Source organism: Dendronephthya gigantea, unplaced genomic scaffold, assembly GCF_004324835.1.
Source record: "Dendronephthya gigantea isolate DGI-Jeju-01 unplaced genomic scaffold, DenGig_1.0 000014F, whole genome shotgun sequence".
NCBI lineage: Eukaryota > Metazoa > Cnidaria > Anthozoa > Malacalcyonacea > Nephtheidae > Dendronephthya > Dendronephthya gigantea.
This window is the reverse complement of record NW_021163024.1, coordinates 776,027-900,357: the sequence shown is the minus strand read 5'-3', so window position 1 is coordinate 900,357 and position 124,331 is coordinate 776,027. Positions and strand designations below refer to the sequence as shown.

At 35.1% G+C, this 124,331-nt stretch overlaps 3 protein-coding genes across 6 annotated transcripts; 2 read left to right on the top strand and 1 right to left on the bottom strand.

Moving 5' to 3' along the window:
- Window positions 1–2,956: 2,956 nt before the first annotated feature.
- On the top strand, window positions 2,957–88,704 carry LOC114519717 (fibrillin-2-like). Its single transcript, XM_028539886.1, has 55 exons — window positions 2,957–3,141; window positions 5,370–5,442; window positions 5,985–6,090; window positions 6,382–6,608; window positions 26,686–26,808; window positions 26,949–27,071; window positions 27,373–27,495; window positions 27,640–27,762; window positions 27,916–28,038; window positions 28,355–28,477; window positions 28,622–28,744; window positions 28,897–29,019; window positions 29,335–29,457; window positions 29,602–29,724; window positions 29,877–29,999; window positions 30,317–30,439; window positions 30,584–30,706; window positions 30,859–30,981; window positions 31,299–31,421; window positions 31,566–31,688; window positions 31,841–31,963; window positions 32,281–32,403; window positions 34,505–34,627; window positions 34,780–34,902; window positions 35,218–35,340; window positions 35,653–35,775; window positions 35,918–36,040; window positions 36,193–36,320; window positions 36,371–36,383; window positions 36,628–36,750; window positions 36,895–37,017; window positions 37,170–37,292; window positions 37,609–37,731; window positions 37,876–37,998; window positions 38,431–38,553; window positions 38,698–38,820; window positions 39,424–39,546; window positions 39,691–39,813; window positions 40,409–40,531; window positions 78,294–78,416; window positions 78,551–78,673; window positions 78,813–78,935; window positions 79,098–79,220; window positions 79,353–79,475; window positions 79,811–79,933; window positions 80,171–80,293; window positions 80,570–80,686; window positions 80,851–80,988; window positions 81,512–81,627; window positions 82,246–82,313; window positions 83,148–83,344; window positions 83,569–83,700; window positions 84,129–84,143; window positions 86,408–86,516; window positions 87,699–88,704. Exons 1-55 carry the CDS (start codon window positions 3,115–3,117, stop codon window positions 87,811–87,813), a joined length of 6,501 nt encoding a protein of 2,166 aa, XP_028395687.1. The 5' UTR covers window positions 2,957–3,114; the 3' UTR covers window positions 87,814–88,704.
- LOC114519692 lies at window positions 43,268–56,193 on the top strand. Its single transcript, XM_028539867.1, has 8 exons — window positions 43,268–43,286; window positions 43,426–43,479; window positions 46,134–46,201; window positions 46,922–47,121; window positions 48,037–48,171; window positions 51,483–51,497; window positions 52,454–52,565; window positions 54,682–56,193. Exons 2-8 carry the CDS (start codon window positions 43,471–43,473, stop codon window positions 54,791–54,793), a joined length of 651 nt encoding a protein of 216 aa, XP_028395668.1. The 5' UTR covers window positions 43,268–43,286; window positions 43,426–43,470; the 3' UTR covers window positions 54,794–56,193.
- A 9,679-nt stretch (window positions 88,705–98,383) lies between the features above and the next one.
- On the bottom strand, window positions 98,384–124,107 carry LOC114519842 (fibrillin-2-like). 4 transcript variants are annotated; one of them, XM_028540021.1, is made up of 23 exons: window positions 123,972–124,107; window positions 114,786–114,858; window positions 113,015–113,123; window positions 112,564–112,799; window positions 112,094–112,114; window positions 111,662–111,784; window positions 111,237–111,359; window positions 110,742–110,864; window positions 109,635–109,749; window positions 109,181–109,416; window positions 108,711–108,731; window positions 108,278–108,400; window positions 107,852–107,974; window positions 107,357–107,479; window positions 106,254–106,368; window positions 105,800–106,035; window positions 104,268–104,390; window positions 103,799–103,921; window positions 103,124–103,241; window positions 102,670–102,905; window positions 100,741–100,755; window positions 99,302–99,431; window positions 98,384–98,769 (listed from the first exon to the last, which is right to left on the bottom strand). In XM_028540021.1, the coding sequence occupies exons 2-23, from the start codon at window positions 114,856–114,858 to the stop codon at window positions 98,682–98,684; spliced, it is 2,733 nt and encodes a 910-aa protein (XP_028395822.1). In that variant the 5' UTR covers window positions 123,972–124,107; the 3' UTR covers window positions 98,384–98,681. The 4 variants fall into 4 exon arrangements, with proteins under 4 accessions (XP_028395822.1, XP_028395821.1, XP_028395825.1 ...); XM_028540020.1 differs by lacking the exon at window positions 123,972–124,107 and adding an exon at window positions 120,725–121,150; XM_028540024.1 differs by lacking the exons at window positions 108,711–108,731; window positions 123,972–124,107 and adding an exon at window positions 120,725–121,149.
- Between the last annotated feature and the right edge of the window lie 224 nt (window positions 124,108–124,331).

The window sequence follows — 124,331 nt, the reverse complement described above, 5'->3', positions numbered from 1 at the left end:
TCGGTATTTACTTCAGTTTAGTTTCCAGAAAAGCAGTTTATAAATAGGAATTTCGTTTCCTCCTACTGCTCTCCCCCCCCCCCCATTTCTATCTCTTTGTTTATAGATAGTGGGAAAGATTTATTAAGTCATTAAATAATAGCTTCATTCCGGAAACACGATATGTGGTTAATTAAGTTGCATATCCCGCTTAGCCGAGATTAAACCAAGCTTGAGATGACTTTGGGTAATGAAATGAGCAAATAACATGATTCTGGCAGTAATATAGTCATCCTGACAATAGCATGTGCTTGTATGGTTTCCTAAAGACTTATTTCAATACCTAAAAGTCGTCTCACTCTTCGTTAAATGACAGCTAGCTCCTTAGATCAATTGAATTATTTTCCGACAGACAAAGCATTTTTCGCACCAGTGACATGAGAAAAAGGAGACCCTGGTGCTTAGGACAAGTAGAACCTGGCTTAATAGAGACTATAATAGTTTTCATTTCTGAAAATGAAATAATATATGAAGTAGCTTGAAACTTGGAGCTAATTAAAAGATGGCGGAAATTAGAGGAGTAGTTATGAAAGGTAATTTTCAATCCTACGTTCGCAGCGAAATATTTTTTTCATAATTGAAACAGGAGTTATGGTCCTTCGAACCTCGGATATTCAGAAGAATATAAAAAGGAAATAAAGTTTTTTATTACAATTTTTTTCCTGTATCTAACTTATGTGGCACTATATATTTTTTCACTACATTTTCAATGAATATGAATTTTCCCCTTAGCTTTTGAGTAAATTTTGCTTTTATACCTATTACCTATAAATATTGTACTTGCGTAAAATTTTGCTTTTACCTTACACGGTGTTTAGACAATTGTTATTACTTTATTTTTTGGCCAGTATTCCTAGCATGGGGAATTCAAAATTTAATCTCATTCTACTTTTAGAAATTATTCAAAGTTCTCGAAATGTAAGTGTAAGAAACGCCATGGAGTCTACTAAAGACAAAAGTTGTGTAGTTGCCAAGTTTACATCTCTAAATAAGGATTTGAATTGAAAGTTGCAAGAAAAATCGCGGCACTGTGTAGGAGGGTTAAATTTAACCTGCTTTTGAACAACCGGCCCTGGTTTTCATATAACATGCAATAATTAAGGCCCGTTTCACACCATATTCAGTTTTATATGAGCGAAACATTAATCAAAGAAATAGATAATGAGGCATTTCCGTTTATTATTGATTGTCCTTGATGTATTCGGCATGTCAAAAACAGCGTATGAAACAGACGTGACTCGTCATAATTCGTCGCAATTCACTGATATGTTATAATTTGTTGTAATTCGGTTTTCATATGTCAGATTTCGCATATAAACGAATTACGACAGTTGGATTATACGACGAAATGTAACAAATGAAACTTAAATCGTGTACATGAACAAGCAATAAGATTTTTGCACTGCTATAACAGCGTAATATTTAGGGCGATGAACACTCTTTGTTCTCAAGCCACTTCAGCATTCCTAATCGTAATTATAGCTAATATTTGTAATAATTATCATTTCAACTCGATTTATTCAGCTATTCGTAAAACAACAAATATTTATATCATATTCTTAAATCACAGAAGTATGATGAATTTCATAGGCATTTAAAACCTTTTTGCAAATAGTGTTTGTCTTTTTTTCCATTTTGGATCCAACCTGTAAGGCGGAGCAAACGCGTCACAATAACATTCGAAAATGAATAATTTTCTATAGATGTTTTTAGAGAATTGACAACCTCCTGTGGCCTATCTACATAAAATAGCTTTAAAGTATTCAAAATATTATCTTGTCATAACTTTGTCTCTTCAGATGTATTGAATGCTATAATTGAATATACCAAGCTATATCGTGGAGGAATGGTCAATGCGGTAAAAGTTATTTAAAAGTATCTATTCTTCAGCAAGGTAAATATTATGATTACTGTTGTATATTTTATGGTGGTATAATGAGAATACAGTCTAGTTTAATTATACCAGCAAATCTTCCGCATTTGATCTGTATTGTGGGGAAAATAAGACCCATTAACCATGTTTAAATTACTGTAGTCAATACGTGTTAGTCGATACGAAAGACCGTTGTTAACTCTTGAAAGCAAGTCTGATGATTTCGCTGTGTTGTTTGTTTCGTCTCGACGATAAGCGTCGACGTAAACAAACGTGATAAATTTTCGAACACTTTAATTTAAAATAAAAGATTCAAAGCAAATCAAAGTCTCCTCTAAACATGAATTCTTTCGTCAAATATTGTACCCTATTGCTCAAATATTGTACTCTATTGCTGTCTGTTATTTTCATAATTGATCAGTGATATCTCATATGCCATAACAAACTATATTTTCGAAGGAGTTACAATGAACTCTACATAATTATAAACTATAAAGACAAATCTCCATTTGGTCGTTATGGCTACCTTCCGGAAACACGATATGTGGGTAATCAAGTTGAATATCGCGGTTAGCCGAGATTAATACTCGAGGTAGCTACCATTTTCCGGACGTTCTGTTTACACAAGGTTATCTTAGCAAGTATTTACCCTATGAATACTCAGAAGGTTTCATTTGAAAGCTTAAAGTATGATCTTTCATCTGATGTATTTGTTTTTGCAATTCATAACTATCCCCGTCCGGATTGAACATAATCCCAAATTACATGCGACCGCATCGTTAAAAATTGCGAAGAACAGCCACGCGTTTGGCTGAAAATCAACTAAAATACGTCGTCTGAATGATTTCTACCGGTAAAATCAATTTCCGGGGCATGTTGTTTCCTAGGATACACATAATATCAAAACATACAGCCCGAAAGACGCCCGAAAGACGCCCGAAGGAGATTTCCGCCCGACCGAGTGTTTGTGCAAATTCCCACATTTAAGGAAAAATATGTACTTCTGGCGTATGATATTTAGTACAAATATAGAGCAGGATTTTATAAACAAAATGGTGGGCGAACCGTCGCTTTTGGCTGAAAAGAAACGAAGCTACAACGCTACAAAGATAAGGCATTGCATCATACTTTCCACAATGCATCTTTGAGATTGAGTGAGACATTTGTTTGTTGAAATATCGCGATAACTCGCCTAAAACGCGATGAAAATTTACGAAATCAATACAAAAGTAAGATTATGATATTTACTATTCAGTCGTAGAATTTTCATGTCCCAAGTATTCGTTTTGCCCAAGTTTTTAAATTTTGAATTCACCCGTCCTCGGGGACCGATATTAAAGTAACATGATTCTGGCAGTAATGTAGTCATCCTAACAATAGCATGTGCTAGTATGGTTTCCTAAAGACTTATTTCAATACCTCAAAGTCGTCTCACTCTTCGTTGTGTGACGGCTAGCTCCTTAAATCAATTGAATTATTTTCCGACAGACAAAGCATTTTTCGCACCAATGACATGAGATAAAGGAGACCCAGGTGCTTAGGACAAGTAGGAACCTACCTGGCTTAATAGATAGACTATAATAGTTTACATTTCTGAAAATTAAATAATATATGACGTAGCTAGGAACTTGGAAATAAAAGATGGTCGAAATTATACAGGAGTAGCAATGAAAGGTCATTTTCAATCCTACGTTCCTAGCGAAATATTTTTCGTAATTTAAACGGGAGTTATGGTCCTTCGAATTTCGGATTTTTAAAAAAATAAAAAAGGGAAATAAAGTTTCTTATGGTAATTATTTTGATTTCTAAGATTAAAAATACGGGGAGTTTGTCGCGAACGTTGTGTTCAATAGATCACGTTGACGTTGAAACGACATAGAAAAGTATGCGTGGCGAGAAGCTTGTAATAAGGCATAGCAGTAAAAATAAATTAACATTTGAGAGAAAATTGATTATGGCGACAGCCTTTTGTCACTAATGTTGTAGCCTGCATGGCAGGTGGTCCCTAAATTAGGGCAAGGCAAGGACGGCGAAACAGTGCCTGCCATGCCGGGTTTGGCTATGTTTTTTGTCAACCGCCCATTTTTAGTCCCAGCGCATTTAGCTAATCGACAAACAGTTAATATTATAATAACAAAACTGTAATAACTAATAACTGGGATATACACTTGTGGTCAAAAAGAACTGCTCAAAACAAGTTAAAATGCTCTCAAATTAACTTAACTGTCCCACTAACAATATATACGAGTAAATATAGATTAGATTACATGCTAAGCTATATGAAATATTAATATTTTGACTATGTGCACACGGTAACGTTTTCGAGCGTTTTCATTTTCGTTTTCACGCCAAAACGGTTTCAAACACCGTCAATTTACAATAGAAGTTGAAGCTAATTTAACATATTAAGCATATTTTCCCTTGGATCGTGTGGACAGGGCGTCAAATCGATAAACTGGATAAAAACGATTTTGAAAACGCTCGAAAACGACGCTCGTGTGCACATAGTCTTTGTTGACCGTCCTTTGGCGCTATAATTGATGACGGCCTTACACCGGCGTGGCATACTTTCTGTTAAGGTGGTAATCTTCACGGTCAAAAGAAATTCATCCTATGGACAGTCTTCACAGCAACCCATAAATCATGGACGCTTTATGAATTAATTCCTCTCTTGCACTATCCTTTTGACATTTTCCCACAGATTTTCAATAGGGTTAAGGTCTTTTGACTGTGCAGGCCAATCCATTTCTGTCACAGCCTCTTCCTGCAACCATTGTTTGACTATATCTTGGAAGTGTGGCAGGTTGCATTACATTATTGAAATATTGTTTGGAATAAGAGAATTATACAAAATGCCAATGAAGCTCTCTCCTATACTCGCTTCTTTTTTATGAAATTGTATCTAAACCGTTCTTTTTCAGTGCATTTTAGCCAAAAATAAAAACCTGTGAAACCTTGTGAAACCTTGCAAAAGTGTGTTTTCATTGACCTATTAAACCTTATTTATAGTACTTCTAAATTAGGCATCCTTCTTATAATAGGCCCAATTAAATCTGTAAGTTTGTTGCTTTTAATCCAAGCAGTTGTAGAACGGTGAATAGTGCTATTCAACTTTCGTAAAGATGTAAACCCTCCCCCCTGAGGTAGTCATTTTGAAATTCGTAATTGTTGATCCTTACATACATTCTGTTGCCCCGTTCATCCATAGGTAGCCCGATAAAGATTTGAAATAGTAAAATTTGCTCCAGTCGCGCTATTATTGCTTTTTCATGCGACCTCTATGACGTCACAGAACTCACAGCGAAACTGCAGTCAAGCGCAACTGAAGAAAATTTGACTATTTTGAATATTTGCTGAAATTCCTATGGTTCATCGCTTGCGAATACAGTACATTCAATGATTATTTCTGTTCCTCTGCTCCACGAATAAAATTTTAAATTATAACCAACATCCTTAGATGCAGTTATGGCAGTCGATATACTTGCATATCTTTGTATGTGCTCTGGAAATTGTGTCATCAACAGGACAAGGTGAGAATTAAACAATACTTAGACCTGTTTACACTAGCTATACCGGATTAGCATGATCATGAGCCCACGCCATCAAAAATTGCTCTGAAAGAAATTTTACCCCCCAAAGTATGAAATTAAAAGCCTGATCCAACCAAGTGTGGAATGACATACGTTCATCCGACCCATATCCGAAAGCTCTGTTCACAGGATCAATTTTTTTGCATCCAATCCACTCTTGACGTATGAAATATAGTCGGTTGTTGATAAGGCAGTACAGCATTGGCTTCAATGGGTTTGCTGTTATTTTACACTACAAGGCATCAAACTATAAAACATCCGTCAGAAGTGAATTTGATCCCACAAAGTTGGATCTTGAACATAGTTTATACAGCATAAAGTATGGTATGCAAAAAACAAGCCAATTTCCGCTAAAAAACAAAACTTTCCTTCAAGAATGCAGTCTGCGGAGTTAATTTTAGACCTTTAAATGACTTTTATTTTGTAGTTTTAACTAATATATAATTATTGTAAGTAACCCAAATATAAATTGATGAATACAGTTAGGTTTGGATTCAAAAGTTCAACCTACACCGTTGGTGAGGCAGATGGTAAATTGCAAGTTTGTCTTAATGTTAGCAATTTTGATGGGACTTCTTTTTCAGGAACGTGAGTAAATTTTCTTTATATTTATATGCACATCCGGATAGCGGACGGAATACTTTGCAATTGAATCATCCATGCAATATTGTTAAAAATTTTATACAATTTATTTCTCTCTTTTTCACTCTCGTACTGTAATTTCAAAGTGAACAGTCCTCTTTCTCAACATCTTTGATCTTTAGATGAAAAATATCAGTTTTGATGACAATAATTAATAAATCGATAAATCTGTACAACAAAGATATGCGGCTAATTTTGTGTCTATCGGGTTAATGTGTGTATCATAAATATTTTAAGATTAACGTTCAGAAATGGCACTGCAACAAGCGGAGAAGATTATTCAGATGATGAGAAATCTGTTGGAATACAAAGTTTTATTCAAAAAACTGATTGCGAAAATATTGATATAATTGATGATAACAGTTATGAAGGCAGCGAAAATTTTACAGTTGTTTTGATGTTAAATGACCCCAACGTTCAAATTACTATTGGCGAAGCGACAGTGACTATCACAGATAATGAAGGTAATGATTTGAGATGTATTTTCTATATAAATTATTATAGTTACTGACATTTTTTTAGTGTGCAACGCAAGTGCAGATAGCACAGCATTTCTTTATTTGTTTACTTTATTAATTCATGAAAATAAAGTCTCGTACATCGCCATTCGTCGGCACTATTTTCATCGGTTCGTATTGATGAGTAAAATGCTGTGTCTATTTAAAAAAAAATATTTACTTAATTGATCACTCATAATGGATCGTAGAACATCGCCGATGAATCACGACATACTGTATGAGAACTAGGCCTAAGTCTTTAATTCTCATCATTTTCGTAATGGCTGCAAAGGATAAACATTCGCAATACTTTCTTCAGTCAGCAATGTCTCAAAAATTTCTCAGGCTCCAAACAAGCTCGAAATTTCATAGTACATTAAAAATTAAATTTAATCTTCTTTAAGAAAAAGTATATAAGTGACATATCATTTTCATGTAGCCCTTTTATATCCCCGATAAAGGCGAAAGCTATATAGTATGTGATAAATTATATTTTTACCTTTGAAACTTGGATGCAGTTCCTACTACATTTCGGTTCAAAAATTCCATTTACACTGTTGGGTGAGGAAGATGGTACCGTGAGGGTTACCTTTTTATTAGCAATTATCAAGAAAACTTTTTAGAAGCGTGTTTAGATTTCGAATTAATTGCTCTGAAATTAATTGAATTAATTGAAAAAATTAATTGCTCGCATTAATTGAAAATGAACAAATATTGCAGGCTCTAAATTTTATTCTATTTTACATTAAAAAAAAATTTAAACTGTTTGATGAGAAATCTGCAGCGGCAAAAATTTTCATATTGGCTGATATTAAAACCAATCGCATTTACCGGTGAATATGATACGCGAACATCATGCAAGACTACGCGCTGTGTTGTTTTCACTACCTTGCCGTAGCCAACTTCAAAGAGATAATATACCGCATTCTCAACGAGAGACTTGCAAAAAAACACCAAAGATTTAAAATAATTTTAAAAAAATACGTGCGATATTAATTTTGGATGCCTAGATTATCATTTTATTAAATCATTTTATTACTAAAGAAGCCAAGATTTCGTGTATGAATCGTTTTATACTTATAGGAAAACGTAATATAACAAAAAAAATCAAAATTCATATGTGACAATAGCAATTCATATTATGAAATTTATTTCCTACACGTGAACGTAAAATTTCATATGATATTTAAAAAAATTCATATGTTAAAATCCAAAATTTGACCAATGAAACAAAAATTTCATATGTGAAAGCAAAATTTCATATGTGAAACTAGCATCATAATAATTTACTTTTTACATGTGAAATAAACGTCATACACAATTGAATTTTTCATCGGAGAAGCCAAAAATTTTATGTATGAATTGTTTTTTTACACAGGAAAATTATTTTTAAAAAAAATAAAATTCATATATGAAAGTCACTTTTCTTATGTGAAAATCAAATTTCATATATGAAGTCTTTAATTTCATATATGAAAATGATCATTTCATATATGAAACTCCATTTCATAATGAATGTTATGTGAAATTTTTGTAAGGGGATTTTTACGCTAGCCATTTCACACTACGCTAGCCATTTCACATCACGGTGGACCATTTCACACTGGTACCTGCTAGCCTGTGCTAGACCGTTTCACATTACCAATTTACGCTAGACCATTTCACATTATGCGAGACCATTTCACGTTATGCCAGCCATTTAACATTAATCTAGATGACTTCACATTGCGCTATACCATTTCACATTACGCTAGACCATTTCACATCACGCTAGACCATTTCACATTGCGCTAGACCATTTCACATTATGCTAGACCATTTCACATTATGCTATACCATTTCACATTACGCGCGACCATTTCATATTACGCTAGACCATTTCACATTGCGCTAGCCCATTTCACATTATGCTAGACCATTTCACCTTACGCGCGACCATTTCATATTACGCTAGACCATTTCAAATTGCGCTAGACCATTTCACATTATGCTAGACCATTTCACATTATGCTATACCATTTCACATTGCGTGCTACCATTTCATATTACGCTAGACCATTTCACATTATTTCATATTACGCTTGGCATTTCACATTGCGCTAGACCATTTCATATTACGCTAGGCATTTCACATTATGCTAGAACATTTCATATTACGCTAGCCATTTCACATTTCGCTAGACCATTTCACATTGCGCGCTACCATTTCATATTACGCGAGACCATTTCACATTGCGCTAGAACATTTCATATTACGCTAGGCATTTCACATTATGCTAGAACATTTCATATTACGCTAGCCATTTCACATTTCGCTAGACCATTTCACATTACCCTAGACCATTTCACATTACGCTAGACCATTTCACATTATGCTAGACCATTTCACATTATGCTGGACCATTTCACATTACGCTAGACCATTTCACATTACACTAGACCAATTCACATTACTGAAAATCATTTCACATCACGCTAGACCATTTCACATTACGCCATAGGAAGCCCAAACAAATGAGTTGAAGTCAATAAAAATCCGTAAAACACTTGAGATATGTGTTAAAATGAATTAAAGTGTGTAATTTTCTACAAAACTACTGTTAGAACCATGTATGTAGCGTGCTCCAGTGGCGCTGCCATTTGACTATGCAACTAGCGACGTAACTTACTACATATTAGTGGGACGGATGGAACCTCTCGCCTCAATTTTCAACATAATGACAAATTAAAACACAAATTACTATAGTAAAACGCCACGTCGCATGCTAAATGCCTACCATAGGTTTAAGTTGAATAATCAAACTATACTTTCATAATAAAAATAATGCTAAATTCAAAGGAAAGCGCAGGAAAAACGTACACAAATTTTGTAAATTGGCCGCAATTTTCGTGAATACAAGCGGGATGTAAGTGCTTACCCAAAATGGCAGCGGCAGAGAAATCTGATTGGTCGATCATTCTTTGCTTACCTTTCTCGACCAATCTGATTAATTGGACGATCATACTTTGTTTACTTTTCTCGACCAATCAGATTCTTCTCCCGCTGCCATTTTTGGTAGGTACTTACATCCCGCTTGTATTCACGAAAATTTCGGCCAATTTACAAAATTTGTTTATGTTTTTCCAGCGCTTTCCTTTGAATTCAACATTATTTTATTTTTTTATTAGGCATTTAGCAGTCGATGGGCCATTTTACAATAGTAATTTGTTTTTTAATTTGTCGACATGTTAGGCGAGAGTTTCCATCCTTCTCAATAATATAGTAAGTTACGTCGCTAGTTGCATAGTCAAATGGCAGCGCCACTGGAGCACGCTACATACATTCAGGAGAACTCTCCTGACGAAGGCCCTCAGGTCGAAACGTCAAGAATTTTTTTTTCTATTTTGGCAGTTGTTATACCTATGCCTGCCCATCTGTAGCAATATTCAATAACATTATATTTATTTTATTTAATGAATATTTTTACTGATAAATCTAAATTTATTCAATTTAATACGCGAATATTCATTCAATTCAATACGCGAATATTCATTCAATTCAATACGCGAATATTCATTCAATTCAATACGCGAATATTCATTCAATTTAATACGCGAATATTCATTCAATTTAATACGCGAATATTCATTCAATTCAATGCGCGAATATTCATTCAATTTAATACGCGAATATTCATTCAATTTAACACGCGAATATTCATTCAATTTAATACGCAAATATTCATTCAATTCAATACGCGAATATTCATTCAATTTAACACGCGAATATTCATTCAATTTAATACGCAAATATTCATTCAATTTAATACACGAATATTCATTCCTTCAAATGTGGCGAACTGTAACTATAACGTAATCAGTGAACTCTAAACCCTCTGTGTCTAAACGATAACCTGGCCGCTATCTTTGAAACCAGCACTGATGGCCGCCCAGTGTGCGCCCGCCATGAAGGCCAAGAGTTGAAATTACACTACGAAAACAACGCCGGTTTTTATACACAAATCCATCTCATCTGAGCATGAATAAAAGCTTAAAATAAGCATTGACACTTCGACTTTACCAAAAAACAATTTTGATGAACGTGAAAAGGTGCAAGCCTATTCTTTTTGTTAGATGAAGACGAAGTTTTTCTTCGGCCCGTTTAAATTCTTCAAATATTTCAACTACAAAGCTGGTACCTCGCCGGTTTTTACAGTAGGATCACTAAGATGATGCGGATTACTTAGGTCTATCCAAAGAGGGTAAATTCGTTGTTCAAAGTCGAAGTGGTTAGATGAAAAATGTACTTTTATGGCAATTTTTTGCCAAAAAATACGATTTCCGGGGAATTTTTCACTCTCCCCAGTACGGTGGCCCACAGCGGCCACGGCAAAAAAATGAGGAAACGAGGCGCAGAATTTTTTTATGGCGGCCCAGAAGGGTCACGGCAAAACTTTCAGGAAACATCACAGCATATATTTTGGGGGAACACAAAAAAGTTTTTTAGTTAAACGTTCGTCGCAAACTATTTTTTGTCAAACCTATGGAGAAAAAAAAACATTCAACTGCAATATCTGTGTCATAGCATTATGGTAAAACGCGGACTGGACTATAGATTAATAAAACACGGACTGGAATCGATAAAATTTCTTGTTAATTTTATAATTATTAACACAACAAGAGATTTAAAAAGTCGTATCCCAAAGTTTTGGAAAGGAAGCGTAGAGCCTTGATATCCCGTAGAGTATTATACAATTACTTAATGGTTTCTGTGTTTGGATGATCTGATCCAAACACTTGGGAATGTTGCTCGAGTTAAGAAAAGCTCGCAAAACACTCGCCGAAAGTAATTGTTTTATAAAATAACAAACCATAATAATTTAAATTTGTTTTTAAATTCCCGCGAAATTTCCGTGTTTGGATGGCCTGATCCAAACACGGGCTTCAACCAATCAGAACACGCGTTATATACATGTTATTTTATAATGATAGATCTCTTACACGAATATATATTATGTCGATAGCAAGTCGGTATAGCATAATATATATTCGTGTAAGAGATCTATTAATACATAAACAACAGACCGTCGTTTCTTCCTAGCCTCTTAGCTCTATTAATGGAAGAAACCTTCCAAATTATATTTGTGTTGAATTGAATGCTCGTAATTCATAACATAAGATGATAAATTGCGTAGATTCTGAAAGTTAATTGCTCGATTTTTACGCCCGGAATGTTTTGAAGCAATGCTCGTCGCTCGTCGTTTCTTTACATCGTGAATAATGTTCAAGGCTCTACGCTTCCTTTCCAAAACTTTGGGATACGACTTTTTAAATCTCTTGTTGTGTTAATAATTATAAAATTAACAAGAAATTTTATCGATTCCAGTCCGTGTTTTACTAATCTATAGTCCAGTCCGCGTTTTACCATAATGCTATGACACAGATATTGCAGTTGAATGTTTTTTTTTCTCCATAGGTTTGACAAAAAATAGTTTGCGACGATCGTTTAACTAAAAAACTTTTTTGTGTTCCCCCAAAATATATGCTGTGATGTTTCCTGTAAGTTTTGCCGTGACCCTTCTGGGCCTCCATAAAAATTCTGCGCCTCGTTTCCTCATTTTTTTGCCGTGGCCGCTGTGGGCCACCGTACCCCAGTTCTTTAAAGGCGTGTTTTGCTCACGCGGGACCCGCCTTAATCAGCAAATTAGATTCAAATCTACGGTGGCCCACATGTGTCACACGCAAACAAAAAGCTACGGCACAAAAGCAAAAGCTACGGCACAAAAGCAAAACTCGCGGCACAAAAGCAAAAGCTCACGGCACAAAAGCAAAAGCTCACGGCACAAAAGCAAAAGCTCACGGCACAAAAGCAATCTTTACGGGATCTTTAATTTCTTTTAACTCTTCAAAAGTTGTTTTTAAAATATTACCACGGTCCACAGAAATAAAATTGGTTTCTCCCTCCAATGGTACACTGTCATCAGTTATGTCCAAGGGTCTCCCTCTGTGAATTTTGCTTTGAAAGAATCGAAGCATCTCATTAGGTTCTGTAATGTCACTTGGAAACTCTGATATAACAGTTTGAAATCGATTTTCAAGTTCACTAGATTCTGAACTTGTTATTCCATGTGGAGCAGCTGGTGTGGAATTACCCTCGAATTCAGTAGAATTTAAACTCTTTGGTTCTGACTGTTTTTCTGTTTCTTCAACAACCACTGGCACTGTCAGTTGTTCTGTCAGTTCATCATCGGACTCTGTTGTTTCCTTCAACACAAAGTCGTAGCCATGTCTTATTCTCATATACAACAAGCCTTGTCCGGCCAATTTCTTTACAACAGCATAATTGAATTCGGTACCCTCTGCCATTCTCAACATTGAGATCTTTTTTTGAGTTTCTTTTACAAATTCAAAATCGTTTGGCCCCATTATTGTATATGTTGCTTTCAAACTTGAGAGCAGCTTTTCTCTAATGACTTTTTCACTATCGTCCTCCGACAATTCAACCATCCCCCTTTCAAGTATACTTTCTTTTTTTAAAGTCGTGTCAGTACCATGTTCATCATCATCGCTGTCATCTGATGGTTTTGCCTTTATTAACGCAAATTCTAAAGGCTTTTTATCTGTTTTCGCTTTCTTTGATTTGGGTCCCCGTGTTTGACATCCTGATGTTGATGTTGACGTAGTTGCTCTTAATCGCTCGTTCTGGTTAAGTCTCCTGTATAATCCAGCACTTGAACTTCTTTGCATCATGCATCTCGCTCGAGATAATGCTTCCGCAATCGAAGTTGTAGCAATGTTTGATGTAGAACTGGCCGAAGGCGTGTTTGTCAGGGTATTATTTATACTTGTCGCGATGTTAGAACTTGAGGTATTCATACTTTGGACGACATCTGATGCCTGCTGCATGTAAAAATCCGGCAAGACGAGATAATTTCTCACTATCCATATTTCTAAAACTACTTTCGAACTTTGAAGCAAAATCACAGAATAGTACCAATCAGAAGCATAACTCTATTGTTTTTTTCGTAAGTGATTCGTCATTATGTAATTCGTCATGCATGATCGATTATTGTAATTTTGCCTCAGTGAGCACCGTGAATAGGGTTAATCGCCCCCCTGCCGATGTCTAAAATCGGCCTATTTTCAATATTGGCAGGGGGGCGATTGCTCTATTTACGGTACTTGTTGAGTGCCGAATCTAACGAATCGCACTAACAAAAAAAACAATAGAGTAAGTTATCCGTAGGTATTGTGTGGAATTCTGTGGCAGAATTGTGGTGAATTTGCGAGAAACAATGGCGGGAAATCGTTATCCGTTCGTCCACCATTGACGTCCACTTCGTCTCAGAATATTTTAATAAACTTTATATCGCCTTTATTGATTGATTGAATCACAGGCAGCCCGGTAACTGCAGTTACGTCAAACTTTCTTATGTAAGTACTATCTTACGCGTATTGAATTGAATGAATATTCGCGTATTAAATTGAATGAATATTCGCGTATTGAATTGAATGAATATTTGCGTATTGAATTGAATGAATATTCGCGTATTGAATTGAATGAATATTCGCGTATTAAATTGAATGAATATTCGCGTATTGAATTGAATGAATATTTGCGTATTGAATTGAATGAATATTTGCGTATTGAATTGAATGAATATTCGCGTATTGAATTGAATGAATATTCGCGTATTAAATTGAATGAATATTCGCGTATTGAATTGAATGAATATTTGCGTATTGAATTGAATGAATATTTGCGTATTGAATTGAATGAATATTTGCGAATTGAATTGAATGAATATTCGCGTATTGAATTGAATGAATATTCGCGTATTGAATTGAATGAATTTAGATTTTTAAGAAAAAATATTCATTAAATAAAATAAATATGATGTTATTGAATATTGCTACAAATGGGCAGGCATATATACCACATTTGATGCTAAGTTGTTTGAAGACGCTGCCACGCTGCTCTTTGGTTATATCGCGGAACTTATTTCACATTACGGTAGACCATTTCAAATTACGCTAGACCATTTCACATTACGCTAGACCATTTCGCATGCTAGCCCATTTCACAATACAATTGGCCATTTCACATGACTGTAGCCATATAAAATTACGCTAGACCATTTCACATCATGCTAGCCATTTCACATTACGAATGGTATAAAAACTGCTTAAATAGACAAAATACTTCTCGACGTTTCGATCTGAGGACCTTCGTCAGAAGAACTCTCCTGACGAAGGCCCTCAGGTCGAATCGTGAAGAATTTTTTTTTTCTATTTTGGCAGTTGTTATACCACATTTGATGCTTTGAAGACGCTGCCACGCTGCTCTTTGGTTATGTCGCGGAACTTATTTCACATTACGGTAGACCATTTCAAATTACGCTAGACCATTTCCGCTAGACCATTTCACATGCTAGCCATTTCACATTACGCTAGACATTTAACATTATGCTAGCTATTTCACATTACGCTAGACCAATTCACATTACGCTAGACCATTTCAAATTACGCTAGACCATTTCATATTATGCTAGACCATTTCAAATTACGCTAGGCCATTTCACATTATGCTAGACCATTTGACATTACGCTAGACATTTCACATTATGCTAGCTATTTCACATTACGCTAGACCAATTCACATTACGCTAGACCATTTCAAATCCACCTTTCCGACGGTCAAACACTTATCAAAACACGTGATCAAATGACAAAAATTCGGACAAACACATGGTCGGACATACTATAGTTTATATGGAGTGTCAGGATCACATAATTCACATTGCGTTTTAAAGCTCTTTATATGTCTCAAAATGTAGAGGAAATACGATTTCGGCCGTTTCTTATCTTACAATAGTGTTGTCTAACGCTCACGATTCGAAAATGGTTAGCAAAATGACATTGAACGAGATAAAAACATACCTTCGCGAACGCGGTGTTTATAGCGTCACTTAAAACCTGCGTTGGTAAATATTGCAATACACAACAATAATAACTCCAAATAAAGTAAGCATTTTCATTCAACGTTTCGACTTTATTTAGTCATCATCAGGAATGATTAATTTACATGTGCATGCGTTGTATATACTATATGTAATCACTCGCCATCCGTCATCAAAAACCGGAGCTTAATCATGGCACAAAAGCATCCAAAGAACTATCGGTTTTCTCTTGAACAATATAACATATAGTATACACTATATTATACAACGCATGCACATGTAAATTAATCATTCTTGATGATGACTAAATATAGATAAAGTCGAAACGTTGAATGAAAATGCTTACTTTATTCGGAGTTATTATTGTTGTGTATTGCAATATTTACCAACGCAGGTTTTAAGTGACGCTATAAACACCGCGCTCGCGAAGGTATGTTTTTAGCTCGTTCAATGTAATTTTGCTAACCATTTTCGAATCGTGAGAGGTAGACAGCACTATTGTAAGATAAGAAACGGCCGAAATCGTATTTCCTCTACATCTTGAGACATATAAAGAGCTTTAAAACGCAATGTGATCCTGACACTCCATATAAACTATAGTATGTCCGACCATGTGTTTGTCCGAATTTTTGTCATTTGATCACGTGTTTTTGATAAGTGTTTGACCGTCGGAAAGGTGGATTACGCTAGACCATTTCATATTTTGCTAGACCATTTCAAATTACGCTAGGTCATTTCACATTATGCTAAACCATTTCACATTACGCTAGACCATTTCATATTACGCTAAACCATTTCATATTACGCTAAACGATTTCACATTACGCTAGATCATTTCACATTACGCTAGACCATTTCACATTACGCTAGCCATTTCACATTACGCTAGACCATTTCACATTACGCTAAACCATTTCATATCACGCTAAACCATTTCACATTACGCTAAACCATTTCATATCACGCTAAACCATTTCACATTACGCTAGACCATTTCACATTACGCTAGACCATTTCACATTGCGCTAGACCATTTCAAATTACGCTAGACCATTTCACATTACGCTAGACCATTTCACATTATGCTAGACCATTTCATATTACGCTATACCATTTCACATTATGCTAGACCATTTCACATTATGCTAGACCATTTCATATTACGCTAGACCATTTCACATTACGCTAGATTATTTCACATTATAACGCTAGACCATTTCACATTACGCTAGACCATTTCACATTACGCTAATAAACCATTTCATATTACGCTAAACCATTTCATATTACGCTAAACCATTTCACAATACGCTAGATCATTTCACATTACGCTAGACCATTTCATATTACGCTAAACCATTTCATATTACGCTAAACCATTTCACATTACGCTAGATCATTTCACATTACGCTAGACCTTTTCACATTACGCTAAGCCATTTCACATTACGCTAGACCATTTCACATTACGCTAAACCATTTCATATCACGCTAAACCATTTCACATTACGCTAGACCATTTCACATTACGCTAGACCATTTCACATTACGCTAGACCATTTCACATTACGCTAGCTATTTCACATTACGCTAGACCATTTCACATTACGCTAGACCATTTCACATTACGCTAAACCATTTCACATTACGCTAAACCATTTCACATTACGCTAAACCATTTCACATTACGCTAAACCATTTCACATTACGCTAAACCATTTCACATTACGCTAAACCATTTCACATTACGCTAGACCATTTCACATTACGCTAGACCATTTCCCATTACGCTAGACCATTTCACATTACGCTAGACCATTTCCCATTACGCTAAACCATTTCACATTACGCTAAACCATTTCACATTACGCTAAACCATTTCACATTACGCTAGACCATTTCACATTACGCTAGACCATTTCCCATTACGCTAGACCATTTCACATTACGCTAGACCATTTCCCATTACGCTAGACTATTTCACATTACGCTAGCTATTTCACATTACGCTAAACCATTTCACATTACTCTAGACCATTTAACATTACGCTAGACATTTCACATTATGCTAGCTATTTAACATTATGCTAGACCATTTCAAATTACGCTAGACCATTTTATATTACGCTAGACTATCTCACATTATGCCAGACCATTTCACATTATGCTAGACCATTTCACATTACGCTAGACCATTTCATATTACGCTAGACCATTTCACATTATGCTAGACCATTTCACATTACGCTAGACCAATTCACATTATGCTAGACCAATTCACATTATGCTAGACCATTTCATATTAGCGCGTTTATACGGCATTTTTCTTTCTTGGGCTGCATGTCAAAAATTAAAGCCATGCTTTAAATGCCGAGACCACCTTTTAACGCGGTCTTGGCACGGTTAAAATTACGGGGCTTCAGACGTATTTTATGTCTGTTTACACGACAAAATTTAAACGTGGCGTGAAAAAATAGTTTGTCGTGTAAACGGGACTTTAAGCCCCGTACAGACGGGCATGTTTTCCTTGACAAGTTATCTTGACCAGTTCACTTTGCTAAACGAGCCCTTTTTATGTTGTAATATAGTTCTCTTTCATACCAGCAGGATGGTTAGGGCCGTATGGGGAGCAGCTCGAGGCTTTCACCACAAGTTTAATTTGGTTCACTGTTTATTTTATTGTTGTGCGCCCCAGACCAAGTCATTAACTCGATCAGCGCACATCAACTCAACTCACTAAAGTTCCGCGCGTGAGATTATTTAATTTACAACTATAATGCTTCATTGCATGTGCGTTGTTCGTTGTTCGTTTTGCATTGATCATTGTGCGAAGTGTTTTCGTTTCCGTTTTGTGATCATGTGCACTCTCGGTGTGGCGGTCTGAGATTGTCATCGTGCTGAAATTGTAAATAAAGAACTGCGCATGCTCGAAATCGAGCTTGTAATCCTGGCACGCAGTAAGGCGATCTAAAATTGTTATCGCGCTGAGATTGTGGTATTAAATTTGTAAACAAAAATTCGCCAAATATTCAACATAATTTTGAAAAGTAAACACAAATACCAGGAATAACTACATGCACGTCGTATTATTACAAATTATTTACAATGCTTAAAACGTATGTATTATCTTTTTACCAATGCTGTTTATTTACAAATTGTTGAGAAAAGGATAGCAATATTTTATCTGTTGTGCTGAGATTGTTGTGGTTTATAGTTTGTTGCTGAGTTTGTTGTGCTAAGTTTGTTGTGCTAAGTTCTTTGTGCTAGTTTGTCATGCTTAGTCTGTTGTGCTCAGTTTGTTGTGCTAAGTTTGTTGTATTGAGTTTGTCATGCTGAGTTTGTTGTGCTAAGTTTGTTGTGCTAAGTTTGTTGTGCTGAGTTTGTCATGCTGAGTTTGTTGTGCTGAGTTTGTTGTGCTAAGTTTGTTGTGCTGAGTTTGTCTTGCTGAGTTTGTTGTGCTGAGTTTATTGTGCTAAGTTTGTTGTGCTAGTTTGTCATGCTTAGTCTGTTGTGCTGAGTTTGTTGTGCTAAGTTTGTTGTGCTGAGTTTGTCATGCTGAGTTTGTTGTGCTGTGCTGAGTTTGTTGTGCTAAGTTTGTTGTGCTGAGTTTGTCATGCTGAGTTTGTTGTGCTGAGTTTGTTGTGCTGAGTTTGTTGTGCTAATGCACCCTACTTTTTTTGACAAATGCCAGACAATTTTACTTGTCAATGGGGAAGCTCTGAAGCTTAATGGGTTAAGCATCATCCAACTAGAATACAAAGACTTGCAAAGTACAGAATACTATGCCAGAATCTCATTGTGTACCTGACAAAAAATGTTTGCCCACCAAATGTAAGCAAAAAAGAAGCGAGGAACATTAAAAACCAAGCTAAGACACGCTGTGGGATTCTAAAAGTAAGTCATGGTTGTCTAATGTTCATGGCTGTCTAATTTTGTCTATTATTTTCCTATGTATTATCAATTAACCCATCGAGTGGCTAATGCACCCCAGTGCGCCCTACTTATTTTGTTTTACTTGTCTAACGCCTGATGATTTTACTCGTCAGTGGGGAAGCTCTGGAGCTTAATTAATGGGTTAAACACTGTCTTAATTGCACACACTATTTATAAAAGATTTAGTATAAGTGGCCCAGTGTAATAATATTGTCCCTATTTACATTTTTTATATACAATTCCTAAAGACTATTTACAGTTCTTACAAGTGAAAGGAGTTTTTTTGTTGACATTCCTTGGAATTCTTTGGCAGCCTCGGTGAAACCAATCTTTGCATTTTTCACACTCGACCATGAATATGCCTTTGGTGTACGGTTGTCGGCAGTGACAGAACACACGGATATGTTTTTGGTGTTGTCCTCGAGTTACTGATTCAGGAAATAGAGTTAGATTGTCCTGCTGGTAGCATGTGGACAAGTGACCTCGCATCATCTCTTGTTTCCAGGTGCAATCTTGTGGTGAAATGCCATAGCACAAACTAATAGCAACTGCAATTGCAAATAGTCCACAGTCGCTGGATCCTCTTTGCTTCTGCTTGTCTGCCCACTGCAGAGTCACATGCTTTGACTTTAGCATCAACATGTAAGCAATTTGCTTTAAAAATTTGGTTTTGCATGATGGACTTATATCCTCATACAAAGAGTCATAAATAGTGATTGTATCTTTAGGGCAGCCAATATTACTAACAGTTATCCAATGATTGTTATGAACATTGAGAATCTGTACAAAAACCTCTTCATGGGAGTACCTATAGACTCACAGCCCTCTGAAGCAAATACCCATTCTGCTTGCAGACCTCCAATATAAGGAAAATCAATATGTTCATCGGTCAGCCACTCTCCATTGTTAATTGTTGGTAGAATTATACCAATATCTTTTTTGAAAGGGGCAGGTTTAACAGGCAATGGTCCAAGTGCTTTCTTCACGGAAACAACAACTACATCTTGTTGTTCTTCAACTTGAACTTTTCCTGGCCCAGCAGCTCTGACCTTTGATTCTATAATTAAATAATAATAATTGTTACTTTTACCAAACAGCTACTGAGCTACATACATATCATTGGTATTGGATAAACAAGTATACCTTCTGATTCTACTGGAACCTCTTGAGCTGGATGGTCATCTACTTGTGGCATCTGGTCTTCAGAAGCAGCAGAGGTTGATTTGTGAAAATCACTTGACATGTGTGGCTTTATTTGTTCATAAGACACTTTGACCTTCAGAACTTCAGAGAGAGATGCGCTGGTGATTGTCTATTTCAACAATCCTGTAAAAGTTGTACATTTTATAAGCATAATTTCTGTCATATAAGAAATCTTGCACTTTCTTACAGTAAACAAATATCTTTTTTGACTAAAACTACTGCGAGTATGGAAGTACTAGTTCACTATTGCTTAATCGTATAGTACTGTACCTGTATGGACCAGTCCATATAGCGTCTAGCTTGCCACCACACACGACCACATTTTTCATCACCTTGCGGAGGACAAGGTCCCAAACTGAGTGCTGAAAAACCTTGACCCCTTTTCTTTTCTCTTTGCAAAATCTTTCCGCTGCTTTTCCTGGGCTTTTTCTCAACATTAGCTTGGATCCCTTAATATAATTTTAATTTTCATATTATTTTTTAATATTGTAATTATGGTACTACTGCACTATTATTACTCTCCAGGCAGTGGAAGTACCTGGGAGTTATTTTATTATGTTTGTTTCATAAAATGGAACCAACAGCACTACCTGTTTGTCAATGCTGCTCATCATTTCTTCTCTGTCAAACATCATTTCTTCCAGGGCTTCATGAGAAGGCGTCTCCAAATTGAGGCTTAAATCACAATCTTCTACTACCTCTTCCATCTGCAATTTAAAGACATATTACTAAAATACAATATATGTACATATATCACAAACAAATATAGCAATAAAATAGTCGTATTTGTTTGTCAAAACATATTTATATCCATCATCACTTAAGTAACAATGAATTTGGGATGGCGTCCAAATCTATTTGAATTTGGGATGGCGTCCAAACATCAAGAAGAATGCACTGAACTTTGTCGACCCTTGTTTCTGTGTCCGTATTGAAAATGCAACATCTTCCAAAAAGTCATCCCAATTGTTTTGGTGCTCATTTACTAATTTGGCAAGACGTACTTTGAGGGTTTGTTGGTCCGTTCATCAAGACCATTCGTCTGAGGATGGTACGCACTAGTGACAGAACGATTGATGCCAAACTTTTTGCAAACCTCTGCATTCACCTAATAAAAGGTTAAAATATATTGAGCTTGTGTGAAGATGGTTATTGATCAATTAATGCTCCATGGTATGCCATTATAAATCAAAGCTAAATAAATATATGTGTTTACCTTTGCCAGAATTTCCCGTCCTTGGTCAGACAGAAGGCTGCAAGGAGCACCCCATCTAGAAACATAAGAAAAAAATCTTCGTCCAAATAATAAATTTAGGGTTTTTAAACATGTTAGTTTTTACTTTACCTGCAAACAAATGTTTTTATACTCTGTGCAATTCCAGCAGCTGCTTTTTCCTTTAATGGATAGAAGTCCACAAACTTTTTGTAGTAGTCCGTGAATGTCAAAACATATATCCATTATCAGTGGTGGGCAGAGGTCCTATAAATTTAAATATAGGAAATATAGAAATATACATGTACATTTGTGGGTTAACGACAGACATTGTTAAATTTTGTGCTTTACATATTAAGCATCAGAGCTTCCCCATTGACAAGTAAAATCGTCTTTTGTTTGTCAAAACAAAGAGTAGAGCGCATTGCCAGTTAATGGGTTAAGAACCTATATGAAGCCTTACCTATTAGGTCCATCCCAACCAGTTCCAAAGCCTTGTTCACTTTAATTGGCTTGAGTTCAGGTGCTTGGGTTTTCAACTTCTCAAACCGTTGACAGCGATCACAGGATTTACACTAACAATGAAATGCACTATGATTATTAAACATTATGGTATGGTATATGTTTTTTACTGTTTTTGACATCACTTTTTTTTTTTATTTTTTTAATAACTTAAAGCCAATATTATATATAATATGGGATATGCCTTAAAAGATTAAGGTTGAAGTCTAGTAAATAAACAAGATTATTAATAGTTACACTTACATATTCAACAACATCCTCTGTCATGCCATTCCACAAATGAAACTGTGATATTTTTGCCAAAGTATTATTTATCTCACTGTGCCCACCCATTGGATTAGAGTGGTATTGGTAGAGAATTTCTGATATTTCTTCAACTTCAGTGATGACTTTTTGCCACATATTTTTCTTTGCACCAACATATCCTAACTCCTTCTCTGTATGAAAAAGAAATATGATTTTGCTAATTGCTGTTCGATATAGAACATTGGAATAAAAATTATTGGTTAAATTGTAGAACACCAATGCAAATTGTAACCTTACACCTAATAGTCACTTGAAATAGTTGACAATAGAATCAACCAAGACATTCAAGATATTAACCCATTAAGTGGCAGAGCTTCCCCACTGACGAGTAAAATCATCAGGCGTTAGACAAGTGAAACAAAATAAGTAGGGCGCACTGGGGTGCATTGCCACTCGATGAGTTAATTGATAATACATAGGAAAATAATAGACAAAATTAGACAGCCATGAACATTAGACAACCATGACTTACTTTTAGAATCCCACTGGTGTGTCTTAGCTTGGTTTTTAATGTTCCTCGCTTCTTTTTTGCTTACATTTGGTGGGCAAACATTTGTTGTCAGGTACACAATGAGATTCTGGCATAGTATTCTGTACTTCGCAAGTCTTTCTTCTCTAGTTGAATGATGCTTAGCCATTTGCGGATGATTTCCATCATTACCAACTGCTGCAGAATCATCATTACCAACTGCTGCAGAATCTGACAACTCATGTTCTACCAAAATATCTTTGCCAATGCCATTTACTTCTTCTGGAGCTGCAGTCTCATTGGCTGAAGTTGCGACCACTTTAGTTGCAGTAGCCATGATTATCGCACAACCTAGAGCAACGAAGTAATTCAAATAAAAATAAATATATCATTGCCAAATGTAACTAGCATGAAGTCTTGAATTTAATTTGCCTCTCATAATTATAGCTGAAAATTGAATTATATAGTAGTAATTATATAGTAGTATTTATATAGTAGTATTTACACACTACTCTAGACGAACAGTGTATAACTTAAACAAGTTGTGTGCTCATCAGAGTGATCTGACATTTAGACCAGATCAGATCGATGAAACATTAACATTTCGTAATGCCCTACACTACTGCCAGTATCAGATTTACTTGCCAAGTTCTAGTGTGTATACTTAGTCTAAGATGTGAATCCAAAGCGAAATCCTGTCGATTTATTATTATGAATATGGCCTTGCACAGTTTTTTACACGTGCTCTGTATGTCAAGCAAAAATATCACAACGCTTCTTGAAGAGCTTATATCTACCAAATTTTTAAACTTTAGAAGCCCTTACCTTCAATATGTTGATGGTCACTGGATAGTTACTTGTAAAAAATCACCAGTTGTTTCAAAATATCAAAAAATTATTGAGATTTAGATCGGCTGCTTTCTTGCTGTGTTTACGAACGGAGAATTATGCAGAATGTTGCAATCTCAGCACGGCAACATTTCGGCACACAAGACCGCGGTCGCATACTGCTAATGCGCATGTGCAGAACAATTTCAGCACGGAACAATCTCAGACCGCCACACCGGAACACCGCGGAAAAACGTCTGCGCACGCGTCAATTCTGCCTGTAAATGAGATTAAAATTAATTAAAAAGCGGTTCCGAACGTTTCCGAAGGCTAAAAATGGCAGCAAAAAGGAGTGATTTCATTCGTGTCTTCAAATCCATATTTCGAGGGCATAAATAAACATTGCATGATAGAAACTAAGAGAAAAAACGTCCAGAGAGTCCTAGAAGTGGCATCCTACAAAAACACCTGTAAAAGGTGACTGTTAACAATTTTTTTGTCTCAAACATTTTGTTTATCAAATAAGCAAAGACAGTTTCCGAACTTTTAATTGAGACACGTTTTATTAAAAAAAACATGTCGCCAGATACGAGACGTTTGCGTGTTCTCAATGATTGAAAATTAAGATGTATTTTACAATTTAAATACATTAGAAAGCTTAACTTTCCGCGGGTTTTCTTAACTTTTAGGTTTAAACTTTGTTTTCGAAAAATATTCTAAAGCCACCCCGTAAAAAAAGGAAAATTTACCGTGAATTCCAGTTCGTTCGATACTCTAAATGCTAGAAGGCTTTTAATTTATGTTCTGTCTGGCCGTCTTGTATATTTTTGCCTTTTCTTAACTTATATTTTATCAAAAAATGGGCATGTTTTGTTCCAAAAGTTGATATTTACATTTACCATCATATTTTGATATTTCGGCGCGTGCAAAGATATTTTTCCGCGGTGTTCCACACCGGTTCTTCTCTTGCCTACGTATAAATATCATTATATTACAACTTGCTGGTGTGTATTCCGAACAAGTTTTCTTTCCCGAGTTTTATTTGCTGGGGTGTGGGCCCCAAAAATTTGACAAATTTTTCTTGGAAAGTTTTATGACGCTATACAGTGTGTATAAAAAAAATTCGAATGCAACTTTGACAGGCTGCTGTGTATAAAATACTAAAGTAAACGATATAATTTTTATATGGCAAGAAAGATTAGCTTATTCAGTTTGCGATTATACCGTTCTTATATCGACACGACCAAAACTGGCCGAGTTATCGTCTTTTAAAATTTGTTGCTCGAAATCAAATTTTTCCGCCGATTGGAATTCGAAGTGAGACCTCCAGACAAAAGTAAATGCAAATTTAATCAATAAATGATCGTTATTCCGTGCTTAATTGAGGCATTTTGTTCTTCAAAGCTATCGTTGAACATTGAATAAGCAGAATTTGTGCGATAAATTTGCATTTTAGTTTTCAAGTAATTTAGACTTTAAAGCCCTTTAGGACTAACTTTCAATAAAACAAACTTCCAATTCCCATCAGCGGAAATTTGTGATTTTTATGAACTTTTTTTGTCAAACCAGTACTCCTTCACTTTTCAACTAAATGACACGTACAACGTGTCATTTAAAAGAGAAACAAATGAACTTTACAATGGTGTAAAAATCAACCAAATTTGTCAAATATATTTTCCATTATTACACGCAAAATTTCGATTCGAATTTTTTTGAGACACCCTGTATATGTCGAGTATATTTTACGAAAAAATGATGAATATACAACCGAATGCCTAATGTCTCTTGATTAAATGCACAAACCAATATATTTTTATGCTAACTTAACATATATCTTCTTTTTAGCAGTTATACATATCAATAATATAGATATTTCAATAGAAATGAAATGGCACAAAAATATAATTAAAGTGCCTAATAAATGCTTAAAGAATTTTTAAAAATTAACTAATTAAAATGCTACATTTCACATGAATTTTTGTATAATTACTGACATTTTTGTATAGATGCAGATATAATAATAAAGTCCATTGATTTCTTTATTTTCACTTTTGATTCACGAAAATATTGCAAAATTCCAGAATTTTCAAGGAAATTTGAATACCTTTATTAAACAAAAAATCTTTATTCTCCCGTTCAATATTCTTGTGAGATATCGAAGAATGTAGTGCAGGTTCTGACAATTGCAATTACAGTGCCTAATGGTAACAATACACATGTTACAATGCCTACTGTAACAATACTGATGATTCTTTGAATTGTACATGCATGTAATAACGCCTACTCCCGAAATGGGACAGACTTCCAAGGTTGGCTGTACGTAAATTTTAATCTCCTGGTTCCTTTTTCAAACATATATAAATTACAACGCTCTAGCGTTTGTTATCAATTTATTCAGATATCGATTACTGTGCTGCCAGTTCTCAAAATTGCCATGTAAACGCTTACTGTAACAATACTGATGGATCTTTCTCTACGAATGTATATGCACTGTTTTAAAACCTCCATTGTAATGACTGCTTGAAAAAACTGAGTTTTTTTCTATGCCACTTACAAAATATCAGAATTATTAGGAATATATAAACACTATAAATACAAAAAAATCCTAATCCTTAATTGAATATTTTTCAGATTTTGACGAATGCATTGCAAAATCTCATAATTGCCATCAGAACGCCTACTGCAGTAATACTGATGGTTCTTTCAATTGTTCATGCATGAGCGGCTACTTCGGAAATGGAACTGACTGTGAAGGTTAGCCGTACGTAAATATTAGAGACGATATAATTCTAACTTCGAACACTTCAAAACTTTGAAGAAATTTTAATCACTTTGTTGATTTTTAAAACAGATATAAATTACTACGCTCTAACTTTCGTTAATATTTCATTCAGATATCGATGAATGTGACGCGACTTCTCATAATTGCCATGACAATGCATACTGTAACAATACTAATGGATTTTTCAATTGTACATGTAAAAAAGGCTACTCAGGAAACGGAACTGACTGCAGAGGTTTGCCGAAAAAATTTCATGAATTACTGCAATTGAATCTATATTTCTAATTTTTTTGCTCGAAAGTCGATGTAACAAAATGAAAATATTTAATTAGAATATTTCGCTCTATAGGCAGAATTTTTAGTATAAACTTTCTAATGCACATATCTCTACGAATGTTATGCATGCGTTCACAACCTCCATTGTAATGCTTGCTAACGAAAACGGAGTTTCTTTCGGCAAAATATCAGAATTAAGAGGAAAAAATTAACACCATAATCATAAAAAATCCTAACCCTATCGTTTAATATTTTTTTAGATATCGACGAATGCTTTGCAAAATCTCATAATTGCCATCACAACGCCTACTGCAATAATACTGATGGTTCTTTCAATTGTTCATGCAAGAGCGGCTACTTCGGAGATGGAACTGACTGTGAAGGTTAGCCGTACGTAAATACTAGAGACGATATAATTCTAAATTCGAACACTTCAAAACTTTGAAGAAATTTTAATTATCCTGCTCATTTTTCAAAGAGATATAAATATATAACTACGCGCTAACTTTTGTTATTATTTCGTTCAGATATCGATGAATGTGGTGTGAGTTCTCATAATTGCCATGACAATGCATACTGTAACAATATTAATGGATCTTTCACTTGTACATGTAAAAATGGCTACTCCGGAAATGGAATTGACTGTGGAGGTTGGTCGTTTAAATATTAAATTTCTCTATTCTGTTAGTAAGAGAAACAGAAGGTTCCATCCCAAGAAAAAATCGATATTTTTAAGAAAATTTAAGTTGTAGAGGTAATAACAAGTTTTTCCTATACATTCCTTAAATTTTTAATCCATTCAGATATCGATGAATGTGGCACGGCTTCTCATAATTGTCATTACAACGCCTACTGTAACAATACTGATGGATCTTTCAATTGTACATGCAAAAAAGGCTACTCAGAAAACGGAACAGAATGTCGAGGTTTGCCGTCAAATATGTCATAAATTACTTCAATTGAATCTATATTTCTAATTATCTGGGCTCAAATTAAGTCGTTCATAGAAAATGAAAATTTTGAATTAGAACATTTCGCTCTTATTGGCATAATATTTTGCATAAACTTTCTCATGCACATATCTCTACGAATGTTATGCATTGTTTCACCATTTCAATTGTAATAACTGCTTGAAAAAACTGAGTTCTCTTCAATGGCACTAGCAAAATATCAGAATTATTGGGAATATATGAACACTATAATTATAAAAAAATCCTAATCCTTAATTAAATATTTTTTCAGATATCGACGAATGCATTGAAAAATCTCATAAATGCCATCCTAACGCCTACTGCACTAATACCGATGGTTCTTTCAATTGTTCATGCAAAAGCGGCTACTTGGGAAATGGAACTGTCTGTGAAGGTTAGCCGTATGTAAATATTAGAGACGATGTAATTCTAACTTTGCACATTTCAAAACTTTGAAGAAATTTTAATTATCCTGTTCATTTTTCAAAGAGATATATGTATATTACTACGCTCTAACTTTTGTTAATATTTCATTCAGATATCGATGAATGTGGTGTGAGTTCTCATAATTGCCATGACAATGCATACTGTAACAATACTAATGGATCTTTCAATTGTACATGTAAAAATGGCTACTCAGGAAATGGAACAGACTGTAGAGGTTGGTAGTTGAAATATTAAATTTCTCTATTCTATTAATAAGAGAAACAGAAGGTTCCATCGCAAGAAAAAATCGGTATTTTTAGGAAAATTTCAATTCTAGAGGTAATAACAAGTTTTTCTAATAAATTTCCTAATTTTTAATCCATTCAGATATCGATGAATGTGGCACGGCTTCTCATAATTGTCATTACAACGCCTACTGTAACAATACTGATGGATCTTTCAATTGTACATGTAAAAAAGGCTACTCAGGAAACGGAACAGACTGCCGAGGTTTGCCGTAAATATTTCATAAATTACTTCAATCGAATCTATATTTCTAATGATCAGGACAAAAATTAAGTCGATCAAAGGAAATGAAAATTTTAATTAGGATATTGCGCTCTTATATAGGCAGAATATTTTGTATGAAATTTCTCTTTCACCTATCTCTACGAATGTTTATGCACTGTTTTACAACCTTCATTTTAATGCATGATTGAAAAACTGAATTTTTTCGATGACACTTGGAAAATATCAGAATTATTGGGAATATATGAACACTATAATTATAAAAAAATCCTAATCCTTAATTAAATATTTTTTCAGATATCGACGAATGCATTGAAAAATCTCATAATTGCCATCATAATGCCTACTGCAATAATACCGATGGTTCTTTCAATTGTTCATGCAAAAGCGGCTACTTGGGAAATGGAACTGACTGTGAAGGTTAGCCGTATGTAAATATTAGAGACGATGTAATTCTAACTTTGCACATTTCAAAACTTTGAAGAAATTTTAATTATCCTGTTCATTTTTCAAAGAGATATGAATATATAACTACGCTCTAACTTTTGTTAATATTTCATTCAGATATCGATGAATGTGGTGTGAGTTCTCATAATTGCCATGACAATGCATACTGTAACAATACTAATGGATCTTTCAATTGTACATGTAAAAATGGCTACCTTGGAAATGGAACAGACTGTAGAGGTTGGTAGTTGAAATATTAAATTTCTCTATTCTATTAGTAAGAGAAACAGAAGGTTCCATCACAAGAAAAAATCGGTATTTTTAAGAAAATTTCAATTCTAGAGGTAATAACAAGTTTTTCTAATAAATTCCCTAATTTTTAATCCATTCAGATATCGATGAATGTGGCACGGCTTCTCATAATTGTCATTACAACGCCTACTGTAACAATACTGATGGATCTTTCAATTGTACATGTAAAAAAGGCTACTCAGGAAACGGAACAGACTGCCGAGGTTTGCCGTAAATATTTCATAAATTATTTCATTCGAATCTATATTTCTAATGATCAGGACAAAAAATTAATTCGATCAAAGGAAATGAAAATTTTTAATTAGGATATTTCGCTCTTATATAGGCAGAATATTTTGTATGAAATTTCTCTTGCACATATCTCTACGAATGTTATGCACTGTTTTACAACCTTCATTTTAATGCATGATTGAAAAACTGAATTTTTTTCGATGACACTTGGAAAATATCAGAATTATTGGGAATATATGAACACTATAATTATAAAAAAATCCTAATCCTTAATTAAATATTTTTTCAGATATCGATGAATGCATTGAAAAATCTCATAATTGCCATCATAATGCCTACTGCAATAATACCGATGGTTCTTTCAATTGTTCATGCAAAAGCGGCTACTTGGGAAATGGAACTGACTGTGAAGGTTAGCCGTATGTAAATATTAGAGACGATGTAATTCTAACTTTGCACATTTCAAAACTTTGAAGAAATTTTAATTATCCTGTTCATTTTTCAAAGAGATATGAATATATAACTACGCTCTAACTTTTGTTAATATTTCATTCAGATATCGATGAATGTGGTGTGAGTTCTCATAATTGCCATGACAATGCATACTGTAACAATACTAATGGATCTTTCAATTGTACATGTAAAAATGGCTACTCAGGAAATGGAACAGACTGTAGAGGTTGGTAGTTGAAATATTAAATTTCTCTATTCTATTAATAAGAGAAACAGAAGGTTCCATCGCAAGAAAAAATCGGTATTTTTAGGAAAATTTCAATTCTAGAGGTAATAACAAGTTTTTCTAATAAATTTCCTAATTTTTAATCCATTCAGATATCGATGAATGTGGCACGGCTTCTCATAATTGTCATTACAACGCCTACTGTAACAATACTGATGGATCTTTCAATTGTACATGTAAAAAAGGCTACTCAGGAAACGGAACAGACTGCCGAGGTTTGCCGTAAATATTTCATAAATTACTTCAATCGAATCTATATTTCTAATGATCAGGACAAAAAATTAAGTCGATCAAAGGAAATGAAAATTTTTAATTAGGATATTGCGCTCTTATATAGGCAGAATATTTTGTATGAAATTTCTCTTTCACCTATCTCTACGAATGTTTATGCACTGTTTTACAACCTTCATTTTAATGCATGATTGAAAAACTGAATTTTTTTCGATGACACTTGGAAAATATCAGAATTATTGGGAATATATGAACACTATAATTATAAAAAAATCCTAATCCTTAATTAAATATTTTTCAGATATCGACGAATGCATTGAAAAATCTCATAATTGCCATCATAATGCCTACTGCAATAATACCGATGGTTCTTTCAATTGTTCATGCAAAAGCGGCTACTTGGGAAATGGAACTGACTGTGAAGGTTAGCCGTATGTAAATATTAGAGACGATGTAATTCTAACTTTGCACATTTCAAAACTTTGAAGAAATTTTAATTATCCTGTTCATTTTTCAAAGAGATATGAATATATAACTACGCTCTAACTTTTGTTAATATTTCATTCAGATATCGTTGAATGTGGTGTGAGTTCTCATAATTGCCATGACAATGCATACTGTAACAATACTAATGGATCTTTCAATTGTACATGTAAAAATGGCTACCTTGGAAATGGAACAGACTGTAGAGGTTGGTAGTTGAAATATTAAATTTCTCTATTCTATTAGTAAGAGAAACAGAAGGTTCCATCACAAGAAAAAATCGGTATTTTTAAGAAAATTTCAATTCTAGAGGTAATAACAAGTTTTTCTAATAAATTCCCTAATTTTTAATCCATTCAGATATCGATGAATGTGGCACGGCTTCTCATAATTGTCATTACAACGCCTACTGTAACAATACTGATGGATCTTTCAATTGTACATGTAAAAAAGGCTACTCAGGAAACGGAACAGACTGCCGAGGTTTGCCGTAAATATTTCATAAATTATTTCATTCGAATCTATATTTCTAATGATCAGGACAAAAAATTAATTCGATCAAAGGAAATGAAAATTTTTAATTAGGATATTTCGCTCTTATATAGGCAGAATATTTTGTATGAAATTTCTCTTGCACATATCTCTACGAATGTTATGCACTGTTTTACAACCTTCATTTTAATGCATGATTGAAAAACTGAATTTTTTTCGATGACACTTGGAAAATATCAGAATTATTGGGAATATATGAACACTATAATTATAAAAAAATCCTAATCCTTAATTAAATATTTTTTCAGATATCGACGAATGCATTGAAAAATCTCATAATTGCCATCATAATGCCTACTGCAATAATACCGATGGTTCTTTCAATTGTTCATGCAAAAGCGGCTACTTGGGAAATGGAACTGACTGTGAAGGTTAGCCGTATGTAAATATTAGAGACGATGTAATTCTAACTTTGCACATTTCAAAACTTTGAAGAAATTTTAATTATCCTGTTCATTTTTCAAAGAGATATGAATATATAACTACGCTCTAACTTTTGTTAATATTTCATTCAGATATCGATGAATGTGGTGTGAGTTCTCATAATTGCCATGACAATGCATACTGTAACAATACTAATGGATCTTTCAATTGTACATGTAAAAATGGCTACCTTGGAAATGGAACAGACTGTAGAGGTTGGTAGTTGAAATATTAAATTTCTCTATTCTATTAGTAAGAGAAACAGAAGGTTCCATCACAAGAAAAAATCGGTATTTTTAAGAAAATTTCAATTCTAGAGGTAATAACAAGTTTTCTAATAAATTCCCTAATTTTTAATCCATTCAGATATCGATGAATGTGGCACGGCTTCTCATAATTGTCATTACAACGCCTACTGTAACAATACTGATGGATCTTTCAATTGTACATGTAAAAAAGGCTACTCAGGAAACGGAACAGACTGCCGAGGTTTGCCGTAAATATTTCATAAATTATTTCATTCGAATCTATATTTCTAATGATCAGGACAAAAAATTAATTCGATCAAAGGAAATGAAAATTTTTAATTAGGATATTTCGCTCTTATATAGGCAGAATATTTTGTATGAAATTTCTCTTGCACATATCTCTACGAATGTTATGCACTGTTTTACAACCTTCATTTTAATGCATGATTGAAAAACTGAATTTTTTTCGATGACACTTGGAAAATATCAGAATTATTGGGAATATATGAACACTATAATTATAAAAAAATCCTAATCCTTAATTAAATATTTTTTCAGATATCGACGAATGCATTGAAAAATCTCATAATTGCCATCATAATGCCTACTGCAATAATACCGATGGTTCTTTCAATTGTTCATGCAAAAGCGGCTACTTGGGAAATGGAACTGACTGTGAAGGTTAGCCGTATGTAAATATTAGAGACGATGTAATTCTAACTTTGCACATTTCAAAACTTTGAAGAAATTTTAATTATCCTGTTCATTTTTCAAAGAGATATGAATATATAACTACGCTCTAACTTTTGTTAATATTTCATTCAGATATCGATGAATGTGGTGTGAGTTCTCATAATTGCCATGACAATGCATACTGTAACAATACTAATGGATCTTTCAATTGTACATGTAAAAATGGCTACCTTGGAAATGGAACAGACTGTAGAGGTTGGTAGTTGAAATATTAAATTTCTCTATTCTATTAGTAAGAGAAACAGAAGGTTCCATCACAAGAAAAAATCGGTATTTTTAAGAAAATTTCAATTCTAGAGGTAATAACAAGTTTTTCTAATAAATTCCCTAATTTTTAATCCATTCAGATATCGATGAATGTGGCACGGCTTCTCATAATTGTCATTACAACGCCTACTGTAACAAACTGATGGATCTTTCAATTGTACATGTAAAAAAGGCTACTCAGGAAACGGAACAGACTGCCGAGGTTTGCCGTAAATATTTCATAAATTATTTCATTCGAATCTATATTTCTAATGATCAGGACAAAAAATTAATTCGATCAAAGAAAATGAAAATTTTTAATTAGGATATTTCGCTCTTATATAGGCAGAATATTTTGTATGAAATTTCTCTTGCACATATCTCTACGAATGTTATGCACTGTTTTACAACCTTCATTTTAATGCATGATTGAAAAACTGAATTTTTTTCGATGACACTTGGAAAATATCAGAATTATTGGGAATATACACTATAATTATAAAAAATCCTAATCCTTAATTAAATATTTTTTCAGATATCGACGAATGCATTGAAAAATCTCATAATTGCCATCATAATGCCTACTGCAATAATACCGATGGTTCTTTCAATTGTTCATGCAAAAGCGGCTACTTGGGAAATGGAACTGACTGTGAAGGTTAGCCGTATGTAAATATTAGAGACGATGTAATTCTAACTTTGCACATTTCAAAACTTTGAAGAAATTTTAATTATCCTGTTCATTTTTCAAAGAGATATGAATATATAACTACGCTCTAACTTTTGTTAATATTTCATTCAGATATCGATGAATGTGGTGTGAGTTCTCATAATTGCCATGACAATGCATACTGCAACAATACTGATGGATCTTTCACTTGTACATGTAAAAATGGCTACTCAGGAAATGGAACTGACTGTAGAGGTTGGTCGTTTAAATATTAAATTTCTCTATTCTAATAGTAAGAGAAACAGAAGGTTCCATCACAAGAAAAAATCGATATTTTTAAGAAAATTTCAATTTTAGAGGTAAAAACAAGTTTTTCTAATAAATTCCTAAATTTTCAATCCATTGAGATATCGATGAGTGTGTCGCGGCTTCTGATGATTGTCATAACAACGCCTACTGTAACAATACTGATGGATCTTTCAATTGTACATGTAAAAAAGGCTACTCAGGAAACGGAACAGACTGCCGAGGTTTCCGTAAATATTTCATAAATGACTTCAATCGAATCTATATTTCTAATGATCAGAACACAAAATTAAGTCGATCATAGGAAATAAAAATTTTTAATTAGAATATTTCGCTCTTATATAGGCAGAATATTTTGTATGAAATTTCTCTTCCACATATCTCTACGAATGTTATGCACTGTTTTACGCCATCATTTTAATGCATGATTGAAAAATTGAGTTTTTTTCGATGACACTTGCAAAATATCAAAATTATTGGGAATATATGAACACTATAATTATAAAAAAATCCTAATCCTTAATTAAATGTTGTTTCAGATATCGACGAATGCATTGAAAAATCTCATAATTGCCATCATAATGCCTACTGCAATAATACCGATGGATCTTTCAATTGTACATGTAAAAAAGGCTACTCAGGAAACGGAAAAAACTGCCGAGGTTTCCGTAAATATTTCATAAATGACTTCAATCGAATCTATATTTCTAATCATCAGAACACAAAATTAAGTCGATCATAGGAAATGAAAATTTTTAATTAGAATATTTCGCTCTTATATAGGCAGAATATTTTGTATGAAATTTCTCTTCCACATATCTCTACGAATGTTATGCACTGTTTTACACCATCATTTTAATTTATGATTGAAAAATTGAGTTTTTTTATGACACTTGCAAAATATCAAAATTATTGGGAATATATGAACACTATATTATAAAAAAATCCTAATCCTTAATTAAATGTTTTTTCAGATATCGACGAATGCATTGAAAAATCTCATAATTGCCATCATAATGCCTACTGCAATAATACCGATGGTTCTTTCAATTGTTCATGCAAAAGCGGCTACTTGGGAAATGGAACTGACTGCGAAGGTTAGCCGTATGTAATTATTAGAGACGATGTAATTCTAACTTTGCACAGTTCAAAACTTTGAAGAAATTTTAATTATCCTGTTCATTTTGCAAAGAGATATATGCATATAACTACGCTGTAACTTTTGTTAATTTCATTCAGATATCGATGAATGTGGTGTGAGTTCTCATAATTGCCATGACAATGCGTACTGTAACAATACTAATGGATCTTTCAATTGTACATGTAAAAATGGCTACTCAGGAAATGGAACTGACTGTAGAGGTTGGTCGTTTAAATATTAAATTTCTCTATTCTAATAGTAAGAGAAACAGAAGGTTCCATCACAAGAAAAAATCGATATTTTTAAGAAAATTTCAATTTTAGAGGTAAAAACAAGTTTTTCTAATAAATTCCTAAATTTTCAATCCATTCAGATATCGATGAGTGTGTCGCGGCTTCTGATGATTGTCATAACAACGCCTACTGTAACAATACTGATGGATCTTTCAATTGTACATGTAAAAAGGCTACTCAGGAAACGGAACAGACTGCCGAGGTTTCCGTAAATATTTCATAAATGACTTCAATCGAATCTATATTTCTAATGATCAGAACACAAAATTAAGTCGATCATAGGAAATGAAAATTTTTAATTAGAATATTTCGCTCTTATATAGGCAGAATATTTTGTATGAAATTTCTCTTCCACATATCTCTACGAATGTTATGCACTGTTTTACACCATCATTTTAATTTATGATTGAAAAATTGAGTTTTTTTATGACACTTGCAAAATATCAAAATTTTTGGGAATATATGAACACTATAATTATAAAAAAATCCTAATCCTTAATTAAATGTTTTTTCAGATATCGACGAATGCATTGAAAAATCTGATAATTGCCATCATAATGCCTACTGCAATAATACCGATGGTTCTTTCAATTGTTCATGCAAAAGCGGCTACTTGGGAAATGGAACTGACTGTGAAGGTTAGCCGTATGTAATTATTAGAGACGATGTAATTCTAACTTTGCACAGTTCAAAACTTTGAAGAAATTTTAATTATCCTGTTCATTTTGCAAAGAGATATATGCATATAACTACGCTGTAACTTTTGTTAATATTTCATTCAGATATCGATGAATGTGGTGTGAGTTCTCATAATTGCCATGACAATGCGTACTGTAACAATACTAATGGATCTTTCAATTGTACATGTAAAAATGGCTACTCAGGAAATGGAACTGACTGTAGAGGTTGGTCGTTTAAATATTAAATTTCTCTATTCTAATAGTAAGAGAAACAGAAGGTTCCATCACAAGAAAAAATCGATATTTTTAAGAAAATTTCAATTTTAGAGGTAAAAACAAGTTTTTCTAATAAAATCCTAAATTTTCAATCCATTCAGATATCGATGAGTGTGGCGCGGCCTCTCATGATTGTCATAACAACGCCTACTGTAACAATACTGATGGATCTTTCAATTGTACATGTAAAAAAGGCTACTCAGGAAACGGAAAAAACTGCCGAGGTTTCCGTAAATATTTCATAAATGACTTCAATCGAATCTATATTTCTAATGATCAGAACACAAAATTAAGTCGATCATAGGAAATGAAAATTTTTAATTAGAATATTTCGCTCTTATATAGGCAGAATATTTTCTATGAAATTTCTCTTCCACATATCTCTACGAATGTTATGCACTCTTTTACAACCTTCATTTTAATTCATGATTGAAAAATTGAGTTTTTTTCGAAGACACTTGCAAAATATCAGAATTATTGGGAATATATGAACACTATAATTATAAAAAAATCCTAATCCTTAATTAAATATTTTTTCAGATATCGACGAATGCATTGAAAAATCTCATAATTGTCATCATAATGCCTACTGCAATAATACCGATGGTTCTTTCAATTGTTCATGCAAAAGCGGCTACTTGGGAAATGGAACTGACTGTGAAGGTTAGCCGTATGTAAATATTAGAGACGATGTAATTCTAACTTTGCACAGTTCAAAACTTTGAAGAAATTTTAATTATCCTGTTCATTTTTCAAAGAGATATATGTATATAACTACGCTCTAACTTTTGTTATTATTTCATTCAGATATCGATGAATGTGGTATGAGTTCTCATAATTGCCATGACAATGCATATTGTAACAATACTAATGGATCTTTCAATTGTACATGTAAAAATGGCTACTCAGGAAATGGAACTGACTGTAGAGGTTGGTCGTTTAAATATTAAATTTCTCTATTCTATTAGTAAGAGAAACAAAAGGTTCCATCAGAAGAAAAAATTGATATTTTTAAGAAAGTTTCAATTCTAGAGGTAATAAGAAGTTTTTCTAATAAATTCCCAAATTTTTAATCCATTCTGATTTCGATAAATGTAGCGCGGATTCTCATAATTGTCATTACAACGCCTACTGTAACAATACCGATGGATCTTTCAATTGTACATGTAAAAACGGCTACTCAGGAAACGGAACTTGCACATATCTGTACGAATGTTATGCACTGTTTTACAACTTTCATTTTAATGCATGATTGAAAAACTGAGTTTTTTTCGATGACACTTGCAAATATTAGAATTATTGGGAATATATGAACACTATAATTACAAAAAAATCCTAATCCTTAATTAAATATTTTTTCAGATATCGATGAATGCATTGAAAAATCTCATAATTGTCATTACAATGCCTACTGCAATAATACCGATGGTTCTTTCAATTGTTCATGCAAAAGCGGCTACTTGGGAAATGGAACTGACTGTGAAGGTTAGCCGTATGTAAATATTAGAGACGATGTAATTCTAACTTTGCACAGTTCAAAACTTTGAAGAAATTTTAATTATCCTTTTCATTTTTCAAAGAGATATGTGTATATAACTACGCTCTAACTTTTGTTATTGTTTCATTCAGATATCGATGAATGTGGTGTGAGTCCTCATAATTGCCATGACAATGCATACTGTAACAATACTAATGGATCTTTCAATTGTACATGTAAAAATGGCTACTCAGGAAATGGAACTGACTGTAGAGGTTGGTCGTTTAAATATTAAATTTCTCTATTCTATTAGTAAGAGAAACAGAGGGTTCCATCACAAGAAAAAATCGATATTTTTAAGAATTCAAAGTTTCAATTCTAGAGGTAATAACAAGTTTTTCTAATAAATTCCCAAATTTTTTTATTCCATTCCGATATCGATAAATGTAGCGCGGATTCTCGAAATTGTCATTACAACGCCTACTGTAACAATACTGATGGATCTTTTAATTGTACATGTAAAAAAGGCTACCCAGGAAACGAAACAGACTGCCGAGGTTTGCCGTAAATATTTCATAAATTACTTCAATTGAATCTATATTTCCGGCTAATGATCAGGACACAAAATTAAGTCGATCATATGAAATGAAAATTTTTAATTAGAATATTTCGCTCTTATATAGGCAGAATATTTTGTATGAAATTTCTCTTGCACATATCTCTACGAATGTTATGCACTGTTTTACAACCTTCATTTTAATGCATGATTGAAAAACTGAGTTTTTTTCGATGACACTTGCAAAATATCAGAATTATTGGGAATATATGAACACTATAATTACAAAAAAATCCTAATCCTTAATTAAATATTTTTTCAGATATCGACGATTGCATTGAAAAATCTCATAATTGTCATCATAATGCCTACTGCAATAATACCGATGGTTCTTTCAATTGTTCATGCAAAAGCGGCTACTTGGGAAATGGAACTGACTGTGAAGGTTAGCCGTATGTAAATATTAGAGACGATGTAATTCTAACTTTGCACAATTCAAAACTTTGAAGAAATTTTAATTATCCTTTTCATTTTTCAAAGAGATATGTGTATATAACTACGCTCTAACTTTTGTTATTATTTCATTCAGATATCGATGAATGTGGTGTGAGTCCTCATAATTGCCATGACAATGCATACTGTAACAATACTAATGGATCTTTCAATTGTACATGTAAAAATGGCTACTCAGGAAATGGAACTGACTGTAGAGGTTGGTCGTTTAAATATTAAATTTCTATTCTATTAGTAAGAGAAACAGAGGGTTCCATCACAAGAAAAAATCGATATTTTTAAGAATTCAAAGTTTCAATTCTCGAGGTAATAACAAGTTTTTCTAATAAATTCCCAAATTTTTAATCCATTCCGATATCGATAAATGTAGCGCGGATTCTCATAATTGTCATTACAACGCCTACTGTAACAATACTGATGGATCTTTCAATTGTACATGTAAAAAAGGCTACCCAGGAAACGAAACAGACTGCCGAGGTTTGCCGTAAATATTTCATAAATTACTTCAATTGAATCTATATTTCTAATGATCAGGACACAAAATTAAGTCGATCATAGGAAATGAAAATTTTTAATTAGAATATTTCGCTCTTATATAGGCAGAATATTTTGTATGAAATTTCTCTTCCACATATCTGTACGAATGTTATGCACTGTTTTACAACCTTCATTTTAATGCATGATTGAAAAACTGAGTTTTTTTCGATGACACTTGCAAAATATCAGAATTATTGGGAATATATGAACACTATAATTATAAAAAAATCCTAATCCTTAATTAAATATTTTTTCAGATATCAACGAATGCATTGAAAAATCTCATAATTGCCATCATAACGCCTATTGTAACAATACCGATGGTTCTTTCAATTGTTCATGCAAAAGCGGCTACTTGGGAAATGGAACTGACTGTGAAGGTTAGCCGTATGTAATTATTAGAGACGATGTAATTCTAACTTTGCACAGTTCAAAACCTTGAAGAAATTTTATTTATCCTGTTCATTTTTCAAAGAGATATATGTATATAACTACGCTCTAACTTTTGTTATTATTTCATTCAGATATCGATGAATGTGATGTGAGTTCTCATAATTGCCATGACAATGCTTACTGTAACAATACTAATGGATCTTTCAATTGTACATGTAAAAATGGCTACTCAGGAAATGGAACTGACTGTAGAGGTTGGTCGTTGAAATATTAAATTTCTCAATTCTATTAGTAAGAGAAACAGGAGGTTCCATCAGAAGAAAAAAACGATATTTTTAAGAAAGTTTCAATTCTAGAGGTAATAACAAGTTTTTCTAATAAATTCCTAATTTTTTAATCCATTCTGATATCGATGAATGTGGCGCGGCTTCTCATAATTGTCCTTACAACGCCTACTGTATTACTTCTGATGGGTTTTTCAATTGTACATGTAAAAAAGGCTACTCAGGAAATGGAACAGACTGCCGAGGTTTGCCGTAAATATTTCATAAATTACTTCAATCGAATCTATATTTCTAATGATCAGGACACAAAATTAAGTCGATCATAGGAAATAAAAAATTTTGAATTAGAACATTTCGCTTTTATCAGCAGAATATTTTGTATCAAATTTCTTTTGCACATATCTCTACGAATTTTATGCACTGTTTTAGAACCTCCATTTTAATGCATGATTGAAAAAAATGAGTTTTTTTAGTTAGTTAGTTAGTTAATTAGTTAGTTAGTTAGTTAGTTAGTTAGTTAGTTAGTTAGTTAGTTAGTTAGTTAGTTAGTTAGTTAGTTAGTTAGTTAGTTAGTTAGTTAGTTAAAGCATTTATTTCGACACGATTGAAATTTAAGCATAGCTGATGTGGTCGTGCACTTAGTAATACATAGTTAGCATAAATGTTCTATTTTACAATTACACTATTATAATACATTACATATAATATCCTATTCTACAATAGTAATATCTTACAAGAGCTATCGCTTATGATAAGTGGTTTTTGATTACTAGTTTAAACTTTTTGAAGTCCTCTATTGCTCTTGTATTGTTATCTATTGAATTCCATAATACTGCTGCTTGATACGAAATTGGTTTCTTTAAAAAATCAGTCTTCGGTTTTGGAAGAGCAATAGTCAATTTTCTTCTTAGATTATAATTACTAGAATATTTTACAAATAATGACTGTAGTGGAATAGGGAAGTGACCATAATAGCAATTTTGTGCTAGAAATAACAATCTCGGAGAATATAACTTCTCCAGGGGTTTCCAATTTGTTTGAGCCAGGACATCCTGTGTTGGTGTTTGCAAGTTCAACTTGTAAATTACTTTGGCCGCCCGTACATGTGTACGTTCCAATTCATCAAATAGGGTTTTCCCACATGATCCCCATATTACGAGTCCGTATGTGATTGAGAGTAATATATTTTTAAAGTAAAAATCAGCTCTTGCTTAACTGGTAAAAAATAAGGAGACTTTAAAAGATTAAGTTTTTGTGCGAATGACCTAGTCAGTTCAATTACGTGAGCTTTCCACTTTAATTTACTATCTATTTCAATTCCTAAACATCTAGAAGTCTCGACTTGTTTGAGATAAGTATTTCCTAATTTAATACCCTGTAATGGCCCCACGAATTTACCTCGCCCCAGTATCATAAATTCAGTTTTGTCCAGGTGTGGTGTTAAAAAATTATTGCAACACCACTCATGTAGCTTGCATAGGACTCTAATGAGTGTTGTGGCTACAAAATCGTGAGTTTGGCCGATTACATATATGGTGGTGTCATCAGCAAATGTAAATATCACTTTCATCATCGCAGATTTCGGGCATGTCGTTACAGCAGAGAAAGAACAGAATAGGGCCAAGCACCGATCCTTGAGCAACCCCATATTTAACTGGCATGGACCGTGATTGGCACCCGTTTAATGCCGTCGTTTGGGAACGATCAGACAGGTAGTCAGCAATCTAGGACCAAAGAGCGCCAGAAATACCGAGACCCTGCAGTTTTTAAAGTAATACTGAGTGTGATATTGAGTCGAAAGCTTTTCGGAAATCGACGAACACAATGCCAACTACTTGATTATTATCGAGCGCCTTTCTCCAGTCTTCGGTCATCGTAGCCAATAACAGTTCGGTAGAGTAACCCTTTTTATAAGCCCATTGTCTACGGTTGCTAAGTTGATTTTCCGTAATACGAGTTGTAATTGTTGATTTGTAATTTTCGATGGCACTTGGAAAATATCAGAATTATTGGGAATATATGAGCCCTATAATTATAAAAAAGTCCTAATCCTTAATTAAATATTTTTTCAGATATCGACGAGTGCATTGAAAAATCTCATAATTGCCATCATAATGCCTACTGCAATAATACTGATGGTTCTTTCAATTGTTCATGCAAAAGCGGCTATTTGGGAAATGGAACTGACTGTGAAGGTTAGCCGTATGTAAATATTAGAGACGATGTTATTCTAACTTTGCACGGTTCAAAACTTTGAAGAAATTTTAATTATTTTGTTAATTTTTAAAACAGATATAAAACACTAAGCTCTAACTTTTGTTAATATTTTATTCAGATATCGATGAATGTGGTGTGAATTCTCATAATTGTCTTTTCGACGGCTACTGTAAAAATACTGATGGATCTTTCAATTGTATATGTAAAAAAGACTACCCAGTAAACGGAACAGACTGCAGAGGTTTGCCGAAAATATTTCATGAATTACTGCATATGAATCTATATTTCTAATTTTTTGGCCTCGAAAGTTGATAAAAGAACATGAAAATTTTTAATTAGAATAATTCGCATAATAATTAGAATAATTTAATATTTTTCAGATGTCGAGCAATGCATTGAAAACTTGACGAGGGCTATCGTTGAAAATGATGCCAGTAAGAAATTTCACATGTATTTTTTATGTATAGTGACCAACATTTTTTTGATGTAAAATAGAAGTCCAAATAGTGCAAAGAATTTAGTAATATGGTCACATCAAAATAAATTCTGAGCACAAGGATATAATGATTGCAAATCTTGAAAATCTCGGACTGATTTTCAACCTCTGAGCTTGAGAAAAGCTTACCTTCGCTTTTTATCAAAATGTTTTCTTTTTGAAGTACTGTATAGTTCACTAAGTTCAGGCTATCGACGAACAAATTTCGTTAATTGTTTTTTCGAAGTTTTTACCCGTCTTTCGTTTTTGTTTTTTTTAGATTTGGCTGGTTCCGTTATAGTTAGGGTAGTTATTATGAATCGTGAATATCAGCTGGGATTTAATAATCGTTCAAGCTTAGAATACACAAAAACCGCTCTGGAAATGTGTTTGACAGTACGGCAAATTCTATTTTTTTTCATTATTTCCTTTTCTTAAATGATAGATGTAGGTTGAGCAGAATCCAAGAATTATTACTCAGCGTCACCGACGGAGTTGAAAATGCGGCTAGGTTTTGTTTTGTTTTGTTTTTTTATTATTTTTCGTTATCGCAACTGTGTTTTGGCGCGAAATATACTGGTATTCGCATGCATATGTGACCGTATTTATCTACGTCACAGTTTTGTCTTCCAAGAGTTGTGGTGCACAGCTTTGGCTAATTTCCCGATGCACTATTTGATTTCGCTCGCATGATACGGCAATTTCTATGAGAGGAACAATTTTTGATGCTGTTCCATTAAATTTAGATTGAATTGGGGTAAGAATATATTTTTAAAATACATGTAAATTCTAGTCCTATTTTATTAATATCGCTGCTATATCGCCGTTTAACAAGATGTGGTGGTGTATGGGCGCGTTGACATGTCTCAGTTTGCACAGAATTGAATTCGATTTAATATAAGCGCAATACCGAAGTGTAAGACAAAGTGAACGTGCCATGCGGTTTATTTACATTTTTGAACAATTTCTATAGAGCAACATTCAACTTCTACACTTTTTAAAGTACGATGTGCTTCTGAATGTTGCGATCCAACAACATTTTAGATTTTAAGTTCGCAAGGCATCCAAACGAGTATGAATTGTATTGTTTATGTTCAGAAGCTTTTTATTGAGACTGGCACCGTGGCACGTGCACGGCACGCCGGATTTAACGCCGGAACAGGCGTCTTGTTAAGCCGAAGTTTATCGTTATCTGCATACGAAGAAGTCTATTGTTGATATATAACAATGCTATAGCACTGTGTTAGAAAAGAGAAGCGTTAAATATTTGTTCAGTCGCATTTGTGTGTTTTTTCGCATTACCGCTCGTTGGCAAATTGACGTGACGTGATAACATTGGATACCACTATTTATCGCTCGTTATGTCGTAAAATAGCCTGCATAAACTAGAAGTTCCAATAGCAAGTGCTGCCGTGCATTCACAGGCCTGGAGCAAGTAATACACTAGGACATTTGTACCGTGAACACAATTTTCATATAATTTGTACTGTGAAAACAATTTATACTGTAGTGTAATTTGTACCATGAACACAATTTAGACCTACATTTGTACTGAGAACACAATTTTCGCCAAAGAAGCGAATTGCAAGTTGGAATCGAATTCTCAATTGGCTACATAGCTTACAGAAGTTCCTTTATTTGCTGATTAAGGCCTGTTTTAGACGTCGAACTTTTCATGCGCCGAATCGAATGCAAATGAATTAAACAAAGACTTTAGCTCGTTAACATTAGGTTCGGCACATGAAAAGTTCGACGTCTAAAACAGACCTTACTAACTTTCAGGCGTGTGTGACAGCCTAATGAATATTTTGCTAATAATTAAATCCATGTTCTGAGTGGGGAAATACAATCCTTAGCTTAATCTAATCATTTCGTTTTAAGTAGTTGAGGAAGGCTGACGTAATCCTTTATAGTGTGTAAAGCTAAAAATAAACAAAATAGATACAAATTAAAACACAAAATGATTATAGTCCAGATTAGAATTAGTTATTTATAATTTGTTTACATTAAGAGATGCATGTACGTATTACATATGGATTATAAGGGCTCTATAATATGGACAACTAACACGGTAGCAATACAAATATAATTATAGTATTTATATACAAGTAGAGAAGCAAATACATTTGCCATCCGTATACAAGTATAATCTGTTTCAATGGCATTGCGGGCACGATGCTGTTCAATTATTTCTCATAACGATATAAATAATAAACAATCACTGTGATTATTTCTACCTTCTGATCAAGCTCAGATTTTTAAATTCGCATCTGTTGAATGAAAAGTCCCAAAAGTCCTCGCTAACCTCGCAGCAAAAAAATTCCACACTACGACCTCACTTGTCGGACAAACGAGACGATGTCACATATGGCTATTAGACAATAACAGGCTATGACCTCTTTTACATGAACAAGCGTCAGCGTGGTCAGTTTAATTAGTGCATAAAAAGCCTTCAAAATGAATATATTAATTGTATCAGCTGATCTGTAGTGTTTTGATTTAGCAACAGAAAGTTAGTATAGAGAATCTATTATTACTTGTCTTTTGTTACTACAAATAAGTATAAATACTATGCTATACTAACAGCGACAAAATTATTTTTATCAAATTTAGGGCATCAACATATTCAGAAGTGCGAACCTCACTTCGCAAATTGCTTCATTCTTCGTTGCAAATTTAACGTAAGTGTTTTGTTCTCATTAGCAAAAGGAAATAGAACCGTTTTAGATGACGACAGCAGTTTTTGTTTAAAAAAGAGAGCGTGAAACCCTGTGCATTGCTGATATAGATTACAAGTCATGAATTACCGGTGACCTTATTTACCGCAATTATATTGCAAAGCGTCTCGCTGAAAGATGGCGAAGCGCACTATCTCGCCAAATATAAAGAAATTCGAAATCCGATATCCAGAGACATTTTAAGCTTTGGAATAAAGCTGCTTTAAGTTGCTTTATCTTCAACTGACATTATTTACCTTTAATATTAGCTATCGGCCAGGGACTGCCTTGTATTAACTCTCTAAGGAAACCTTATGCGTTGAAACCATTCTTAGGGGCTGTTTACATGAGCCCGGTTACCTAAGACTCAACGAAGCGTGAGATGATTTTGAGTTATTAAAATGAGCAGATAACATGATCCTCGCAGTCGCATACAACTTAAAGACTTATTTTAACATCTCAAAGTCCCCTCACGCTTCGTTGAATCATGGGTAACCGGGCTCATGTAAACAGTCCCTTAATTTTCAAAATTGAATCCGCAATCTAAAAATCGGAATCCGGAATCCACCAGGTGGGAACCGGGATCTCATAACGAATTTACATTCTTTACATAGGGCGAACTGGCAGTCAGTATTGGTACAGTAATGATGCCTTGTAAATGTTTTTTTCATATTTTGAATTTAGTAATGGCTCTCTAGCTGTCGACATCGTCGTAACATTTAACGATGTAACTGGAATTACCTACGAAGATCTTCAAAGAGAATTAGCCGCAACATTGATCGTAACAAACAGCGGCACATTTCTTCCTGGCACCAACCTACAAGTCCTCAGCGCTAACACTGATCCCACTAGCATTGAATTGGCTGGTCTTTTTAAATTTGAAGGTATATCTGGTCTAGCCTCCTCCGTATGCTGGCATCTCTAATGTATTAAAATTATAATATATACCATGCCAAATATAAATTATCATCTGATTCAAGGACCTCGGATTATTACTCGATTATCACCAAAGCGGATTTTGCAAATTACGGCGAGTTATTTTGTCGACGTGATAGATGAAGAAATACGAAGATAATAGATGAAAATACTCTACCTAAAAGCACAAAAGAAGTGAAAAATTTAGGGAGGAAACTATTTCTTTGAACGCTTCAACATTATTTTGCGAAAACATTGTTTTAATTCATATTGTAAAACTGTCGAGATATTTTTTTTCGTTTGAAAAACATGTATTTCCTACAATAGACTCGTTTTTTCAAAAAATCACCTTTTTAAATATACCAAAAAAATTATTGACCTCAGGCTCGGTGATTATCGTCAAAAAACCCCTCTACTTCGTCTCGATTTTTATTGAGCGATGTTCACCTCGCCTTCAGCAAATAATTATTAAATAGCTAGCCTATATAATTTCAACATAATTTTATTACATTAGACATGCCCGTGAAAGAGGCTGTATTTTCTCTTCATTCCATCGTGTGGAATTTAATGCACTTAACCCTGCATTATATGAATATATTTAATTAACTACAGGGGGTGAGACGTTAAAATATATAGAATCCTCTTTTTGGTGGTAGATTCCATCCGGGTAAATACACGTATAAGGCAATTCTGAAAGTCAACTATTTTACGACTACATTAATTAATTAACATCGTAGTCTTTAAAGTAACTGTCTGGCTATCTCTTTAAAACAGTCTTTCTCTGTGGACCTCTTTGAAACAATCCCTCTCTGTGGCAGAGGTAGTGAACATTTTTTCTCCCAAGATTTTTCCTATAACGCGACGACTATCTCGCTATGTTTTAGATATCGATGAGTGCAAACCTGCACAAATTATTCAAGCCCCTGATTGCGGTGAAAATGCAACATGCGTCAACAGAAATCTTACTTACGATTGTATCTGTAATGAAGGCTTCGTCAAGAATGGCAGTGATTGTATTGGTGAGTAGATAAAATCACGACATTAGCAAAATATATAAGTTTTTATGCTCGTCATGATTTCTTTGTCTTTTATCTTGGCGTTCCATCCATGTATACAGTAAGCGAGTAACTTGACGCAACTCTGATCCTTAGTAACTAGAAGCGGGTGTCCGAGTCACTCGCAAGTAACGAGTAGCGATTTTACCAATTTATACGATTGCATATTTGCTCGCACTTGCATATTTGTGTTTACAATTTGGAGTATTCCAACTCTCAGCCTTCGCAATTTTCACAACCTGTACCATAATTCGTTGTAATCGAAATTTTTGCAATCCGTCTATAGGCTTTTTAGTTAGACGATTGATTGTTTTTTCGTTTAATGCCTTAAACCAGAAATACGTATGGTATAATGGTTACTGTTGTTATGATGTCTAAGCTCTAATTACATAAATCAGTAAAATCACAAACCCAAAATCTAAGTTATGGTTACTTAGAAGATAAGATCTTATTATTGAATTATTCACATCACGCTAGACCACTTCACATTACGCTAGACCATTCCACATTACGCTATACCATTTCACATTACGCTATACCATTTCACATTACGCTAGACCATTCCACATTACGCTGAACCATTCCACATTACGCTAAACCATTTCACATACGTTAAACTATTTCATATTACGCTAAACCATTTCACATTACGCTAGACCATTTCACATTACGCTAAACCATTTCACATTACGCTAAACCATTTCACATACGCTAGACCATTTCACATTACGCTAAACCATTTCACATTACGCTAGACCATTTCACATTACGCTAGACCATTTCACATTACGCTAAACCATTTCACATTACGCTAGACCATTTCACATTACGCTAAACCATTTCACATTACGCTAGACCATTTCACATTACGCTAAACCATTTCACATTACGCTAAACCATTTCACACTACGCTAGACCATTTCACATTACGCTAAACCGTTTCACATTACGCTAGACCATTTCACATTACGCTAAACCATTTCACATTACGCTAAACCATTTCACATACGCTAGACCATTTCACATTACGCTAAACCATTTCACACTACGCTATATATAGACCATTTCACATTACGCTAAACCATTTCACATTACGCTAAACCATTTCACATTACGCTAGACCATTTCACATTACGCTAAACCATTTCACATTACGCTAAACCATTTCACATTACGCTAAACCATTTCACACTACGCTAGACCATTTCACATTACGCTAAACCGTTTCACATTACGCTAGACCATTTCACATTACGCTAAACCATTTCACATTACGCTAAACCATTTCACATACGCTAGACCATTTCACATTACGCTAAACCATTTCACACTACGCTATATATAGACCATTTCACATTACGCTAGATTATTTCACATTACGCTAGACCATTTCACATTACGCTAGACCATTTCCCATTACGCTAGACCATTCCACATTACGCTAGACCATTTCACATTACGCTAGACCTTTTCACATTACGCTATACCATTCCACATTACGCTAAACCATTTCACATTACGCTAGACCATTTCACATTACGCTAGCCATTTCACATCACGCTAGACCATTTCACATTACGCTAGACCAATTCACATTACGCTAGCCATTTCACATTACGCTAGACCATTTCACATTACGCTAGACCATTTCACATTACGCTGGCTATTTCACATTACGCTAGACCATTTCACATTACGCTAGACCATTTCACATTACGCTAGACCATTTCACATTACGCTAGACCATTTCACATTACGCTAGACCATTCCACATTACGCTAGACCAGTTCACATTACGCTAGACCATTTCACATTACGCTAGACCATTCCACATTACGCTAAACCATTTCACATTACGCTAGACCATTTCACATTACGCTAGCCATTTCACATTACGCTAAATCATTTCACATTACGCTAGACCTTTTCACATTACGCTAGACCATTCCACATTACGCTAGACCATTTCACATTACGCTAGACCATTTCACTTTACGCTAGACCATTCCACATTACGCTAGACCATTTCACATTACGTTAAATCATTTCACATTACGCTAGACCATTTCACATTACGCTAGACCATTTCACATTACGCTAAACCATTTCACCATACGCTAGACCATTTCACATTACGCTAAACTATTTCAAATTACGCTAAACCATTTCACATTACGCTAGACAATTTCACATTACGCTAGACCATTTCACATTACGCTAGACCATTTCACATTACGCTAGACCATTTCACATTACGCTAAACCATTTCACATTACCCTAGACCATTTCACACGTGCTAGGCCATTTCACATTACGCTAACCATTTCACATTACCCTAGACAATTTCACATTATCTAGACCATTTCACATTACGCTAAACCATTTCACATTACCCTAGACCATTTCACACGTGACATTATCTAGACCATTTTACATTACGCTAGACCATTTCACATTACGCTAACCATTTCACATTACGCTAGCCGTTTCACAATACCCTAGACAATTTGACATTACCCAGACCATTTCACACGTGCTGGGCCATTTCACAGTGCGCTAGCCATTTTACATTACTCTATACCATTTTACATTTCAGAGTGTTTTTACTAATTTAGAATAGGCTTGACAGTTTTACATTTCAAGCAATTTTTGTGTTGATGGCCGATATTTTTTTTTACTAGTTAGTTACCATTATAATCAGGTTTTAAGCAGTTTATAGGTTTTTAAATTCAAAATTGGTTGAATCAACAATTTTAACAAATGGTTTCAATATTTTTTTTTCGGTTATTCATTTTTTACAATGTAATTCGAGCCGATATATTATTTAATAATACAAGCCATAGAACAATAATACTGTTATAGCATTATAATAATATGCAATTTTTTCTTAATCATCTGCTCCGGGTCAATTTTTATTTGGATTCCACAGATCCACATTGCAGAATATTTTTTAAAAAAATTCTATTCGATCTTTCAGATATCGACGAATGTAAAATAATTGCCATCACAATAGCTAGAGTAACAATACTGATGTTTCTTTCAATTGTTCATGCAAAAAATATTGCATTATTTGATCTACCTAAAATCATTTGGAGATATCTTATTCATTTTAATGGCAATCAAATTTGCCTTTTCAGCGTTGATTTTTGCCATTTCGTTTCAGGAAACAACTCAAACATGGCCTCTTTGTTAAGGGTTGTGATTTGGCATTTTACCCGTTGACTTTCTATCATTTTCTCACATAATTCCTAACATTTATTTTGTCTTTCTTTTAGTTGCTCCAATCTTTGGTAAGTTTTTTGATTTACCATTATTTAATTAACCTCGTGAATGCACATAATCCTGATCATTACTTTTGCCATCATAATTATGACGCAATTATAATGCGTTTTGGAAATCACCAAGAGAAAGTAGATATTACATTAATTAGATATATTGAAGATATTACTGTTTTAAATAGTCTCAAGTTTGTTTCGAAACACAATTTAATTATGAAGCTTCATGCATATTTATGGCTACAACACATTTATGATTTTATGACTACATTTACATGAAACATTCTACAAACCATGATATTATCAATGAAAAAGGGTGCCCAATGCAGTGAAAATTTGCGTAGCAGAACTCGCATGAATCTGCTATATCGCTTAGCATGTATTTTTAAAATCTGCGTTCTTGCTTCTACTATGGCATTGCGCAATTTTTGTTATTTGTTACTATCGATAAAACGTCTGGTAGTGCAATGTTTATTTAATTACTGTTGTTAAATGATTATGAGCCTCAAAAGTTTTTATTTTTCCAACGATGAAATGACGTTTCACACAAGAGAAACTTGCTAAACCTGTGGCCAAACTATGGAGTGCCTCTTAAGCCACTCAACGGGGCGTGATCTTTTCGAACTTTTCAGTTTCCAGGAGCGATTATAGATAAATTTTGTTGTTTTAAATTAATTTTGAGAATTATTAATTCGTGGGGGATCCAGTCCAACAATAGTTATCAAAATGATTTTATGCAACATATGCGCCGTATTAATTCCTCTATATATCATCCATATCTGTAAAACTCCAAAAGGACGCGTCAAATTAGAACAAGAATAAAAGAGGATTAAACAATGATGTAGAAAACCTATTCTACATCAACTTAGCAACTTAAGCTTTTTTTGTCGTAAACCGCGCTCCCGTGCAATATTTTTGATCTAGATATTTTTAAATCTCATTTTAACCAGTTTTTAAATTAATTCTTATAGGAGTCGACAAAAGTGTAGTTGAGGACGTAAAACATGTCCTAAGAGTGGTGTTGGGATGGCTTGGGCTATGTTTTGCGGTGGCGTTGGTAATTGTAATAATTACTGGTTTTAGGTAAGTTCTTAATGAGCGGTATATTAGGCAGCAAGGTGTTTGCTTAGAAAATATTGTATTTAGCAATGTGACGAAGAAAAATAAAAAAATGATATAAAAAGAGAGTAAAAAGAAAATAAGAAATATTGATTTTGCTTTGCTTGCAGTATAGGTTTTGTTTGCTAGTAATTTCTCACCCTCCAGTTCTTAAAATTAATTCTTATCGTTGTTAGTATCAACCAATTTATCGCGACACATTAATATTCTCAACATGCAAAGGATATTCTCTACAGGGTGTATCAAAAAAATGTCCCAAATGTAAAATTTCCGTTTTTCAGGATATTTTGCAGAATTTGGCAATTTTTTGTGTTCCTATAGAGATAGTTAAGACTTATCTGGTATACCTAGGCCAAGTTTAGTTTTTCATTTACAAAATTATGTTACCGGGGGGTGGTTCCTTTCCACTGATATTAAGAGGGCTTGCGCGCGAAAATGTGAAGCTGAAATTGAGATATTATTTAGCTGTCTAAAAGTAGGAAAGCTTTTTAATAAACTGTCAAAGTTTCAGGAAAAATAATGCAAACTGGGAGCAACGCGCGACCCCTAAAAGTGACAAATATTTCATTGTGCGCAGTGGATTAAATGCATGGTTGATTTTAGCGTGACCGATCTCATGCAAGGCTGTGCAAATGAATAAATTAAAGCGAGAAACTGAACAAGAAGACGAAGCGATTTAATAACAAGATTTTTATTCTTGATGTTAATCCTCAACATTTCTACCATACTTTCTAAGCAAACTGCGGCTCGTCTGAGCATGGTAAACACTGAACGCCGAACCACATTTGTCTGTCCTGTCTCAAATTATCCATTTCGTTCGAAATTCTTTCTTGCAAATCGCCTACGCTACCACCGGCAAATCTAGGCGAATGGACAGACAAATGGTTCGCTGTTCAGTGTTTAGTATGCTAAGACAAGCCGCAGTTTGCTAAGAATGAAATGGTGGACATGCTGAGGATTAACATCACGAATAAATCGCATTGTTTTTGTGTTCAGTTTCTCGCTTTAATTTATTCATTTGCCCACCTTGTATGAGATCGGTCACGCTAAAATCAACGATGCATTTAATCCACTGCGCGCAGTGAAATATTTGTCACCTTTAGGGGTCGCGCGTTGCTCCCAGTATGCATTATTTTTCCTGAAACTTTGACAGTTTATTAAAAAGCTTTCCTACTTTTAGACAGCTAAATAATATCTCAATTTCTGCTTCACATTTTCGCTCGCAAGCCCTCTTAATATCAGTGGAAAGGAACCACCCCCCCGGTAACATAATTTTGTTACTGAAAAACCAAACTTGGCCTAGGTATACCAGATAAGTCTTAACTATCTTTAGGAACACAAAAATTTGCCAAATTCTGCAAAATATCCTGAAAAACGGAATTTTTACATTTGGGACATTTTTTTTTGATACACCCTGTATATTTAAGTATCTGCATCACAAACGAAATACTATAATACTGCATGTTATTATTTTTTTTCGTCATCGCAAGTGTGTTTTGGCGCAAAATATACTAAAATTTGAAGAGCGTATGTGACTGTATTTATCTACGTCACAGTTTTGTTTCCCGAAAGTTGTGGTGCACAGCTCGAAATCTTTGGCTAATTGTCCGATGCGCGATTTGATTTCGCTTGCATGATACGGCAATTCCTCTAAGAGGAAGAAAAAACCCGTTCTTTTGTTGCTGTTCGATTGGGTTTAAATTTAATTGGGGGTAAGAATATATTCAAGGGGGGACTACCAAAATTATAAAATTTTTTTGAGGGAAGATGTTATTACAATCATGGTAAAATGCTGTTATAAAGGTGTTTTCGTGACATCTTTCTATGCTTTTATGTTTTTTTTTACGTTTGAAAAAAGCTTGCTCATTCATGATGGTTTCGTTACCATGGTAACTTGGTTGATTTTTGCTATTTTTTGGCCGCCCCATAACACGAAATTGCATGGAGTTCCTTCGACACCTTATAGTGCATATTACATGACGTTTCTTCTGTTCCTGTACAGCCACACTTGCACTTGGGTTCATAAAACAATCGTGTCCTCGTTTAAAGTTTAACAATTATTTTTTTATATTAATCTTAGGCTCTTGGAAAAAAATAAGCAATATGATTTGAAACCACGAGTGATCACTGCTCCAGCACACCGTCCCACGTTTAATAATCTTTATTATGGTAATGAAAACTATCCTTTGTGATGTAAAAGAGGAACAGACAATTTTTCTACACGTACCGTACATCCTTTGTAGCTCTAGGTATCAAGGCCTAGACTAGATTCAATAGCTATGTGTTACATATTTATATTCTCACTTTGCCGGATTTCTTTTGGACGTCGTATATTATCGAGGTAGTTTCGACCCTACTTGGAATCTGCACATTTTTACAATAATTCTTATCAATGAAGCCATGATGCAAAGGTTATTACATGTAGTCGTGCAAAATTATTTCAACCAATAGACCCTAGTTCTGCACATTACTTCACATTAGGCATCTGGACGGCAAATTAACGTGGCATAAATTTTACAAAAACGTAAATTTTGAGCAAAATACAGAAATATTATTTTACTAGTGTGGGAAAGTTTGTTTTGTTAACTGGTCTTGTCGCTATGTAAACCTACATGCACCGCTCACGTAACTATTATTTCTATTGAAGCAAGGAAACATCTGGAGAACAACTTTTAACGATTATAACGTCCGTGGAATAGGTCTATAGTAAATATTTGTCTGTAAGATTGAAATGTCCAGCAAACTATTATTTTATCAAAATATCTCAAAAGTTTATATAAGTATTTTGGCATCATTTCGCTTGTCTAACAGTAAAAAAAGTCTAAAAATGATCCTCGCACAGCGGGAGAGCGGTTGTAAAAGCCTCATTTTGTAACCGCTTGCGGGCTTTATACACATGCGCTTGTATAATCTATAGCATACACCTTTGATATTAGACATTGCAGATTGATTTGAAAAATCTGATGCCAATCCATGTTCAAATTTGCCGAGGACTTATAAGCAGTGTACTACATGGACTGGCAATTTTTATTACCAGATTCGATCAGATGCACACCTGATTTTAATTACCATTAAGCGGCCAAAATGATTAAACAAGTCATATTTTGAACTGAAGTCGGTGAAACTGCATTTCTCTTGCTAGGCATGCAGATGTAAATAACGATAAACGCGAATTGCAGATTTGTTAAAACACTCCAAGCTGAATTGCAACAGCATCGGTCTGGCCGTTTTTACCGTATAAAGGAAAGTGCCCTAAGTGATTAACTAGATTTGAGCATGCAGTTTTGGTTAAAGCATTTGCATATATGGTTGTTCACATGTGCCAAATATTTAACGAAGCGGGAGATGATTTTGAGATATTTAAAGGACACCAGCATTCAAGCATTTAGCTGTCAATGGTAACTTATATATGGCTATGGAATAAATTGGCGAGGAATGGAAGAATGCGGCTGAAGCCCGTGATCAATAGAAAATATATAATTCCATTACAAGTAGTTCCCATTGCCATCGCGAAATTTCATCAGGAAACTTGAATAAACCGGAATTACAAAAACAGCGTGACATGCACGTTTGCATTAGCAGTATCTATGTATTAAGGTTAAAAATATTTAGTTTCTTTATTGAATAAAACGATAGACTGACTTTCTATTTTGAACTTATCCGCCGTTTAAGCTAAACGGGCTTGATATAACTGGATGGACCGGGTTAGCCCGGCAAACTGGCCCGCTTTGCCGGGCTAGCCCGTTTCCTATATTATCGCAAGCAATTTTTGACGTTTCGATTACTGACATGCGAGCTTTCAGCCCGGATATGTCAACGGGGCTACTAGTCTGTCTTGCCGGGCTGAAAGTTCGTATGTAATCGTTTCAAACGGGTAAACCGGGCTGGGAATTTGTCAATACATGCACAGTGTTACACACACCCACAAACAACAATGGCTTCTCCGTTTGCTAATTTTCTTCGTATGCTAAATTTCAGCCCGGCAAAAATTACTTAAGCCCCGTTTACACAACACTGAATTTATCGGCACGGCACGGCTAAAATTGGTACCCGTACCCAATTTTTTCAGTGTTCAAAGCCCCGTTTACAGCCCCGTTTACACGATATTCAATTTATTGACACGGCACGGCTAAAATGGGTGTCCGTACCCATTTCATTTGTGCTCGGCCTTTGTTTTGGTAGCCTGAACACTAATAAAATTGGGTACGGGACCAAGTTTTATCCGTGCCGTGCCAATAAATTGAGTGTGATGTAAACGGGGCTTACTTTACAGTAAATTTATCGGAACGGCACGGCTAAAATGGGTACCCCTGCCCATTTTCACTAGTGGTCATGCTACCAAAAAAAAGGCCGGGCGCTGATGAAATGGGCACGGGTACCAATTTTAGCCGTGCCGTGCCAATAAATCGAGTGTAATGTAAACGGGGCTCAAGCCACCAAAACAAAGGCGAGCGAGATGAAATGGGCACGGGTACCTATTTTATCCGTGCCGTGCCAATAAATCGAGTGTAATGTAAACGGGGCTCAAGCCACCAAAACAAAGGCCGAGAACAGATGAAATGGGCACGGGTACCAATTTTAGCCGTGCCGTGCCAATAAATCGAGTGTAATGTAAACGGGGCTCAAGCCACCAAAACAAAGGCCGAGAACAGATGAAATGGGCACGGGTACCTATTTTATCCGTGCCGTGCCAATAAATCGAGTGTAGTGTGAACGCTTTGGTATAGTCGTTTGCTAAATTTCAGCCCGCCAGAGCGGGCTAGCCGGCCGGTACATGCAATCGGCCCCTAAATTAGGGCGGCTTCAGTTTGTCGAACTTTTCATGTGCCGAATCGAATGGAAACAAACATGTAAACTTATAAATAAAGACTTTAGCATTTTGTTCGGCACATGAAAAGTTTGACGTCTGAAGCCATTAAGCGGGCCTTAATGCATGTGCATTTTAGCCATGCCGTGTCAATATATAGATCGAGTGTTATGTAAACGGGGATAATGTTTCTTGATTAAAACTACAAACCAATACCTTGTTTATGCATGTATGCAACTTAACATACTGTATATCTGCTTATTAGCATGTATACATGCATGAAATAATATAATTATTTCAATAGAAATTAAATGGTATACAAAAATTTATTCAAATGCCTCTATGCATAATCTATTTAGATATCTTGTGTACACGCACTGTAAAAAATGAATGGTTGAAACAACCAAAAAAAAAAGGTTCTCCTGGATGCAACCAGGACAACCAATTAAAATTTGGTTATTTTATTACCAAATTCATTTTGGTTAAAATTACCAATATTAATATTGGTTGAATCTACCAATATTTAATAGGTTGATGTAACCTATATTGAATTTAATTAATGTAACCAATGTGCAATGGTTTTTTTGACCAATTATTTCAACCAATTAAAGATTGGTTAAATTATCCTGAAATTCAGAGCACTTCAAATCAAATTTTGTCAAAACACACATATATATTATAAAAGATCTAATATAATAAATAAATTATCCTAATGGTTATTTGCATACATATATACAAATTACTACATTCAAACACTTATCTTACTAGGATTCATCTATCTATACTTAAGTCATTTCCAGGTTCTCAAAGCTGCGGTAAAAAGTTTTTAACTCCAATTGGAATGTTCGTTTTTCCGTCTGTTTGTAGTAATATCTGGTCCAGAAGAAGGAACACATTCTTTGTCTACCCACCTCCATCTTTAGGGTTCTCTGCGTTGGATACATACAATGCAGTCAGCAAACACACAACAGCATTTAAGATGGAAAACTGCTTAAACTTTATTGCTACCATGCCTTCAGCCAAAAGGTCTAGTGAATGGATGTCACCAAGAGATCCAGTTAATAGCAACTTCGGGAATGTTCTTTTTTTACAATGGTCTAAATTTCAACACCACTGTCATCCTAAAATAAAATTTAAAAATTATAAAACTTTATATTCCTAAGCTTGGAAATAAAACATTTACATATGCGAAAAATCCTGGGACACAAAAGAGCAAGACCCTACACTTGACAAGCAGCCACTTGGGCATATTTTTAGTTCTTATGGAGTAACTCTTGAACTATAGTTTAATATTTACAGGGACAATTTCCCAAAATAATTGTCCAGGTCTTTCTCTGCCTCAACTGATGCAGCGGGGCAGTGTAGATGCAATGGTTTTCAATTTCTATTAAATAAGTTTGATTACAAGATTCAGCAGGCAACATAATAAATGTGATTTGCATAGTTCAACATTGTATATTATATACATATATATCTGTAGATACCTTTTTCTAGTTCGGGTGACAATCCTCTAATAGACCAATAATTGTTGGACATCTTTGTTCTTCTTCTTTTCCAGAGCAGCCAGCATTGATGGCTTCTTTGAATCAATGTTTGGGCATCTTAAACATGTGCATCGAAATGATGCTCTACACACAGAAAAAGTAAAAGTCAACAATTAGCTAAACCAAGATATGTATATAAGATATATTAACTTCCACAAATAGTTACTAACAATTACTACTTACCACATATACTCTTAACTTTCTCTGGGTCGAGTTGGGGTTTTGCATCCTTTTCTTTAAAGACATTTGAAAGTTTCCCAGGGATGGAATGAGAGCAAAGTTGTTCTTGCATCCTCGACATGCCCATAATTGCATAAACCAAATTTTGACCTTTGGTTAATATGTTTGGATATAAGAAAATCTGTAAATTTTAACAGTAAATATGAAATTTAAACATTTGACACCTTATTCATTCTTAGCATGATGCCATGATATAGCTATAGAATTTATAAATGTACTGCAAAAGCATTGACAGAAATTGTAATGGCCCTATTTATAATGATATAAATAAAAGGTATATTATATTATCTATATGATTCACCAGAAGTAGGATTTGCAGTTGTTGAGTTTTGACAGCATAAATACAATAATACTTGCCATTTCTGATTCAGCATCAGAATTTGAGGATTTCTGATTCAGCATCAGTCACAAGAATCTTGCACTTAAAGGTGATCTTGAAGCCTTGATGGAGTGAATAAAGTAATCTTTTAAATGACTCAGTGCATGGTTATATATAGAGGGCATTTCATATTTAATTAATACTAGTAGGCATGTGACAGCTAGACAAAGTTTTGAAAAAGTGTCCAGCAGCCATACAAAGTCTGATCTGAAAAAATAGTCAATATTTTAAATATAAACATATACTATATACAAACACACTCACCACTGAATTATAATACTTTAGCTGTACACATGTTGTTGTTGAAATTGTAGATAGTTGAATGGAACCTTTGATTATTTTCTTATCAACTTTAGAAATTCCACATGGCCATGACACAATTACTTCTTCCTCGCGATCACAGTCAGTATTCACAAATAATCCGGATCTCCTCGCATATTAATCCAGCGTGTTTCACCAATTTCGCATGACTACTCATTGACAAATTCAAATAACGCGTATTTTATGTTAAAATACGAAAGAAAAACTCACTAAATTCTACTATAAAACCTTGAACTGATGACAAAGAGTCAAAGACGCGCTCAAAATTTGAAAATAAAGCGTGTCGGTTATACAAGTCCCACATAACCTTGCGGTCCTTTTTGGGCAAAACGCCCGCCACCTAACCTGCGAACAGGTATATTATGAAAACAGTTTACAATAAGTGTGAAATATGTGTGATTTGTCCTTACAAAACGAGTGATTTTTGCTGAGAATTTTAACTTTAAGATTTAATATTCTTTTGGATTTGTAAATTCTATAGAATACGGCAATGGAATTCTATATAGCATAAGATCATACGAAGTCCTATAGAATATTCTATAGCCATAGGATTTAGAATGTGCTATAGCATTCTAGCATATTCTATTGGATTCAATAGAACATAGAACCAGAGGTCTACAAATATACCCCATTGACCACAAAGATTAATTGGTCAATTTAACCAAATTTTATTTGTTGCTACTAAATATATTTGGTTGTTTTTACCAATATGAGCTTTCATATCCATTTTACCAATTTTTTATTGGTTATTTCTACCATTTTAATTTGGTTTTAACCAATTTAATTGGTTGAAACAACCATTTTATATGGTTGCAACCTTTTTTTTTGGTCATTTCAACCATTCAGTTTTTACAGTGCGATAAAGCCCGCGGTGCATAAAAAAGACAAGTCCATTGAGAGCCAAGTGGGATTAAGGCATTTCAATAGTGATTATTCAAGCAGGAATAATTTTTCTAAAGATGTTTTTATGCGTAAATACCTCATGCGGTTTATCTGCAAATCTTTATATGGTTTCTTCAGCAGTAAATGCCGAACTGTCATGCAATAATACACCGTATTACTGGGTTCCGACACCACGAATCCACGTTATCAGAGGATCATATGCAATCAGTGAAAATCACTCCTTTTTATACAGTGAGGTTCGTACATTATGTTGTGCCTGATTAAGATTTTTTGCAGGTCTGTTATGATATAACGATACTAGCAGTATATCCCTGTTTACACTATTAGGCCGTATTCTGTGGCCGATTATCGTTCAGTTTCGTTGCCCCCCTTCGGGCACTACTTGAAAACACGATAGAAAATTAGGATAAATTATAGAAAGTCTAAATTCACTTGTTTTCACCTTCACAAACCTGCAGTTTTCGAGCATTTCATCTTCGAAAAATCAGTAAATTTGCATGTTTTGCAATACACCGACGCCATTTTGATTCAGGAAATGTATTGGATACTTGGTGTAATATACGACATATATTGCAGATTCAGCAGTTTTATACCAGGATTTAAATGAAGTTTCCAGCATTTTTGCGGGGCAAGCAGGTTTCAACAAGGAAGCTTTGAGTCAAGTTTTACGAGGTTTTTCACAAATTTTCATAGTTTTTCTAAACTAAATTAGTCAGAGAACAGACAAAATTAATCGGAAAAACATCCGACATTTTGTGATTTTTTTATAGCATTCTGCTCTTGGAATTTACAAATAAATAAGAACAACTTTATTTACACGCATCAAAATAATCCACGAGCGTTTTCTTTCTAGTCAATTTATATAAATAATTACTACACAATTCTTTTAATCTGGGAAAATCTGGAGCGTGTTCTCCCTCCCATGCTGCAGCAACGCTTTTACAGGTTAAAAGCCAACGCTTCTCTTTCTTCTTAGAATTGAATTGTGGTAATTCTTCCATTGCTGATCTTTCTTTCTTTGACCCGAAAAGAAAACACATAACAAATTGGCAGACAACAAAGTCTGGAATTTTGCAAATAAGAAAAGAACGCATTATCCTACAACCTTACTACCCCATACACTGATGCTACTCTCCTTATAATAAACTAACTTGCTATAGTTAAAACTATATAATACAGAAACAACATACTGCGTATCTTAAATCAATTTCAACCAAATAAAATTGTGGGAGAATTACAAGAGCCTTATGATTTCAAAACACAAATGAAACGTTGAACTCAACCCTTTTAATCGGACAGCTAATACCACAACTCATCATCGACGTCATCTCCGAAATCCAGAATAGATCCTGATCCTTCAAGTTCATCATCGTCATCAGATTGAGCCAGGCCATAACTGCTATTATTCTCATTACCATCTTCAACCACTGCATTCTGGCAATCACCACACAAACATAGGTCGGTGCATTTTAAGTCAGCCTTTTTGCAGGAATAACGCATGGTCGAGCATCCAGTCTTGCACTTTCACTCAGCACACTCAATTTAAGATCGCGGAGCGGGTGGGCGTGTCATCCAAGTTATCTCTAGCTCTTTATCGTCAAACGTCCAGCCATTGCCAACCGGTGATGAAAGATCAATTTCTGCACTTAAACACTGATACTATGATGCTGCTTGATTGCTAATGCCATTACCGGTAAAAGCATGAAAGCCTGGTAAACAAGGAGCAACATCTACGCCCAAGAATTTCGAGATAATTGCTACAAATACGCAACGACGTCCATCTCCCGTGCCAGTCAAAAGGAAATCTCTTTTTGCATCTGTTGTTGCATGGTAATCGCAGGTATAAGAACATCTGTATCAGGGATTTTGATAACAACTTTATCGTACGTTGCTGCTGCGTGGTTAGCATGTAGAATTAAACGAGTGTCTGCTTTTTCGTGGTTGCTATGAAGCGAAGACACCTCATTACTTGTAACACTATCGTTCGGGGAATCACCGGGATATAAAACATAGCATCTTTCTTTAGCAGTTACGTACATAGTTGAAATGGAAAACCACCGGGAGGAGTCCCATCACCTCCAGTGTTCACATAAAAAATATATGAGGGATTCCTTGTTTTCACCGGATCTTAAACACTTTTTCCACTATTTTGGAACACTCTGATCTTTTCCGAAGATGTGAACTTTCTGGACTCCTTTTTCACTTTTCAGCTCTTCGTTGTCTCTCTGCATCATCGCCAAATGTTTTGCATTTTCCTTTCATCGACTGAATAACATTGACTTCTGGATTTCCAGATTCAGGTTCCAATACTTCAGCAAGTTTAGACTGGGCCAACTTGGCAGTTTTCACAAGTCCTCTCACGTTTTCATAAGGAAAATGTTTGAAATTTGTTCTCTTTCAACTTCGTAAAGATGTCTGGGTCTTCGCTCAAAAAATTCGTTTTTTTAGTGGATTGATGATAATAAGATAAAGGCGTTGGTAATTAACTTTGTAAAAAACTGAGATGTTGTAAATAGTTTTGTTGAGAAAACGTGTGTATTATAAAAGTAGTTAATATAAAACAAAGGTTAAGCAGGAAAGGAATTGTGTAGTAATTATTTCATATAACTTGACTGAAACAAAACGCCCGTGGATGATTTTGATGCGTGTAAGCAAAATTGTCTAAGTCTTCTCTGACTAATTTAGTTTAGAAAAACTATGAAAATTTGTGAAAAACCTCGTAAAACTCCACTCAAAGCTTCCTTGTTGAAACCTGCTTGCGCAGCAAAAATGCTGGAAACTTCATTTAAATCCCGGTATAAAACTGCTGAATCTGCAATATATGTCGTATATTACACCAAGTATCCAATACATTTCCTGAATCAAAATGGCGTCGGTGTATTGCAAAACATGCAAATTTACTGATTTTTCGAAGATGAAATGCTCGAAAACTGCAGGTTTGTGAAGGTGAAAACAAGTGAATTTAGACTTTCTATAATTTATCCTAATTTTCTATCGTGTTTTCAAGTAGTGCCCGAAGGGGGGCAACGAAAATCGTTTTCTAAGCGACTTTTCGTGCCAGAGAATACGGCCTATATGCTGGATCCCGGCGTACTAACTAGCTAGCTGTAGTCACGAAATCGGTTTACGTTGTTTTACAGTATTTCTGTCCGCAGGTATTTCTCATTTGGCAATCATGTTATCATACTTTTGGGGACAAAACTCGCTCTGACATGGCTAATTTTAATGTGACTATGCGAATCCGATATAGTGTAAACAAACGGTTTTAGCAATTAACCTTAGGCGTTTGACTCACAACAAATATGAAGCGACAAAATATGGCTCTGTTAATAACGTTTCAAGAGTCAATAAATAGCTCAGTATACGCAAGCAATAAGATTTTTATAATAACGTATTATATAACAAAATTTCGCCCGCATTGCAAAATACTATAGTCCGCTGGCCTACCGCATACAAGTGCTCACAATGTGTAACAAGTTTTCTTCGTTGACTCACACAGACGAAAAACTTCGTACTTTGACATTTTTTTCTATGACAAGTACAATTGTTCAAATCAAGTATACTTGAAATTGAGACCCTTTAAACCCCTAGACTTTACGTGCATCGAGTAAAGTGCCAAAAATCACAATTGATTTACACTTATTTAACCTTATTTTTATATTTTCAAACGGTCACTATATCCGGTGGATAGCGCAACCTAACTAACATTCGTATATGAACGCGCCCTTGGTGTATGATTATTACACTGACGTTGAGCGACTAGGCATTTAGAAACTCATGCTTATATGCTTTCCGATTACAAAACGATCACGCTGAGCTCGCAACACATAGTGCAAATGGAGTGAAACGCAACTGGAGCATATTTGACAATTTCAAATATTTGCTGGGCTTCCTACGGTTCATTCCTTGCATGCAATTACTGTACATTCAATGATTATTCCTGCACTTTTGCTCGACAAATAAAAGTTTAAATTATAACCAACTTCCCTTAGATGCAGTTGTGGCAGTCGATATATTTGCATCTCTTTGTGTGTGTTCTGGAAATTGTGTCATCAACAGGACAAGGTAAGAATTAAAAATACTTATAATCTACAATTCCAAAGTTCCAAGTATAGGTTATCACTTGATGGGTGAGGTGATAGCAGTTTTTTCGGACAACTATGTTATAATAAAAATGATATGACAAATTATATATATAATAAGATTTTATAACTGAGCCAATCATGTGATAACCTTTTTATGATATACTTGTGCCTTTATACGATTCTGGCTTCAAATTTGACACATATATTCAGTGGAAATGGGTCATTTTTATTTCACGAAAATCGTGAATTTCAATACAAAAAGTCAGTATTGTGACTGTTTTCCTCTTATAAATTTTCCTCTTTAAATTATTTTACGTTTGGTTATTCTGCTATTGAAGTTCTTAATTTAGGTTTTCATTACTAAGTTCAACCAGAAACTTGCAGTAAACGTCAATAATTTTTGGGTTACCAATACAATCGCGGCGGCCATCTTGAATTTCAACAGCGGGACAGAAAATGATATAAGTGACATATCTCACTGATATAAATATCATCCATATACCATGCAAAAAAACGGTACTTGGTGTGCTTTACCACATGAAACATAAAAATTTTCTTGAATGGATAGTGTCTGATAAGTTTTTTTGAAGCATGCATTTATACGACTTTTTTGTGTGGTTCTAACAGATATATAACTAAACATTATATAAATATAGCTAATTTTTTAATTGATGTATGCATATCGGCAGTATATTTTTTCTTTCCAAACTTTAATGCAGAGCTAACTACAATTGGATTTCAAAGTTCCACATACACTGTTGGTGAGGCAGATGGCTCCGTGAATGTTTGTGTTGGTGTTAGCAATTTTCAGGGTCCCTTCTCAGGAACGTGAGTAAATTTCGTTGTTCTTGTTCTTTATATTTATAAGCACATCCAGGTAGGGGACGGAATATTTTGTAGCTGAGACATGTCACAACCAGCGTTGCATGGTGAATAAATTTTCCACTTTTTACATTCCTAATCTCAAACTGGATAGCCTTTATTTTCAACACGTCCAATATTTAGATTGGCAAAAATATCAGTAACTGGTTAATACGAACATTCATAAATTTGTGCAACCAAGATATTCAGCGAATTTTCTTTTTTTATCCATTTATTAATGTGTTCTTGTCGTATTTTAAGATTAACATTCAGAAATGGCACTGCAACAAGCGGAGAAGATTACTCAGATGATGAGAAACCTGTTGGAATACAAAGTTTTATTCAAACAACTGATTGCGTTGATATTTTGATAATTGATGATAACAGTTATGAAGGCAACGAAACTTTTACAGTTGTTTTGACGTTAAATAACAATCCCAACGTTCAAATTACTGTTGGCGAAGCGACAGTGACTATCACAGATTATGACGGTAATGATTTGAGATATATTTTCTACATAATTTATTATAGTTGCTGACATTTTTGTAGTGTGGAACGCAAGTCCAGATAACACAGCATTTCTTTTTTTGCTCACTTTTGATCCATGAAATTTAAGCCTGGTTCTCATATATCGCCATTCGTTGGCACTGTTTTTGTCGGTTGTTATTTATGCGTAAAATGCTTTGTCTATTTTAAATTCTTTATTATATATTTTGATATAGGTAATTGGAACCATACTGTAGTTCTTATATAGTTATAGGTTAATTTGTAACAATTGTCTGAATTAAACGGACTAGAGAAAAAGGTTAGGACGTCAGGTTTTTGTGGGCAAAAGGGGAACATCATGAATAATTAGTTGAAAAGTTAATTGTGAATTCATGGGCGTTTACTCTCCTTCTCACGGGAATACCATATTGTTCAGTGACATTGATCAAATATTGCAATGATGGCGTAATATTGTCCCGGGCGTCAAGCAACATCGAGCGTTCATATAAATATGACAAAAAAAACGTTCAGTTGCCCAAAGCGGTCGAATTGAGCCGTGGTCGAGCTGCAGTCGAACATCGGGGCCTAGTTTATTTGCTTGATATTCGGAAATTGACTTTGGTCAGAAATTACTATCAGAAATTTTTGTTGATTTCAGTTGAACCGCGTTCACACTTTTTGTTCGATCAACTTGGTACTTGCTGAAAAAAACCTAATTTCCTCTAACACTGCATGGGATAAATGCCCCCAATATATATAATTAATACTTACACACTTTCGTCAATTATTTCAGATGACAAATGTAGTACAGGGTCTCATAATTGCCATGACCACGCCTACTGTAATAATACTGATGGTTCTTTCAATTGTTCATGCAAAAAAGGCTACTCAGGAAATGGAACACACTGCCAAGGTAGAATTTTCATTTTTCCATTGCATGATTCTAATTTTTATAGTTCTAATTTCTGAATTAGTGATCAATTTCATACGCAGAACAACTTCTAAAAGCTTTTTCATACGAATGTAATACGTGGTCTCACAACTTTCATTATATAATGCCCACCGTTATCCCAATCGAACTTGCGAAATATTTTGAACTCTTTCGTTGATGAATTATTTCAGATATCGACGAATGCCAAACAGCAACTCACAACTGCCATCAAGATGCTTATTGCAACAATACTGATGGTTCTTTCAATTGCACATGCAAGAATGGCTACTCCGGAAATGGAACACATTGCAAAGGTTAGCTGTTAATATTCAATTGTACAGTTCAAATTTCTCTGGAGGCAGAATATTTACATAAATTTTCTCATATATTTATCAGTAATAATGTAACACATAGCCAAAAGAAATTTGAGGTTGAAACCTTAAAAGAAATTTTTTCAAAGAGTTTTTATTTAGTGTCAGGTATGCAATAATAATGCAAAATTAATACTGTCTTACAACGGCCATTATAATTAGGACTGTAAGCAAACCAATTTTCCTCAAAAAGCACTAGTATAGCAAGGAGGAATTTCGTTTTTCGCTCTCGCTCGACCGGCTGTGATGAATATGCTAATTTTGTATTATATTTTGAAGAAAATATTATTATATTTTGACGAAGATATAAAGCGAAGCTTGTAAATAAACCGTTATTTAAAACTCTGTATATTTGTAATTGTAGGATAAGCGAGAAAGTAGCGTTTGTATCGACGACAAATAGCCTCGCCATCTCGGGTCCTCATTCAACAAATAAATTCTTGAAGCATTCCAAGCATAATATTGCTTTTTTCTAGCAGCCTTATCTTCGTCACTCGCAATTTGAGCCTCTTCGCCTTGCGACATAAAATAAAAATAATTGTGCTCCCGAACTGTCCGTTTGTAATACAACGCGCTAATATTCGCATATCATTAACATTTCAAAAGTTGCTCCCCCACTGATGGAATGTGTTGCTGCGCAGAATATATGCGCAGAACGGACTTTACATCATCTTTCAAATAATTTTAAATAAATACGTGCAATAGTAATTTTAGACGCCTAGATTTTTAAGTACTTTTATAGATTTTTTGAAATACTTTTAGGAAACATTTAACTGTTTATGTTTCTACTCCACATGCTTAGGCTAGTTTACCGTTCGGTGTAATAATTTTAACATTCATTTAAGAAACCCTCAGGGTTTGCGTTTGCTCTTGCGGAAATATTACATTTTCGGAATATATTTCGCCGAATCACCTCTGACGCGAAATCTAAAAAAATTATCGATAAATGGATAAAGCAAATATTTATCACATATGCAAATATCACAATATTTGTGCCCGACTTTTGATGAAATATTTCCCAACTTTTTCAGCTGCCTCCTCGCCTCCTACTACAATTGGATTTGAAAGTTCCACCTACAATGTTGGTGAAGCAGATGGTACATTTGAAGTTTGTCTTCATGTTAGCAATTATAAGAATCCATTTTCAGGAACGTGAGTAAAATTAGTTATTCTTAATTGTTTTTTATATTTATAAGCACATGCGGGTAGCGGGAGGAATACTTTTTAGGAGGAGCTTGTCACAACCAATATTGGTTACAGATTAGCTCCATTTCATCACTTTTTCTCTCTCCTAATTTCAAACTGAACTTCTTTTCTTTCAGCATGCACATCTTTAGACAAAAATATAATAAAAACTAGACGTAAAAAATTCAGTTAATACGACCATTCATAAATTTGTGCAATCCAGACAGGCTCAGAGAATTTCGCTTTTAACCGTTTAATGTGTTTCTTATCATATTTCCAGATTAACATTCAGAAATGGCACCGCAACAAGTGGACAAGATTACTTAGCGGAGGAGATAAATATTTCAATACCAGATGTCGCTGTATCAATAACGTGCGTTGAAATTGAGATAATACAGGATAACAATTATGAAGGCGATGAAACTTTTACAGTTGTTTTCATGTTAAGTAACAATCCAAATGTTCAAATAACTGTTGGCGAAGCGACAGTGACTATCACAGATGATGAAGGTAATAAATTTCAGATGTATTTTAATATAGTCACTGACATTTTGTTGTGCTCATATTTACTTGATAACTTTTGATTCACAAAAATATGCATAACCATAGGCGGCCCAGAACTGATCTCACTGACCTCGCGCTACGCTCATGTTGTCTGAACAGTCTTATATATTGTCTTATATTATGACAAGGTTGGCAACTCTCACGCCAAATAAGCTAAAAACGCACGACGGTTGACCCAAACACCTTCACAAAACCGCAAATATTTCATAAAAATATGGCGAATGAGAAAAAAAAAGTACAACACATTAAACTTGAATAATTTTACTACATTTATGCTATATTTTTAGCATTCAAATGTATTCCTATGCATGTATAAAACGTGAATGTTTTTTGGGTTTCTGTCAAATATATTTCAAAACCTATGCTGGGGACACCTTGCCTATACCTTCGTCATATTTTTAAATTGAGAATAGAAAGCTGATTGGTTGTCGTTTAAAAAGAGCCAATCAGCTTTCTATTCTCAATTTAAAAATATGACGAAGGTATATAGGCAAGGTGTCCCCAGCAGAGGTTTTGAAATATATTTGACAGAGACCCAAAAAACATTCACGTTTTATACATGCATAGGAATACATTTGAATGTTAAAAATATAGTATAAATGTAGTAAAATTATTCAAGTTTAATGTGTTGTACTTTTTTTTCTTAGTCGCCATATTTTTACGAAATATTTGAGGTTTTGTGAAGGTGTTTGGGTCAACCGTCGTGCGTTTTTAGCTTATTTGGCGTGAGAGTTGCCTACCTTGTCATAATATAAGACTGTTCAGACAACATAAGCGTCGCGCGAGGTCAGTGAGATCAGTTCTGGGCCGCCTATGGCATAACGGGTAGAGTAAAAAATTTAGTATAAAACTATTGAAACATTTTTATGACATTTTTGTACGTTGTTCTAACAGATAATATAACTAAGCGTTATGTACGTTTAGCTCATTTTTGAATTGATGTATGCATGCATGTCGGCAATATATTCTTTCATTCCAAACTTTGATGCAGAGCCAACTACAATTGGATTTCAAAGTTCCACATACACTGTTGGTGAGGCAGATGGCTCCGTATATGTTTGTGTTGGTGTTAGCAATTTTCAGGTTCCCTTCTCAGGAACGTGAGTAAATTTACGTTACATGGTCAATAAATAAATTTTCCACTTTTTACATTCCTAGTCTCAAACTGGATAGCCTTTATTTTCAACACGTCCAATATTTAGATTGGCAGAAATATCAGTGACTGGTTAATACGAACATTCATAAATTTGTGAACCAAGATATTCAGCGAATTTCCTTTTTTATCTATTTATTAATGTGTTTCTTGTCGTATTTTAAGATTAACATTCAGAAATGGCACTGCAACAAGCGGAGAAGATTACTCTGATGATGAGGAAACTGTCTCAATAATGAGTTCTATTCAAACAGCTGATTGCGTTGATATTTTGATAATAGATGATAACAATTATGAAGGCGGCGAAAATTTTACAGTTGTTTTGATGTTAAATAACAATCCTGACGTTCAAATTAATGTTGGGGAAGCGACAGTGACTATCACAGATGATGACGGTAATGATTTGAGATTTATTTTCTATAATTTTATTATAGTTACTGACATTTTTGTAGTGTGCAACGCAAGTTGAAATTTAAGCCTGGTTCTCATACATCGCCATTCGTCGGCACTGTTTTTGTCACTTGTTATGGATGCGTAAAATGCTTTGTCTGTTCTAAAATGTTTATTTTATATTTTGATAGATGTAATTGGAACCGTCTTGTAGTTCTTATATAGTTATAAGTTAATTTGAAACAATTGTCTGAATTAAACCAACTAGAGAAAAAGGTTAGGACGTTAGGTTTTTGTGGGCAAAAGGGGAACATCATATCATGAGTAATTAGTTGAAAAGTTAATTGTGAATTCGCACGGGAATACCATATTGTTCAGTGACATTCATCAAATAATGCAATGACAGCGTAAAATTTTTCCCAGTCAAGCGAGATCGAGCGTTAATATAGTTATGACAAAAAAACCCGCTCGCTCAAAGCGGTTGCATTGAGCCGTGGTCGAGGTTGAGCCGCTTTATATTCCGAAATCGACTTTCGTCAGAAATAACTATCAGGCAGAATTTTTTGTTGATTTCAGTTGAACCGCGCTCACATTGTTTGTTTGATCAAATTGGTACTCGCTGAAAGGAACCTAATTTCCTCTAACACTGAATGTGATCGTATTCAATACGAATTGAAGACTTTCACCAATCTTAGTCATCTTATGCACAATCAATGTTCGAAATGCCCCAACCGTAATAGGCTATCATACCTTTTAATAAAGCATGGAAGGTATGATTCTATAGCAAGTTTGCATGATAAGTGAGTTGCAAAGTTATAGACCTGTTTAATTCATATCACTGATTCCCTTTGAGTTGTTTTGTTAAGTCGATATAGTAATATACGTCACCACATAATATATAACCACATGTACACTAAACCGAAAGACAAACTGAACAGATTATAAGATATTTCATATTTTGATTGCATATATACTCTATGTTTTTCTGCACTCTAAACATCAAAGGAAAATTAAACTTAATCATTTCGCTATTATGGGAAAAATGTGTAAACTCTTTTATGCATCTACTCGTAGGAGTGAAATACATGATCATGATCTCAAACCTTCTATTATACATAATTAAGACTTACACACTTTTGTCAATTATTTCAGATGACAAATGTCGTACAGGGTCTCATAATTGCCATGACAACGCCTACTGTAATAATACTGATGGTTCTTTCAATTGTTCATGCAAAAATGGCTACTCAGGAAATGGAACACACTGCCAAGGTTTGTCAGAAATATGGTGTTAATCTGCTGGGGAATTGGAACAGACTGTGAATGTTAGGTTAAAATGTTCTCATAACTTAGCAAGTCTTACCAAAAACATACTCACAACGTTGTAGAACACATGGTTGTGAGGGTCTTCAGTCGTCGCAGTGTTTCGTTTCATGCTTTTGTCTACACAAAAGTTGCATAAGTGGTGAAAATTTAAAATATTTGTTCAGTGCTTATACTGAACACTGCCAAGGTAGACTTTGCATTTTTCCATTGTACGGTTCTAGTTTTTATCGTTCTAATTTCTGAATTCGTGATCAATTTCATAAGCAGAATAACTTCTAAAAGCTTTCTCATACGAATGTAATACGTGGTCTAAGAACTTTCATTATAATGCCCACCGTTATCCCAATCGAACTTGCGAAACTTTTCGCACTCTTTCGTTGAATAATTATTTCAGATATCGACGAATGCCAAACAGCAACTCGCAACTGCCATCAAGATGCTTATTGCAACAATACTGATGGTTCTTTCAATTGCACATGCAAGAATGGCTACTCCGGAAATGGAACACACTGCCAAGGTTAGCTGTTAATATTCAATATTTCATTCAAATTTCTCTGGAAGCAGAATATTTCCATAAATTTTCTCGTAATAAAGTAATACATGGCCTAACCAAATTTGAGTTTTAAACTTTGAAAGAAATTTTTCCAAATAATTTTTTTTTGGTGTCAGGTGTATAATAGTAGCTAATGCAAATACTGTCTTACAACTGCCATTATAATGAAGACTGTAAGCAAACCAATTTTTCTCAAAAGGCACTAGTATAGAAAAGAGGAGGAATTTCGTTTTGAACTAATCGCCATATTTGTTTACACTTTTTAGGCAAAGCCAAACAGAATGCATATATATTGTACTTTTCATCAAAAATTATACATTCTGATTTGGTTACTGAAAATGTAAACAAACTTGCTGATTGGTCTAAAACGAAATTCCCCCTTGTTCACTATATACTATGGGTGAAAATCTGCGTGAATTTCGTCAACAATACGCAAGTGAATAATAACAGTTTTTACACTTCTTTGTTTATTATAAATGACGTAATTGCATTAAAAGACTGTCAACGTTGGCCGTATACATTGTTTAGTCTTTACATTGCATATTATTCTCATTTTGCTAAAATAATCCGGAAACGCAGCACCACTGACATGGTTTCGAGTATTTTATAATAATTTTACACCGGGTTTTAACATCATCCAGTTTAATATTTCAATAGCGCTGTTTCGATCGCTATCACAGAACGAAGATGTTATAGAAATGAAATAATAATACATATTATCTTTTTTCTTGCGGTCCGAATTCATATTTTAGCGTTTCCTGCAATCCGATTGGCTAAGTGAGCAGTCCGTTTGAGACCATAAATTATTGTAAAGCAAAAATATCGTGGCGCATGTTCTCAATTTTTACTGGAGGGAGTCCGGCAATAGTTTAAATATTTATTCATCCAAAATCATTGGCAAATTCATTGGAACCATAGTTATTCTTTACTGTTGATTAACCCAACCCCCCCCCCCCCTCCTGTTCTCGTAAATCAGTAGTGCGGAGAGTGTGGAAGCCATGTGTGGAATCGTCATGTCCAACGTGTGACGTCATAACGTTTGATACGACTTTTTTCTTGCACGCTAATACGTCATAACTTGTAATAAATAGTCGTATCCCACGTTACGAAGTCACACTAATGGCGAAAACATCAACGGTGCGGGAATGTGAAATCGACACAAATTCAAGCGAACAATTCAAAGTTGTAATGTTCATTCTTTTAAATAAATAAAATAATTATTGAATTCCGTTTTCACATGATATGAAGAATTATGAAGCCTTAGTTTGTCATTAACTTCAGCCTTGGGCTTCGGTTGACAACCACAAACTTCTTCATATCCGATGTTCAACCTCATATACCTAGTATTTGCTTCACAGAAATAGACCACAAACATTGACAAATTCATTGGAGCGATAGTTATTCTTTACTATTGATAAATCTCCCCCCACGTTCCCGTAAATCCGTGGTTGGCAACCATGCATACATTTTTATTTCCCCTCAGTTGCGTCAAATATTGACTTAGTGCGTGCGGAGAGGATGGGAATGTGGTGCATGAGTATTATAATTATATTTTGATGCGAAAGTTTTTATAACAAAATGTGATGATGAAAATGTTACTAACTTTTTCTTTGAATATCTCTTGGAATATTCGCCTGTTAACAAACCAGTCAATCCGGTAGATCATTGACACTGTATAACGTGAACTATGCAAAAGAACGATAACTAAGTATTATACATACAGCTAATTTTTGAATTGATGTATGCATGTCGGCAATGTATTTTTTCCTTCCAAATTTTAATGCAGAGGCAACTACAATTGGATTTCAAAGTTCCACATACACTGTTGGTGAGGCAGATGGTTCCGTGAATGTTTGTGTTGAGGTTAACGTTAGCAATTCAGAGGGGTCCTTCATAATTGCCTTAGGAAGGTGAGTGAATTTCGTTCTTCTTGTTCTTTATATTTATAAGCACATCCGGGTAGCGGTCCGAATTCTTTGTAGCTGAGACATGTCACAACCAACGTTCAATGATGAATAAATTTTCTACTTTTTATCTTCCTAATCTCAAATTGAATAATCTTTATTTTCAACACGTCCAATATTTAGATGAAAATACAGTCAATGGCATGATTGGCAGAAATATCACTAACTGCATGGTTAATACGAACATCCATAAATTTGTGCAACCAACACATTCAGCGAATTTCCTTTTTTGTCTATTTATTAATGTGTTTCTTGTCGTATTTTAAGATTAACATTCAGAAATGGCACTGCAACAAGTGGAGAAGATTATCTGGATGAGGAGAAAAGTGTTTCAATATTTATTTTTTCTCCAAGAATTTATTGCGTTGATATTTTGATAATAGATGATAACAGTTATGAAGGCAACGAAAGTTTTACAGTTGTTTTGATGTTAGATAACAACGTTCAAATAACTGTTGGCGAAGCGACAGTGACTATCACAGATGATGACGGTAATGATTTGTGATGTATTTTCTATTTATTATAGTCGCTGAGTCAAAAAGTCAAAGAAGACTTTAATTTTCCTGTAATACATAATGAAGCTCCAAGATGTGTATTGGAGGTCAAAGCAAGACTGACGCCTGTATTCTAAAAGCTCACTCACACTCAAACTCAATGAGTGGGAGATCTTAATCTTCTCATAACGATTCAATGGCAGTATTTCCAGCCGAAAAGGGGCTTGATTTTCAGTGGTTTACCTTATATCTTTCCATCTATTGAAAGAAAACTTTCTCATTGACCAGCATTAACAAAATTTATATGCCACACTCAATTAGTGTAAGTGTGAGTGAGCTTTTTGAATACAGGCGTTAGTCTAAATTCATCCCAGAAGTACGTTACATCATCATGACGGAATCACCACGTAGATTACACCTTTACGAAGTTTTTACATATTACGAGTTAAATAGAAAGTTTTAATTGACTGCAAAGGTTAGCCGTTGATATCCATATTTCAATTGAGCAGTAGGCTAGTAAGTTCTGTGGGCTGAAAACATCAATAGAAAATCTAATAGGATCGTTTCGTTATCTCAGAAAGAGTATTACCACAAATTTTCTTCATAATTGTATAACATGGTTTAAAAAAACTTATCGTCATCATAGACTGTTTGTTATCAAAGACCTAAAAGTGCCCAGAGTTTTCATTTACTATCAAGATTGTAATACATATGTATCTTACAACTGCTATTATGATGATGACTGCTTACAAACCAAGTTTTTTTAAAAAACGTTTGCAAAATTAGAATTTTCAACAATTTTTACCCGGTTCTTATAATTATCATTACAACGCCCACTGTAACAATACTGATGAATTGTACATATAAAAAGGCTACTCAGGAAACGGAACAAACTGCCGAGGTTTGCCGTAAATATTTCACATTTCAGTTGAAAGTTCCAATTTTTCTGGGCTATAAGAACGTAAATGAAAATTTAGATTTTGGATTAGATCTTTGGCTTTTTAGGCAAGTTATGTTGTGTAACCTTTCTCATGCACATTTTTATACGGATGTTATACTTGTTAAGTTGGTTTCGCAACCTTCATTATAATGCCTCTGCATAAGTTATTTTTATTTGGCACTTGAAAAATATCAGAACTCTAAAGAAAATCATATGAATACTCTGATTAAAACAAAATTCTTCTACATCCTTTCGGTAATTAATGCTTTCAGATATCGACGAATGCTGGGCGAGTTCTCACAATTGCCATCACAACGCCTACTGTAACAATACTAATGATTCTTTTAATTGTACATGCAAAAACGGCTACTTCGGAAATGGAACAGACTGTCAAGGTTAGGCGTTGTACGCAAATATCGCATAGTTCTAACTTCCTATATGCTTCAAGAATTTTAATCGCCCTGTTTTATAAAGTTTTTCTCTCTTGCAAAATATCAGAATTTTCACTGAATATAAATTACTATTGAATTAAAGAAAACTCCGCAACATTTTTCATTTTATTATTTCATTCAGATATCGATGAATGTGATGCAGGTTTTCATAATTGCCATCACAACGCCTACTGTAACAATACTGATGGTTCTTTCAATTGTACATGCAAAAACGGCTACTCAGGAAATGGGACCGACTGCCAAGGTTTGCCAGAAATATGTGTTTATTTAAAACACTTGTTCTGCCTGGTTCACGATTTATGTGTAATTAAACGAAACAAGTGTGTATAGTGAGATATGGCGGAATATTTCTTATGCCTTTGATTTCTCTTTTCAGATTTCAACGAATGTAATTCAGGGACCCACAATTGCCATCACAATGCCTACTGTAACAATACTGATGGTTCTTTCAATTGTACATGCAGAAATGGCTACTCAGGAAATGGGACCGACTGCCAAGGTTTGCCAGAAATATGTGCTTATTTAGAACACTTGTTCTGACTGGTTCACGGCTAATACTTTAACTAAACGAAACAATTATGTATAGTGAAATATGGCAGAATATTTCTTATGTCTTTGATTGAATTGATTCTCTTTTCAGATGTCGACGAATGTAATTCAGGGACTCACAACTGCCATTACAATGCCTACTGTAACAATACTGATGGTTCTTTCAATTGCACATGTAAAAACGGCTACTCAGGAAATGGGACCGACTGCCAAGGTTTGTCAGAAATATGGTGTTAATTTAAAACTGGCTGCTGGGGAATTGGAACAGACTGTGAATGTTAGGTTAATGTTCACATAACTTGAACAAGTCTTACCAAAAACATACTCACAACGTTGTAGAACACATGGTTGTGAAGGTCTTCAGTCGTCGCGGTGTTTCGTTTCATGCTTTTGTCTACACAAAAGTTGCATAAGTGGTGAAAATTTAAAATATTTGTTCAGTGCTTATACTGAATTTCAACTGAACAAAACTAGTCTATTGAGCAATGAGTATTTCTTTGACAATGATTTTTTTTCAGATATCGATGAATGTGGTGACAGTTCTCATAATTGCCATCACAACGCTTACTATAACAATACTGATGGTTCTTTCAATTGTTCATGCAAAAATGGCTACTGGGGAAATGGAACAGACTGTCGAGGTTTGTTCGAATTATTGTACATAAAGTTTCCTGAACTGCCTGAACGAAAGAAAAACTTGCAAGTTTGTAGGACTAAATAATCGTTATAAAAATCTGTGGGCAATGAAAGAATAATTTATAACATATGAATTGTTGCAGATGAAAATTTTCGAACAAATTTTAATAATGACTAACAAAATGGATTAGAAAAATTTGTTCGAATGCAGCACAGTTAACGATTAACGAAGTTACTTCGCAACATAGGCGCAATGGTTAAAAAAATTAACTGAACAGAACCGATGAATTTGTAACCATTATAGTGGAATCTTTTAAAATATACCATTTCTTAATTTCAACTTCAATGCAGATATCGACGAATGTGATGCAAGTTCTCACAATTGCCATCAAGATGCTTATTGTAACAATACTAATGGATCTTTCAATTGTACATGTAAAAATGGCTACTCCGGGAATGGAACTGACTGTGAAGGTTAGACGGCCATTTTGATTGAATATGAATACTATTATAATAAAGAAAACTCCGCAACATTCTTTCATTTATTAATTCATTCAGATATCGATGAATGTGGTGTGAGTTCTCATAATTGTCATCACAATGCCTACTGTAACAATACTGATGGATATTTCAATTGTACTTGTAAAAATGGCTACTCAGGAAATGGGACCGACTGCCAAGGTTTGTCAGAAATATGGGGTTAACTTAAAACACTTGTTCTGACTGGTTCACGGCTAATACTTTAACTAAACGAAATAATTGTGTATAGTGAATTATGGCAGAATATTTCCTATACCATTGATTTCTCTTTTCAGATGTCGACGAATGTGATGCAGGGACTCACAACTGCCATCACAATGCCTACTGTAACAATACTGATGGCTCTTTCAATTGCACCTGCAAAAGCGGCTACTTCGGCAATGGAAATGACTGTGAAGGTTAGCCGTATGTAAATATTAGAGACGATATAATTCTAACCTCGGACGGTTCAAAACTTGGAAGAAATTTTCATTTGCTGCTCATTTCTCGAAGAGATATAAATTACTACGGTCTAACTTTCGTTATTACTTCGTTCAGATATCGATGAATGCGTTGCGAGTTCTCACAATTGCCATCAGAACGCCTACTGTAACAATACCGATGGATCTTTCAATTGTACATGTAAAAATGGCTATTCAGGAAACGGAACTGAATGTAAAGGTTGGTCGTTTAAATATCTCTATTGTCTGATTCTCCAAACATATTAGAAAAGTGAAACAGAAAGTTCCATAACTAGAAAAATCGGAATTTTTAAGAAAATTTAAATTCTAGAGGTATTAACAAAGTTTTCTGATACATTCTTTAATTTCGTAATTCTTTAAGATATCGATGAATGTGGCGCGAGTTCTCATAATTGCCATTACAACGCCTACTGTAAGAATACTGATGGTTCTTTCAATTGCACATGCATAGACGGCTACTCAGGGAATGGGACCGACTGCAAAGGTTTGCCGTAAATATGTTGTTAATATAACACTTGTTTTGACTGGTTCACTGCTTATACTTTAACTCAACGAAAAAATTGTGTATAGAGGATTTTGGCGGAGTATTTCTTATGCCACTGATTTCACTCTTCAGATGTCGACGAATGTGGTGGCAGTTCTCATAATTGCCATCACAATGCCTACTGTAACAATACTGATGGTTCATTTAATTGTACATGCGGAAATGGTTACTGTGGAATTGGAACAGACTGTCGAGGTTTGTTCGAATTATTGTACATAAAGTATCTTGAGCTGCCTGAACGAAAGAAAATCTTGCAAGATTGTAGGACTAAATAATCGTTATAAAAATCAGTGAAGAACAATTTAAAACATATAAATTGCAACAGATCAAAATTTTCGAACGAATGCTAATGACTAACAAAATGATTCACAAAAATTTGCTCCAATGCAGCACGGTTAACCGTTAATGTAGTTACTTCGCAACATAGGTGTAATAGTTGAAAATATTGACCGAACAAAACCGATGAACTTGTAATCAATTGTCGGATTTTTTTAAAATATGCCATTCTTTTAATTTCACCTTCCATGCAGATATCGACGAATGTTATGCAAGTTCTCACAATTGCCATCACAATGGCTACTGTAACAATACTGATGGTTCTTTCAATTGTACATGTAAAAATGGCTACAGAGGAAATGGAAAAAACTGCGAAGGTTAGGCTTGTTGGAATATTGCACAATGTTTGTAACATATTGCAGCAGATAAAAATTGGGACACATGCAAATATAAAGTGTGTACATACAGTGATTTAATCGAGATTTCCCGATAAATCTTGATATAATTTAGGTGCATGGTGATTAAAGATAGTAGGCAAACAAAGACATTGTATCAGTATAGATATTAGCGTGGCAAAAGCATTGTAAAAAACCCTTTTTAATTTGATTTTCCAGATATCGACGAATGTGGTGCGAGTTCTCACAATTGTCATCACAACGCGTATTGTAACAACACTGATGGCTCTTTCAATTGTACATGCAAAAATGGCTACTGGGGAAATGGAACAGGCTGTCAAGGTTAGGCTTAATTAAATTGTGCATGGGGCAACTGAGCATAGCTGCTTGAAAATTCGAGCAGAATATAAAAGAGCGAAATTAATTACATTGAATTTTTTCGTAATCGAAGTATATCAAGTTATAGAAAAACTAATACTTCATTGGTTAACATAAAATTTGCACATGTGTTGTTAATTCCCATAATTTGTGCAATGATATAGAAAGCATTTACCAGGCGAATCAAATTATGTAGAAAATCACATTATTCTGTAACACGTTTATCATTTATCATCCCAGATGTCAACGAATGTGAGAGAGAGAACGATTGTTCACCGAATGCTCTGTGTACTAATCAGGACGGAACATATTTATGTAATTGCAAGAATGGCTTTGAGGGGAATGGAATTCGTTGTGGTTAGTGAATAATAAGTTCAAAACCAGTCGGTGATTTATAGCATTTTATTCATTCCTTCGCGTGTGTTTTTCTCTTGTATCTTTTCTCTTGTGTGTTTGTCGGAAAAGTGATATCCTGCATATTATTGGGCTGTCACATAGTTTGATGTTTTTGTCTTCTGCAGAGGACATTGATGAATGTACAGGGAAATCACCGAAATGTAGAAATGAAAGCCAAAGTTGTACCAACTATCCTGGAGAATATCGCTGTCATTGTATAAGTCCAGGGAAATATCTTTCTGAAGATGGGTCAACGTGTGTTGGTAGGTATTACTGTAAAACTTATAATTCACTGGTTTATCGACAAGCTTCCGATTTTTCAAGCAACTGTTTTTTTACCGTGGACACAACCACGATATCAAAGGACACATGCTATTTCAGGAAAAATGTAAATAAAATAATTCACATATTCTATACTCACAAATTTTGTAAAATTGGTAAGTTCGTGGTACGTCACGTTGCTTATTACCAACTTTTCTCGTTCATATTTCGCTTATACGCATGAGTAAAAAACCATCCAACGTCCTTGACATAGAATATGGACAACTTTGGATTGCGATATGTTCTGTCACAATACTCGTAGCCAATATTGGCTGACTTCTAACCACGTTATTTTCCTATTTTTTTAACATTTTGCAACTAAACTTTCCAATTTTACTAATTTTGGGATGCCCTTTCCCACTGAATACCTAAAAACCGACGGATTTTGCTAGTTCAGGATTTACTTTAATCTGGGAATGGTCCATTGATAAACCAACTTCATTACTTATCGTGTGTTTTTTCTAGATTTGGCGGGTTCTGTTGCAGGTAGATTTGATATTGTAAATCGTGTATACCTACAGATCTATGATGATCACTCAAGCGCAGAATACCTGGAAATCACTGACGCAATAATTGAGATGGTACGGAAATTTTCATTTTTTCATTATTTATCTTTTTTACTAGTGTATAAGTGTTATAGGTGAAGATAGAACAGAAATAAGGAATTATTAGTGCTTTGTTAATTCCTTATGACTGTTATCATGTTAAGACCGAATTTAGCTAACAATTGTTTTCTTAAGGCGATTCTCCATTACCGTCCGCTTCACCCACGCGGGCGAAGCGGCTTTTGAAAATCTGCCCATGCGACCGTGACGGGCCTGAAAAACAAAGCACGCTTCGCCCGCGCGGGCGTGGCGGACGTAATGGAGAATCGCGTTTAGAGCGACAGAAGCAGCGTTACAATTTTGTGACGTCATAACATGGGGTGGGACTATTTCTCACACGTTATGACGGAAAGTATGGCGTGCAAAAAAAAGTCAAATTCCACCCTACGACCTCACTTGTGGGACATTGAGAGGCTCTGACATCAATTTTTGGCCTGAATCAGCGTGAACAGTTTAGTTAATTAATGAAAGGCCTCTGATCCATGGAGTTTTTTGATTTAGCAACAGAAAGTTAATAATTATAGAGAATCTATTATTACTTGTCTTTTTGGTACTACCAACCAACAGCGACAACAATATTTTTTTCAAATTTAGATAGTCAAGTTATTTAAAAGTACGAGCCTAACTTCGCAATTTTATTCATGCTTTATCACAAATTTGACGTAAGTGTTTTGTTTTCATTAGCCGGCTTAATTGATAGTGACGTTTCTGATTCACGAACGCCGAAAGGATGCAAATATGGAGCCGTTTTAGATGACAACAGCGGTTGTTGTTTAAATAAGCTTTGTTTACACACATGCACAGGATATTACACACATGCACACGATATTACTAACATGCACAGGATTTTACTGCTATTTACATAATAAATGCTAAGCTATTAGCCAGGTTCCGACCAAATAGATAAATTAATTTGTTCTAGTTACAAGATAAGGTATTATTCATACATTTATGCATTAATTTCCGTATTATAACATTAAGACACTGACACGTGTACCTATATGACTGACATAAAAACATAACCAAACAACGCTTCCAGTTTATCTAATATATTTTGCATTCTCCAAATACCGTCCTTTGTGTATAATCGCACTCAAACGTCTTAGATCTGACTTCTGTCGATAATTTTTTCAAAAATTTAGATCGGAATTTAGAAAATTTGTTGTATAGCACGGAAGATATTCTAACATACCACATTTAGGCACCGTTTGAAAATTATTTCACTAACATTTTTGAACTATTTCTTTTCTTTTTCAACTGTTTCTATTTCTTCTTGCTCGGCCGCGAACAGAAATATGCAATAATAAAAAGTGAAATTTGCTTTCCCTTCAACTAACTGGCAATTCACCTTACTAGCTAGGAAATAGCTTACCGTACAATCAATTTACCTTACTAGCTTGGGAATCCATTCTAATTTTTTTTTAAATTACAGTCAGGTACAATAATTTTATGGTGATGCCTTGTAAAGCAGTTTTCTTAACATATTTCAAATTTAGTAATGGATCTCTTGGCGTCGACTACGTGGCAACATTTAACGATTTAACCGGAGTTACCTACGAAAATCTTCAAAAAGAATTAGCCGAAACTTTGAACGTAACAAACAGCGGCACATTCCTTCCTGGCACCAACCTACAACTCAGCCCCAACACTGATCCCGCTAGCACTGAATTGGCTGGTCTTTTTAAATTTGAAGGTATATTTTATCTATAGTTTCCTCCGCATGCTGGCATGTCCAATGTATTGAAATTAGAATACATTATGAAAATTATAAATATTGACCATATATAATACATGCCTGCAAAAATACATGCATAATACACTAGACATACCTGCGGATGAGCCTCGATAGTAAGATTTCTTCTTCATTCTCTCGTGTGGACGTAATTATAATACGCCGACTAACTCTTCCTCTTTTAGATTACGATGAGTGCGATCCTGCAAATATTCAAACTCCTGATTGTGGTGAAAATGCAACATGCGTCAACAGAAATCTTACTTACGATTGTATCTGTAATGAAGGCTTCGTCAAGAATGGCAGTGATTGTATTGGTGAGTAGATAAAATCATGAGATTAGCAAAACAAGTATTGTAACTACTCTTGTTTCCCTTGCTTATTTCCTTTATTTTTTTATATGTCTTTTATCTTTGTTTTCCATCCATATGCTAACATTCTAATGTTCACTAACTGTGGAAACAATCAATTTCTAAAGAAATGATTACTTTTGATAAAGTGAAACTGCCGCGGCTAGACTAAATCTTATATAGACCCGTTCTGGTAAAATGGAATCAAACAGGAACTTAAATATAGGCATGCTTGACAAAGATGAACAACGCGTTTACAAAATTATTAATCATGGGCAAATTTCATTTAATTGTTAGTATAGTTACCCTACGGTTACGTTTTGTTTTTTTAATATCATCCAATTACTTCCCATTATTGTCGTTTTAATTTTTAACTTGCTTTTTTTTTACTTTAGTTGCTCAAGGAGATGGTAAGTTACATGCAGTTGTATAACTTTTTAATAATATAAATGAAAATGTTTCCCGACTTTGATTGGTTGAACTCAGTGCGCGGGTAATCCCAAAAAGCAGTGCAAAAATGTGTGAGAAAAGTGCAAGTTTTGTAAAACAGTGCTAAAGTTTGTACCAAAAACTATTAAGGTTTTCAGTCGTTATCCCTCTGAAATTGGAACCCTCGAAACTTACAGACGTTTAGCGCGCTTCTTTTGTTATTGCCCTATTGAGGCAGAAAGAAATATAAGTTTTGTTTCCTAAATTGTCGATGCCAAATGACGACCCTGGGAAAGGTTAGCTAACTGCAACCTTTAAAGAAATTTTTCTAATTATAATATAAAAGTGCCTTTCTCGTTTTCTTCATTTTTTTCTTATTCCGGGCATTTTTTTCAATACATACCACTTATCAACCGAATTTGAGGTCCGTACTAGAAAAATACTAGAAATACATGCATGCAGCAACCCCTCGCCTCGGTTAAGCGAAATGAGTTAAGCATAGGGATGGTGACACGATAGTTGGATAGTTGATTTTGTGTGGGTTGGGGTGTTTGGAGGGTGTACACTTGGTATTGTTGGTATGCGAGAAGAGAAGAATGGAAATATATTTCTGGAAGCGGAAGCACTGTAGTCATAGCAACTCGCAACCAACATCGCAACGGCCGTATATTTTCAAAGAATCAAAATTTGCCCTAATATTTTTGCGAAAAAAGGCAAAAATACGACAAGATTCTAACCATTTTATCGAAGTTAAGTTACTTATCTACAGTCACTGTTATGGTAAATTATTTTAATTATTAATTACCATGAAATATAACATCAGACGTCTCATACGACTTCCGAAGTTTTATGTTTACGCCTCGACTGGTTTTTGCACGCGAATATTTTGAAAAAACGGAGTTTATAAATGAAATTATAATAACGTATCACATTACCCATTCAGATTTGTAGTGAAATACGTTTGAGAATACTAAAGTTGTGTTTACCACAAAATAATGACTTTTGTGCCGGGTCTTATTTTCAAGTGTAAAATCTTTCGACTTCATTATACACGGTGAATTCGGTCGAAAATTTAGTTTGTTTTTTTTTTAAACCGTAAAAAGTCCTCTATTCGACTGATTCGAGTTTCCCTCTCATGTAATTAAAAATATAAAAATCTAAATAATATGAAAATGTATTTATAAGTTTCTTCAAAATTTTGCGAAGTGACAGTTATGCAGGTTTAAGAATACAAATCTTTGTCTCGACCAATCAAGAGCTTAGTACACTGGCGCATGCGCATAACGTAGAAGACCGTCCATGGCGTGAGGTCCATTGCATAATGGCGGACAACTTTGATTTCGCCTTCGCACATCCTGGGTGTAAATATCCGAGCGGAATTAGTACCCTCGCACGGTGCTCCGCACCGGCTCGGGGATTAGACCGAGGTCTTGACAGTACCGACCGAGCGATATAGCGAGGTCCGTACATAAAAGACCAAGGTCTGATATTTTTCCATTACGGACCGAACGTATTCGGTTAATAAGGGATTTAAATTATTATATGGCAGCATACAGTATTTAATTTATTTATTTATACAATGCGCTGCAGCATTCTTGCCGGCTCTTTCGCCAGCCAGTCGCCAAGCAAGCACTGAAGTGGCTTCCAAAACTTTGTTTTTTACACGCTGAATAAGAGTGATACAGTACTATAGACAAAAATCAAAGATGAATAAATATAATATTCACATGTGCCAATTAATGCTCTTCTTCGTCCATTCTCCGTCGATATTTTTCGCGTCAAAAATAAAAGTGCAAGCTTGTTTTTGTTCAAAAATATGAGATTTGGACCGTTACTACGGCAACGGTCTAATACTGGGGGATTCCAGACCGGCAAAGAACCAGTCGGCGCACGCCATTTTAGTCACGAGACCGCATGCCATATAATAATATCACGTAAAACTGTTAATTTTTGTAAATAGAATTCAACAGCCTTGTTCAAAATAAATAACAGTGTGTGCAACGCAGTTAAGTTGTGTAGTTAAATAATAGCAGCTAAAGTATACTTAACTACGGTAGTTAGTTAATGCGAACGGTAGCTAGTTAACTTCAAATCTTTAACTACCTTTTTATTCGACCGGGCCCAGGTGTATCATTTATATAGCTGTACATGATGTGAACCAGTTATTTTTTTTCTTTCAAAAGGTAAATTCTGCAATGTCGCAGGTTGATGTGTGATTAATTTTATAAAATTATTCCTACTGCAGTTGACAAGAGTGAAGTTGAGGACGTGAAACATGTTTTAATGGCCGTCATAGGATGGCTCAGCCTGTGTTTTGTGGTCACGTTCGTGATTTTAATAATTGCTGCTTTTAGGTAAATATATAAGTGACCATAATTATAGCTGCATGTTCTGGTTGTTGAAATTTTAAATTATGCCAAGTTACTTGAATGCAATATTTACAAAGTACTCGCAAGATTTAAACCAAAGTTTAACAAGGAATTTGGTAAAAAATGGTGTATCGAATTGTTTTGAAAAACTTATTAATTTATTCTGTCACACACTTTCTTCTCTATAAAGTGAAATACATACATGGTTACCCTCATCATCATTCGAAGAGCTTTTAAATGTTAATAAACAAAGCAGTTTGATAAACCAGTCTTTGGGTCTTGGGTTAATCTCAGCAATGTTTTAAACTCTAAGAATATTAATTTGACAATAAAACCGGCGCTAATTTACCCAATGAAAATACTCGTGTTATATTAGAGAGGTTAAGATACCCCAGTTCCGGTGTACGGGTACGGGTGAATTACACGTACCCGTTACCTGTAAGACGGGTACGGTTTGCAACTTAAGAATTTTCTTAAATTCCGGGTAAGAACAACACCGGGTAAGAAGTGACTATAAAAGTAAATAAGTATTATACATTTCCATTGTAAGTCCTACTTAACTTTTATATAACTATAGTATTTCGTGTGCTTGTTTTGAAAATCAAAAATATCAAGAGGGCGTTCATAAAGTATGTTTGCAAACCATTTTTGAGAAGCCTGAACAATATGAACACCATATTAATACGTAAAATGTATTTTAAACGTGTTAAAGACACTCACCCGCTTCTCCATTTGTCCTTTATTAAAAAAACTTTGACCACTTTGTCTTTGTAGTTACCCGTTCGTTGTTTAGGTGTAGACCGTCGTTTACAACGGGAAAACGGGTAGATATTACGGGTAAATATGCTGACATCAGCGAAAAATGGAAAACAAAATGGCGCTACCCGTATCCGTACACCGGAACCGGGGTATCTTAACCTCTCTAATATCAACGTTTAAGTTAGGTCTTTCCGGATTCCGAGCAACTCAGTGATGTTTAAGATAAAACTAAGGAATTTATCGTTTCCAAGGAATTCAGTATCAAAAAAACAGGGTAATGATGCGGTTAAATTATTTCGTCATTTTATAACCAAGCGATAAACCCCTCTGGTAAAACTGGACTGTTATTTACTGTGTTTATTTTCTCTTCTTTTCTATTTACTAATGAATTATTTGTGTTTATTGTAGTCTCATCGGAAATAAAGGAGAATATTATGATCCCAAACCACGTGTAATCGCTGCTCCAACACACCGTCCCATGTTTAACCACCTTTATTATAATGATAACAAATATCCATTGTAATCTAAAACAAATTTGTATGACTTTTTATAGGTCACTGCATAGTTTACACTTTGACTATGCTTATAATGCTTTTAATCACTCGCGATCCTAAAAAAAAATTTAATGAGTGTTGGTAGCTGTGCATAAATAGGACAAGATGATTTTGGTTTAAATGTTGGTTTAAATTTAAATATATAAGACGAGCGTACACGAGATAAATATCAGTGACGTACAAAAAAGGAGTTTGCATTTATTTAAGTCTTTTTTATGTAAATTGTCGAAACGTAAATTTCGCTGCTTTCGAAACGATCCTTGTCAATCACAGTTGCCCACGATAACGCGCGATACAACAACCTAAAGTTCAACAGTGTGTATAAAAAATTACCCCTGTTGAAATAAAGCTTCTGTTGGAAATTTGAATGCATTTGAATTCACGATCGAGCATGTAAAGTTTATTGAGACCGGCTGTAATCACGATTCATGTCGAGGCAGGCTTTCGTTTAAATTATGCTTATGTGTACTGAACGAGCTAGGCCAGCCTAGTTGCGGGTTAGTTACGCTCCCAAAATGCGGGCGCAAACACATGTTTTGTTTAGTTGCTTATTAATTTTTCACTTAAATAAGACCTGTCTTTGTTACTGCGAAGGTCAACAGTCAGGTATTTGTTCAATTGTAATTTACGATTCTATTGTCGCTTTTAAGTTTGATCTTTATGATTTCTGTGACTTGTTTGTAACGATTTCTTGACTTTAAAACCACACTGCACATAGACATAGTGTAAACAGAACATATAAGTCTACTGTATGTACATTATTAGAGTATTTTATATCTGTTTATCGTGGCGCCTTCCCCTGTTGACTAAGCAAAGATATTACGGTTTGTAACTACTTTGTGAAGGTATTTGTATGTTTTTCTTGTAATTGTAAAGAAAATTTATAGATTTATCGTGAAATTTAAGTGAGGATATTAAAATTTGGATTTACAAATTGATAATACTTCATGTCATACGAGCGTACGAGTGTGTAATATAGCTGTAGTGTTGACATTTTTTCGCAGTTTACCAGCTTATTTGACAACCTCGTTGCCAGGGTCTTCTGTGTACACAGAGCCTAGCTCCGTTACGTACAATTATACCATGGGAAATTTCCAAATATTTTATGTTTTGTTTTCAATGAAAAGCTATTGATATTGCGCCAAAATATGGAGTAAAAATTGCAAGAGTTTACAGGAAGCATCATGTGTTATGTATCGAGTCTCATATTGCATACCATGCGTCGAATAAAGCTCGAATTTCAAAGAGCACGCTCGAAACCGCTCAGTTCAATCGAGTCCATAGCTAGCAAAGACACGCCGAAAAAACTTTACAAGAAACAAACCGATTCCACTTGTAGTATTTCTTGCTATAGACGGTGCAACTCTGTTACTAACCCGAAACACTGCAGGAATTTGTTTCGTGCTCAAAATCAGGCGGTTCTACGCAACGCCGAGCCTATTTATGGTTGTAAATTGCCACAAAACGATAGCCTTCTTCAAAGCGCCCGCAAAAGTTTATTTAGCTGGAACTCTACGACGTCGCAGCATTGACTTCAACATCAGCCAAGGTGAATCTCAGTCGAGTCGAGAACATTAAATTTTTTAATGTTGCTAAGTATCATTTACGTTCGGGACGTACCCAAATCTTTTGTTGGAAACAAGCCTAGGTGTGAATCCCATTTGCATTAGTCCGGATGTTTTGGACAAGAAAAGGTTATAGAGTCTTCGCACTATACTTTCCCTTCTTCCCTGGTAAAATACCGTCTGGAAACGTCAGATATCCTTTTAGTTGGCACAGACGGTGAAGAAAAATTATGGAAAGCTATGTCGAACGTCTTCACTAACGTAGCCATTCACTTACGATGCGACATGCACCCTAAGGACAACATAAAGCACAAGTTGTCGGAATTGAGAGTGACCTTATTCCTGCTCGTGAAAAAGATGCGATAGGTTTGGCTGTACTCTAAATGGTGTCAGAGAAGGTTTGTATCTATATATATACATGTGTAAAATCTACGAATTATTGGGTATTATTCCCTTTACTAACAGGGATTAGATAAAATTTTTTATCGATATATATCCGATTAAACAGTTAATTCTTAACATTTAGAAGAAGCATTAATTATTATATTCTAAATTTCACTTTATTAAAGGTGGTCTTGTCGATTGTACATCGGAAAAGGAATTAAATCTTGCATTGGAGGATATCAAGAAAAGGTGTGGTGGCCCAAGCTTCATCCAAATGCAGATTCGTTCCTTCAGTATTTCTTGGCTGGTCCAGCTAACACTATCAAAGACAGCAGGCGAGCAGACACCCGGTCAATGTGCATTTGCGATTCCCTCCAACGACGTATACATACACAGAACGCTAGCGAATGCCTGAACAGGTACGTTAAAGAAAACGTATGTGTCTCGTTCGTTGGTCGATGTTGTGAAAAATATCGCGTCGGTCGTAAAATGTCAGTTTGAGGGACAGTTTTTAGCAGTTCACGGGAAAGGAACCTACAAGCTAGCAGACGATTTCGAATTTATTAAAGTTGTAGAAAGCCAGTACTATCAGATGTCGAGCAGCCAGACAAAGAAACTGAAGAAACGATCCTTCGAATGTTCAGCTGTTGCAACCTCGAATTAGGGCAATGGATTGTTTATAGTGCAAAACAATCAGGTTTGTTTGTAAATGATTTGCCATTGCGCGATTTTCTGTACTCATCAACGTGTATTCATTTTAAATTTATAAATATTTTCAAAGGCGTAATAGGTGTTCCTTACGAAGTTTTGGAATCTTCATTTACTAAAGCAAACAAAATTAAGAAGCACGTGTGGTAAGTACATAGCACCGATGATAAATGGATCGCTTAAAAAGTTCATCAAATTGCATCTTGAAGACAAAAAAATGCGAAACTTACAGCTCTAGCTGGCTAATGTTGGAATGCCTACCACCACTACGGAGACAAAAGGCCACTACGGCGACAAAAAGAAGAAAGGGTTCTGCTAACGACAAGCGAAACTCAGCAGACAGCCAATATGTCGCAAGTAGATTCACCATACTTTAGCCACTCACCCGAAACCAGCTAAGCTTGTACCCGCATTTGGCACATTCTCACTGGGACTCTTGAAGCTCCTTGAAAAAAAAGTGTCTATGCGTTATGGTTGCAGACAAGTCCTCAAACCACAGAAAGAGATCCCACCCGAACCTAGATCTAGTTATCGTCAGCGTAGCGAAGAGAAGTTTTATGAAGTATGCATGGTGATATGTGATCGGATAGCTGGATAATTTTGAGACAAAAGGCCAGGAGATAGAAGGAGAGATAGAAGGCCAGGCATCTGTACATGTGAGTTTTTTACTTATTTACTATTTTCTTACAAATTGCCACCAACTATTTTGTTTTAATGCCTGATGCTTGCAGCTAGCCTATAGCATTGAACCTTTGCTACGTATATTAAATACACCAATATATGTGCATTAGTGACTAACATGTAACATGTCATATGTGGTAATTTTAATTGTATTACTCTCCTTGATATGACCACAGGTAATAGAATATACATGGTTTGGAGACCATATAAAACTACAATACAACTCATTAACTATGTTGAGGTAGATTTATGCAAAAAATTGTTCCTTTCTCATCACATGTCTATTGTATTTTACACGGATAAACCAATAGCAATCTTATAATTAACATATTTTTCAAGTCAAGGTTGATGAGCTTAGCAAGACGAATGCCATTGGTACTTTTGGCTAAAATACAATAGACACGTGCATAAACGTGGACAATAACATAGTTAATGAGTTGTATTGTACTTTTATTTAAGTCTCCAAACCATGTATATTCTATTAATTGTGATATGACTTTGTATTTGCACTGTATTAGACAGGTTCTGACTGAGGACAAAGGAAAAGGTAGCGAGGATGACATATTGAGCCTCGGGTAACATTCAGGCTCTTGGAAAAACAAAACTCACTATTTCCCTCGGGAGCATACATTAAGTGTATATTGTTCATTGCATTATTTAGCTGATTGCCTGTCTGCATAAATATGGATTATGAAATATCCATAGTGAAAATGAAATACCCAATTCTGGAAGACATTGGCAAGCACTTCATCGACCGTGCAGCAGAATTAGTTAAAAGTGAACATTCCTTTGTTTACGTTTTGAACAATATTCATTGGGAGGACCAAGCGCATGATATAAGGCAGGATGTCCAAAACCGAAGTGTTCATGCTGTGGCAACAAGTATTGTGTTCAACCAGGTTCCTGATAAGAGATTGCCTGATTCTGGTCCACAGCAATTTCTGAAAGATTGCAATGTCCATCAACTAGTGGAAATGAATCAACTGGAATCTGATGCAATTCAGAGTTCGTCTTTTTGAGTTTCAAATTAAAATTTTGATTTGGTAACCTTTGGCGCCCTTCTTCGCTAGACCCAGTCCTAAAGTACATCACGCATGTTTCATACCAATGTAGTGCCGTTTTAACGCCCTATCTTATATACGCCCTGCTTGGTTATCCAAGCCAAACGTCTCCAGCAGTTGCACCATTTCTATGAGGCATCTTAAGTTGGATATGTATGTGTTTCTTACATGCGTTGTAAGGATGTCGATAACAAAGTCCATTGCGCTCTCTTGATGGGGAATTCAAGGGTGGCATGAATCAAGCAACCACCATCCCACGACTAGAGCTGATGGAGCAACAGGACAGCATCAATCAGCAATTTCAATCGTCAAATTCAGCAAGAGGTCTACTGGACGCTGAGCAAAGTTACGTTTTGGAGGATTCGACATGCGTCTTCATTCAAGTTCTCAAATAGAATCAAAGCCACCATTCATAGCATCTCAAGCGAACCCGGCGGATTATGCCTCGAGAGGCCTTCGCCCCAGCGACACGTTTGAGATAGATCAACGATCCATCTCGGCCGGACCCTCTCGGCCGGAAGAGAAATGTTGATGTATTTGAGCTGTAACTGATGAAGTAAAGCGCCTCGACGTCTTTATTTCACGTTACTCCGTCAAGATACCGTCATCAGAAAGTGCGGCATGGGGCTAATTAATGTTCGATTCGGATTTATCCAATTCGTTCAACGCCGGCGTTCAGAAATTTCTACAGATAATGAACCGGCGTCCATAGTGGGGTGAATAGGGCCTGAGAGTAGAAAAGTTGCAGAATGCCCAAATCAAGCTAGTCAGTTCTGTACAACGCCAGTGTTTTCCAACGAGATCGCCTGCAAGTCGAGACCACACGCTATTTCAGTCAAGAAATCTAGTGGTTTGTTCAATTAGCGCGGGTAAACGTTACGTGCATGTGCGAGGTTTTGTTAAAGCGCGGGAAAAATGACCAAAATTATATCCAATGAAGTGCAGACAGAAAAAATAATCGCTTGCAAATATAAGGTACGGAATTTTTGAGTTTCTTTTTGTGTGAAAAGAAAGAAGTCCTCGTAGTAATTTGAGTTTACCGTTTTTTCTAAAGCATAATGAACGGCAAAGCAAGAGCTTTCATCGTTCTTTTTACAACTGTTGTTGTTGACACAGTCACTGATAGGAAGTGTGCACTGGAACAGAAAATTAGATAAGGAAAACATGAAAAACATCAGTGTTCGGACGGAAAAAAGTCACATATAGAGTAGATAATGACATGGCAAGATCGACTGGTTCGCTGGAAAGTGTTTTTTTGTGTGTTTATCGCTGGAACGAGGTACGACGACAAAACCGAAGGTTTTTTCATTCCCAAAGCTCAAACAGATTAGAGAAGCTTCGAGAGCCAATTGATGAATTGGGCAAAAAGGGGTTGGGTTTACTACAAACCTTGGAGTAAATGGCGTTCCAGCTGTAAAGTAAAAAGGGAGGGAAAACTGTAGAAATTGAATTCCCACAAATCATCCCCTAGACGAAGGTTCAAAGAGTCCAAGGCTTTTTGAATTTTTTTTTTGTATTATTTCATAAAATGATGGAATCCTTTTAGCTGGCCCTTTACCATTATAATCGAAACTGATGAAGCAATTTGCAAATAATAAAATCATGATCCTGGTCTCTTTGGGCCTGTTCACACTACACTGTTAGATCGATCTGAGATCGATCCAAGACAAAGCATGCCTTGTGTGAACCTTCGCCGAAAGTTTAGGATCGATCTCAGATCGATCTGAGTCAGTCCGCTTGAAAAGTAGATCTCAGATCAATTCGAGATCGATCTTTTTGTCAAGTGTGAACATAATTGGATTGAAATTAAGTGAGTGTCTAGCTCCCATTCCCCAAAGTTTCCCGCCTTCGCGCGGGCGTCGCAGAATTTAATGAACGCTGCAGACTTCAGTTTTATATTATTCTGCTAATCGACTGTAAAATTCAGTGAAAAAGCTTGTTTTTTCGTCGAAAATGTCGAGAAAAGGAGATGTATGGTCTGACAAAGAAACTTTGGAACTCCTTGCGGCGTGGGGGACTGAAGAAATCCAAAAAAAGCTTCAAGGGGTTCACAGAAACACGGATATCTATAGAAAAGTTAGCGAGTTGTTGAAAAAAAAGGAATAAATCGGGATTGGACGCAATGCCGAACAAAGTTAAAGCACTTAAAGTCAGCATATAAGAAGCACAAAGATAACTTATCGCGATCTGGGGCCCGAGATGCAAGCAGCCCAAATATTTTGAAATGATGGACAGTTTTCTTGGTGATCGTCGTGAAGCCGAAGGACTAGAAAACAGCATCGACTCATCCGGTGACGCTCTTCCGTCGGGTTCGGTTTCAGAAATTTCAGATGGTGAGTTGATAATTATTTTTACGAGCTTTTTTAGACCATAGTTGGACCTTTTGTTCTGGTTTCAATTGAGGTTTTTTAAATATTTAGCAGAAGACGACCTAGTGCAGAAGTATGGCGAAGGAAGATGATTGAAAAGCAATGTCCTGAGTGTTACGAAAAGTTTGAATTGAGGACAGCTGGCACTCACACTGGTAATAACAATACCTTGGCAGTATCCTGTGACGATGACCAAATGGTGTGTCCGTACTGTAATTACACAGAAGGTAGAGCAGTATTACAATAAAGGGATCGGATTTTGTACAATCTTAATAATCACATAGCAAGCAGAGAACAAATAGATAATAGGCCATTTCAGTTTTCATTCAAGGTCTTAACTCTGCAGTTCAGTAGATTAATGAATAAAAACACTTTCTGCTCACTTGTAAACTGTAGTTGATCAGGATGGTGAAAATAAGGAATCAACCAGCGGAATTGAGAAGCCTACAACTCCTGCACCTACCAACGATAAAGATGGCAAAACAACAACGTCCAGTAAACGTAAATGAAAGAAAGAAAAAACCCTCGAAAATGCAAGTTGCATTTGGAAATGCAATTAAAGAACACACTACTTGAATGCAAGAATCAGACAAGAAATTCTTGTCTGAAATACGGGAACAAGCAGAAAAAGAAAGAGAATTACGGAAAGAGGAGCTTGGTGCTTTTAAAGATGCAATGGCACTTCTTGCAAGTGCCGTTGCAGGAAGAGCACAACCAGTAGCACAACCTGTAGCACAATCAGTACCAGTTTATCAACCACCTTTCTACCCTATACCTTTGCAACATGATATAAACATTGAAAACCAGCCAACCTATTTTAAGCTTTAACTGAGCATTAACATACTGTTTATACTGTTGTATACACTTATACATTTTTGTTGATCATTGATGTTAAATAATGAAGTTACACATTTACGTTATTGTTATTATTAATTTCTTTTTATAAGGAATTGGTCTACTGATTGCCTCAGTTTTCTTTAGTGTAACTGTCTATTTGTGGTACTCAAACTGTTATACATAAACTAATTACTACAACATGAATTTGTTCAAGTAAATAAATCCTTCTTAGTTTGTTATGAAATATTCTTTAATTATTGAGGTTCTTATCTTTTCTGCATTAGCATTATTTACTTGGTAGACAGCATTAACAGTCTCATCATCATTAGCAATAAGCTCAAGTTCATCATTAGCAATAGGCTCAAGCATATCTTCCCTCATCTCACATATATTATGGAGCACTCAGCATGCTGCAACTTTGATTGGTAGGTATTGCAAACTTGTATAGCTTTTGCTAAGCAGGCATCTAAATCTGTTCTTCAGCCGTCCAAATGCGCATTCCACCACTTGTCGTGCTCTGCTTAGACGATAATTGAATTTCTTCTGATCTTGATGAAGATTACCATCATTTGGATATCGCTTCATTAGCCAAGGCAAAAGTAGATATGCTGGATCTCCAATTAACATGACTGGTACATCGCACCCACTTATGTTCATGGTCATCTAATATAGGACAAACACATTGTATTTAAATAATAACAAACCCACAATCTAACTGCTCTAACTAGGTTACCTAAAGGCAGTAGTGCTGCCTATACTCTTATAGAAATAGCATGCGCAAAATGCTTGAACATGACTATAATGAATGGAATCAATGGATTGTTAACTTGGTGAAATATTTCCTCATACCTGTACTCATGATCAACCACAGCCTGCAGAACAATGGAATAAAACCCTTCCGATTATAATAATCGGCTGATGATTGTCGTGAGGCAACAATAGGGATATGTGTGCCATCGATCGCTCCAGCACACTGAGGGAAACCCCAGATCTGGTGAAAACCATTAAGGACAGTACGCAGGGTTTCACCTGTTGGCCACTTAATAACCCTAGTAAGTAGCGTGTCTACAATTGCTTGGCAAACATCATGAACAATTTCGCACACTGTGCTTTTTCCAACCCCAAAGCGCCATGCTAGAGAACGAGATCTTCACCAGTGGCCAAATGCCATAAGCAAATTTCCACTCTTTTTTCAGCAGATATCGCTTTTTGGAAGCTTGTGTTTTGACGCGAAAGATCGCCAGATATTCTGTGACACACAAAATCGAAAGTTTCCCGAGACATTCGAAAATTTTGAAGCCAAAGACTGTCTTCTTTCCAAAGAGCAACCGTTTTTTTCCCAAAATGATCCAATGCATTTACTTTCTTGAACCCAAAACCGTCGTTCAGAGAATGATCTGCTACACAGTGCTCGAAAATACAAGAATAGCACAGCTTCTCTCTTTTTAACGTTTCTTCTCCATTGACTTAATGTCTTCATATATTTCCTCCTTAAGCATATACGTCTCTTTTGGATTTTTTTTTGTAATTTGTTATAAAAGCCAAAGCGACAGAAATGATCTCTGCCCAGTGTCTCTGCCGCCTCGTCTGCCGCCATCTTGTTTCAGAACCCGACCTCTTACGATGTTCTTCCGAAGAGATCCGAATTAAAAATAAATAAGATAGGACCAGGTTTGCCGAGGCAGTGTGAACAGGCAGAAAAATACGTTAAAATCGTCCTGAGATCGATCTGAGATCGATCCGGCCAAATCGATCTAAGATCGACCATAGTGTGAACAGACCCTTTGACACTTATTATTATCTGTTTCATGGTGAGATCAGATGACAGGTAGAATTAAATGTTGCAGTTTAGAAAAGGTTTTTAAGTAATATTGTATATTTTTATGATATCTTTATGATATCGTCTTTGTGATAGATTTGGGAGCGACACAGCTTCCAAAGCCTTCATGTTAGGAATATCAGGATAAATAGTTCGCTTCTGAACACGCTTGATGCAAGAGATACTGAGCGGCTCCAAAATTCCACAACAGGCAACCATATTCAAGGACTGATTTTATACGGGTAGTATAGACAGTTACAAGAGAAGCGTGGTGAAGACCAGCATGTTTCAATATTATATAGGCGTAGGAAATAGAGGCGTTTAGAGGGCTTGGATATAATATATACGCAATGTGTGTATTCCATTTAAAATCCACTGAAATATGGACACCTAAAATTTTCGCTTAAAATACCAGAAGTAGTTCGTGGTTATTTACGAAATTTGGGTCTAGATTTTGATGGGCTTTCGCAGAAGAGATAGTCATGCAAGTCTTGACACTTAGCTTGGTTGACTTTCATATCATCGTTATCTATGCACCAGCAGTTTATTGCATTAACGATGGATTGCATTTTACCTTGCTCGCCTTTAGGAAAAACTTCAGATACATTTGTATCATCCACATATTTTCGCCTTCGATCCTTGTCAGATAACAAATCATTTATCATGATTAGGAAAAATATTGCACCCTTGCCCGGCGCTTCGGGAAAAATGCAAATGATTGCGTTTTACATTTAATCACTTGTCGATGCGAGCAACAGATCTTGGTATTCGCAATAGCCAGTGCGAAACATAGTGACAAAATATATCATTTATCTACAATTAATTGCAATTATTTTTTACGATATCTGCACCATGGTGCAATATTATGGAATAACCTACCACAGACACTAAGAATGTCGGAGTCCGTAGTTTTAACATAGGGTGGATTAAAAACACATTTGTTTAGAACTGTGTATATAAAGATGTCGATTTTATTTACGTCTCACGAGATATGGTTGAACATTTAATAACAAACGATTGCCAATTGACAATAATTGTAATTTTATACACTTTTTAATGTAAAGCGCTTCTGGACATATATAGAAGATGCACTATATAAGATTAAAATGTTATTATTATTATATACTGTATATATTAACCATTGTTGGTTCCATTGATGATAATTATAGTCAAAATGTGACTTCCAGTGTTTATTCCAAGCAGAGCCGAAACTAGTTCTTTAATATACGTCGTGCAAAAGAAATCCGACAGGACTACTTTGAATATGCGAACTATGTAACTCCCAAATTATTGAATATGTTTTGGCCCTGAAATTCCCGGGCTAAGAACTAAAAATGTACGGTGCAGAAAAGTTTTTTCCTTTTAAAAGGTATTCCAATTTCTTTTACATCATCAGGGATAGTTGTCATTGCCCTAATAGAGATGATTAAACGTGGGATGGTGTCCTGGATCAGTGATCACACTTGGTTTGAAATCATATCGCCTTTTATTTTCTATCAGCCTAAAATTAACATAAAAAATAATTGCTAAACTTTAAACCAGGGCATATAACACAAATTAGGGGTTGAACTGTTCAAGCGGTGAAATTGTTATGAAAATGAAGGTGAAGATTAGAGCTTTAGATAGAAAAAGGCGAAACAGGAGCATGCAGTGACCCCTTTGCAAAAAAAGTAAAACAAAACTGGTAACCTTCCTTTTATGCTATTTTGCTATTTTTCGCCATATTACTGCCCCATAACTTGTGTGCCTTACCCGCCCAGCCCCCCCCCCTTTTGCAGACAAAAATCCCTGAAGTAATTCTTAAGTATTGAATATCATATCAAACTTGGTTGCTTTTAAAAACTGAAAAATTCCGAAAAATTGCGTCGCGTTGCCGCGTGAAATATTACTTGGGAGCAAAACCAAAATCATTTTTTATTTTCTTCTTATTTATTTACTCTTTTTTTATATTTTTCGCCGTTGTATTAAGAAATACAATATTATTTTTCTGAACAGGTACCATTCTACCAGTGCTACCCTTATCATTCACTTACCTAAAACCAGCAATTATTACAATTACAAACACAACCGCAAAACATAGCCCAAGCCATGCCAAGACAACTATTAGGACTTGTTTTACGTGCCCAACTACACTTTTGTCAACTTCTGTTAACTTTTCGGTACCTATATAACCGTAGACGGGCGCTTTAGAAACTGATGAAAATTAGTTACATGAGTACAAAATGAGTACAAAATTCCATATAGACGCTGAATTGTTTTAAATAAAGGGAGCTGGACAAAAGAAGTTGATGTAGAATGAGGTTTTCTACATCAAAGTTTAATTGTGTTTGAAACCTGAATTGCATATGTCATTGAGGTAAACTATCGCCTGTATTCAAAAAGCTCACTCACACTCATACTCATCGAGTGTGACATATAAATTTCGTTAATGCTGATCAATGAGAAAGTTTTTTCTGAATAGATGGAAAGATATAAGGTAAATCACTGAAAATCAAGCCCCTGTTCGGCTGGAAATACCGTCATTGAAACGTTATGAGAATATTAAGATCTTCCACTCAATGAGTTTGAGTGTGAGTGAGCTTTTAGAATACAGGCGTATGTTTGGAAGCTGTCAAGTGGGTGGGGAAGTTGACACTTCTGTTTTGTAATTCGCGAAGAAGTTCGGAAGTTCGATTTGAACTTCAGAATTTCAACTCGACTTTCGACTCACCTTTGCGGGCAATTCGACTAAATCGCTATAAAATGACCACTATAAAATACCAGGACAAAGCAATTACAATAATATTTCTTTGCTGCATTAAAATTGCTTTGAAATTCCGAAGTTCGATTTGAACTTCGGAAATTCGTTACAAATTACAAAACGGAAGGGACAAACAGAGTTCGCAACTGGAGCGGCCAAAGTTTTATGAAATCAACTGTAATATGTCGCACAGTAGCGTAGCCAGCCTGACGATTTGTCCTGCTATGCTAATATTTTAGTGTTCATTGACTGTGAAAACAATAAATCTGTAAAGAAATGAATAAATATAATAACTCGAAATTTACATAGCGGGACAAAATCGTCAGGCTGGCTACGCCACTGATGTCACATATGCTGCATTATTGATTTTGATATTTGACGTTGGATTGAATACGCCACGAATTAATAATTCTCAAAATTATTTGAAAAGATTAAATCTATAATTGCTCCTCGAAATTACAAAGCTCGAAAATATCACGTCGCGTTGTCAAATTGCGTCCGATAGTATGGAAGTTGTTTTTTTTTCTGTCACGAGTTAAATTGTTAAAAAGATATAATATTATTATAAAACATTATGTCGCCTACACAATGAACTACAGTGATCAAATAAAACGCATTGTATTTGAATTTTCAAAGCGCATCATAATTTTGCGTTATAATAATTATTGCGAGAAAAGTAAGGCATCCAACTAGGTTTATGCAATTAAAGAATGTTAAATCAAGAACACTTACCATTTACTTCAGCAACTAAAAAAAAACAAGATAGAAGTTAGCAATTATATACAACAATAATACAAGTCGTCTCGTATCATGCATACAATAACAAATCACCATGCTTCAAAATTAAGCCATGTTGTGTTCTTGTTAAACTTGGCAGTATGTTCCATTTCCCGAGTAGCCATATTTGCATAGTACAGTATGGCAGTAGCCATATTTAAGACATAACCGAGTACAAAAAGCTATCCCAACATTACTTTAAATTCAAAAAGGTTTTTGAACGTTTAGATTCGTATTTTGATAAAACCAATTTCACTCAAACTTTAGAGTCGCCTGAAAAATGCCAATAACCAGAGCATAAATATTCGAAGTATAAGTAGCTACCATTAACTGACGATTAGTCTTTGAAGATTTTGTACTGTTTTGATGTTTTGAAAGTTGAATTTTTTAACAGTTAATCAAGGTGGCTCGATATTTTTTCTTGAAATTTTTAGATGCACATTTTAAACAGGGATGTTAGGCATTTAATGTTTCGCTAGAAAGCTAAAAGTTAATATACTTAGCTGGTAACATACCTAGAGCGGAAATAACTTCAGAACTTGTGCCTGGCACCTGCTAACATGGCAGCAGAGACGTTTCAAAATGGACGCCAAACAAGGTTTAATTCTGTTTATATCAATCCAATAAAGTTTATACCGGTGATTCCCGTTTTTTTGGCATTAAACATTTACGCTTTAGGTGCTTTGTCCATAAAAATGTTTTTAAAAAATTCTGTCATGGGGAATATTTTTAATGCGTTTTTGTAAATAGAAAAAAATAGAAAACTTTTTTATAGATGAAGCATCTATACCGTAAACGTTTAATAAAGAAAAACTTGGGGGTCACCAAACTAGTTTGGGACATAAAACGATTAAACCCTGTTGGCAGCCATTCTGAAACGTCTCTGTTGCCATGGTAAATTTGTTCTGCAAGTTGTTCTAGCTATTTGTTTACATCAAGTTCTGAATAGATTTCCGATCCGTTTCCTGCAAAGAATATTAACTTTTAGCCTTCTAGTCAAACATTTAGATGCCTAATTCCCAGGGGTAGATCCAGAACTAGTGCACTAATTTGCATGACACAAGAAAACTGCTCAAAATAACCATTTTGTTTTGTAATGCAAATTAGTGCCCTAGTGCTGGATCCACCCTGCTAATATATACTCATGTTTAAAATATGCGCCAAAAAATTCTTGAAACTGTATCGAGCCACCTTCAACTGTAAGAACAGGGACGCCGGAACAGGGGGGGCAGCAGGGGCAACTGCCTCCCTTGCCTTTTACCAGCAGGGGCAAGGGGGCAAAAATGCCCTTTCATTTTAAAAGATTATTTACATTCTATATCCGAAGTAGAAGTGTTACAAACGAGCATCAAGAATAACACAATCGTCTAGACACAGAAATTATCTTGGAAAGAGAAATCACGATGATACGAAAGTCAACTGACGAAGTTTTTCAAATAAACTTTCTTTATTAATGCACCGAAATCACGACGATGCGAAGTTCAACTGACAATTTTTGCAAACATTCTTTACTAATGCACCGCTACAGAAGTGCCCTTTCATCAAAATCTGCCCCCTTTGCCCTCGCATCGTTCCGGCGTCCCGTTGTAAGAATACATAAATTTCCTGCTAAATGCAGCAGAAAAACGTCCACGGTTTACTTCACTTTTATGAGTGTATTTGTCGACAAAAATGGAAATGCTATCGACTGATTTCAAGCATTTCGTAATATAAGCTTAAGTCTGGATAGCTCAGGTGATTCTCTCAAAATTGAAATGGCGAGGGGTTGCTGATGCATGTATTTCTTGTAGTAAGAGTGTTTTTCAACCCTTCATGCTTATTTTCGTGACGCTATATGCGATAAAAATTCGTGTACTTGCACAAAAAAAGTACAAAGTTCATTACCGTCATCATCTATTATAGTCACTGTGGTTTCCACAACAGTTATTTTGGCATTGAAAGGGTCATTAAACTCCACAAAAAATGTGAAACTTTCGTTTCCTTCGTAAATGCTATCCTGAATGATAGAAATCTCTTGACAGCCAAATGTGCCTCTGGGATCGACTATATTGAGCTCGCGTGTTTCCTTTTCGTATGAGTAATCTTCTCCACTTGTTGCAGTGCCATTTCTGGATGCAAATCTTAAAATATGGAAAGAAACACATTAAACAGTTAAAAACGAAATTGGTTGTATGCTTTTTTGGTTGTACAAATTTATAAACGGTAAACATAGCTTAAGTATTTCCGTCTAAAGATTGAATAAAATTATGTTGAAAAAGAAGACTTTTCAGTTTGATGTTGGGAAAAGTAGGAAAATGCTGAGAAATTATAAAGAACAAATACAACGAAGTTTACTTACGTTACGTTAATGGCAACAACGCCCCCCAAATTGCTAAATGCACGATAACAAACACTCACTGAACCATTTTCCTTTCGAACAGTTTGGGTGGAACTTTGAAATACAAATGTAATTGTACCTGCATCAAAATGTGAAAAGAAAGAATACATTACTGACGTGCAGGGGCCGTGGAAGATGGTTAAGTTGGGGGTTAATATTCATATATTCTTGTTAGCAGACTGTAAAACAATCAATTTCAAAAGAAACTAAAAATGCTAATCGTGAATTTATGAATACTTGTATATTTATTTAAAACCGTTGTTGTGCTCCTCGAATTTTTGTAAAACTTCTTCTTAGTTTAAGTGCCTTTAAAAAACACTCACTTTGTTTATATACTTGTAATTATAAGGGTAGTTGTATAGGACTATATGTGTACGAAACTCCAGATACTGAATGAGAATTAGGTACCATTAGGTACTACAGGTAGCAGGTACTTGCTGTACCTGCTACCTGTAGTGAGTGTAGTTTTTTTCGGTTGATACGTTTTAAAGCAAAGTTCTGTTACACCATGTATTACTATTCGTACAAATATATGAAAAAATTATATAAAATTATTCTGTAACGAAACGATCGAATTAAATTTCCTTTGACGTTTTGATCCGGGAGAAATTTTTATATTAGACATCAACGGCTAACCTTGGCAGACTTTTCCACTTCCCGAGTAGCCATTTTTGCATGTACAATTGAAAGAACCATCAGTATTGTTACAGTAGGCGTTGTGATGGCAATTATGGGAACCTGCACTACATTCATCGATATCTCAAAAAGGAATGAACGAGAAAAAGTGAGAAATTATGGTATAAAATTATGTTCAAAGTCTTATTTTTTTAATAACACACAACAGCATAGGCTGATAAACTTGTGGCCCTCAATCACCTAGTTACAATTATATAAGAATTATAGAAATAACAATATTCATAAATATATACACATAAAGGTAAAAAATTTATTAAGAACTTAAGACTTCAAAATGATCAACATCCTTATATACTTCTACAAAATAGTTTTTGGGAGAGGCGATCGTCGCAAAGCCCTTCTATTCCATTTTGGTAGTATTTTTACAGAATCATATAATAAATATAATTACTTAATATCAACTACAAACCTTGACAGTCTGTTCCATTTCCAGAGTACCCGCTTTTGCATGTACAATTGAAAGAACCATCAATATTTTCACAGTAGGCGTTGTGATGGCAATTGTGAGAACCTGCACTGCATTCGTCGAAATCTAAAAGATCAAATAAGAAATGCAATAATTACGTTAAAACATTCTGCCATCGGGATTTTTCGAATCCAAATAAAATTCAACCCGGAGAAGATGAATCAACATATCCCCCCAGTTTAGTCAGAAATATTAATTAGTCGGGCAATTTGTATTTATGAGTCGGGCAATTTGTACTTATGTTCTCCACACTACATAAAAATATTTAAGAATGCTCAAATATGGTAGAATATGGTAGAATACATTTGCTTGCAGCTTGCGTAAACCCGAATTAAAGGAAACGAAAATAATTGAAATAAACATGCTTTTCCGTTTGTGCACTGGCTACCCTATGTGCCAAAACTGATTGCCGCAGCTAAACTCACCATGTTGTTACGAAACACTTCTATCGTTTTGTAAGTTTGTAACTTTACTAACTTTTATAGCAACTGTACATAATTTAATCCGAGATTTAATCGAAGTTGGGGGAGGAAATCATGTTCTTTATGCACTAAATAGACCTCAGAAACCTGACTTTATTCTGCAAAATCTCACGCGGAAAATGCAAGAAATCACATTTGCGGGTCGCTAATTTTCGCTTCTTCGCATGCCCCCGAACCCCCTGATTATTTATTTATGAGAAAGGAAATCGATAAACGACGCAAATAAAGCTACGGATCAGTGATGAAAGAAGAGCGATACAGCTGAAGGTTAAAACCTAAAACTCGAAAACCTTTAAAGCATCTATAGCGCGAAGGCTTCATGCGAAAAAAAATTGCGGGTCACAGAACTCGTTTGGGACATAAAATTAGTAAACCCTGTTGGCAGCCATTTTGAATGGTCTCTGTTGCCATGGTAAATTTGTTCTGGCAAGTTGTTCTAGCTATTTGTTCATGTCAAGTTCTGAATAGATTTCCCATCTAAATACGTTTCCTCCAAAGAATACTAACTTTTAGCCTTCTAGTCAAACATTTTGATGCCTAGAGCACTAATTTGCATGATCTCCCACTAGAGCACTAATTTGCATGACACAAGAGAACCGCTCAAAATAGCACTAGTGCTGGATCAACCCCTGCTAACACCCCTGTTTAAAATTTGTCCCAAAAATTCTTGAAACTGTATCGAGCCACCTTAAGCTGCAAGAAGTCGTAATGCAGCAGAAAGACGTGAAAGGTTTATTTCACTTTTATGAGAGTAATTTCGACAAAAAATGGAAATGCTATCGACTGATTTCAAGCATTTTGTAATATAATTTAATTAAGCTTAGATCTGGATAGCCCAGGTGATTATTTCAAAAATTGAAATGACGAGGGGCTGCTGATGCATTTATTTCTTGTAGTAAAAGGGTTTTTCAACCCTTCATGCTTATTTTCGTAACGCTATATGCGATAAAAATTCGTGTACTTGAACAAAAAAGTACATTCAAAGTTCATTACCGTCATCATCTATTATAGTCACTGTGGTTTCCACAACGGTTATTTGAGCATTGAAAGGGTCATTAAACTCCGCAAAAAATTTGAAATTTTCGTTTCCTTCGTAAATGCTATCCTGAATGATAGAAATCTCTGCACAGCCTCTCGTGGGCTGCCTGCCATCGACTTTAAGCTCGCGTGTTTCCTTTTCATATGAGTAATCTTCTCCGCTTGTTGCAGTGCCATTTCTGGATGAAAATCTTAAAATATGAAAAGAAACAACCTTAAACAGTTAAAAACGAAATTGGTTGTACGCTCTTTTGGTTGGGCAAATTTATAAACGGTAAACATAGCTTGAGTATTTTCGTCTAAAGGTTAAATGAAATTATGTTGAAAAAGAAGACTTTTCAGTTTCATTTTTCAAAAAGTGAGAAAATGCTGAAAATTATTATGTAAAAATACAACAAAATCTACTTACGTTACGCTAAAGGTAGCAGCGCTCCCCGAAACCACATAACAAACACTCACTGAACCATCTTCCTCCCCAAAAATTTGGGTGGGATTTTGGAATACAAATGTAATTGTACCTGCATCTAAGTGTGAAAAGAAAGAATATATTACGGACGTGCAGGGGCCGTGGAAGATGGTTAAGTTTGGGGTTAATATTCATATATTCTTGTTAGCAAACCATAAAACAGTCAATTTCAAAAGAAACTAAAATGATAATCGTGAATTTATGAATTTACTCATATTTTTATTTAAAACCATAGCGAACCAATATAAACAGTGTGAGATACGTAAACAGTTTGTCATATTTGAAGAAATGCAGTTCAAAATGTACAAGTGTTTGTTAACATTACGACTTGACGGACGTGGAGGACTGCACGAATAGTTTTATAAAAAACTTCCACCGTCCGCCTCAACAGCAGTGATGATGTATTCGTATCTAGATTTTCGCTGTAGATTCCAAAACGGAAAAAAGTCATGCATCCAAATAGTCCATCCCGAAACGATATTAGTCTATAATCAATCGAGAGATACAAGTCAAAGAGTTCTTCAAAAGTGTTTTTCAACACAACAGATAAATAATTCCGCATCTAAGTCTATGTTTGTTTGTTTGTATAGTTCAGTTGTTAATAATTTTTTGTACTCCAATTTCTGTAAATATTATCCTTTATTTGAACGGCTGCATGTTTGCTATCTGAAAAGAAATATTCGGTGAGTTCAAAGTACACAGTGTCCATCAAATAAGTCTAACATTGTTTAAAGATTTATCTGAAGATTTATCTTTATCAACCCGACGCAACTGAAAGTGATGATAACTAATTAACCATGCATGGCAGCAGGAAGCGATAGACCACATGCGAATCATGCGAGTCTCGCGAAGAATCGAGTGAATCTCAGTTTTCTGCAGCAGATATCACAATGGAAGATGAGAAACCATTCATAACATTCGTAGAGGATGTATATGCATAAGAAAGTTTATACAAAATGTTCTACCCATAATAACAAAATTATCTTAATTCAAAATCTGAATTTCCTTTAACTTTGCATTTGAAATATGAAATATTTACTACAAACCTTGGCAATCTGTTCCACTTCCCGAGTAGCCTTTTTTACAAGTACAATTAAAAGAACCATCAGTATTGTTGCAGTAAGCGTTGTGGTCGCAATTATTAGACCCTGCACTACATTCGTTTATATCTAAAGAAATAATCAACGAAGGCGTGTAAAAATCGTTGTTTTGCTCCTCGAAATCTTGTCAAACTTCTTATTCAAGTGCCTTTTGAAAACACTTCTTTTGTTTATAGTCCTATAATTATAAGGGTAGTTGTAAAAGGCTATATGTATACGAAACTCCAGATGATAAATGAGAATTACTCTGTAGTGAGTGTAGTTTTTTTCGGTTCGTACGTTTTGAAGAAAAGTTCTGTTACACAATGTATCATCATTCGTGCAAATGTATGAAAAATTTCTATAAAATTATTCTGCGTATGATAACGAAACGATCGAATTAAAATTTCCTTTGACGTTTTGATCCGAGAGAAATTTTTATATAGGACATCAACGGCTAACCTTGGCAGACTGTTCCACTTCCCGAGTAGCCATTTTTGCATGTACAATTGAAGGAACCATCAGTATTGTTACAGTAGGCGTTGCGATGGCAATTATGAGAACCTGCACTACATTCGTTGATATCTTAAAAATGAATAAACGAGAAAAAGTGAGAAATCTTGGTATAAAATTCATAACAGGTTCAAACCCTCAATCACCTAGTTACAATTATATAAGAATTATAGAAACAATAATATTCATAAATACATACACTGTCATAGAGGTAAAAAATTTATTTACAACTTAAGACTTCAAAATGATCAACATCCTTATATACTTCTATAAAATAGTTTTTGCAAGAGGCGATCGTCGAAAAGTCCTTCAATTCCATTTTGGGAGTATTCTTAAAGAATCATATCATAAATATATTTAATATTAACTACTAACCTTGACAATCTGTTCCATTTCCAGAGTAGCCGCTTTTGCATGTACAATTGAAAGAACCCTCAGTATTGTTACAGAAGGCTTTGTGATGGCAATTATGGGAACCTGCACTGCATTCGTCGAAATCTAAAAGATAAAGAAAATGCAATAATTACTTTAAAATATTCTGCCATGAGGATTTTTGGAATCCAAATCAACAAAAATTAATAGAGTAATAATGGTATATTAGTAATAACATGGCTTGTATGATTACAATAGATATTGGCTCGGCGTACACTGTAAAAGCTGGCTGGTCAAAATGACGAAAATAAGGTTAAAACGATTTAAAATATTTGCTCAAAGAAAAAAAAAATTTTAATTGAATTTAACCAATTTAAAATTTAATATTTAAAAACCCAAAAACTAATTAAAACCAAATTAAAATGGTAAAACTAACCATTACTACGGCCATTACCACCTAAAATACATGAAATGTAAAACGGTCAAGCCTATTGTCATTTCGCAAAAAAAATGGGGCAGAATACTTGACATTGAAATATGAAATTCGGTAGATCGTAATGTGAAATTGTCTAGCTTAATGTCAAATGATGAGACAATTGGGAGAGATAGTGAGGACGATATGGCAAACCCAAGACCATCACTAATTAAAAAACAATGATGCAATTGTTTTAGGTTGTTTATTACTTGTAACCATTTTGCCTGAAATTTTGCGTACTAACCAAAGCTTTCCATTAATCCGAAAAAAATTTTTTTAATTTTTATCCACGAGTCGGCGCAAAATGACATGCTGATGCATTTATTTCTTGTAGTAAAAGGGTTTTTCAACCCTTCATGCTTATTTTCGTAACGCTATATGCGATAAAAATTCGTGTACTTGAACAAAAAAGTACATTCAAAGTTCATTACCGTCATCATCTATTATAGTCACTGTGGTTTCCACAACGGTTATTTGAGCATTGAAAGGGTCATTAAACTCCGCAAAAAATTTGAAATTTTCGTTTCCTTCGTAAATGCTATCCTGAATGATAGAAATCTCTGCACAGCCTCTCGTGGGCTGCCTGCCATCGACTTTAAGCTCGCGTGTTTCCTTTTCATATGAATAATCTTCTCCGCTTGTTGCAGTGCCATTTCTGGATGAAAATCTTAAAATATGAAAAGAAACAACCTTAAACAGTTAAAAACGAAATTGGTTGTACGCTCTTTTGGTTGGGCAAATTTATAAACGGTAAACATAGCTTGAGTATTTTCGTCTAAAGGTTAAATGAAATTATGTTGAAAAAGAAGACTTTTCAGTTTCATTTTTCAAAAAGTGAGAAAATGCTGAAAATTATTATGTAAAAATACAACAAAATCTACTTACGTTACGCTAAAGGTAGCAGCGCTCCCCGAAACCACATAACAAACACTCACTGAACCATCTTCCTCCCCAAAAATTTGGGTGGGATTTTGGAATACAAATGTAATTGTACCTGCATCTAAGTGTGAAAAGAAAGAATATATTACGGACGTGCAGGGGCCGTGGAAGATGGTTAAGTTTGGGGTTAATATTCATATATTCTTGTTAGCAAACCATAAAACAGTCAATTTCAAAAGAAACTAAAATGATAATCGTGAATTTATGAATTTACTCATATTTTTATTTAAAACCATAGCGAACCAATATAAACAGTGTGAGATACGTAAACAGTTTGTCATATTTGAAGAAATGCAGTTCAAAATGTACAAAGTGTTTGTTAACATTACGACTTGACGGACGTGGAGGACTGCACGAATAGATTTTATAAAAAACTTCCACCGTCCGCCTCAACAGCAATGATGATGTATTCGTATCTAGATTTTCGCTGTAGATTCCAAAACGGAAAAAAGTCATGCATCCAAATAGTCCATCCCGAAACGATATTAGTCTATAATCAATCGAGAGATACAAGTCAAAGAGTTCTTCAAAAGTGTTTTTCAACACAACAGATAAATAATTCCGCATCTAAGTCTATGTTTGTTTGTTTGTATAGTTCAGTTGTTAATAATAATTTTTGTACTCCAATTTCTGTAAATATTATCCTTTATTTGAACGGCTGCATGTTCGCTATCTGAAAAGAAATATTCGGTGAGTTCAAAGTACACAGTGTCCATCAAATAAGTCTAACATTGTTTAAAGATTTATCTGAAGATTTATCTTTATCAACCCGACGCAACTGAAAGTGATGATAACTAATTAACCATGCATGGCAGCAGGAAGCGATAGACCACATGCGAATCATGCGAGTCTCGCGAAGAATCGAGTGAATCTCAGTTTTCTGCAGCAGATATCACAATGGAAGATGAGAAACCATTCATAACATTCGTAGAGGATGTATATGCATAAGAAAGTTTATACAAAATGTTCTACCCATAATAACAAAATTATCTTAATTCAAAATCTGAATTTCCTTTAACTTTGCATTTGAAATATGAAATATTTACTACAAACCTTGGCAATCTGTTCCACTTCCCGAGTAGCCTTTTTTACAAGTACAATTAAAAGAACCATCAGTATTGTTGCAGTAAGCGTTGTGGTCGCAATTATGAGACCCTGCACTACATTCGTTTATATCTAAAGAAATAATCAACGAAGGCGTGTAAAAATCGTTGTTTTGCTCCTCGAAATCTTGTCAAACTTCTTATTCAAGTGCCTTTTGAAAACACTTCTTTTGTTTATAGTCCTATAATTATAAGGGTAGTTGTAAAAGGCTATATGTATACGAAACTCCAGATGATAAATGAGAATTACTCTGTAGTGAGTGTAGTTTTTTTCGGTTCGTACGTTTTGAAGAAAAGTTCTGTTACACAATGTATCATCATTCGTGCAAATGTATGAAAAATTTCTATAAAATTATTCTGCGTATGATAACGAAACGATCGAATTAAAATTTCCTTTGACGTTTTGATCCGAGAGAAATTTTTATATAGGACATCAACGGCTAACCTTGGCAGACTGTTCCACTTCCCGAGTAGCCATTTTTGCATGTACAATTGAAGGAACCATCAGTATTGTTACAGTAGGCGTTGCGATGGCAATTATGAGAACCTGCACTACATTCGTTGATATCTTAAAAATGAATAAACGAGAAAAAGTGAGAAATCTTGGTATAAATTCATAACAGGTTCAAACCCTCAATCACCTAGTTACAATTATATAAGAATTATAGAAACAATAATATTCATAAATACATACACTGTCATAGAGGTAAAAAATTTATTTACAACTTAAGACTTCAAAATGATCAACATCCTTATATACTTCTATAAAATAGTTTTTGCAAGAGGCGATCGTCGAAAAGTCCTTCAATTCCATTTTGGGAGTATTCTTAAAGAATCATATCATAAATATATTTAATATTAACTACTAACCTTGACAATCTGTTCCATTTCCAGAGTAGCCGCTTTTGCATGTACAATTGAAAGAACCCTCAGTATTGTTACAGAAGGCTTTGTGATGGCAATTATGGGAACCTGCACTGCATTCGTCGAAATCTAAAAGATAAAGAAAATGCAATAATTACTTTAAAATATTCTGCCATGAGGATTTTTGGAATCCAAATCAACAAAAATTAATAGAGTAATAATGGTATATTAGTAATAACATGGCTTGTATGATTACAATAGATATTGGCTCGGCGTACACTGTAAAAGCTGGCTGGTCAAAATGACGAAAATAAGGTTAAAACGATTTAAAATATTTGCTCAAAGAAAAAAAAATTTTAATTGAATTTAACCAATTTAAAATTTAATATTTAAAAACCCAAAAACTAATTAAAACCAAATTAAAATGGTAAAACTAACCATTACTACGGCCATTACCACCTAAAATACATGAAATGTAAAACGGTCAAGCCTATTGTCATTTCGCAAAAAAAATGGGGCAGAATACTTGACATTGAAATATGAAATTCGGTAGATCGTAATGTGAAATTGTCTAGCTTAATGTCAAATGATGAGACAATTGGGAGAGATAGTGAGGACGATATGGCAAACCCAAGACCATCACTAATTAAAAAACAATGATGCAATTGTTTTAGGTTGTTTATTACTTGTAACCATTTTGCCTGAAATTTTGCGTACTAACCAAAGCTTTCCATTAATCCGAAAAGAATTTTTTTATTTTTTATCCACGAGTCGGCGCAAAATGACATGCTGATGCATTTATTTCTTGTAGTAAAAGGGTTTTTCAACCCTTCATGCTTATTTTCGTAACGCTATATGCGATAAAAATTCGTGTACTTGAACAAAAAAGTACATTCAAAGTTCATTACCGTCATCATCTATTATAGTCACTGTGGTTTCCACAACGGTTATTTGAGCATTGAAAGGGTCATTAAACTCCGCAAAAAATTTGAAATTTTCGTTTCCTTCGTAAATGCTATCCTGAATGATAGAAATCTCTGCACAGCCTCTCGTGGGCTGCCTGCCATCGACTTTAAGCTCGCGTGTTTCCTTTTCATATGAGTAATCTTCTCCGCTTGTTGCAGTGCCATTTCTGGATGAAAATCTTAAAATATGAAAAGAAACAACCTTAAACAGTTAAAAACGAAATTGGTTGTGCAGATTTATAAACGGTAAACATAGCTTGAGTATTTTCGTCTAAAGGTTGAATAAAATTATGTTGAAAAAGAAGACTTTTCAGTTTTTTTTCACTTTTAAGATTTTTTAAAAAGTGGGAAATGCTGAAAATTATTAAGAAAAAATACAACAAAGTCTACTTACGTTGCGTTAAAGGCAGCAGCGCTCCCCAAAGCCACATAACAAACACTCACTGAACCAGCTTCCTCTCCAACAGTTTGGGTGGGATTTTTGAAAAAAAATGTAATTGTACCTGAATCAAAGCGTGAAAAGAATGAATATATTACGGACGTGCAGGGGCCATGGAAGATGGTTAAGTTTGGGGTTAATATTCATATATTCATGTTAGCAGTCCGTAAAACAGTTAATTTCAAAACAAAATAAAATGCTAATCGTGAATATATGAATACTTGTATATTTATTTAAAACCATAGCGAACCAATATAAACAGTGTCAGATACGTAAACAGCTTGTCATATTTGATGAAATGGAGTTCAAAATGTACAAAGTGTTTGTTAACATTACGACTGCACGGACGTGGAGGACTGCACGAATAGATTTTATAAAAAACTTCCACCGTCCACCTCACCAACAGTGATGATGTATGCGTATCTAGATTTTCGCTGTAGATTCCAAACCGGAAACAAGTCATGCATGGAAATTAGTTAATCCTGAAACGATATTAGTCTGCATCAATCGAGAGATACAAGTCAAAGAGTTCTTTAAAAAAGTGTTTTTCAACCCAACAGATAAATAAATCTGCATCTGCAAGTCTATTAGCAAAGGAATTTTTTGCGTAACGTCGCAGAGATACAGCAGCAACAAATGTACGAGATGTTCAATATGCAACAATCTAGGGATCAGCAATTGCACGAGTTATTTTGCCACCACCAAATGTCGGCTCTGGCTATGACGCTTCCCAACGTGCAAGTTCCGACCTTTGACGGGAACCCTATTCAATATTTTCACTTCGTAAGATCCTTCGAGAACTTGATTGAAGCAAAGACAACAAGTTACAGTGGAAGACTGTTCTATGTGGTTCAGTATACGTCAGGCGAGCTAGGTTCAAGAGCTTGTACGTAGTTGCTTAACTATGGGGCTAATTACATGGTGTCATTTCAGCCCGGCAAACCGGCCGGGCCAAAGTATTTTTCAATTGCATGGCAAGTTTCAGCCCGAGCTGTGTTATGACACGTCAGAATTATTTTAAGACCAGAGGTAAAATTTCAGCCCGGGCTGAGTTTGTAAAGGCTGGTAGTAGACTTATATTTCGCCGGATTCTTCCGCGCTTTAAAATCCCGAATGACAATAAAGTGACATTTAAGGAACTATGACTGCACATAAAAATGAAAGTAAACCAACGAAAAAGCGTTGTCAGAGCAAATTTTTCTGTTCGGATTTAAGTTTACGATTACATGACAACAACACAAAAGTTTCAGCCCGGGTAACTCTATCAGACATCCTGAAATCCATAATTAATTGGATAGCAGATTTCCTGACCAACAGACAACAAAGAATTAAAGAAGTGCTGTTTAGAATGATGAAATGTTCCTATTGGTGTTCCGCAGGCCGGAATAAAACCTGGATTGGAAACACTATATTTTATGCATGAAGGAAATCCACGTGCATGAAACTTTAACCATGTTTTAGGCGACGCACGCCACAGATTGAACGATTTGGTGCGTGAATAGAAACCTGCCCCGACGTATGAATTGCCTAGGGAGAAATATTTTTATACAACTTTATAACCTAGATATATGCTATATTATACTTCTTATAACTATACTAGCTCAATTGTTTTAAATCCAATTTTTTTTTATCGTACTCTCACCTGTAATAACCACGTAACTGCAATGTATGTGAATGATTAAACTAACCATCTTTCATCATGGTTTAAGTATTGTTTAATTCTTACCTTGTCCTGTTGATGACACAATTTGCAGAACACACACAAAGAGATGCAAATATATCGACTGCCACAACTGCATCTAAAAGAAAAGTTGGAGAAAATAAATAATTTAATTTCAATGATAAACAAGGCCACAGAAAGTATTCTACGAACGATAATTAGCTATTTCCCAATCGAGCCGGAAACTGGGTCTAGTCACGAACCGCAAAGCATCTATGGACTGTTTGGAGGAACAAGAAATATAAGTCTGAAATCATTTGCTCCTCCATATATGCATTGCGGTTTGCGACTAGACCCAGTATCCTGCTCGATTGGGATGATGTCAACGTTGATGTCAACATGGTCCATCAATTGACCTTTTGCATAATAAACCAACTTTTGATTTAGGCAACAAAAAGGAAATTTTCGAAAAGTGCATACTAAATTTAATAAAATTACTAAGTTTGGTTGCAAAATATTTTAAAGTGCAGAAAATATAGGCATGCGTATTTGGCAATTTTGCCATACTTTTTTTCTACGACTGGAAGCTTGTAACTAATTTAGTTAAACGCTTCTGGCCGTAGTAAACAAGTATACAAATTTGCCAACTTTGCATGGCTATATTTTCCATACTACATTAGTACTACTCCGTACGGTGATTTATATCCTCCTTTGTCCCCTGTGTCGTAAGTTTGTCTATTATGCAAAAGGTCCATTCAGTTACGGTATAATTTATAGTGATGTTTTTTTGCAATTTGAGTCGCGGAATCTTTAAACATTGTGGTGAAAAATGACTTTCCAAAGGTTCTTTTTTTAATCCGAATAGTTTTCCTAGTGATGTGAAACCCATCGATTTTAATGTGATCCAAGAAAATAGTTTTGTTGTTTACCCGCTTAATTAGTTCCACAGAAGTAAAGAGTCAATCAATAATCGTGTAAAACTAACACCAGGCATTTCACGTTCGACGCTATTGTGAGAAAGGTTTAGACAGTGAAAAGCTCAATAAAGCACAATTAATAATTAATCCTAATTAAATGTTTTGAGTATATCTAGTAGCACTCTGTCTATAGTCAGAGTCAGGTATACCGTGACTTAAGTTGAAGATTTGCCTAACAAGTGGTACACCGTTCTTTCACCTGGGTTTGTTATTAAAGTGAAGAGAAGTTGCAAATATAAGAGAGGATTTTCAACCTCCAGACATATTCTATAGCAAATTGTAACATAATAAACTATACTGTCTTTAGAGTTAGCAGTAAATAAGGCAAAACTTAGCGACGGCTGGAATTCAAAAATTACCAAACGAAAGTACAGTTCTTTGTACTGACTGATTTCTTTGTCTAGATCGTTATCCTTATAGGCTTGAACCGCAAGGATCGCAACGCACTTTGGTGATCTGGTTGGACACAGAGCCAGCAGAACATGTGTCAGTGAATATCGCACGTGACGACAGTACTTTGTGGTGTCGAAATCCAAAAAGAACTCCATTGAGGTTGTTTGCGAGATCAGGGCCGGACCAAAGTTCCAGGATGCTTCTTAAAAGTTAATTTGCATCAGTTTGTTGAGGCGTTAAATTGCTTGTGCTCGGTTGTTGGGATATATAGGATTCTCAGAACGTGAAGGAAGTTAGGTTTCCCGGTTCCCGCGTTCGTTCTTCTCCAAATAGATTTGTTCATAAAATCGAGGAAACGTCACTCTTCAAAAGATATTCGCCTGATTGTCTTTCCGTTGTCGTCGGTGTCCGTATGGAACACCTCGTCTTGTATATATTTGTATGGAGATATGGAGCTCTTTAAAACGAAGAAATTATTAAAGCAAGGTATAACGTTTTTAGAGATCAGTTTGAAGTAAGAAGTGAGTAGGTGGCCCTTCTTTTCTGACACGTCTTTGCTGGTACAAACGGTTCGACACGTTCTTCTTCTGGTTCTCCGTAATCCACCACTCTTTCGTCCCACTTTCTCTGTATGTGCCCTGGTAGCTTTATACATATAGGGCAAATGATATTGGGTTAGTTGAGACATCTCAAGCCAGGAATTTATTTCATCTGGTCGCTCATGATCGTATTACCATAAAGACCTTTCAAAATTCCTGGAAAAAGAGAAGACGTCCTTTTCGCCGAATCGTGCTGCATCTTGAAGACGTTGTAGGAGGGGTGTGTTATAGCAGCTATGTTTGTAAACCGTCTTTCCAGTTCGATCCAAAACTATCCAACAATGTTGGCTTGATTATCTTACTGTGGTTTACGAAAATTGTTCATGAGTTTCTCAGTTTCTCCACTTGTATAATTGTGAAGGTAGTTTAACTCCTCCTGTTCTGGCAAGAGATCATCGTCATAAACCATGGCTTGAAACGCATTCCTTCAGGCGTGGAAAACTGTGCAATCACCAATGTACACATCGGGGTGGTATTTCGGTAGTTTTTCTCCGAGCGAGACTGGCGGTTAGTTGTCGGTAGGTCTCAGCAATTGCCAACATACACCCTTGCACATCGAGGGAATTGGTATCTAGAACAATGGTCTGATTCGAATAAAGGGTAAATGGGGTGGCTGTTAATTGTCTTCGGCGGCGAAATAACTTTAATTGTTTATTGTTTCTGAAGTTAGTGTGAAGTTCAGGCTTGAGATCTTCTAGATCTTCGCGCTTTAATAGCTTTTGCTATTTGACCCAATATTGTGTGCGCTCTACGCCAATTGATATAGTTTTATTACGTCTTTCTGGTAGCGCAACTTTCGACAATTACTGTTAAATAGCGCTTATCTGCAATGTCACCACAGAAGCACGTGTCTGAGCATAGGCGTACGGGCGCGACTTCGTTTGGGGCGGGCAAAAAATTCGCCCGAATTTTTGAATTATGCAATGTGCCCGAATTTTAACGTTTACAAGATTTGTAACATTAAACTTGTAAGTGTAACAAAAATGGCCAAAGAGAATACACATATGTGATATATAATGCAAAAATTTTCGCTATAACTCTTTCAGTTGCCGATTTTCGGCTGAACTTCTCCCCCCCCTGCCCCGTACGCCTTTGTCTCTGAGCGTTCGAGACTGTCATTTCATGTTCATATTGAGCTTTCAGAGCTGAACTTTGTCTCTTTTCTTCCCGCTTCGTATAATTTGATTCTGTTTTATTTTTCGGCGATCGTAAGGTCATATTCTTTAACCTCGTTGCTCATAATGAACTTCTTGAGCTACAACTGGAGTTTTTAGAGGAAGGAGGTGGTCCATGTCCGTCTGAGGTTTAGCTTGCATGGCGCGGCGTAAGAGCCAGAAAGGGAGATTTTTTTCTCATGAACTGAGAATCCAGGTTCTGTCGGATTCCTACTTCGTTTTAACGACTATTCTGTTTACTCCTTCTCGGCTGAATTTAAAGTACCACTACGAGGTCTTGTATCTTTAGCGATGTCGTCGCAATCTCCCGGTGTGTCTACATGCCATAAATAGTGTTTCTAACTCTTAAAGGAACCTCGATATGGTTTCGTTTAATAGCTTACAGCGTTGTAAACGCTGCTTCTAATTTCATAACCTCGAATTTAGTTTTCTCGACCGCACGTAAAACATTTTTAGTCTCCTTGTCGAAGGCAGCTACTTCCTTGTTGAATCCTTTCCAAGTGTATTATGTCCGTTTCCCGTGGGCGGTCACGGCTGTCTAACTCTGCTTCTTGTTTGTTTGAGTTTCGACTTATAGTCACGCACAACAGCTACGAGATACTCAGTTGGTGTTTATAAACATTTTACCATCGCATCTTGCGAATATAAGAGCGCAGTTTTCGGTGTAATAAATAAATAAGTCAGTAATTTATTTTGGTCATGTTAACATAATGTGATCTCGCGGTAAAATGTCTGTACTTTCCCGACTATATATGCTAGCGAAGTCAATGAAAAATAACGAACTAACTTTTATTATATTATCAAGGCCGCGCTACCGTGGATTGACAACTGATTGAAATTCCAATTAGGGAGCAAAGGTTGAATCCATTACTAATAATTGTAGCTGCGTTCATGCACACGGTAATGGATTCTTTCGTCACGACATTCTCGTTATGAAGCTACCATGATTAGCAAATGCTTATCAATTTGGTATATCTTTTCAGGTCTCGGGCACTAAAAGTCTTCGTTGCCTTTTATTAACTTCGAAATTAGTCCTGTTCCGACGGCAATCCGGTATTGTTTGAACGGGGCTACGGGCAGGTTATCTGAAAGTCGCATTTCCTTGTTAGATAATATATGTAGCCTGTCATATTTTTTTACCAAATTCACATTTCACATTTCAGAAAGTGCACAAAATATGGGTTCTATAAATTTAGGAAATCATTTTTCTACTGGACTAAAGATCCTCAAGAGTTATGGTGCAACCAGGAAGGATCTCAAAGCCTTCTACTGCGCCGGGTTATTAGATCAACTCTGGAATACGATGCACAAGTATGGCAAGGGAAATTGAAACAAGCACAGCGTTACGACATTGAAAGAGTGCAGAAACGTCCATGAAGATAATCCTCCCAGAATATGGATACGATCATGCATCACAAGAATCCAATTTGAAGACGCTGCAAGAGCGCAGGTATGGTATGTGTATTGACCTTTTAAGAATATGTCACTATATTCCCATAAGCTTCATGTATTTCTCCCCAAAAAGTATTCGGGGGTGAGAGGCAGGGAAACTAGAACAAACCCAAAGGAACTCTACAATATAATTACCCATGTAAAACTGAAAGATTCACTTGTAAGTCCACTGTATATGCAATTAATATAGCAGTGGCGGATCTAGGGGTAGTCACAGGTAAATTTTAAATTCAAAACACCTTAATAACAACGCCATTGGTTATGGCATTCAGTGTTTTTGAATAAAAATCGATTGCGATTTTCAGCTGTAGTCATTTATTCTGACTACCCCTAGATCCGCCACTGATTAATAGATATAATGGTAGTTTAGATTTGTAAATATTACGAACTTATTTTGAACATTCCTAGAATTAGTTGATTTATGTTCTTTCTAGAATATAGGTTTATTGAATATTTTGATGATCACTCGATTGTATATCATGTATATCTTAATAGGTATAAAGTTTATCAGTATAATGTTTTATACTCTGGGCATATTTTTTAACACTAATGTATAATTCTTAAAAAGTGTAAACACATCAATAACTTAGCGTAAATCTATTAATATGTGTAATGAAGACAATTATTGTGCAGATATAATATATGTATCGAATTTTTCATGCCAAAAAGTGCACTACGAAAAGGGTTTCTTTGAAAAGTATGAAAGAATATTCGCATTGGAGCCACATAGAATCGGGTAAATTATATATCATACAAAAATATGAAACAAAGACAAAATTGGCACTGAAATAATGGCATAAAGCCAGATCTGTGTCCTTTTTATTGCCCCATAAAATGCCGTCTTTAATCTATCTATTGCTTAGTGCATCTAGCTATTATAATTTTTAGAGGAATCTTTAAGTTATGCCTTTAGTGTTATGACTGCAAGAAAAAGTGACTGCAAGGAAAATTCTGGAACTTACAGTAAAATTTATAGTATGGATATACGAAGGGAAATATCTTGAACAAAATTTCTCGGTATCAATTACATGTGCCCGTCAAATCATCAACTATCCGAGTCGAAATATTTGTATGAATGTTAGCGATTTATAAGTTCGTTGAGAAAACTCGGACAATTTGAGCAAAACATTTTAAAATTTAGTGAATTGCGGAAATACCAAAGCCCAAGACATATAAAAGAATTTTGTTACGAAAACGTCTCTAAACAACTGCTCCATCGATCTACGGCTGGGCAACCAGTGCTCGATGTCTGTGGTTTCGATGATTTTACATTTTAGTTTTCACTAAATGCATTTTAAAAGAAAAACTCGCACCTTTTAGCACTTCAGTGCGTTTATACTTTATCACTATGTATGATAACAACTATATGAAATACCAAACAGGCGCACGATTGCATGTACGAAACTTACCTCAACAACTATGATATCCACTGTCTATATATGGTTTTCTATAGCAAGGGTACTTTTCAAGTTAAAAAAATACAATTTTTTACCACCTGGCGATTTTCCAACGGTATTAATATTGCTTAGTGTACAATTGGCACGCAATACTGCTGAAGTGACGTAGCTACAAAGCTATCAGAAGATCAGGGTAACCGCAACTTATTTGCATATAGCTGTTCTCATAGGGCGATATAGCAATAACAAAAAAGCGGTAAAAAAACTTTTGAAAAGATCCCTCCCTCCCTTGTTATCGTCAATCGCAAGGAAATTTCCTTCTATTGTGAAATACTTTTAAAGTAGCTTTATGCAGAAACACGACAGGAGGTCATCAATACTAAACAATCTATACAAAATTATTTATAGTCCATTACATCTGTGTTATTTGGTGTCGTCATTCCAGCTCCGATTGCTGTTTACGCTACAGTCAATTTTTTGCAAGACAGGGCTAAAATTGTTCTCAGCAGCAAATTTTAGTTGTGCCCAGGCTACCAATACAGGCTACCAGGCACATGTGACCCAGGCACGGGTGTCCATTTTAGCCGTGCCATGTCGATAAATTGGGTCTGCTTTTGAAACAAGGACTGCGTGTGTGGGAGTAATCATAGTGTGTGTGATACACTAGGAAAAGCCTTTCTATACTGAGTATGAAATAAGTACATGTATGTTTCTGTATCGCTTTAAAATTAATGAGGAAACTGCTGAATATAACTTTAAAAAGTTCGATTTTTCTACTGAATACGCATTATTCTGCAATCTTTTGATCGCTTATCATACACATCTGACAGCCGTGAAATGGCTATTTTGAGACTTAAAATATACACAAGGTTATTAATTCAGACGATGCGTTTTTACCGGGTGCATGCACGCTTCAAATCTTTTGTGCAAGACATATTCAAGGGAATATTTCTTTTTTCTCATCAAATTTTTTCTCACCAATTTCAGCTACACATATGTATGTGGGAGAGGATATGCATAATTGGGCCACCCATGTTACAATAATTGGGTATAATTGATATGGAATTCTGTTGAGAGACAAAGCTATAAAGATATCACTGCTATCACAAGATAATTTCAAATTTTTCAAATTTTTATGCAAATAGACCACCTAGGTCTATCAATTGTCAATACCCTGAAAACATATAAAATTATTCCTCGTCGAATGTTATTGTGATGTGTTTCAATCAGTCTACGTTTTCGCATATACTGCGTTGTTCATAGTTTTTGCAGGTAAAAGCCAAAAATATTGCTCCTTCCCTGTTTTTCTTTAATTTTAGACTCATGTTGCTTTCCACTGTCGCGTTTTCTTACGCGCGGAAAAAATTAAATGCTTACAAATTTTTATTATTTAACATATGGGTCAACAAATGCATTCTAATAATGTGCGGATAACTAAGTTGTTTCGATTTACTCACATACCCTTTTCAAATATGACAATTTCAAATATTATGTGCGTGTGAAAAACGCGACAGTGGCAAGCTTGCAGCCCTAAGCAACAACAATAATTCCGTACGCAAGGAGAAATTCATCGCTTAAATGCTTAATGATCGAAGCCGTTATAATGATTACTAGCGAGCGGGCCCGTTTTCTGCGCAAAACAATACACATACACATGGCGTTTTTTGTGGGAGAAGGGCCTTGGGGGAGGCACTCCTATAGGATGTTATTCTTTGTGGTCAATCTTTTATCCCAAAGACTCGTTCTTAAATGGCCTTTGAATCGTTTTCCTCGGGATTATATTCTCCCCATTAGGACTCGATCTGAAACTGCGCACAAGCGCATGATGTCATGTATGCGCATTCGCTACATACCATGAAAGAGGTAGCTAGCCTCTAAGACATAGATCAGTCGAATCGTATACAGACCAACCGCACACGCTAATTGGACAGTATACGATTCTATTAATTTATGATTGCAATAACTTAATGCTGAGTCTATGGGCTTGAACGTGGAGCGTAAATCGGGAGCGCTTCCTTCCACAATACACATAAGGTGTATCCTCATAGATAAAGGAGCCCTCCCCCCAAAATAGGAAATCAATATTTTGAAATAATGGCCAGTTTGGCTGATACGCCTGAGAGCGTTGAGGTAGGTGTTTGAGTCTAACGTTCAAAACAATCGGAAGACCAGTGTCGTAATGTTTTGATCAGCCAAGCAGGCAAGTTAGCCGAGGCTGCGGTCGTAGCAGCGCCGATCTGAAGCTATGACCAGCATACTCCGTGGCGTTCAGACCAACTTTCTGTGACAAAGTTCGAGTCTGAGCATACCTAATTTTAGTGTGCAGTGATAACCAATTTGTGCAGTGATAAAAGTAGAATATGCAGTGATAAAATGAGAAATGTGCAGTGATAAATGGTATTTTCTCAAGAGACCTCACTCACTGGCGAGGTGGATTCATAAGGAGTTGTCCCCTGAAATGAAGATTGAAGAACGCTTGAAGTGGAAGCATGTAATTCGACACTTTCCCACACGCCCTGTGGCGATGGAATTTATATTGCTCACATGACCAGCCCGACCAGGGTTTTTTCTCCAAACGAGGGAAAACCATCCATCGTAACCGAAAATATGTAATGCTTTTTCTGATTTAAATATTATTCTCACAGCAGTTGACAAAAGTACTGTTAATGACGTAGAACACGTCGTATAATGGCCGTCACATCATGGCTCAGCTTATCTTTTGCAGTGAGCTTTCTGCTTCGTGTCCGTTTAATAATTACTGCTTTTAGGTATGTGTGCGTTATTATCTTTTTGGAAGTGTGCTGTTTTTGCTACTTTTAAAAGAACTTCCAGTCTGTTTTCAAAAACGGAATGCACTGATACTTCTGTATGATATTAATCTCCCCATCGCATGCAAGGAGAACACAGGAAAATATTTTAATCGATCAACAAAATAATTGTCGTCTTTGTTTCTATTTCCAACAAATGAACTCCATTTGAGTACAGTGCATGCTAGAGTATACATTATAGTTTTCTGCATCTGCACCGAAAAATATACCGTAATATTAAATTTCATTAGAGTATTTCTTCACTTTCAATATTTCAACTAAAGCCTCTCCTGCTCGTTTTTTTCTTTTTTCAGTCTCATCGAAAATAAAGGACGATATGATTTTAAACTACGTGTAATCACTGTTCCAACACACTGTCCCATGTTTAACCACGGTTATTATAATGACAACAAATATTATTGTAATTTAATATTCATTTTTTGTAAACTTACGTTCTGATTGGTCGATTTGTACCACGTGAGTGAATTTTATATAGCAACAACGCCACGGCAGTGCCGTTATAGGATTTATTGCACGATCAAAATGGCGGCAATAAACAAAAAATTTGCCGAACTTAGTTAAGAAGAAATTAATGTAATTATAGATAAATCCACACCGAAAACTACTAAACGGGCAACCGGTTAGGGTGTTTTAGTATTTAAAGGTAAGCATGTATTGTTTATTTAGGTTTTAAAATGATATAAAGTCTTTACGAGTTTACTCAAAATGAATATTAAAAGCATTAAAGCACTCTTTGTTTGTGCATTATTGGGTTTTACATGCACTCGTTCACAAACAAGGAACTCGAAGTT

Coding starts and splice junctions, on each gene's coding strand:
- LOC114519717 (XM_028539886.1), top strand. CDS start 3,115: ATGAAAATTTACGAAATCAATACAAAA. Junction 6,091..6,381: donor GGGACTTCTTTTTCAGGAAC/GTGAGTAAATTT, acceptor AAATATTTTAAG/ATTAACGTTCAGAAATGGCA. Junction 28,478..28,621: donor AAATGGAACTGTCTGTGAAG/GTTAGCCGTATG, acceptor TATTTCATTCAG/ATATCGATGAATGTGGTGTG.
- LOC114519842 (XM_028540021.1), bottom strand. CDS start 114,858: ATGCAGTTGTGGCAGTCGATATATTTGCATCTCTTTGTGTGTGTTCTG. Junction 107,975..108,277: donor AAATGGAACAGATTGTCAAG/GTTAGTAGTTAA, acceptor TTCATTTTTAAG/ATATCAACGAATGTAGTGCA. Junction 103,242..103,798: donor AAGTGGAAAAGTCTGCCAAG/GTTAGCCGTTGA, acceptor ATTTTGATGCAG/GTACAATTACATTTGTATTT.
- LOC114519692 (XM_028539867.1), top strand. Junction 47,122..48,036: donor TGGTCTTTTTAAATTTGAAG/GTATATCTGGTC, acceptor GCTATGTTTTAG/ATATCGATGAGTGCAAACCT. Junction 52,566..54,681: donor GTAATAATTACTGGTTTTAG/GTAAGTTCTTAA, acceptor TATTAATCTTAG/GCTCTTGGAAAAAAATAAGC.